General features: G+C 41.8%; 7 protein-coding genes, 1 non-coding gene and 1 pseudogene across 14 annotated transcripts; 4 read left to right on the forward strand and 5 right to left on the reverse strand.

Moving 5' to 3' along the window:
• Window positions 1–13,402: 13,402 nt before the first annotated feature.
• On the reverse strand, window positions 13,403–47,873 carry LOC139405899 (D-ribitol-5-phosphate cytidylyltransferase-like; annotated as a pseudogene).
• A 2,506-nt stretch (window positions 47,874–50,379) lies between these two features.
• Window positions 50,380–53,749, reverse strand: LOC139405900 (sclerostin domain-containing protein 1-like). Its single transcript, XM_071148344.1, has 2 exons — window positions 52,415–53,749; window positions 50,380–51,409 (listed from the first exon to the last, which is right to left on the reverse strand). The coding sequence occupies exons 1-2, from the start codon at window positions 52,620–52,622 to the stop codon at window positions 50,961–50,963; spliced, it is 657 nt and encodes a 218-aa protein (XP_071004445.1). The 5' UTR covers window positions 52,623–53,749; the 3' UTR covers window positions 50,380–50,960.
• A 3,767-nt stretch (window positions 53,750–57,516) lies between these two features.
• Window positions 57,517–62,606, reverse strand: LOC139405901 (ankyrin repeat and MYND domain-containing protein 2-like). Its single transcript, XM_071148345.1, has 11 exons — window positions 62,483–62,606; window positions 62,098–62,169; window positions 61,552–61,616; window positions 61,060–61,198; window positions 60,834–60,932; window positions 60,458–60,618; window positions 59,875–60,089; window positions 59,423–59,558; window positions 58,885–59,013; window positions 58,571–58,700; window positions 57,517–58,326 (listed from the first exon to the last, which is right to left on the reverse strand). Exons 1-11 carry the CDS (start codon window positions 62,517–62,519, stop codon window positions 58,172–58,174), a joined length of 1,338 nt encoding a protein of 445 aa, XP_071004446.1. The 5' UTR covers window positions 62,520–62,606; the 3' UTR covers window positions 57,517–58,171.
• A 1,061-nt stretch (window positions 62,607–63,667) lies between these two features.
• Window positions 63,668–69,027, forward strand: LOC139393054 (tetraspanin-13-like). The gene is made up of 6 exons (XM_071141391.1): window positions 63,668–63,818; window positions 64,518–64,685; window positions 65,097–65,177; window positions 65,445–65,558; window positions 65,666–65,779; window positions 66,582–69,027. Exons 1-6 carry the CDS (start codon window positions 63,693–63,695, stop codon window positions 66,654–66,656), a joined length of 678 nt encoding a protein of 225 aa, XP_070997492.1. The 5' UTR covers window positions 63,668–63,692; the 3' UTR covers window positions 66,657–69,027.
• Window positions 69,028–69,171: 144 nt separating this feature from the next.
• Window positions 69,172–86,486, reverse strand: LOC139393015 (large proline-rich protein BAG6-like). Of its 7 annotated transcripts, none has more exons than XM_071141333.1 (25): window positions 85,917–86,486; window positions 81,656–81,749; window positions 81,448–81,565; window positions 80,720–80,937; window positions 80,523–80,594; window positions 78,626–78,748; window positions 78,218–78,396; window positions 76,865–76,994; window positions 76,457–76,657; window positions 75,555–75,786; window positions 75,194–75,250; window positions 74,661–75,052; window positions 74,334–74,406; window positions 73,856–74,172; window positions 73,359–73,644; window positions 72,992–73,161; window positions 72,749–72,802; window positions 72,496–72,598; window positions 72,270–72,394; window positions 71,930–72,067; window positions 71,662–71,709; window positions 71,349–71,549; window positions 70,908–71,015; window positions 70,474–70,620; window positions 69,172–69,816 (listed from the first exon to the last, which is right to left on the reverse strand). In XM_071141333.1, exons 1-25 carry the CDS (start codon window positions 86,174–86,176, stop codon window positions 69,721–69,723), a joined length of 3,942 nt encoding a protein of 1,313 aa, XP_070997434.1. In that variant the 5' UTR covers window positions 86,177–86,486; the 3' UTR covers window positions 69,172–69,720. The 7 variants fall into 7 exon arrangements, with proteins under 7 accessions (XP_070997434.1, XP_070997458.1, XP_070997481.1 ...); XM_071141357.1 differs by lacking the exon at window positions 85,917–86,486 and adding an exon at window positions 83,005–83,138; XM_071141380.1 differs by lacking the exon at window positions 85,917–86,486 and adding an exon at window positions 83,005–83,135 and having other exon boundaries at window positions 75,687–75,786.
• A 13,809-nt stretch (window positions 86,487–100,295) lies between these two features.
• LOC139405902 (apolipoprotein M) lies at window positions 100,296–105,016 on the forward strand. The gene is made up of 7 exons (XM_071148346.1): window positions 100,296–100,522; window positions 101,158–101,297; window positions 101,665–101,735; window positions 102,276–102,410; window positions 102,701–102,802; window positions 103,618–103,653; window positions 103,766–105,016. Exons 1-6 carry the CDS (start codon window positions 100,403–100,405, stop codon window positions 103,644–103,646), a joined length of 597 nt encoding a protein of 198 aa, XP_071004447.1. The 5' UTR covers window positions 100,296–100,402; the 3' UTR covers window positions 103,647–103,653; window positions 103,766–105,016.
• Window positions 105,017–112,674: 7,658 nt separating this feature from the next.
• Window positions 112,675–125,586, forward strand: LOC139405903 (uncharacterized). The gene is made up of 6 exons (XM_071148347.1): window positions 112,675–112,705; window positions 120,543–120,668; window positions 120,781–120,823; window positions 121,114–121,149; window positions 121,354–121,386; window positions 125,210–125,586. Exons 2-6 carry the CDS (start codon window positions 120,546–120,548, stop codon window positions 125,584–125,586), a joined length of 612 nt encoding a protein of 203 aa, XP_071004448.1. The 5' UTR covers window positions 112,675–112,705; window positions 120,543–120,545.
• A 616-nt stretch (window positions 125,587–126,202) lies between these two features.
• Window positions 126,203–126,276, reverse strand: trnaa-ugc (transfer RNA alanine (anticodon UGC)). The gene has a single exon. It is a non-coding gene; the product is annotated as a tRNA-Ala (tRNA).
• Window positions 126,277–134,800: 8,524 nt separating this feature from the next.
• Window positions 134,801–136,267, forward strand: LOC139405904 (tumor necrosis factor-like). Its single transcript, XM_071148349.1, has 4 exons — window positions 134,801–135,019; window positions 135,109–135,157; window positions 135,296–135,355; window positions 135,751–136,267. Exons 1-4 carry the CDS (start codon window positions 134,801–134,803, stop codon window positions 136,188–136,190), a joined length of 768 nt encoding a protein of 255 aa, XP_071004450.1. The 3' UTR covers window positions 136,191–136,267.
• The last annotated feature ends 4,298 nt before the right edge of the window (window positions 136,268–140,565 follow it).

The following is a 140,565-nucleotide window of genomic DNA, read 5'->3' on the forward strand; positions in this document are numbered from 1 at the left end:
CCTCTGGGACCCCCAGTCGTTCCATGTATTTAATCTATTCTGGAGCTAGCACACCTGACTCAACTTGTCAACAAACATGAATCCCTTGAATAGGGGATTCAGGTGAGCTAGTTCAGAGCTGCGACAGAATTGTGATACGCCAGGGGGTCCCCGAGCAGCGGTTTGAGAACTGCTGGCTTAATAAAGAGCATAGGTGGTGTTATGGAGGCTCGTTTGGAGATCGTCCAGCACAGTCTCCGATTGTAAAAGTCTCTGATGTTTTATTGTTTTGTGATTTGGTGTTTGAGAAAACACATTCTTGTCCTGCGTCTATCCGAATCCTTTAGATCATACAGTAGCTTAATTAACCCTGGAAATCAAACATGTTTTACTCTTTATGTATTAGTTGAACATGAAATACATGGGATTGAATACAGGGGCATGTCATTCAAATGCATCCCCATGACATCTGTGGAAGAGAAATGTACAGTAAGACATGGACCTATATCCTGTCTTTTGTTTGTAGTCGTCAGGTGACAGTGCAGTGTGCAGGAGCTAGGAGGGAGGTTGGGGGTTGAATCCGGCTAGCTCGTTGGGACTGGAGAGTGAAGGGGAGGAGGAGGTTTGTACGGGAAGGAGAACAGCATCAGTTCCAGGGATTTCCAGACCTCCCTGGGGCTTGATTAGAAGACAGAGAAGAAGGAATTGGGAGGGACTTCCTGTGACACATAATCCCTCTGCACAAACAGAAGCACTGAGGGAGACCTGCGAAGGAACCAATGTCACAGCAAGTCTGTGATGGAAAATTGACACTGAGGAAGGAGAGAGAGAGAGAGAAAACAAAAGTATAAGTAAAGAGAGATGGAGAGTGCAGGAAGTAAGAAGCTGGAACAGAAAGACAGGGTGTGCCGATTTAAAGAAAATGAGTGGGGGAGTTGGACAGACTCAAGAAGGAATTGAAAACTCCCTGTAGCGTGAAAGCTGCAGCTATTAGTCATCCAATAGGAAACAATAGGGATGTTGTCAATCTGGGAGAGAGGACAGAACAACTTCACTCAGGAAGAAGCGTGGGATGGGACAGTATTGTATTTGAGACTATTCTTTCAAAAGTGTGTTTCTCCTCTGCAAAATGTAAAAACATTGTAGCCTACGTAGTTTGTTTACCTATGAATTAATACCCACATTAGTTCTCCATTAATTGTTTGTATGGGGCTATTAGAAAACAACGGTAAATCAATCATTCATACTGTAAGCAATGAATAAAAAACATTTAGTTCATAAATGTGAAAATGTTTTCAAAACTTTTTGGGTTAGTATATCCCTGACCAGGGTTGGCTCTAGCCTTTTAGAGGCCCTAAGTGATTATCTATGTACGTGGCAAGATAGCTTTTCGTTTTAAAGTACATTTAATGCAATTCTACACATTTTGCCATGGTGCGGATAGAAATGATAATATAATGTTTTGACAAATTTCATGTAATTCTACTCATTTTGCCAGGGAGGCAGTGAGACATTTTTGCAATTTTAAAGCAAGTTTTCTGCAGTTCTACACATTTTGCCATGACTTATGTATGCCATGTTAATGATATCTGAGTGAGAGTGGGGCCCCCTGGAGGTCAGTGCCCCTGGAAACGTGCCCTGCATGCTAGACTAACTGGCTAGACTAACTTACCATTCTAAAAATTGTTAGCTGACATGGCTAATTGAGTGACTGTAAGTGACAGACTAACCTGACGTAGCAGGCGTAAAATAAATGCCTGAAACTAGACCCCCCCCCACATTATGTATAGTCAAAAACTGTAGGGAGAGGTTCTCTTCTGCACTGTTCAACCAATCCAGTAAATGCGGAGGGGGAGTTAAGATGGAGTCACTCCTTTTTAATGTACAAATACGTTGTAGTAATGGCCGAATATGACCGGGCACGTGTCAAGGGGCCCTGACCTCCAGGGGGCCCCATTGATTTTGTTAGTCACTCTCACTCAAGCTCTCTCTTCCATTTCCCCTGAAAACTGTAACATCCGGTTATTGATGTCCCCGCTGAGACTAATGACTGAAAAAAATAGGAGAAAAACTGCTGAAGCACAACCAAACTAACTAACAAACTAACAAACTAACTGTCAACAGTAAGTTGAGTCAAGGGCCCTCTAGTGGCCGGGGTCCCTAAGCGATCGCATATGTTGCTTATGCCTAGAGCCGGCCCTGTCGCTGACTGTTCCTGAATCACACATTGTCTTAACAAATTCCTCACACCTCTTTGAAGAAATAAACTCCTCTCCTTCGACTAGTTTTGATTCAGTGCTTCCTCAGTGTCTTCCCCCAGCTGTTTACGCTTACTAATTATAGTTGTTGATATTGAATGACCCACACTGACGCACCAAAGCACCATGCATTGCCAGAGAAGTCCCAGATCAAGTGGGGAAAAATCCCCCTAATTCAGTCATCACTGTTGGCAAGTATGAAGACGGACTGTGGGTTGTAATGTTTATATCTGTCCCCCTACACTTGTTAGCTCCTTTAGGCCTATAAGGCTTTTATACATAATGTCTCAACGTCACTAGTAACTGCTTTAACTTCAACTTCAGCATCATTTGAATATATGTATTTATACAACGTATACATTGCATATTTTCTGGTATTTTACAAAGCATGAGCTTTGACATCCTCTAAACACGTTTGACAGACATGGAACTACTTTTCCCACATGTACAATGTCCCCCAGTGTAGTTATTGAGGTAGCACACATCTCTCAATTCAAGATGAAAGAACACCGAGCATTTACAGGAACATTCTCACATATCACTCATCTTCACGCACGTCAGTCTTGTTGTTCAGCAATCAACACGTCATTTCCCTTTCTCCTCGATAAATAAACCCTATTAAAAGATTGCCTCCTGGTATTAGAATGCCTAACACTGAGCGACACTGCCATAGTTGTGGTAAGTCGTGTAAATAACTGTTCTGCTGAGGGCCTGCTGATCAAACACTGCACCAAGCACCATTTTCTTTCTTAATCGACTGTATCATACAACCCCATCTGTTTACCTTAAACCAGATTGCCATTTTATAGAGCTGATTACTACGTGCTAATTGCACTACACAGAGGGTTGGAGTCAGAACACACAGCAGGCAAACACAGTACGCACACAGGCTGGAATACACACACAGACTCGTACATGCAAACACACAGTCTTGAACACACACAAACCTTGGTTTTCACACCGAGGCTGGTACACACACACACACTGCTCCAGTGGTTTACACGTGGGCTCCATTTTGCGGTGGCATGCGATAGTCAATATGATCAGAATTCTGACTAACAAATGCTCCAGCAGCGCTGGTAGAGTAAACAGGAAGTACATCTAGATCACATCAGTGTAGCATTCTACTGTAAACACTTTGTTCAAAATTCGTATTTGTGGCATCCCGTGCTGAAGGGACATGCCGGCTGACACTCTTGGCGCTCTCCACAAGAAAGAGCTGTTGGAGAAATAGAGCTGTGAGTTTATGGGTTTGGCCATTTACGAGTTTTGCCAGAGCATCTGGTGGCTTTAATCACATGGGGGGAAATTAATCAGAAATGTAGGAAAGGTGAGGAGGGGCAAGGTTTGGGTCAACTGGAGAGGGAGTCTCATAGGCCACCCTTTGTGTGTACTGAAAGGCTGTGTTGATACTTTACTTCACAAATATGACTCATTTTCAATGGACATTTATGCTTATTTATGCAGGGTTGGGGTCAATTCCATTTCTAATTCAGCCAATTCACCTCTTGAATTGAAATTCAATATACACATAGAAAACACAATTCATGAAATGGAATTGACCCCAATCCTTTGTGCCCATGTAAAGTGGTTCCTCGTCTGCACACGTGTACGCTGCAGCTATTAAAGGTCACAGTTCACGGTCCTTTTAACAGTCAACATCAGGTTCACTTAAAGGAGAGGGGAGGAAGCTGGCGTTTCTAGCAGTGACTGAAACGGATCCCTCTCCCTTCTAAAAGGTGCACACCAGACACATGCAAGTGGAATCGCCACAGTGAAATTGATCTCGGCGTGAACTGAATGAGTGAAGTGTATCTTAGCCCTTTGCCACCTGGAAGTCCATGTGTGTGTATGCAAACCTGCATGCAAGTGTGTGTGTGTACGTGCAAATGTGTATGTGTGTGTGTGTGTGTGTGTGTGTGTGTGTGTGTGTGTGTGTGTGTGTGTGTGTGTGTGTGTGTGTGTGCGCGCGCGCGCATGTGTGAGTGGCGACTGACATATAACCCACGGGCTAATGTAATCTGATGGCAAAGAGAGGCGTGATGCGATAACTTCTACCCCTCAAATTAGTAACATTTTTAACAAGCCTGCCCACACACTGTTAACAAAGTTCTCACGACGGCAGACCTAATAATTAACTGTGGAGCTCCCCAGATGAGCTCCAGGAGAGTAAGGAGCCCCATATATCATCCAACTATAGAGTAAGTCCCCCCCCCCCCCCCCCAGAATGGAAACAATATCATATAATGTCTCTAGTGACATAAAACAAAACCCTTAGCTTTGACGTCGACAGAGGAGAAGTTAGCTCATTTGGGGTTTAAAAAATGAAAACGTCTGAAATGATCCTGTTCTTTATGGCCAGCCTGTCTGTGTAAGTCCCCATATTTATTTTGGTGTCTGCACAGCAGGGCATAAATCATCTCTGGTCCCTCTCTCTCTATTTCTGTCCTTTTTCTCTCTCCCTATTTCACTCTCCCTCTGTTTCTCTTCCTTCTCTCTCTCTCTTTCCCTCTCTCTCTCTCGCTCTGTCTCTCTCCCTCTCTGATGTCAGAGCGTGGGATGTGGCCGTCAGCGTCTGCAGCAGGAAAGGGTCCTTTTTTCTCTCCTCCGGAAGAATTAGGCCTGGAGACATTACCACATTGTATTTTGCGGTGCAGTTTGGGGGAACACTCCTGGCGCTGGCCAGCCCTGTGTGCCTCTGGGGCCTCTTTCCCTCTCTCTCTCTTTAATTAGATTATAACCGGGTCCCCATTTTGCCATTCTGCTGCCTGGGCTCCATCCTCCAATCCGCCAACCCGCTACAGTACCTTCGCTGGCACCGTAATATCTGGCCTTAAGGGTAGGAAATGACTTAAATGTTGGTTAGACAGGATTCTGTTACACCCAATGGTGTGCTGACAAAACAGCCAGGGTAATGGAGATGTTAAAAGTGCGAGAGCAATTGAGATTTACGGCCGGGTTCTATGAAAAGTGCACACCCAGACCAAAAGCACCACAGGCTGCGCTGCTGTGGCCGGGAAGACATTTGGGCCGCAGCTGAGAGAACCATCACTACCCGGGTTAACTCCAAAACAGCCAATTAGATGCGCAGGGACTGTTGCAGATCAATAAATTTCACTCGAGCATGGCGCTGCTACTCAGAGGCCCAGACTTCATTTGTAAGGAATAAGGGAAAGAGGAGAAAAGAGGCAGTCGGTCCGGATGCGTACTGAAGTCTCTGAAGTACAGCCGCTGGAACTCTCGTCTTGCGCAAGTTTTGGAATTATCTGAAGTTGTCTACCCAGCAAGAAAAACAACATGGAGTCATTATGGAATGATACATTGCATATAGCAGGGGCCAAACTCCTAGAACAAGCCTGAGAAGTCATGGCTCTAATATATATCTCGAAATTGCTCAAATACATTATCCAAAAGCTAGATAGAAAAGATAATAAATATCAATGGATCTTCAACTGCTTGAAGTTGATTCATTGGTAACTCTTGTGGGTTTAAATGATACAAAACATTCACGCAGTGAGACACATCCACCCCAGAGCTGTCTATCTAAATGGGACGTGACAGCAGAAGGAAAGTCAGAGCGACGTCTGGAGACTCCCCTCAGGGGAAGTGAACAGTACGACTGATTCGGAGTCGTAAATCATTTCGGGGAGACGCTGGAAGCTGCCAAAGGGAGAGTGTTTTCCATGAGGACTACTGAGAGAGGAGCTCTCCGAAGACGTTCCGCTGCACAGCGTGGTGGCTGGGTGGATGGCTGAAACTGTGTGTTACTAGTCATTTCTTCCCAAAACAATTCAAATCATGATGCTATGCTATGATAACAAAGTACGTTGCTTTAGGCTTGAGGGTTTCATCTGGGGAATGGTTGCAATCTTTCACAACACTGCAGTTGGAATATGCTCAGGCCCTGAGGCATGTTCTGCTCTCGTGTTTTCAGTTCTGTACAAATGTGAATTAAAAGTGTGACTGGGAGTTTGCGTAGGTGTGTGTGTGTGTGTGTTAACTCGACACTCACTGAAGGTGTCCTCGATTGAGAGGCATCCAAGGAGTTGAGGGGGAAAGAAACAAATATGACTGCTTCCTCCGGCGGAGGAGGGAAATTACTTTGAAATATGTTGATATTCCATCCTCTGTATTGCATACAGAATTGCAACATGGCCGTCAGAGCGATGGAGCTCCTGCCGTGAAAGAAAGCTCACAGGTAAAACCAGTGCCAGGTCCACAGCTGCTTCCAACTAACAGGCTCTCTCTTTCTCTCTCCGTCCCTGCTCTCTCTTTCTGTCTCCCCCCACACCCACACACACTCACATCATTGCACAGATCACACCGCACATCAAAATGGGATTCAGTAAAAAATGGCATCGTTTCAAAGTGATGTACTTTACCAGACATTCAGTCCAATTAGACCCTCCAACTACCCCATATATACGAATAGCAGTTACAGCAAGACCATTTGTAACTGAGTGGTTTAGTCTGGAGACCATGACACACAGCGCACTAGAGTGAAATAACTAATCCCAGTCTAACTCCTAGACCTCTTCCCTCTGTTTGGTTTCTCAGCTGTTTAGTTTACATAAGAGGGACATCCCCATTTGTAAAGTTCATCACCACATCCCCATCCACACACGACTCACACTCTCCACCTACGACAGAGCCCTTCTACCCTTCCAAATACAAATAATCAGCCATGATGAGCGATTGGGCCGGCCTGCGGAGGTAATCGTAGTGGCGGATAATCACAGAGCCCAATTTAGACCACTTTGTTCTACTTAACCAAGCCCACCCTAGGATCTCGGCATGGGGCTGCTATGTCGGCTGGATTTGGACATCGTTCCTGCTGATGGAGTCTTTTGGATGTGTTTGGGTCAGGTTTGTTTCCCAAACCTCTCCTCGAGTACCCCAAGCTAGTTCCACATGTTTGACGTAATCCAGCAATAGCACACCTACTTCAGCTAATGATGGGCTTACTATTTAAATCAGGTGTGTTATTACTGGAATAAATCAAATAAGTGAAACTGCCTCTGGGTACTCAAGGAGAAGTCTGGGAAACACTGGTTTAGGTTGTAACTGGGGTCCCGAAACTTTCTTTGTCAGTTCACACCTGGCTTTACACACATGGCCATGTGAATTGAACACAGTGGGGGATGGGACATGCAGGCAGGGCACAGGAGGTTGGTGGCACCTTAATTGGGGAGGATGTGCTCGTGGTAATGGCTGGAGCGGAGTATGTGTAATGGTATCAAATACACCAAACAAATGGTTTCCATGTTTTTGATACCATTCCATGCACTGCATTCCAGCCATTATTATGAGCCGTCCTCCCCTCAGCAGCCTCCACTGAGGCCAGGCTATAACTAGGGCCAAGAATCTTTCCTGGTCATGTCATGTGGTCAGGTAAAACTCCTGGACTTACCCAAGGCCATGTGTGTTGAGCACAGTGGGGAATGGGACAGGCCAGAACTGGGGCTGATGTCAGACAGAACGTCAAAAATGTCTGCCTGAGTCTCTGTTTCCTCCAGTTTCATAGGAACCCATCAGAGAGCTGATACCCTGCTGATTCTCATCTATAAAGCTCACTGCATGTGTGGACCAGTGACAGCTCTGCGAGAGAGAATGTGGAATGAATTTATGTGGTGAAAAGCAGAGACCATATAGGACTTAAGGGAGAGCGTGAGGGATGGAGCGAGTGAGGGAAGGGGTGAGTGAGGGAAGGAGGGAGTGAGTGAGGGAAGGAAGGAAAGGACAATGCTTTAAAAGGGACAGAAAAATCACTAAAGAAAAATATTATTCAACATTTATTTAGAGAGCAACACAGAGAGGGGTGAGACAAAGGAGTGTTATCCACAGAATTTGGAGAAGTGAGAAGTGGAAAGGAGCGTTTTGAGGAGGTGTTGGAGGAAGAGTGGCTTAAGTGCAATATTTGTAGAGGGCTGAGAGCATGGTGAGCACACCGGATGTGTGTGTAGCTGTAAAACACATGGCTGTATGAGTGAAAGGTAATGGTCAATAGGGTGTGAATGTCTACATTCCAGATGTAGTGTGTGTGAGCGTCTCCTTCCCTCACACACGTTGCAATTCTCTGTATCTCTTCTTACATCTATGTTCAAAATATTCTCTCTAGTTGCAAATGAGCATAAGACAAAACTGGAGCGTTTTACCCACTGTAAACTGTGTTACTCTGTCTGCTGTTTGTGTTAACCATTTACATCCTCACACCTCAATCATTTTCTCCTTTATCTGGTTGATTTTAATGTATGTGTTGTATGCTGGGAAACGAAACCCTCCATGTCAGTCTTTTATACACCAATATAGTTGATCCCATAACTGTGGTCCTTGTGTGTATAAAACCGACCCTGAGACAACAACCATGCACTGGTACTGAAGGATGACAGATACTGTTATGCATTGGTTGGCCCAAGGGCTGGTGATTACTGTAATTATAACCAATCGAAAGAACTACCTCAATCTCCTCGATTATAATTCACACACTTCACTCCACTAGAAGGCAGTATTGATGCATGCAAAACTGCTGACCCTGCTGAATTTGTGGTGTATCTTGATGGTTATATTGGTTCGCTAATACAGAACTAGTATATTTTATTAATATATATTTTTAATTCTGATTTTTCAGCACCCTCAGCACCCCTACTTCCCGTAGCTATGCTTTGTACCTCTCATAATATCTTTAGTGACGATCTAGATTTGGAATGACATCATAAGAGTCACTCAACAGAACTGACCTGGGTTCAGCTCACTAAATACCTCCCCTCCTGACTGTAAATAACACTGTTGTACTTGGCACCACATCTCCTACACACCCTGACCTGTGCATCCCGTCTGTATACGGTATCCTCTTCGCTTTGACTGCTCTTTTTCCCCTTGATATATTTGTTTTTCAGTATCCAGGAAGAACGGTTTTCTTGTGGTCTGTGGGTCTATTCTCTGCTGCTTTGTGTTCTAAGGGACCCTTTGGCCCAGAGTTCCTAAACTAAGTGATCCAAGTAGTGATCCTAGTTTAGAGGAAACTCTAACACTCACACACAAACTCACACACACACTCTTTCTCACACGCAAGCACACACACACACACACACGCACGCACGCACGCGCACCCCTCAGGGCCTCCAGGGAAGCGCCAAGGCCATAATCAAACCTGTCTGGTGAGGGTGATGATGACTGGCTGTCTGGGCCTGGCAGATCTACAGACCCCCATTTAGTTGGAACTGTGTTAGTTCTCCTATTCAGCTCTGTAAAACAGTGAATAACTGTGAAAAATTGGCCTAGCTCTGCGATGTGGTGGCGATGGTCTCCATATCTGGCTAGAGTAAAACTCCGACATAACAAATGTCTATGACAGTGATTTCAGTCAGACGCACTCTGGTAGACCATGAGCAGGGATGCGTAGGTTACTTTCTAAATGTAATCCGTTACAAGTTACAAGTCCAAAATTGTAATCAGTAACATTACTTTTGGATTACCCAAACTCAGTAACGTAATCTGATTACATTCAGTTACTTTTAGATTACTTCCCCTTAAGAGGCATTAGAAGACAAAAATGTATGTTACCAATTGAACAACATCTATTGCAGGATAAATCAATGTTAAAGTTTATATAGCTGGCCATACATGGATGCTAAACTTTACTTTATGGATTGGTTATGTAGGCTTCTTCTAACCCATCGCTTTCGACTCCATATAATAATACCATTAAATTATATCTTTACATTAAAAACCAAAGTCTATCAGAATTCCAGTCATTGCAATAAATGTTATACCCCCTGATCTTCAAGAATAGGACTTGGAAATATGGAAGTATAGATTAGCCAAATTGTTTGACCCCAAAACTAAGGACTCTGTTGTTTATGATTTTGTTGTCACGGAGGACTGATTTGGCTCATTGAGTTGAGTTGAAATATAAATGCTGCGCTCATAGAATGGCATGCTTTGCCAAAAGTGTGCAAAGCTGTTATCAAGGCAAAAAGTGGCTACTTTGAAGAATCTAAAATATAACACTGTTTAACACTTTTTTGGTTACTACATGATTCCTTGCGATATTTCATAGTTTTGATGTCTTCACTATTATTCTACAATGTAGAAAATAGTAAAACTAAAGAAAAATCCTTGAATAGGTGGGTGTGTCCAAACTTAGTACGGTGTGTCCAAACTTTTGACTGGTACTGTATATATAATTTATAAATCCAAAAATAGATGTAGAAACTACAGATTGCCCCTTTAAGTCTATCAAAAGTGTGCAAGTTTGAACATGAGTCCATTAGGCCTATGGATTTCATTAGGCCTAATCCGTTACTCCCCAACCCTGAGACTGGAACCATGAGGCTAAAGGAGGGAGAGGGTAAGCCAAGGTGTCTAGATCAGAAACACTGATTACCAAATAACACATGTTCAAACTTGCACACTTTTGATAGACTTAATATATTTTGTTAACAAAGTGATAAAGATCAGTGATCACACCTCTTTTACAAAATAAAAATATGTTTATTGCCTGTGCAACTGTTTTACGCTAAATGTATCGTGACTCTTCAGATCACGGTGTGCTACAGCAGTGTTTTCCAACCCTGGTCCTCCAGTACCCCCAACAGTACACTTTGTATTATTTTATTTTTAACCCCCTTTTTCTCCCCAATTTTGTGATTACGAGCTTGTCTTATCGCTGCAACTCCCCAACAGGCTCAGAAGAGGCGAATGTCGAGTCATGCATCCTCCGAAACATGACCCACCAAGACAAGCTTCTTAACACCTGCCCGGAACCCAGCTGCACCAATGTGTCGGAGGAAACAACGTTTAACTGACGACAGAGGTCAGCCTGCAGCCACCCAGCCCACCACAAGGAGTCACTAGAGCGCAATGAGAACAGAACACATTTTTATTGTGACCCTGGACAAGCACACCTGATTCAACTTGTCAACTAATCATCAAGCCTCAATGAGTTGAGTGAGGTGCATTTGTCATGGGCTACAATGAAAATGTGTTCTGTTGGGGATATTCTAGGACGAGGGTTGGGAAGCGCTGTGCTACAGCAAATACCACCATGGAAGGGAGCTCAATGAGAGTCCCTTGTGGAGAATGAACAAACTACAACTCTATAAAGAGCTCATGCTGTACCATGATCATCCACCAGGTGTCCCTATATTGTCAGAGATGAACAATAATGTAAATCTGAGTACACCAATTTTTCTGATTAGTGTCTAGTCCGCAGACAATCAACTAATGAACTGAAAGACAAGCAAATCACATATAGAAAATGTTTGAACACAAAGACGAGTCATCATATTATGATAAAACCTTCCCTCTGAAACAAGGTAAATACATATTTTTTTAACAAGATATTCCCTCTCATGTCTAGAAGCATGCAGAGTGGCGTGATCCTGACTATCCCTGAGGCAGCTTCCATCAACAGTCGGTATTCCACTACATTTTGGAGGATGTAAAATGTTGGAAATCGGATCCGCCCTGGAAGTGTAAATGGCATATACAAAGCAACAACAAAACCAATCGCTCTCCACCTCGGTACGGTTGCTATGGAATGTGCCGGGATCAAGAGTAAAAAGCCCTTTGATGTTGAGACTTTCTTCCACTCCTGTGAGAAAAACATTAACCTGAGGGAATCCTTGTTCTCTCTCTGGGATTCTCTCTCTTTCACAAACACACACATTCTCACAAGCACACACACATACTGTAGCCAATGTGTAGCCTACTCGTTCGTTCACACACACACACACACGCAGGTTTGAGCGATGGCTGACAGAGTAGGGGGAAACAAAGTTACACTACTAACCTGGGTTCTGTATACCTTTGTACTATGCCTCACTTAAAGACTTACAGTAGGATGATAGACTATTGCCTTGGGCTCCCTCTTACTGTGTATGATTAGTCCATGCAGCTTCACAGTTACTGTGAAGAAGCTGGAGCTTCAATAGGACTAAGCTGCTTCATTATGGGCTCAACTGATGTGTGGGGTCTCAGACAAAGCAATTACACTTGTCCCTATCACGATCTGTATATTTACCAGGAACACTGAAGTAAGGTCTGTGCTTCTGTATCCGTTTGAATGGAATAGGCACCCGTCGGGATTGTGTCATTGTAATGCCATAGGGACATTCTCTACAAAATGGTCAATACAGTACTGAAACCAACAGGAGATGTCCGGGGTGGTCTGCGAACCCCACAATGTTGCGGTCATAGCATAATCAAAACAAAGACAATTCATGTGATGGCTAAAACGAAAAGAAAAGTCATTTTTACTGAAAGCAATATTTTAATAACATTTCAATGTGCCACTCATTTTATACCTCCACTCAAACATGGCAGTACAAAATCACACATGTATACAGTAATGCCAACTCATCTCCTCCATTCAGCAGCACCTTCATCCAGTGATCTAGAGACCATTCCACATAAAAAAAACTATAGTATACTATGGTATATATACTATAGTATTAAGTGCAGTGTTTTTGCAGACTTTACTGTAGTGTTTACTGTAGTATACTGTTGTAATCTGTAGTATTTACAGGTAACTATAGCATAAATACTGTAGTAATAGAAAACTATAGTATATACTATAGTAATTAATGTAGCGTTTTACAGTAGTATTTACTGTTGTGTTATTGCAAACTGTAGTATTTACTGTAGTATTTACTGTAGTGTTCTTGCGGACATTACTGTAGTATTTACTATGGTGTTTTTGCTTTATTATCTTTGACATAGAAGTGGAGGCTTTCTCCTTCAGGAAACCAGTGGAGAAATACTAAGAGAGCTAATTTTCTATAACCTCTAGGTAGGTAGGACTGGGGTCTGAATGGATAGTTCAGAGCTTCTGCTCTTTTCTATAACCTGTAGGTAGGTAGGACTGGGGTCTGAATGGATAGTTCAGAGCTTCTGCTCTGTCAATAACTTGTGGGGAACACATTGATGGGTGGTACAAATTGGGATATGAGGGAGGGTAATGCTGTAGTATTTACTCTAGTTAAAAAAGTATAGTGTTTTTGCGGACATTACTGTAGTATTTACTATAGTATTCTACAGCATTCTATAGTAAGTACATCACATGATCGAGGGATACTACAGTGTGTAGTATATTATACTGGAGTTTACTACAGAATTATTTAGTAAGTACTGTAGTATTCTATAGTAAACTGTAGTATGGACTATAGACAGTCTCACACACTTGCAAAGCAAACTGTCTCCATATACACCCCTGTCTCATGTTAAACTCTTCCCTATCACACGGTTCCTTTTTCTCGTGCAGTTCATGTCATACACAGAGTTTGAAGGCTCAGAGTGTTTCTCAAACACACACCTTGTGGCAAAGTCATAGGTGGGTAGTAGTGATAAGGGTGGTCCAAGACGAGGCTGGACGAAGTGGTCTGCTCTTCCGGGTTGACTCACGCCTGGAGCAGCTGTCCTGTAAGGGCGGGGCTTCTGTCCCAGATCAGAGCACATGACATCTGGGCCACCCTCTCCACTGACCGCCCCAAAGTGTAGCTTCCTGCAGCATGCACATACATACAGAGAGACACAGTTAGGATCCTTAGTGCATACAGACACACAGAGAGATTATTTTTGGATCGTCTGCATAATCTGATCCACAGACAGACAGACTGTGCTGCTGCATATCCTGATCTATCAAACCAATCACAGTGGGGAGGATCTCCTTCGCACAAGTTTGACTGATCAAATACAATACACATCTCTTTGAGCTCCTTTAGAACATACAAAAACAGTACAATCCACCAAGTATACCCATGGGTGTTCAGACACACACAACCTGCTGGGATCACACCAGAAGCCTTGTGATTGACAGATACCGTGTCTTACACAGAACCTCGCATGTCGAGTCCATTGTCTCTTAGGAGGATTCCTCCCTGGAAAAGCAGCCCTTCTCACGTTCTCCGGTGTTGTAATGCCTAGTGCATGTCCATAAAATCAGCCAAACAAACATCTGAATTCTCCTAAATCGAATTTAGTTAAGAATTACCATTTGCAGGGTGGGTGGGGAAATTATCGTTGCCCACATGTGATTCGATAGCGAGTTCAATCAACAGACGGAAGCAATTTGAAATGGGAGAACTTCGAAATTAAACCTCTATATGATTTTTTTCAAATGTGCGTTTCTGAATCACAGGTCCCGTTGCACTCGTAAGCCCGAGTGAGGGCATTCTTTACAGTTTACAGTGCATGATATTGGACAGATCTACAGCAAACCACACTTTCAACTACAGACGGAATGTGTGTGTGTGTTTCTGATCTAACAGGCTAGGGTCCCACTGCTTTTAAAGGCAGACTCTACTGTTGTGGTCGTTTGCTTTCGTGATTCCTCTGTGCCTTGTGTGTTTTTTCCAGGCTGCGAATGCCTTTTGTAATCGTCTTTCACTCCCTTCTCCATTCCTGACATCAGTGAGTGACTCCCGGTTTGGGTTAGTACTTGCTTGATGAGGCCTCAGCATTGGGACAGGGCTGGTTTCTGTCTTTCAGACAGAGCAGTGTTTAGAAAACTATGGCGCTGCCGTCCTGTTCCACCACTGATCTGAGGGGATCTCTCGACATGTACTCTACTCTATACTCAGCCTGGTCAATTTCACATTGGACCTCATGGGTTTGAATATCAGCCTAGTCACAAAGCATTGGAAACTGTGATGAAATGAGATTTCATTAAATGCTTACGTTCTCCACATGTTTGAATTTATTTGAATGATTGTTAGAGTGACTACTCGTTCGTGAACCTATAGTGCTTATTCTATTGCTACGGTGTCCATATAAGGACAGCCTCAGAGTCACAAGGAGTTAGTGTCTGTGTAACAGTACTCGTCTTGCGTTGTGTACAATCAGTCATCGACACGGAACTCCAACATGTAGCACCAGTCATGTAGCTTTATTCTGATAAGAACGACACAAAATTGCACGTCATGCAATGCACGTCTCACCAGCCAACTCTGCACTCACGCACGCTGGTTTGGTGCTTGTTCACTGGGGTAGTTACCAAAATAATACAATTACAATATACAATATAATATATTTAACAATGTACCTGATAAGAACGACACAAAATTGCACGTCATGCAATGCACGTCTCACCAGCCAACTCTGCACTCACGCACTGTACAAAATATATGAACCCCCCCACCAGACACACAGTAAGTTGCTAGCTAATACTGGCGGGAATTCTCTACAACAAAATGCACAACAAATATTCTCCAAAAACCGCTGCATCTTATCGAATAACATTTACAAACAATTTGATATAAATTGTACATTTAAATTATCACTTGCGAGTATAAAAATCACTTTTGATGTACAGTGCTTTGCAACCAACAACTTACCGCTGGTTTGGTGCTTGTTCACTGGGACGATTCTAACTGGAACATCCCCCCTCGTAAGCAAGCTACGCAAACCAGCCAATAAGATGCCATGTTGAGTAGGTGAAGGCAAAACAAACTCAAACCAAAAACCCATTGGCTTAACAATAAAGTGGCAAGGGGAATCACCAATATAACCCTGTTACATCTGCACTCATCTCCCAGTGGAATGACGTGTAATTGGATTGCTGCTTGATTTCATTGTGTAAAATTATAATAGAAACATTTCTAATTCAGCCCCTCCTGGGTATTATTCAGATGCAACGTTATCAGTAACTAGACCTAAGGTGTTCAGAGCAGTGAGCGTGGAATCAGGCCTGACCGTGGTTAATGTGACTGAGCACTGGGATCCAGAACTCCTGGAGTAACTCCCTAATCAGAACCAGTGTTGGGGAGTCAGATGACAAGCATTTTCCACACCAAGAGGGGATCCGAGGCTACAACTGCTGCTAGACGGATCAGCAATAATCTATTGATTAAAGCAACACAAAGTCATAATGGAGTCAAAATATGGTAGCTTTGAGCAGGCTCCAGGAGTATTTCATTTCAGCTTTTCCTGTGTTTGCCTATTATGTTTTTCTATTTACATTTGGCCCTGGTTTTAAGAAATCAGAAAAGCTCAGGGAATGGAAAAAAAATGGTCTCTCCTGTTTTTCTTTAAGATGTACCAACGTCATTGTTCTTTTACTTAAAGGGATACTTCGGGATTTTGGCAATTAAGCACGTTATCTATTTGAACTCACTTGAACTCATGGACACCATTTTTATGTCTCTGCTTCCAGTATGAAGGAAGTTGGAGGCAATTTCGCGCGCCAATTCTAACTAGCATTAGCGCAATGACTGGAGGTCTATGGTATCTACTAGCATGCTAGCAGTTACCATAGACGATCAGTCATTGCGCTAACGCCAGTTGGCAACTTCCATCAAAATGTATGCAGACATAAAAATGGTATCCATGAGTTGATCTGACTCTGGGAAAGTAGATAAAGGGCTTCATTGCCCAAATCCTGAAGTACCCCTTTAATTACGAGTACTTGGCAATGCAGCCTGGTATCATAGACTAGATGTGACATAGTAAACGTCATTCCGTGGGACTCAAATTCGTAAGATATGTTACGTTTGGTATGGTTACTTAAGGCAAAAGCTAAAGTAGGGTGGTTGGTCAGGGAGGATGGGGAGATACAACGCCTAGCAACCAATAAGCATGTTAGCTAACCCTAAGCATTTTAGCTAATTCTTTCCCTAACCTTAACCCTTTAACCTAACGCCTAAACTTAACCCTAACCCCTAGCCAATCTATCCAAAGTTAGCCACCTAGTTAGAATTTGTAACATATCATATGTTTTGCAAATTCGTAACCTATTTTTTATTTTACCTTTATTTAACTAGGCAAGTCAGTTAAGAACAAATTCTTATTTTCAATGACTAGGAACAGTGGGTTAACTGCCTGTTCAGGGGCAGAACGACAGATTTGTACCTTGTCAGCTCGGGGATATGAACTTGCAACCTTTCGGTTACTAGTCCAACGCTCTAACCACTAGGCTACCCTGCCGCCCCTATTGTACATTTAGAAAAATTCGTAATATATAATAGGAATTGTAATTCGTAACATACCATACGAAATGGATGATGGACCAAAATGGATGATGGATGATGGACCAATTAATACATACCATACCATACCATAACATACTAAATGGAGTGTCTCAGAATTACATACATAATAATATGAAATGCTCTGAGACCAGGTTGGGCAATGAGGATGGGGGCCAATACATCTGTGAACAGTCAACAGAATATGGCAGCAAAACGCACTCTTTTACCCTAACTTTGACTGGATATTCCTCCATTACAGAAATACACGTTGGTTTGTCAGAGGCTGGGAGGCAAAGCTTTGCGAGAAATCAAAGCATTCCAGGAAATCTGATTGCAACTCTTCCCCTTTATTTTCACTGTAAGTAATGACCAATACATTCTTTCTTTTTTTCTCTCTCAAACTGCCTTCAATCTAATTCAGAAAAATAACTTATTGACACAAAGGCCATGGCAATCAGTTCATCACACGGAATCGATTCCAGAATGTTCCATGTGTTTGAGGCATTTAGTGAACTATGAGGATGATAAATGTTATGAACATGTTCATTAGTCCATTATTTACCACCCAAGTGCATTGTCAAAGAGAAAGTCTGGGAAAGCTTTAAGAGTATAGGGCCGTGTCGTGGGCTCATTTGAGACAGCTACAATCTCAGCCCTTCTAACCACCAAGCTAATGATCACTCCCCTTAACGAGGTCTGTTTGGTTATGAGCGCAGCATGACAAGCCTAACTGCTGGAAAATGAAAAAGAGAGGAATAAAAAAAGAGAGGAATCGAGAGAAAGCGACTGGAGATCACCAAGGAGGATCAACATTTTAAGATCCGTCTAAGCCTTTGCGTTGAATTATTTCCACTTGGAAAATACATGCCTCTAAAATATGAATCATACTTCATAACAACGCATTATTAAATCAACTAGTCGCTCTTTGGTACATGAGCAAGAATTGAGTCCCTTTGAAGTCACTGCAGCTTTGAGTGGACACAACTGTCGCTGGCTGTTGCCAACTTGAGCAATCGGGGGAGAAGGGCCTGGTCAGGGAGGTGACCAGGAACCCGATGGTCAACCTGGCCCGATGGTCACTCAGAGTTCCAGAGTTCCTCTGTGGAGATGGGAAAACCTTCCAGGAGGAGAACCATCTCTGCAGCACTCCACCAACCAGGCCTTTATGTTAGAATGGCTAGACGAAAGCTACTCCTCAGTAAAAGGCACGACAGACCGCTTGGAGTTTGCACCTAAAGGACTCTAAGACCATGAGAAACAAGATTCTCTGGTCTGATGAAACCAATATTTAACCCTTTGGCCTGAATGCCAAGCATCACGTCTGGAGGAAACCTGGCACCATTCCTACGGTGAAGCATGGTGGGGGAAGCATCATGCTGTGGGGATGTTTTTCAGCGACAGGGACTGCGAGACTAGACTAGCCCGAGTGAAAGATGAATGGACCAAAGTACAGAGAGATCCTTGATGAAAACCTGCTCCAGAGGGCTCAGGACCTCAGAACGGGGCGAAGATTCACCTTCCAACAGCACAACAACCCTAAACACCCAGCCAAGACAACGCAGCAGTGGCTTCGGGACAAGTCTCTGAATGTCCTTGAGTGGCAAAGCAAGAGCCCGGACTTGAACCCGATCTAAAATCCTGAAAATAGCTGTGCAGCGATGCTCACCATCCAACCTGGTAGAGCTTGAGAGGATCTGCAGAGAAGAATGGGAGAAACTCCCCAAATACAGATGTGCCAAGCTTGTAGCATCGTACCCAAGAAGACTCGAGACTGTAATCGCTGCCAAAGGTGCTTCAACAAAGTACTGAGTAAAGGGTCTGAATACTTAAGTAAATGTGATATTTCAGCTTTTATTTGTAATAAATTTGCTAAAAATTCTAAAAACCAGTTTTTGCTTTGTCATTATGGGGTATTGTCTGTAGATTGATGAGAAAAAAAACCTGATTTAATCCATTTTAGAATAAGGCTGTAACGTAACATCATGTGGAAAAAGTGAAGGGGTCTGAATACTTTCTGAATGCACTGTATAAATGGTTTCAAATTGAAATGTAGGCCTATCCGATGACAGAAAGAGGAAACGAGGCATAAATAATGTCAGTACACTCAAGGAACCGCAGCTCACTCAAAATACTCTGGATGGGCTTGACAGACATGGCGGGTACCTCTCCTGACCCTAGCTCACCCACTAAACTTTTCTGTCATTGGCAGAGTCTCTGTCTGTTCTGTGCTCCCCTCTTCTCTTCTTTCCACTGCTGGCGCTCCAGGATCCATAAACCCCTCTCCCTAATGAGGCCCTATCTGGCCCATTGTTACGAACACATTCACTCAAGTCACACACGCACACTCAACAGGTAGTCCCTGTATATAGCCATGTTATTTTCCACTCCCTGTATATAGCCATGCTATTTTTTACTCGTAATTGCTATTCACTGTGTATTTATTCCTCGTGTCACTATTTCTATTCGGAAGGGTCCGTAAGTAAGAATTTCACTGTTAGTCGACACCTGTTGTTTACGAAGCATGTGACGAATAACATGTGATTTGATTCACTTGCTGTGAGAGAGGGAATCTGAAACGAGGGGGGATTTTCATTTCTCCATGTCTTTAGCAGCAAGTAGTCTAGTCAGACCCAATAACATGTCCTCTAGAGCCGAGGTGGTTTTCCATTGGCTCTCAGTCTCACCATGTCTTCCAGAGGTTTAATATGGATGGGGAAAACAGTTGGTTGGGGTGCAACACCACACACAAAGAGGCCTACAGTATCTCTGAGGCATAGAGGAGAGCTGAGACATTTAGAATAGAAAAACACCTGACTTGGAGTAAAATTAAGTATTATAAAACAGGTAGTTTGGATTCTGGATGCTGATTGGCTGAAACGGCATAAATGTAATGATTGCATTGTAATCGATGCATGTCAAATGGCTGCTCTAAATATGTGTGCCAATAAATACGTATACACACTAGGTATAGTTCCCACCTGTGTTGTGGGATACAATGAAAAATGTCCCTACACATGTATCTGATACCTGGTGCTTTCACAACAAGGGTATGTCCATTTTTGGGACATTTCATATTAACTAGGAAATATGAAATGAACCCAAATGAGCTTGACAAATGCAGCACTAGACTAAAACCACAGAACACTTTGATAATGGAATATATTTCACCAATATTAGACATGGGGTAACCTCACTTTCCATTTATCATTCAATTTGATCATTTAATCACAGCCTTTCATCTAGAAAATCTCCCAGACAAAAGTCCATCACTTGCACATATTAATGGGAAAAGTGTCACAAGTCATACAGCATATGCCATATGTAATCCAAGAGCAGAACACACAGTTACACGCATATAAAAGTTACTCCTCTACATCAGTCATCCACATCTCCTATTTTAATACCTAATACATGCCCTTTCTATGTGGACGTGTTCACTTCAAAGTGCATCGACAAATTAACTTAGAATAGGTATCAAAAGTTAGTGACATATGGGATAAACACAAATGCTCTCTCGCACGCACACACTAGCCTTGTTATTCCAAACTGAAACCACACGTTTCCAGAATGGAACTCCAAATCATTACGGAGTCTATTTTTGCATACTGTTTAAGAGGAGGATTTTGACAGGAGTAAAACTATATGTCTTTGAAAGAGGAGAAAACATCAGCAGACCACACAATAAGCAATCCTTTGCGTACTAGCTAACTTTACTTTTAAATGCCACAGATGGGATCAACCTTTCCATCATGGAAGCAGAGCTGTGTATAGCAGTCCACCGCCACACATGAAGGGGCTCTTTGAAGCTTTGGTTTTTTTTAGCAATTAGGAGTTTTAACAGTGACAATTTGCACGCCTCTGTCATTTTGAGATCTCAAGCCCTGAGGACTAGCTACCGAGGGCTCCCACTTCTGTTCCCTTCATGGATTGCCAGTGGAGCTGGAGTCCTCAGTAAAAACAGCTCATGGAAAAGCTTTCAGTAGCGCCGGGCCAAGTGCACTGCAAAGAGCTGTTAGAATCACACTACCCAGCGGAGAAATCGGCCAAGCGGTCTATTGAGACATACCGACAAATGTTTTGGACGTAGTGTAATTGTTTTCCTATACTTGTACCGTTAGCCACGAGGGCAGTATCAGTTTCTGTGGGCAGTTTCAAACTCTTCCATGAGCGGCTCCCCCCTTGCTAAAAAAAAAAACGAAGAAAATTAGCGTCTTGTTTATTATCATCTAAAATAAGCTGAAATAAGAAAAAGCAGTATAAGAAGCTCTCCCCAAATGACCTATGAGGGGAGTCCCACTGGTTTAAAAGGATTGTGTTTCAGCCTTCTGCCAGCATGTACTTTTGTGGGTATTGAGGACCTACGGCCCCCTCCACTCTCATTCCAGGGGGAGGCGGTCGCTAGGGGCTAAACACACAGAGGGGGATAGCAGGTCTGGTTAATGTCCGGTTCAGAGACTTGATATGAGCCCAAACGTAACACCCAACATTTGGGGTAACTTCATCCAAAGTACGGCCTACTTGGGCCATGCTAAGTTAGGAGGACCCAACTCAACAGTTAAAGCATTGACTTGGGATTAGTGATTCGGGCCAAAGGGTCTGGAAGTGAGATAATGTGACAGGCCGCTGGTCAATGATTTTAGGGTGAGGCGCTGAACTTGGCAAAGTGCCCGAATGTCTGTATTTGGGATGACCTTGTCCTTCCTATTCTGCCGCACTTCATTTGTAAATGACACGTATTGCATGAGCATGCTTAAGTGTGCCGATATTTATCCTCCTCCATTTGTGTGGAACTTTTGTGAGTCTCCTCAGACTTTCCAGCCAAGGAAAACCGCACTTGTATTGATACATAGCTGCTTCTTAGACCCCATTGACACGACAATTGTTGTTGCACAAACCGCTCACAGTACAGTGAGAAACCCCTTTCAAAGTCAGTTTCCAAAATATCCTGACAACTACAGCATGTATAGACTTCCCTTTGACTAATCAAACAACAAACCCAGTCAAAATGGGACACAGAGCATTTCAGCAAAGAAAATAAAGGAAGTTTGTGTTTCCATAGGGTCTTTTCAGAATGAATGCTGTGTTATTTCAACAAGCTCTAGTGAGTGATGACTTGAATTTGGCCCACCGGCAGACATACGTCTAACAGTAACCAGGACATTGACTCTTTAGTCATAGAGGCATGAAGACATGGGGAGGATGTACGCACTGGGACATACCAAACTCCACTCACTCACACACCTCATCATAGTAGAAAGTCCCCACATTACAGATAAACATGACACGGTCTGTATCGTAGGACATCTCAGGTCAAAGACAGGTACTGGTATTTTGCTCACTGACACACCCAGACATCCCAGACATGACACACCCTGGACTTAAACACAGTACATCCTGGTCACGGCTTAGTGTCCTCACTTCCACTCCAAACACGGAGGTAGAATGTAATCGCAGACATATCTCCCATAAGCCAGGCATACAAACACCGGTGCAACAATGTGTTTCTACACTTCTGTCAAAACAACCGCATCTCACAGACTAAACAACGAGGGGATATGCAGGCCGTGCGGCCTACCAGACGATGAGCGTGAGACTGAGTGGGCAAGCAATGGGCCGTGCAATTGATATCAAAACACTTCACTAAAAATACCAATAGGTGTTTGAGACAGACGCATTACTGATCTAAATCAAATCTAAACATATGGAATTAGATTCTATTATCATCACCTTCAAAGATATCTGTAGGTAATGATGTTCTAACATTGTAATCACACTCAAGGTTTACTGTGAGGATTTTCCACATCCCAAAACACACAATACCATATCACAGTGAGGCCTTTCCCCCCAATGTGAAGGGTTAACACTACTCAAAGTAGCCTTAAAAAGAGCCTGTAAAGCAAAAGCGTAATCCTTCCAGTGCCATCTCTCTTATAACATTATAAACTATAGTACCTAGGTGTCTGACTAGACTGTAAACTCTCCTTCCAGACTCACATTAAGCATCTCCAATCCAAAGTTAAATCTAGAATCGGCTTCCTATTTCGCAACAAAGCCTCCTTCACTCATGCTGCCAAATGTACCCCCATAAAACGGACCATCCTACCGACCCTTGACTTCGGCGATGTCATTTACAAATTAGCCTCCAACACTCTACTCAGCAAATTGGATACAGTCTATCACACTGCCATCCGTTTTGTCACCAAAACCCCATATACTACCCACCACTGCGACCTGTATGCTCTCGTTGGCTGGTCCTCGCTACATACTCATCGCCAAACCCACTGGCTCCAGGTCATCTATAAGTCTTTGCTAGGTAAAGCTCCGCCTTATCTCAGCTCACTGGTCATCCCCAAAGCCAACACCTCCTTTGGCTGCCGTTCCTTCCAGTTCTCTGCTGCCAATGACTGGAACAAATTGCAAAAATCACTAAAGTTGGAGACTTATATCTCCCTCACTAACTTTAAGCGTCAGCTGTCAGAGCAGCTTACCGATCGCTGAAGCTGTACACAGTGTCACGTTCTGACCTTAGTTCCTTTGTTATGTCTTTGTTTTAGTATGGTCAGGGCGTGAGTTGGGTGGGTTGTCTAAGTTCCGTTTTCTATGTTGTGTTTTTGCGTTTGGCCTGGTATGGTTCTCAATCAGAGGCAGGCGTCGTTAGTTGTCTCTGATTGAGAATCATACTTAGGTAGTAGCCTTTTCCCACTTGTGTTTCGTGGGTGTTTATTTTCTGTCTAGTGTGTTTTGCACCTTACAGAACTGTTTCGGTTTCGTTTCTTTCTCTTTGTTATTTTGTTTAGTGTTCTGAGTTTAAATAGATATCATCATGAACACATACCATGCTGCGCTTTGGTCCTCACCTTCTTCCCACGGCAGCCGTTACACACAGCCCATCTATGAATAGCCCATCCATCCAACCAACTACCTAACTCATCCCCAAATTTGTTTTTGTTTTTCCGCTCTTTTGCACACCAGTATTTCTACTGGCACATCATCATCTGCACATATATCACTCCAATGTAAATTGCTAAATTGTAATTACTTCGCCACTATTGGCCTATTTATTGCCTTAACTCCTTACTTTATTTGCACACACTGTATACAGATTTTTCTATGATGTTATTGACTGTACGTTTGTGTGTAACTCGGTGTTGTTGTTTTTGTCGCACTGCTTTGCTTTATCTTGGCCAGGTCGTAGTTGTAAATGAGAACTTGTTCTCAACTGGCCTACCTGGTTAAATAAAGGTGAAATAAAAATAAAGACGTGTTAACTCTACCCGCAAATAATGTGGGTGGTCAATACTGTGGGTGGTCAATACTGTGGGTGGTCAATACTGTGGGTGGTCACAGTACACAAAGCGGTAAAATAAATTCACATATGAATACACTTTGGAGTTCTTTGCCTGAGTATATGTTTACAAACTAATTAAGAGAGACCTGGAATGTATTAATCCACTATAAGAAAATATCCTTTTGTTCGTAATAGTTCCCGTAGTTGGAATGCCGTTTCCCCGATTGGGACATGTAGAGTCTAAGTCAAGTCTTATCACAGAGTGAGAGAACCCATTGCTGGTCTTTTTAATCGACCAAATCAAAGCTGAGTAAACAGTGCTTTTGGTATGTCTAAGTCCTCCCCAGCCAAACTCCTGCGGTTGAGTTTCACACATACCGACACACATCTGGTGCACTCTGGGCACAAAAGATCAAGCTTGATATCCTGCAAGTCGCCTGGGTCCACATCTTCCCAAGGACCTATGGGCCCTGGTTCAAAAGTAGTGCACTATATAGAGGAAAGGGTGCGATTTGAGACTCAACCAGGGTGTTTCTTATCTCGGTTTCCACAGGGCTCCACCATAACAGTAACAGGCATCATTATGAGAAAACAAAGATAACTAATTAGGCTTATGACAGGGGAAAATACTGTGTGAATGAACGGCTGCATATTGGAACATAAATCTGATGCTAACCATTAGAAGATCTACAGAAGACTGGCCAAATCTGTCAGCGCTGTCGGATATGTTATTGAAGTAACACAAAACAGCTTTCACATTAGGGTTGAGTTTTTGCAAGCACTTGATTCACTTTATCTATGGTTCGTTCAGCCGTGCACTTTTCCTATGCAGTGCCTCAAATTATACAGTACACTTCTTCCAAACCCTGGTACATGACAGATTTCAAATCAACAGAGCGAACTATTCACATGTATTTGAATTACTGTTTTAATTCCAGTTTACATCATTCCTTGTATTTTCACCGTGTCAGTCCTTCTCTAACAAAGGTAAAATAGTGCTTACATCTGTCCTGTTTCACTGCATGTACAAGTAGGTAACTTGTACCAGGTTGAGGTTTGAAATGGAAATGTGTTTTTTTGCATATCCCAACTCCTCCTGAGACACCTTCATAGAGTGGGGTCACGGCCAGGGTTCAGCCATTATTCACGGCGACCCTGGAGCAATTTGGGTATGAAGCGATTAAGTGCCTTGCTCAAGGGCAGATTGACAGATTTTTCACCTTATCAGATCGGCTACCTGCCACCCCATATGGAAGTACTCTTGAAGGGTGCGCTACTCAAGGTCTATAACCCATCTTAGTTCACACAAATACACGTGGCATCTTATCCCAGGAAAACTGCTGAGCTGTGGTTGAGAGTGATTGGGAGCGTGCCCGAGACCGCAGTGGCGGTGGTCGTCCCTGCTCTCCCATGATCCCCTGTGACCTCGGCGAGGGTGCACATCCAGGTAAGACTATGAGAAGGGTGTACAGTTTCGCCTGCCTGCCATGCGGACGGTGGACCTAAACAGGGAAGAGAATAGAACTATAAAGCGTTCCCTTTTTCTTACTCTCGTTTTTCTTTCTTTTTTTCTTCTTTTCCAGGGGCTAATCTCTTCTCAGGTTTAAGGTATTCCTGGTCTGGGATCTTTGAGGAGAAGGAAACGCGGGGAGGGTAAACATCAGGGCTCTCACTGCAGGGATTAGAGCGCCCATATATCACTGTGACAACCCTCTTTTCATGCTGTGACAGGTTGCCAGGACCCTGGACTGGGGGGGGATCCGGTGACACTTCCTATCGCCGCGGCAGCCATTGATAGGGGATACGATCATAGTTTTCACACCGTAAGATTGGTTTACTGCACTAGAGCGTCTCCCAACTCTCACCACCGACAACTTCAGCCAACGGCTTAAATGGTCTGAGTGTTCAGTGTTCACACATCATGGCACACATGTCAGGTGTGCATCTTTGGTCAGGTTGAACAGCACCATCGCAACAGGTCTGTGGAGGGGCTTTGATCACAGATCTTTCCACAAAGGCGGCAGTTCATTGTCCATGACTCCATTTGTTCAGCTTGGGAGAAATCTTTACCTTAGGTAAACAGGAATGGTTCTGCCACGCTGCGTTCCAGCTGTGGGTGTTGCCTTGAATAACATGAAACCACAGTCATGGCTCCTTTCAGTAGATGAACTTTGGGTCCAAAAATACATTTTCTGAAGGCCAATGAGTTGGGGAAATTCATAATTTTTTTAAACTTAAAATGGAATGCATTTATTCATCTGTAAAGCTAAAATACTATGAAAGTTGCTATTAATATGTGCAAAGGTGTACTTATGTGGCAATCCATTCTACTGTAGATAAATATATCTCAAACCGCAGACATTCAGTTCACAATTATCCTGTACAGACTTCAGGGTGTGTCTTGTATTCCCCCGTATGATACATAACAGAAGCATTTCAATTATCTCTATTAAGTTCATCCCTACTTACTGTGGTTGACAACAACCATTCATTTAACACCAAGTGACCAAGTGAAAACATTTAAGGAGGAACAAGAGCTGTATGCTGTTAAGCAGGTCATTTTGGGGTCACATTAACTCATGCACAGACTAGGGCTGGGCGATATGGTCAAAATATCACATCATGGTATTTTTCACATTTTTGACGGTATTTGACGTTTTTGATTAATAAAAGTCCTACATTTGCTTTAAGAGTAGTGCGTGATCCTAGGGTGGCAACACACATATTCTACATTATTTCAAAGGTCAAAGTCTTTCTCCAGTCTGATTGTTTTATACTGTTCAATTCAACTTCAACCTAAAATAATTTCCTGCATTTCCATCAATTTCTGCCTTTCCTGCACTCATTTGAGATCATTTCCACACTGCCACGATATGGGCAAAAATACTAGGCCTTATTTTTAACCAAATGTTGCAATTGCGAATTAGATCAAAATACTTGGGTGAACTTTTGGAATCATGGAAATAGAATGTTTATTCTAATTCTATAGTTAGAATATAAATAATAATGTGCACTTTGAATACAGTGTTGACATGACAAGAAATGAAAATACCACGGAAGAGTTATTGTGACAGGGTAGGAACCAAAGTGATGTTCAGTGTTTCCTAGGGGACCCAATAATCTTTGGCTACATTAAATCTTTATTCATGTACCCAACATATTCATGCTTAGCCTATTCCTCTTTGATTTAGAAGATACTGTTGCACAAACAACATGCTGATTTAGGCCTCCACCAGCACTGGTATCAGGCTGTATTAGCTAGCTACATTTGCTCTGACTCAGTACTTTTATTAGCTAGCCACCTAACTAGCGATTAGCATTAGTGGTTAACACGATTTAGCTTAACTTGCTAAGAAAATACAAACTAGCTGTTGGCAGATGTAAGAAACACAAACTAATATTGTAATTATAGACCGCTTGTGGATTTATATTAAGATCAAAGTGGAAACAACATCATTGTTGCATGTGCTGCATTGACTATGCAGACAGAACGAAAGTGTCTCCTGGTCAAGCAACAACAAATGTGCTCCTTGAGTGACGGGGTGGGACTAGGTCTATGTGGAAAGCGGCATGGAGAGTGAGAGCAGTGGGATGACTCAAGTAAACTATACAAATGGACGTTACACACGGAGTATCACATTTAACAAACCAAACATTCAAATACTGTTATAGAAGGTAAAGTAAAAACCCAAACCAGTCCGTGCCCAAAAAAATGGTATACCACCCAGCCCTAACATAGACTACATTATATTTCTCCTTCTTCCCCTCTAAGGACCAAGTCGATACTGAGCAAAAACAGAGGATACAACCAGCCAGTAATAATCCTGAAACAACAACAACATTTAGTTTGGGGGGGGAGACTATGGAGAAATGCAAGGGGCCAAGAATAGATCCCTGCGGGGCCCCGCATGTAATATCAAAGCCATAGTCTCCTAATACAACAAAACATTGTCTCTCAGTAAGATATCAGTTAAACCAGTCCATTACTGGTCCTGATAAATATACTACATTGCATTCAGGTTGCAGAGTATACGAGTATACAATGGTGCAATACTGAAAATGTACTCCACTATCACCAGACACCAACAGGTAATTTTGCTTGCAACTTCCTCTTGCTGCATTAGGGGATCTACACTACCAAATTTGCCTTGATGACAGCTTTGCACACTCTTGGCATTCTCTCAACAAGCTTCATGAGATAGTCACCTGGAATGCAATTCAATTAACAGGTGTGCCTTCTTAAAAGTTAATTTGTGGAATTTCTTTCCTTCATAATGCATTTGAGACCAAGTCCATATTGTCAAGAGCAGCTCAAATAAGTAAAGAGAAACGATAGTCCATCATTACTTTAAGAAATGAAGGTCAGTCAATATGGAAAATTTCAAGAACTTAGAAAGTTTCTTCAAGTGCAGTCGCAAAAGCGCTATGATGAAACTGGCTCTCATGAGGACCGCCACAGGAATGGAAGACCCAGGGTTACTTCTGCTGCAGAGAATAAGTTCATTAGAGTTAACTGCACCTCAGAAATTGCAGCCCAAATAAATGCTTCACAGAGTTTAAGTAACACACATTTCAACACAACTGTTCAGAGCAGACTGTGTGAATCAGGCCTTCGTGGTTGAATTGCTGCAAAGAAACCACTACTAAAGGACACCAATAAGAAGAAGAGACTTGCTTGGGCCAAGAAACACGAGCAATGGACATTAGACTGGTGGAAATTTGTCCTTTGGTCTGGAGTCCAAATTTTTGATTTTTGGTTCGATGTGGGTGAATGGATGATCTTCACACGTGTATTTTCCACCGTAAAGCATGGAGAAGGTGGTGTTATGGTGTGGGGGTGCTTTGTTGGGGATACTGTCTGTGATTTATTTAGAATTCAAGGCACACTTAACCAGCATGGCTACCACAGCATTCTGCAGTGATACGCTGTCCCATCTTGTTTGGGCTTAGTGGGACTATCATTTGTTTTTCAACAGGACATGACCCAACACACCTCCAGGCTGTGTAAGGGCTATTTTACCAAGAAGGAGAGTGACGGAGTGCTGCTTCAGATGACCCGACCTCAACCAAATTGAGATGGTTTGTGATGAGTCGGTCCGCAGAGTGAAGGAAAAGCAGCCAACAAGTGCTCAGCATGTGGGAACTCCTTCAAGACTGTTGGAAAAGCATTCCAGATGAAACTGGTTGAGAGAATGCCAAGAGTGTGCAAAGCTAAGGGTGGCTATTTGAAGAATATAAAATATAAAAAATAATTTGATTTGCTTAACACTTCTTTAGTTACTACATGATTCCATATGTGTTATTTCATAGTTGTGATGTCGTCACTATTATTCTACAATGTAGAAAATAGTAAAAAATAAAGAAAAAACCTTGAATGAGTAGGAGTTCTATAACTTTTGACCGGTACTGTATATCATTAGTAAAATAATGTGTTTCATTCCAGTCAGTGAAGGTTTAAAATAACAAATCTCCTCACATTCGATTAGATTCTTGCGTGAGATTTCGCCCTAGGTTCCCCACAGTGGAATTATTGCAGCAATCCCATAGAATGGCCAAATGTCTTGGCATACGAGGTAATGAAACATGACAAAATCTATACTTACAGATGTCAAAGGGGAAATCAGACGAGTCTCCAACAATAAGAACAACTGTTTTCAATACGATATTTGAAACTGTATTTACCAGAGTGGGTTTACTGATCCTTATCAAGTTCTAACAACAAGAATCCCTCTACATGACTAACTAAAGAATTCCATCTCTAAACAACATGGAAATTCTAGCATACCAAAAACAATATTGCTATTTAACATTTCGTTTGGAGAGAAAAACACACAAAAAACAATCACTGACTTTCAATTTTTGTTATAATTACAGTGTCAATGTGTGTCAGTGAGTGCTTGGCTAACATAGTCATAGGTCGATACATTTCAATCTGTTTTCACACAATGGTAACCTAAGGTTTGCTCTTTGCACTATGTAATGTACAGTATAGGAACTCTACATGCAATCTTGGTTAGGTTTCCCCAGTCACGGAGTTACAATGTCTGATTGAACAGGGCTTTTAAGTACCTTTGGGATATTGTATTAAATTACAATTCATTAAATACTGTCCAGCCCTTTGGGTGATATGAAAATGAAATAACACAGATGCAATGAGTTTAAGTTGTAGATGTCCATTAACATAGATACATTTGTACATATCTGGAGGCCAGGAGGACTGAAATAGGGAGTTTTGACAAGAATGAATAAGCCCATCTGGGAAGAATTATCCTCATTATAACAGAAAACCTATCACAGAGATTTATGCAAGGTCTTAGTCGGCTATTCCACTATCTGACAAGGATAAGCATTTTCTCATAAAACTGGAACAGGAATGACTAATTAAGAGCATCACTCTCCATAGGTCCGTGGAAGACTCTGGCATGCCGGGAATTGCGGACCAAAGACCCAACATCCGATAGCACAATCAAACTCACATGTGAAGTAGGTGCATCACATGCTTCCCCGTAAAGAATACAGAGCACCTTGTTTTAATTAGATGACACGTTGACGTCAAAGACTGACGGCCACGTCGTCGACACTCCAAAAAATGGAAAGCCCTCTTCAGTTCATTACTCAAGTTGAATTCCTCCTAGCTAATGCTGACAAGGCTCAAATCAAAAGACATGGTTGAAACCTCTCTCGATCTGCCCCGAACAGTGCGGTACTGCCATTGGTTTGTGATGTGTTATTGCTGCCAAGAAATGGAAGCTGTCATTTGTCCAAACACAAAGCTCACTGGCATGTATATCAATTGTTGCACAAACAAGATTACAACCAGTATATGTTGTTGTTGTTTTTTTGGGGGGGGGGGGGGGGGGCTTTTCTATTGTGAGAACATCTGGCTTTTCTGTATCCTTTCCAGCTGTTGCGACCTACTGTTGTGGGTGAGCGCAACGTAGCCACTAGCCTGCAGTAATCCAATCTCTTCAGTAACACATATCCCGCCATCTCTAATCCAGTGTTAGGAGGGTTTCACATTCATTTAATCATGTAAATGCCGACAGGAACACATTTCACGTCAACCGCATCAACCCTGACAACTGCAGTGAACTTTTGACAGGCCAATGGGGAACCTCAAACACCATCCAGAGCAGAGCCTTCCCATGAGACACAGCTGAGGTATGTATGCGGTAGGGCAAACACTTGAACCAATGTGTGTGTAAGTGTAGCATGGCTTTTTCACACTTGGAGGACATCTTTATCCTCTGCATGTTTCTTTTATTAAAAACAAAACATCCGTGTCTGGGTGGAAAGGTTAAAAGGTCATATTCCACCCACCAATCATCCACACACCCACCCACACATGTAAGCACACGCACACACACACACATCCAACATCTAACACAGACAGCACAATTAGCCTCAAGACCAAATGCATGAGGAGACAAGACTCTGGAACAAGGACTTACACAGTTCTCATTGTGTTTTGTTTGGTTTTTTGAAAAGTGCATTCCAGGGGGACTCTAAATCCAGGAGAACGTAAGACCAGACACATAAAAAACAAAACAAGGGGGCATACCTATGAGTGATAAAGCTGGATACCATAGACTAAAATATTTCCGAGCTTGGCTCCATCATGGCCGCCGGCTCTCCTCCCATCGGCTCGCTGGCGGACGAATCGTCCTTCGACACGCTCAAATACACCTATCAAAAGAAGCCCCGCCACACCCAGTCAGACATGCATCTCCTGCCAATAATGACAATCTCTTACAGAGTCTTAGAGGATGATTAAACCATTGGATCAATTAAAGCACATTGTTCAAAACACTCCTAAGAAAGACGAGCTTACGACTGAACAAGCATGTTTATTTAAAGGTCCTCGTTTGTGGAGGGATGTTGGAGGAGTGTGTTGTCGTGTTCGGGGTAAACACACGTCGGATAGGACTCTGGGGGTAGTAATCCCTCTGGTTCAGGTGGAAAGGCCTCACAGTGTTTATGTAGATAGATGGGCCCACCTTAAGACAGCATAAACCAGCACTGATGAGTCACAGTGTGTCATGCATGGGATGGGAAAGCATGTGAGTCTACACTGCTGCTGCTGCTAAACGTCTATTTCTAATTGGGCTGTTGACTGATGCTCAACAGGGTGAATTCACTCCAATTATGTCTTCTTATACTGGATTTTTGTGTTGTAAACTCAATGTCAAATGTGTTAATTAATCTGTTATAAACATCATCATTATATGACTATAAGTCAAGTATTTCTTGAATAAGTAAAGTAAGTCACTTGTCATCTATCAACATCTGTTTTAATTCAAATGAATGGTATTATTGATTTGTTTTGCTGCAGTAGAAGGTGCCAGTTTGGCTTAAGTCTAGACGGGATCATTACCAGGCACATACTGAATCGATTGCCACGCACTCTGTCTGTGAAACTCGATTATCTCCCATTCTGATTGCTAGGTCATTGTTTAATAATAGACTAAGCCAGGGTTTCCCAGACTCGGTCCTCTGGACCCCAAGAGGTGCACATTTTGTTTTATTGCCCTAGCACTACACAGCTGATTCAAATAATCAACTAATCATCCACTTTTGATCATTTGAATCAGCTGTTTAGTGTTAGGGTAAAAACAAAAATGTGCAACCCTTGGGTTCTCGAGAACCGAGTTTGGGAAACGATGGACTGTCCTCAAGAAAGAACAACGTGTGCCATCTAACGCCACCCAGATATCCTTCACTGTTGATTTTGCGTCCTCACTTAAGACGGGGAAATTCTGAGATCGCTCTGTGAGGCAACTCTTGTTTTGAATTCAGCTCCCACCTCGCTAACTCTGTTTGGATTTAAGCCTTCCCATGATGCTGATGTTCAATGTAGGACATTCTTAAGCTGCCATGAAATCGACTTAGGCCGGGAGTAAATGTATTTTTAATAAGGTGCTGGATCTAGGGAGTCCTAGGGTTCTCTACCTGGGAAAAATGGCATCTGGTCCACAGTAAGAGCTGTGGGGAAAACTCAGACACAGATGCATTTACTCTGGTGTGGTGGAGAGCGATGCTCCCACCCTAATGCAGCCTGGAACCTAGCTCCACACCACCGGAGAGGAGCTGTTTGTGTGTGTGTGTGTGTGTGTGTGTGTGTGTGTGTGTGTGTGTGTGTGTGTGTGTGTGTGTGTGTGTGTGTGTGTGTGTGTGCGTGTGTATGTGTGTGTGTGTGTGTGTGTACTTGCATGCACAGAGATTCACTGAAGACCTAACAAGGCCTTACAACACAAATCAAGGCAGGCGGTTTAATTAGGTTATCCTGTATGGCATTTGCAATGATTAAAACTGAGTTGTTTTGAAGATGTAAAGACTTGCTTAGAGAAAAAACAGAATGCAACTTCCCCAAGCCCAGTGCACCTTTTTCTCCTCACTTTGTTTTGGCAGTTGTGCTGTTGCCGGGGTGAAAAGGTAAAATCACAAAAAGTCAATAGGACCTTCATACCGTAAATATTTATTTTGGGTTCCAATTAGATTATATCGCGGGGGGTTCTACTTGAGCTGTCATGAGTTAATGTTGCTCTGTGGTTGATATTGACATCTGAACCGAGCCAAACGGTAAGTGAAAGGAGTGAAGTGCTCTCAGGGGGGGGGGGGTATAGGGTTTCTAAACAGCAACATCGTTTCGTCGGAGGGACCAGAGGTAGACTGCAAAGTGAACATTTTACAATTGGAAAAAGGTTGGCTGGCCATGTAGTACATGTACCTTGAGGAAACTAAAGCTTGCCCGGGCCAGACGTGTGCTTTAGAAAACACCCAACACAAGTTCATTCACAGTGTGGGAAACCTGATTGAGCCATGATAAACGTCCACTAAGTCCACTAAGCACAGACAACACCCATATACACAATGTTCTCTGTTAACACTGCTAACTCACCTTGTTCTGAATGTATGCGATTGCTACTGGGATACCCAAACATCAGAGGGTTCCATGGCCTTCGCAAGCTTACAGTCCTTCCGTAAAGCAACAGGGCCAACTCACAACAAGCAAAGTGATCAGTAAGGGGCAAAGAGCCCCAAGCATAGAGAACTGAAGAGAGTCTAATTTCCAGTACCAGAACAAGAGTGTTGGTAAGGCAACTGTGAATTCATATTTTTTTCTGTTATTTTACCAGGTAAGTTGACTGAGAACACGTTCTCATTTACAGCAACGACCTGGGGAATAGTTACAGGGGAGAGGAGGGGGATGAATGAACCAATTGTAAACTGGGGATTATTAGGTGACCGTGATGGTTTGAGGGCCAGATTGGGAATTTAGCCAAGACACCGGGGTTAACACCCCTACTCTTACGACAAGTGCCATGGGATCTTTAATGACCTCAGAGTGTCAGGACACCCGTTTAACGTCCCACCGGAAAGACGGCACCCTACACAGGGCAGTGTCCCCAATCACCAGTATGAGGCTCTATTCACACATTTATCCCCATGTGAACTCAACTCACCCAACTAATGACCACTGGATGCAGGAGTGCTCGGTCTCCCTCCTCCAACGCACTCAGCGTTTTTCCATCTGTAGGCAAGCAAGAACTGTTCACGTATGGATACAAATTAAAAGCAATTGTCAGAAAAGAGTGGAATAGTTGAGTTGGCTATCTGAACAGCAAAACATTTACATATTGGCAATAACATAAACCATTTTCATAGTGTTTAAACAGGCTTACTTATATTCTGTTTTCCTAAACTCCTGAAGTGTGAACTTACAGAAACTCGAATAAAGCTCCACTCTTTTGACAGAGATCGTCTCCTTATCAAGTCTGCGATCATATCCACCTCCTCGAAGAAAGAGACAAAGAAACATTTTGCAGAAATCCTTTATTAAAATGTGAAATAAACCAAATTGTGATGTTAGTTAGTGCTGTTAAATTATATTGGAACGCAGGGGAGCTCAACTACAATCCAAGAGGGTTTTCCATGCAGGAATTAATTTCTCCCTGGCACTTCATCAATTCATTTCAACCGGAGAGTCTCAGTCCACACACCTGGTTACCCAATAATAAATGAGTCCCTGATTAGAAAGCAAGGACAAAACCAGCATACATTACGTAGCTCCAGGACTAGAGTTGAACACCATTGATCATAAGCTAAATTCTCTCCATGGCTCGATTGCTCATTAGAACAAATGAAAGAGACAAGGAACCACTGCTGGGTTCTCTTTGTCTCTCCGAGCTGGCAGAATGATAAAGCGCACAAAGAAGCCTGGGGACAGAATTGCAGATGAGCCAAGTTAAATGACATTACACTGTAAATCGAATCAAAACTCAGCACAGTCCAAAATAGTAAAAGCATTTTTGTTCACTGTAACTGTAACCACGTTTTAGCTGCGCATCTTTCAATGAATTTAGCCCTTGAATACAAATGAAATTAAGCTGTACAACATGCTACAGTCAGTGTGTCCATTTCATGTTCATCTCTTCTGTTTTCCCAGTAATTCTTCCCTGGTCCTGTCCAACATTTCATACACAAGAGGAAATAAACACAGAAACAAACATCCACGCTCTGTGTTTGTCACTGACTTTGAACCGTTTAGAATAACAACGACAATTAGAAATATGAAATGGTTACGGGAAACATGTGGAGGGTTATTTGATCCAGAAAGATAAGTTGCTTGTGGGTTCGGAGGGAAAAGCATCAGTCAGAAATGTAGATTTGCGAGATGATCTTTTCTGACATGATTTAAACAAGGTTAGTTGGGCATGAAATTCTGGAATGGGATGTTTGTTCAAGAAGTCTGTCTGGGAGAGCCAAGGAGACAGGAGGTCAAAGACCAAGTACAAGACACACCAGAGATTCCGTGACCGAGGCAGAAATCAAGTTCCAGGCTGCCAGAGGAAAAAAAAGAGAACTGCCCTAACTATGAGTTTCAATTCAGTTTCAATTCAGAAAGATGTTACCAACATTGTTTCCTAGTAAAGACCTTAGAAATACCAAGTCCCAGCTTAAAACAGGCTATAAAATAAAGCGTTACCTATTACTTTTTCAAACTATGAGTTGCTTGTTCGAAATGCCGGGGAACTTAGACAAAGAGAAAGGATAGACATGATTTGAATATAGTGCTCAAAGTGTAGTTCAGTGAGCTTTGTCCCGACCTAGCTGTTCATCTATCTGGCTGTGTCCATGACTAAATATCTAGTAGGTCAAGGTTCATATTTTTGAAAAAGGAGGGATATAATTCATGTGTTCCAAGATTGTACTTAATCTTGAGTGAATATGAAATACTATCTTATACCAAGCTCAAAATGTTAAAGATAAGGAGGGGATGGAGGTGTTCTCCCTTCATCAGATCCTCCCTTCCTATCATGACACTAATGTCTATTAGATTGGGCTCCGACACAAATGGACTCAGAGCCTAAATGTAAAAAAAACATGCAGATGTTTCAGTGGCAGCTCTACTGTAATGTCAGAATTATGTTTTTGTGGTAAAATTCCAATTCCTTTGTCTCAAGACACTGAAATAAATGTGGCACTAATAGGTTTACTTATTAAATAAAAAATGATGAATGGTGAAGAAAGCTGTTTGTTTGAACGGTCTGGGAATGTCTGATAAAGGACAAGTGATCTGGGGTTATTGTGGCAACAAAGAAAAACTAAAAACCTAAAAAAAAGAAAATAATAATAATATTTGACCAACATTATGTACAGAACAAGAAATAAAAGTGCTAACAAGAACATTGTTTATAATATATTGCATATTAATACAATTTCATGTTTATTTTGTATCTTCCACTATGATTATGGGATCACGTCCATATTCATCCTGCTATGAGAATCCCCTAATCATATTCTCCCCACAATAACACACACGCAGCCAAATCCTCCACCTTCACACACACCACACTGTGTGCTCGCCTCCAAGCTCCAGCTCAGGCTCTACCTCCCTTATCCCCTGTATTAGATTCATTAATGGCACTGATCACAAAGCTAACTCCTCCGTTTCCTCTCCTTTCATCTCCCTCGAACCCCTGGGAAGGATGTATCTGGTCCCAGACGCGTGCACCGCAACACGACCCCACCGGGCACCCGTGTGCAAGGAACGATGGTTCCAATCAGAGCCAAAGCCTTAGGTTCCTAGGATCCCATACATCTCAGGGGTCTGCCTAGCACCACGACAGCTAGATCCGCTGCCTGTTTGACGCGTACTGCCTGATGAAGGGCTTGGCACTGCTTCACAGGAGGATGAGCTGTCGGTGTGTCTGTGCTCTCCCTGTATCACCAACACACTTCATCCGCCATGCATTTCCCCCCTCTGTTGTCAACTACAGAGGGAGGATGTATATACTTTTCGATATACGCAGGAAGGAAGAGACTCGACGGCGATGTGGGGACGGTATGGTAGGAGGCCGGGAATGTCTGTTAAATAATTCATGAGAATGGAGAAGTGCAATGTGATTTGTGGGGACAATATGGCAACCTGTGACCCCTTCACCATGACTGAGAATGAACGGGAGATATGTCATACGGGGACGGTATGGGGACACTGGTTGCCCTTCAACATGATGGGCGGTAGTGAAGAGTCATCGCTGAACACTCAATTAATCAGATAATTCCCATGGCATGAACTATATGACTGCCATCTGCTTTCCGTCATGCCGGGGAGGTGGAGTGGTGGAGAGGCAGAGGGGGGATGGGGGGAGGAGGGTTTGGAAGCCTTCAGACAAGCTCCATTATAGGTCTAACAGCAGATGGCAAGTCTAACCGGGGCCCACCCAAGCGGAGCTCACATGGTCTGGGAGAGGGGTGTTGTTGGAGGGGTGGAAGAAACACCAATGTGATGATCGCATGTAAAATCTCACAAACATTGTAATTGTAATCATCGTCATAATTATCACCATACCATGTCCAAAGTGCTCATGCGCCTCTGCAGAGCGTTGGCCAGCTCTGTAGCCTGTGCAGACTCACCTGTGACAACACAGGCCGACTGGGAGAGAGTCTCTGAAAAAGAAAGTGTACTTTGACCACTTTTGCTGCAAATCTCCATTACTAAGCAATGATAATCATCTTTAAACATAGCGAAAATTCATTGAAATCAGCAGCACTCGCAATTCAACTTGATTTACGTGGGGAAGTGATGTGCCAAAGACACACGCACACACATGAATGAAGATGTATTCTTGCATATGCTCCCAACACACACTAACAATGAATTCATTCACACACAAAGCTCTCTTGGTATAATTACTATGCTCAATATGTCATAATCCAGTTGGACGGCCCAGGTGCATACAGAGGTAAAGAGTAGGACTGATGACTTTATGGATGTTTCCCTGACTGTGCAGAGAACATGATGGCTCTACCCTGCCCTGACTTGTATAGATGGCATTCACATCACAGACTGCAAACACCCTCCCTTACTTTCTGACAAACTTAAAAACAAGACTTTGTAGAATATCTTCCTGGGAGAACAATAAAATGCTATTTTATTTCTCATCTACACTCTATTCCATTCTGAACTGGCATTGTCTCACACAGGACAAAACGCCTTTTCGTCACTTATGTGGTATAGAAAATAGTGCTAACGTACATTAGGTCTTTAAAGTACGTGGCTTTACTGTCGAGATAAACAACGATCATGGAAATATTGCACTTAAAAACAGTACAATGATAAAGTGATGATAAAGTACAAACAAAAACAGTACAATGACAAAGCTGTGTATAAAAATGTATACAGATACATACATACCTTTGACAATGAACTCTGCTGCAGCCAAATCTCCTTTGTAGGTCACCTACAGTAGAAATAAACTTAGTTTCACAACATGCTAGCATCAAACCTGTTCTAAAAAGCATTGTTCATTTTAGTGCAAATATATTTAGATTCATAGGCCTTACCCCATTACTGGCTTATTTCAATGCTATAAAAACCATTAAAAAAACTTTACTTTCAGTCATCATATCAAGTAGTATTAAATACAATAGACAATGTAGAAATTAAGATCTGTACTTGTCCCTGTATAACAAACTAGTAATAAGAATACAGCTAGAGCTACGACAATGGCCTAATTTAGGCTTAAAGGCATTGTCCCAAACTGAGTTCCAGTGTCCCAGGCTTGCTCACCTTCCACAAGGTTGGCGGGCCCTCGATGAGCTTGGCATTGGTGCCGCAGTACTGCAGAGCCAGATGAAGGCACTCTGTGCCAAACTCAAAGTCCGACTCGCTGCACTATGAGGACAGGACACAAGAGACGTGGGATTGTTGACGATGCATAACAAACTGAGTTAGTTCCTATTTCATAAACAGAGTTGAGAAAGTCTTCTGGGGACAAACAAAAGAGGATAGCTCACAAACTCACATCAACCATAGTTACATCTAAACATATTTTTCACCTAGTCGGCTCAGGGATTCTAACCAGTGACCTTTCGGTTATTGGCCCAACGCTCTTAACCACTAGGCTACCTGCCACCTAAAATCAGAGGAAAGTTGAGTTCATAACACTTTGGCCCAGTGCAGTGAGAACACATTGGAATCAGATTGCCGGCGCTGTAGATCGCATTGCATTGAAAAAGTGATATAAGCGATGAGCTCATGGCTTTTAAGATACTGTGTGTGGACTACAAAGGCTAAATCAAAGGCTAACTCATGCTACCTGAGATAATATGCGGGCAATATTTTATCAGGGTTATAAAAGAGAGGGCCTTTTTCTCAGGACCCTGGAACTGAAGGAGAAATATGACTGCGTCCTGTGGTAATCGAACCTGTAGAATTCTCTCCCAGTACAAAGGCGTGCACTGGGAACAAGGATAGCGTGTCTCCCCTTTGTCTTTTCAGACCAGAGTTCTGCCAGGCTCAATGCATGTCAAACTACAAAAGTGAGGGTCATGCAGAATATGTCCTACAGTGCCAACTTGACAGACACCTTACACTTCCCCAACTTCGATGGACACAAGTGGAGAGGGGGTGGGGCACTCGCCATCGCGCCAGAGTCTCTGGTTCTCACAAATACACTTACATCACAACAAATTTGTCTTAATTGTCAGTGAAATGCTACTTGACTGGCCTTGACACTCCACTTCACTTGCATAGTGAATTGCGCTCTCATTTTCAGAGTCAAAGCCAAAACCAACAGGGCTCCCTGGTAATCTAAAATTCGTAGGTGCCAGGAACCAAAATAACTGCAGACAAATGGGGCTCCAATTGGACCCGTACTTCGGCTCTTCGTCAAGGCTTCCTACGTCCTTCAAAACACTGGTATCTGCATCATCATCTAAATCGACCCAAGGTTCAAATAGCAGAGCTCTGAAGTATCTGGGCTGGTTGAAATATAAATATGGTGAATTTTTGCAGTGACGGATTTGTGATAGACAGAAAATCTTACAATGTAAAAGTTATAAGCCTACATTTTAAGATAAGAATCCACACATTTATGATTTTAGTCAAAGGGGTGATTCCTGACGAATCTAGGTAAAAAAAAAAAAAGATGATTTGGGAGATTTTCCCAACATTTAATCCATATAAGGGTTCATTGGAGGAAGGATTATTGACATATTTGACATTTGTATCATAAAGCACAACTGAGAAATAATGAATTGAAGTTGGAACATTTGTGACATTATGGCCTTACCCAGGCCTCCTTTAAGACGTTAGAATGTTTCATCTGTAGGTGCTACAAAGAAAAATGTTTTCATATGAAGCTTTGCCACTTGCTCTGTAATAAGTAACATTTTGATTTCAATGATGATTTTCTTACATTAATGTATGGATATTTAAAAATAGAAACATGAATATTGAAAACATACCCTTTTTGATATGGCAAATGTTTCAATATATTGTTGAATATAGTATACTCTACAGGCATATCAAAGTTCCAAAGTGGGATCTCTGCTAGTTTTGATGTTATGGACAATTTTATACAGAGAAATTGTCATAGTAGGCAATGTAACCAATCACAGCCCTCCTTTAACTTGTATCATTGCACATCCTGCAAATCACCAGCAGAGGGCAACTGTTTTGAATCGATTTTCACAATCACTGTTTGTAATGCTTACAAATTGGATCATAACTTTAACAGTAGAAGAGATCCCACTCTGGAACTTTGAAATGCCCACAGAGTATATTATGTTCAACAATATATAAAAAAAAATATAGCAAATCAAAACATTTTCAGTGTTGGGGGTAATGCGTTACAAAAGTACCGCATTACAGTAATGTATTACTTGTATCAGTAATGGAATAATATAACAAGTTACTGTGTTCAAATATTGTAATACTATAATAGTACTTTTTCAAGTAACGCATCCAATACTGGCAAATTGGGCCACCTTGATTGGTAAAGCGGGACACTTAATTATTTATTGTAAAGAAGGATAATTGAGAGGGTACATGAATAATATATATTCATGATAAATTAAATGTATTAAAAACACTAGGTATTTTTGTGGAACATTAATAATTAATGATCTACACGAAATACACGAAATACTCAAATACTCATTTGTAAAAGAAAATATGAAAAATAAAGACTAATATAATTTTTTACCCCTTTTTCTCCCCAATTTCGTGGTATCCAATTGTTGTAGTAGCTGCTATCTTGTCTCATCGCTACAACTCCCGTACGGGCTCGGGAGAGACGAAGCGTTGTAGGGAGGTCATACAGGCACGTGGAGGCCACACACACTACGGAGCCTCATTTTGACTTGTTTTAAGGACATTACATCAAAGTTGGATCAGCCTGTAGTGTGGTTTTCCACTTTCATTTTGAGTGTGACTCCAAATCCAGACCTCCATGAGTTGATAAATTTGATTTCCATTGATAATTTTTGTGTGATTTTGTTGCCAGCACATTCAACTATGTAAAGAAAAAAGTATTTAATAAGAATATTTCATTCATTCAGATCTAGGATGTGTTATTTTAGTGTTCCCTTTATTTTTTTGAGCAGTGTATATATAGAGGACAAAACACACATCACAACAAGAAAAGATACCACAACACTACATAAAGAGAGACCTAAGACAACAACATAGCATGGCAGCAACACATGACAACACAGCATGGTAGCAACACAACATGACAACAACATGGAAGCAGCACAACATGGTAGCAGTACGAAACAGGGTACAAACATTATTGGGTACAGACAACAGCACAAAGGCAAGAGGGTAGAGACAATACATAATGCAAAGCAGCCACAACTGTCAGTAAGAGTGTCCATGATTGAGTCTTTGAATGAAGAGATGGAGAATGTTGTTGATCCATCCTCAGTTTTCTCCCATCACAACCATTAAACTATCTAACTGTTTTAAAGTCACCACTGGCCTGATGTTGAAATCCCTGAGCAGTTTCCTTCCTCTCCAGAAACTGGGCTAAAAATTGAGTTTTTGAGCTAGGAAGTATTTGTGTTCGTGACTGGGCGTATTGATACACCCTCCAAAGCGTAAGTTAATAACTTCACCATGCTCAGAGGGATATTCAATGTCTGCTTTTTATAACAAAATTTCCCATCTTCCAATAGGTTCCCTTCTTTGCAAGGCAAAGTGGTTGTGGTTGAATCTGTGTTTGAAATTCACTGCTCGACTGAGGGACCTTACAGAAAATTGTTAAACACTATTATTGCACACAGAGTGAGTCCATGTTTTATTCACATTTTTACTTATGAACTTATTTAGGCTTGCCATGACAAAGGGGTTTAATACTTATTGAAAAGACATTTCAGCTTTTTATTTTCTATTTATTTGTAAACAATTCAAAAAACATTATTCCACTTTGACAATATGAGGTATTGTCTTGGCTAGTAACACAACAACATTTGAAAAGGGTCAAGGGGTGTGAACACTTTCTGAAGGCACTATTCTTGTATGGTTATGTGATAGATAGCTAGGGTTTTTAATGTTGGTGAGATCATATCTTTCCAAGTAAAATGAAGCTATGCTAGCTTTCGCTAGCAAGCTAGCCGATAGCAGAATTAAGGAAAATTAAATGGAACATTTGATCCTATTAAGAAAATGGATATCTGTTAAGGAAACATCTATTTCAAAATGGTATTTCTCCATTAAAATGCCTTCTTTTGGATGGGACGTTAAACAGGTGTCCTGACTCTCTGTGGTCACTAAAGATCCCATGGCACTCATCGTAAGAGCAGGGGTGTTAACCCTCGGCATTCTGGCTAAATTCCCAATCTGGACCTCATCATGGCCACCTAATTATCCCCGGCTTCCAATTGGCTCATTCATACCCTGTAACTATTCCCCAGGTCGTTGCTGTAAATGACAATGTGTTCTCAGTCAACTTACCTGGTAAAATAATTATTGTAAAAATAATGGGAAACTGCCAAAATTGTAATATTTTACAAAGGTGAGAGTACTGTAGTACAAAAACCACTTACAGTCATTTTGATTCTCAATCACATCCCATTACAAAATATGTTGTAATGAGACAGTGAATATCCTTCCTTCATGTTTTATAACCTTAACATGATTTACCTCAGAACACTGTAATGCCACACCCACAATGATGATGTCATACCCATTGAACCCATTGTTTATCATCAATATTTGATGGGTATTGATTGTTGATTATGTTATTGTACATCTTTAAAGATATCTATTACAAAGCTTAAGAGTCCTACTTTTGTCTGTGTCACATTTAAACAACACTCACCCTATATGGAATTGTTCCACAAATACGTGTGAAAGAGACATTTATACTCATTACGATAAAACATAAATATTGAATATGTTCTAACATAATTTCCATATAAACAATCCAAATCTGATGAATGCAATTCAAAAATGTGCCTTTTATCACAACGAAATGATGTCTTGGTAAATCTAACACATCAAACGGATATTGTCCAAAAACATTCTGGCAGCTTTACGAAAAGATACATAGCCTACATATTAAAGCCATTAAATACCGGCTATCAAATCAAAACAAGGCCGACTTCAAATGCCGATCGCAAGATTCAAATAACCGGCACATGAATTGACCAATGCAAACTATGTCAGATAAATCCTACACATAATAATGCATTGATATGAAAGGCATATAATCAAAGGGATTACTTATCATCAAGGACCTACAGTATTTAAGTCAAACGAAATCGAGCGAACTACGGCAAAAAGTACCAAAGGAAAATCTACACCTTCGCTCATCTGATTGACATATAGTGGAGCTTCGTGCTGAATGGATGGCGTAAAAAAAAAAAGCCAAATAAAGAGAATATAATAGATGATACGTAATAGAGTGGTTTTCCAAGTAACAAATCCAAACACCGTTCATGTTTATATTTTATAAATTTTCATAAATTATTGTAAGAAAATTGTTATTGAAATCAAAATACTACTCATAGTACAGAGCAAGACGTAAAGCTTAATATGAATTATACTTAAAAAATGTCAAATATATGTCAACAAACATTCCTCCAAAGGACCCTTCTATGATTAAATGCTGTGAAAATCCCCAAAATCATGTTGTTTTTTTGTTCTAGTTTTGTGAGATATCACCCCAAGGTGAAATTATTTCCATTATTATTTCGCAAGTATTCTTGGATGTTCAAATCGTCTCACATGTAAATTTTAAAAAAAACACAGACAGTTAGACCTGTAGTAACCACGTTACTTCAATGTTATTTTTAAGTTACCTTTGACAAGCCAAGAGGTCTTTTCCTGTTGTTCGATGGAGTGATAGGCTGCACAGTGCCAGAGTATATTAATGTGTCATTTCTTTCCCAGACATAACCATGCCATAGTGAAAATGATGGCACCCACACCACAATCTCTTCAGCTTGAAACCCTGCAGGTTCGAGCACATCTGGTGAACAATGGACGACTGTAAAGACTTGGTGTGATGTATGAGAATCATAAAGTCTTTTGTCATCTAGTCGCATTGCTGGGATTAATTATTTCTTAAGCATAAATCTCTCTCAGACTGTCATTTTATGTGATTCAAGGGACCTTTTAAAGCAATTATTTGACATTGAGAGGGAACATTCAAAACCTGCAGGACATGACTAGTGCTCGATTTGGAAAAAGGTTTGCAGACATCTAAGGTTCTCTATTTCCCTGACCGGAAGTGGAGACAACTTCACAAAATCATTATCTAAACGTGAGAACTAACTACTGTACAAGGCTTGGTTTGGATTTTGTTTCAAGGTGCATCCTTGTTGGCATATTTCCATTTAAGAAAATCATTCCATAGTTTGTTGTTATATCAGTCACATCCCTAATTCAAATGTGCGCGGTAAACATAGTCATTTTTAGCCAGGTCAAACAGACTGACTGATGCATTCACTTTCTGTTTAATTGAAACAGAATGTGAGTTTTCGTGAGATCAGGCTGGGTTCACGGGGCTATGTATTTTTTACATAAATCGGGCTACCAGTTTTTATTAACTGGACCTTGAGTAGACTACAAGTAATGTTTTGTGTACAAGAGTTGCCTAGAAGTACCTACCCTCTGATAAGCCTGGTAGATGACATCATAGATGAATCCCTGGGGCATCTCACTGGCTCTGTACTTGGTTCTCTCCAGAGAATGGTCCAGGTAGCCCTCCAATGTGGTAGCAATCATTGTGGAAACCAGAGGTCGGATAGCCCCAGCAGCCTGCAAAATAATAAACGGAACAGAATATGTCATTCTTCCTTATTCTTTATGGCAAATACACACATCAATCCATAATGTATCAAATGGTTCCGATGCTATTGTGTCTTGAGGCTTACCACAATTGTTCTAGCCATGGCTGGATAACAACAATAAATACTAGCTAAACAACAGCTTGTGCATTCAATGCTTTTTAAACAACATTCCTGAGATCCTATTTTCTTGTGACCATGACGTGATTGAGGATGAAAATCCCCATTGTGCCAAGAACAAGTATGGTCAATGAGGTAGTGGGGGCAAAATGACTTGCAAATGGAATGAAAGCAAACATGTGTTATGTGTGTTACACATGTTGTTAAAATCAAAATTAATCTCATGCTCTTCAGAGAAGACTGACATTTAATCATGATCGGGGATACTGGCACGTTAATGAAGACCAGACTGCCGGCTTTGAGAGTCAGTCACTCACACTCACACACACACACACACACACAAAATGTCAGCCCCAATGTCAAAGAGCTCCTGCTCTCACTTCTCACTTTTGTGACCAGCCTTCAACAATATCATGTCACAGCTAGTAAAATGTAAATATGAATCACCATCTAAACATGGGTGGCTGACAAATGTAAACCACATTGGCTGATATTAGTGGCTAAGGAAGACACTGATAGTCTTCCTTAGCCACTAATATCAGCCAATGTGGTTTACATTTGTCATGGCTTACAGTAGGTACACATGGCTACAGTTGAGAGCAATGAATCGCTCCGTCAGAGCCCCACTGACTGTGTCGCGGTGGAAGATATAGAGGACTTTGAATATGTACAAACCCCTTGCTCTTTGGCAGCCATTGTTATCTTCAGGAGGAAGTCCTCTTCCACAAAGGGACGCACTGCATCATGAATGATGACCACCTTTGGTTTGACGCGGGCCGTACCACCCACTCACTCACTGAGGGCCCGACCCCATTGAATATGGATCTGTGGCGAGTAGATCCGCCATGTACCACTAGGACATTTCTGTGGTGGAAGCAGTGGATAATGTCCATCATCAAATCTAAGCTCTCCTTGGCAACCACCACAACGATGCTTTGGATCCATGGCACTCTGTCAAAGAAACAGTATGTCTAGTCATAAGTCAACAGCTTTCGCACTGTGGTTAGAACATATCATTCTTGTTGAGTATATTTGTTTCATTACTTGTGTCATGACTTGTTATATTACCGTACATAACACATTCGGGTGCAATTATTTGCATACATTATTTCAACAGAATTCCAATGAAATGGTCACATTGAAACAAAAATACATGGTAGTATAAAGAACAAGTAGGCTATTTTGGAAGTTGTAGAAAGTTGTTGGAAGTTGTAGAAAGACTCAAAATTGTAATGTGTGACCTGATGGATTCAGTAAAGATCTTTTGAATGGGATAATTTGAGACATTACAAAACCTCACATTTATTCAACGATAACATAAAAAAGCTTGGCACCCCAGTGAAATGGTTTGTTTACATGTGGCCACTGCCTTGTGCAGTGACAAGGTTACGGGGAAGGACCATAAAACTACAGTATTCCAAACGGGACAGATATGTTTTTGCATGCAAACATTCGACACTTCAAGTGTTACCTCTCGAAAGTTTGAATTGTGTAGCTTATCAGAAGTATGTTGAGAAACGTGCAGAACTGTTTGGGTGTCAATATCCCCGTTCTTTCTCCACTGCCACCGGCTGGAAGAACCACAGCTACCGGGAAATCGACACTGCAAAGTCCCGCAATGTGCTTGTCCAACCGGGCTTCGCATGTTGAGAAATGCCCTGGATCAACAGGCCTGGCCATGTCGCCCGTTTCCTCTTGCATGCTTCAGGAAAATGTATTCATTTGAAGTTAAAACGGACTAACATTGATGTCACGAATATATCCTACCGGTATCCCCGTGTACCGTTTCATTCATTATTTTATGGGCGGAGTCGCGTAGACTAGTGATTGATTCGGTTTGCGCCGTCGAGGAAGCCCCATACGAGCTACACGTCACTGATGTTATCTGTGCGGTCTTTGCTGATGTTCTCAAGATTTCGATATCATCATATCTACTATGTATTTGTGGTTATTTATGAATTTCATGCCTTTTAAAATGTTGACTGCTTGATGCAATTGAGCATACATTTACATTTTAGTCATTTAGTAGATGCTCTTATCCAGAGCGATTTACAGGAGCAATTAGGGTTAAGTGTCTTTCTCAAGGGCACATTGAGAGATTTTACACCTAGTCAGCTCAGGGTTTTGAACCAACAAACTTTCAGTTACTGGCGAAACACTCTTAACAGCCAAGCTACCCGCAGCATATTCATTTATTCAAGATTGCTTGATCTGGTGCAACTGTATAACTAGTGGGATATGATAATTGTATGTGTAGGCCTATACGATACGGGATTACTTCACCTACAGTTGAAGTCAGAAGTTTACATACACTTAGGTTGGAGTCATTAAAACTCGATTTCAACTACTCCACCAGTTTTGGAAAGTCGGTTAGGACATCAACTTTGTGCATGACACAAGTCATTTTTCCAACTTATAATTAATTATTCATTGTATCACATTTCCAGTGGGTCAGAAGTTTACATATACTAAGTTGACTGTGCATTTAAACAGCTTGGAAAATTCCAGAAAATTATGTCATGGATTTAGAAGCTTCTGATAGGCTAATTGACATCATTTGAGTCAATTGGAGGTGTACCTGTGGATGTATTTCAAGGCCTACCTTCAAACTCAGTGCCTCTTTGCTTGACATCATGGGAAAATCAAATGATATCAGCCAAGACCTCATAAAAAAAAATTGTAGACGTCCACAAGTCTGGTTCATCCTTGGGAGCAATTTCCAAATGCCTGAAGGTACCACATTCATCTCTACAAACAATAGTACGCAAGTATAAACATCATGGGGACCACGCAGTTATTTTACCGCTCAGGAATGAGACGCGTTCTGTCTCCTAGAGATGAACGCACTTTGGTACGAAAAGTGCAAATCAATTCCAGAACAAAGCAAAGGACCTTGTGAAGATTCTGAAAGAAACAGGTACAAAAGTATCTATATCCACAGTAAAACGAGTCCTATATCGACATAACCTGAAAAGCTGCTCAGCAAGGAAGAAGCCACTACTCCAATCCCGCCATAAAAAAGCCAGACTACGGATTGCAACTGCACATAGGGACAAAGATTGTACTTTTTGGAGAAATGTCCTCTGGTCTGATGAAACAAAAATAGAACTGTTTGGCCATAATGACCATCGTTATGTTTGGAGGAAAAAGAGGGAGGCTTGCAAGCCGAAGAATACCATCCCAACTGTGAAGCACGGGAGTTGCAGCATCATGTTGTGGGGGTGCTTTGCTGCAGGAGGGACTAGTGCACTTCACAAAATAGATGGCGCCATGAAGAAGAAAAGTGATGTGGATATATTGAAGCAACATCTCAAGACATCAGTTAAAGTTTGGTCGCAAATGGGTCTTCCAAATGGACAATGACCCCAAGCATACTTCCAAAGTTGTGGCAAAATGGCTTCAAGACAACAAAGTAAGCGTATTGGAATGGCCATCACAAAGCCCTGACCTCAATCCTATAGAACATTTGTGGGACGAACTGAAAAAGCGTCTGCAAGCAAGGAGGCCTACAAACCTGACTCAGTTACACCAGCTCTGTCAGGAGGAATGGGCCGAAATTCACCCAACTTATTGTGGGAAGCTTGTGGAAGGCTACCCGAAAACGTTTGACCCAAGTGAAACAATTTAAAGGCAATGCTACCAAATACTAATTGAGTGTATGTAAAGTTCTGACCCACTGGGAATGTGATGAAAGAAATAAAAGCTGAAATAAATCATTCTCTCAACTATTATTCTGACATTTCATTCTTAAAATAAAGTGGTGATAATAACTGATCTAAAACAGGGAATTTTTACTGGGATTAAATGTCAGGAATTGTGAAAAAATGAGTTTAAATGTATTTGGCTAAGGTGTATGTAAACTTCCGACTTCAACTGTACATGCTTCAACATTGAAATGCCATCTAGTGTTCCATAGAACAATTTGGGGTAGGCCTACATATTTGTAGGTGGTCGACATGCGCTGCCACCCAAGTTATGATTAAAACTAAATTACTATGTGTAAGTAGCCTGCCACAGGACATGGATTTACATCAATGAAACAAGAACTTGAAAATGGCCCCAGGACATAAAATAATTGCAGGGGGAACATCAATAAAGTATGCAAAAAATAATACTGGGTAATAGTCCATTTTAAAAGTGGTAAATTAGGTCTCTAAAGTAAGAATCAACATACAATAAGGGGAAATTTGGGTTAACATGTTTTATTAAAATGAAAGCATGAGCAATGACAGATTTTTGCAAAATATGTGTGATGCATATTAAAAGGTTTATCAAATGAATAGCAATACAACATATATATTACATCATATACATCTTATCAAAAACGTTTATACATATGTTATCATACTTCAGAGGACATGTGATATCATATTATATATGTACACATATTTACATTGTGTTGTGTATTTGTGGTGCTTTTGTGTTGGGAATCCCTTTTCATGCAGAGCTTATTTTATAGCATTATATTGGCTGTAAAACTGTTTGTATAATGGAGTTATGAGCAGGTTTACATTGTCATACAAGAATTTAAATGATGCGAGTTATCTTAAAGTTCCAGACAGTTCTATTGGTCATGATGACCCCATTTAGGTGAATTTCATCTTATTAGCTAATGACTCAATGGTGCCCATTGGTCCTCAGATGTAGCAAGCAACCAATGCCATTCGCTTTTACAAAGTTACTTTCAGTGGTCCTCCTCACAACAAGCCAGTCCCAATAAGGAGATAATCCAAGACCACAGTCACAGAGGCATTCTGCAGTCCTGCCTTAGGGCTCTGCTTCATGCCAATTCTCATTTAGCTTAATCTTCCCTAGCCTCCTTTTGGCTTTGGCTTTGTGTTTGTGGAGAAGCTGGGGCCGAGACAAGGCAGGCTCCTCAAACTTCATATGGCTCGACTCGTTGTGTTGCCGGGAGTACCTCTTACACTTGCACGAGGTGACCACAGTGATTTTGTACGTTCTTGTGCTGCCGTCCTGGCACTGCAGCTGGATGCGTTGGGTGCGCGTCTTGTCGTTGACGCAGCGCCAGTCCTGACTGTTCCTCCGGCTCCAAAACTTTCTGCCGTAGCCGCCGCCAATCCAGTTGGGAAGCATCTGAGCGGGGAGGCACTCGCCAGCACATACTAGCTCCTTTATGGGGTTGATGCTTGTGCATTGGCCATCAGAGATGTACTTGGTGGACCTCAGCTCTCTACAGCCAACTTGGCTTCTCTGGTCTGTGAAAGAGAGAAAAAGAAAAACGATGAGAATCAAACTACTTTGAAGATTTAAAAATGTCCTTTTGTGGCCACAAACAATTTGGTTTCACTTTGAATCCTACTTCAGGTAACATAAAGGGTTTTCGATCAGAAAACCTTACAAACACAGCCATCTATTTGGTTCATTTGGAGGTTTTTGGCACAGACTGTAAGCCTATACTGGTTACTGGCTTGTAGGGAGGAAATGGTGCATTGCACTTGCATGAGAGGAAGGGCTTTAGTGTTCTGAGCTATGTCAATGGAGCTGGCTTTCTTGTAGGATTATCAGCGGGCAACTGGTAGGACTATCAGCACTGTTCTGCTCCAGGCTACAGTTCCTCACTCTCCCTGTAATCCAAGCCAGGGCCCCATTCACAGACTGCCATACACCTCTGTGACAATGTGCCCCCTTCTCTATGACAGAGTTTGATGAATGAAGAGAGGAGAGGCTCCCTTTCTCTCCTTCATGCTCGGGGTCCTGAGAGAGCTCAAGTCAAACAGCGCCACAATCACAGACTTCCTGTGTATAGGAACACACCTCCATTCAGTGGCGCTGACACACGATCACTCCCCAAACGCTAGCCTGGCTGCCCTGGGTGACTAATCTCTGCTGCCCTGCTTGGACGTCTGCCAGGAGTGTGTGTGTGTGTGTGTGTATTGAAGATCATTGTGCCAAGCTTTGCCTGGTCTCACTCAGTTGGGGCATCTGATACTGTCTCTGGAGAGTGTCACTACTTAGCTACTGACCAGAGCTTATCATATGTCATTTTAGCAGTTACATTAAGAATGTAGTATATTAATTTCAAATATAATTTAGAGAACACCATCTCAACAACCTAATTGTAGAAGCCTCTATAAACCTGCTTGCGCTGGAAAAAATATGTCTATGCACTTGTCTTGAGAAAAAAAAAAAAAAAAGTAAATCAGTTAAAAACAAAGCACAATTTCTCAATGTTTTGAGAAAGAATACTGAACAATACTCACCAACTCTATCGTTCCCAGCAGTATTTCCCGCGCCTCTCCCGCCGTTTCTTGCCCGATTTAAAGAGACATTGCTCCGGGCATCCTGCACAGGAGTATCCACGTGCGAGTATAGGATCTCCGTAGCATCATTATTGAACGCCTGACAACTCCTCACAAGAATAGAAAACAAGAATACAAGGTGGCACGACTTGCATGCGCTCAAGTGCATATTTGCTTCTGGGGATTTAGGGAATAAGCAGATCCCGTGTCAGGTAAATTGATTCTGTGCCTCTGATGTCTGCGGCAGAGATACTACGCTCTGAGCTTGTTTTATATAGGCCTGCCCGAGTCTAGTTTTGGCAACCGCTCAGGTGCACATCATGGGATCTCTTGACTGAAGGCTGGGCGTAACTTGATAACCACGCCCATGTGTCTGTGCGCTAGAGAGCCAGTGCGTCTAAAACATCTGGAGTGATCCTGTCCCTGTCTCTCCAATTGATGGGATTTGGTGCTATTGCGTAATTTATGCTTCTTAAAATCGCAATCTATTCATCACATTTAATCTATTCAAAATAATAGAAGAACCCTCCACTTTTGGTCTCTGCAGTAATGTGTTCTTCTTCTGTTAAATGTTTTTTATATATATTTGTATATATATTCCCTCATTTAATCATCTTCCATGTTCTGACATGCAATCTCACCTATTCTTCTTAATTCAAAAATGAAAGCTGATACGGTCTGTGTAATTTGCTTTCGGTCTCTGTCATTCTCTTCCTCTCGACCTCTCAATCCCTTGTCATTTTTATACCTAATGATTGGAGTGCCTAGACTAACTGGAGTCTTTGTGTGTGCGCAACTCATGGCAAGGAGAGATATAATTACTTCTGTGGGAGCATTCACTTCAGCCTTGTCTTCCAGATTTGAAAAGAAGTGTCACACATAGACACTAATTGTTGCTTATGTGAATGAAATCTGATACACTTTTGTTCAGTGTCATTATCATATGAACCTTAAATATAGGGCCCTCCTTCCTCCTGTGCAGAATACCACAAAGCATTGAAAACAAAGCAGATGACTGTATCTTGTGATATAATATCTGCCTGAATACATGTAAAGGTGAAGCCATAAAATATTGTTTGTACTATTGTTGATTTTGTAACTAACGACCTTGTCTCTTTTTTACTTTAATGCAAGGCATATTTCACTAAAAAGTTATTTCACCTACCTCACTTCCGCCACAAAATAAAGACAATCAAACCATTTTATCCCAGGAGACTAGTAATACATGGATGGCTTTCCCGTCTACAGTCCTTTAGGTGATGGGGTGAATGGTGCAGAAGTTCATACGATATACCACTGTCATGTTTCTCCTATCTAAAGGAGCAGAAAGCTGAGACAGCACCGTCTGTAGGTGTCAAGACCATGGAGACCGTGACATATAGGAGCAGATCAGGTGACAGAATCCTGTGGGAAGTAAAAGGACAGGTACACAATCCCACACACATTCCTGCACGCACAAATATGCACACACACACAGTGAGTTATTAACATATCGACAAGCAACATGACAGGAGTGTGTGTATTGGCAGGAAGGGACCCTCATGTGGTAATATGAGGGGGGGGGGGGGGGGGGGTTTGGGGGGGGACTAGAGAGGGACAACATGGGAACAAAGCCAAGAGAAAAAGTTCATGGGTGTGTAGAATTCACTATGAATCCCCAAGGAAGCCCACTGTATAAATGCAGACAATGGATTTGTGTCTTATCCTAGAGAGAGCTGTTCCCGGTTTGCCTTTAGCCACCAGATTCAAGGTACTGATTTCATTTTCCCAATTGTATATTATAATTGATATGAATTATTATGTCAAAATTGTGAAATATCACAGTTTACTGTGAAGAATAGAATTGTGAACTTGGGCTACAATTCAGTAATAGGCCCACGATAATGTCATGAAATAAGTGCATGCAATTCAGGGAAACCTTTGTCACCCTGCAGTCAATACACTAGGTAGAGATAGTATGCCATCTACTGACCAGTCGTTGCCATTGTTGAAGGAACTCAATTGCAGCACGAATAACAATGTCATATCATGAACGTTAAAATAATAATAACAATAAATAAAACAATATCATGATTGTTATCATTTAGCCTCAGATTACACCAAAATCTATAAATTATTGCCTCCTAACCCCCCCCCCCCCCCCCCCCCCCCCAAAAAAAAATAAACATTTTTTCAGAAACCTGTGTAATCTGAAGATGAGGCAAGAGAACAGAATTCTTTGTTATGAGAAAATAATATAAAACAGGGGTTTCCTGGCTCCAGGTAGATCTAGTAGGGTGGTTGGTTTGGTTTGTCCTTCATAGGTGATAGACATGTCTGAATTACTATACTTCATTTATTTTACCTAAAAGATTGATCAAGTATTTTGAAGATGTAATGATATTTAGAATTTCACTGCATATTCCTACAGGGGCTTCATGATGCTCTCCAGAAGTATGGAATCATGAGGGACATTGATGTCTGTCAACTTTACCTTGCCAAAAAGTAGTCTTGTCATAACTTCTATGGAATCTATAACTTAAGTATTTCAAATGAGGCCCTATTCCTTGCAAGGCTGTGGACTTGATGTGACCTGTAAAAAATAATTTGTTGGAAAATACCAATCATGTCAGTATATGCCAGTATTATGTTATATAAAATGCAGAGAATGCAAATGAACTAAATTTTATTATAGAGGACTTGTCAATATTCCAGACTTTTCAAGATTCTCCATGCTGAGATACTTAACAAGGTACTGTAGCCAACATCACAAACAGATAATGATACTGCATACAGTTATATTAAATGTGGGAATGTGTGGCAATCAAACACTAGGCATGTCATATCAGAATAGCCAAGAAAGGAAAAATATAATTTTCCCATTTCCAATTCATAATGTTCTGTAAATGTTTCAAATTACCGAACTCTCCTACCATTCCCTCAACTGTTGCATGACAGAAAATTACCTCCAAAATAAAAAAAATAACATATATTTCAGGTAAATATTGCCATCTTTATTTTCCTAAGCATATGCTATAACATTGCATTGCATGTTCTGTGTGAGTTTGTCTTGATGTGGATCTGTGTTTTCCATCCTCAAGTGCACACATGCCTGTCCTGTTTATAGACTGTTCCCAGATCTGTTTGTGCTCTTGCCAAGTCCATTGCTGTCATTGTCAAGCCAAGTTTGGCATGACAATGTCACATGGAGCTGTTAAGACAGCAGAAACAGGCTGGCACCCAGGCTACAGTCCTTACTGTATGTTTTCCATTCCTAGACGCCCTGGGACACCTGACCTTTCATTGGGTTCTTCTTCTGCACAAACACCAAATGAAGAGGCTGGAGGACTGCGTGGCTGAGCTGAGGAACTTGCAGCATCTCCACACTGTCAGTGGGTGAATAGGGATTCCACTGATACTGTACAGTCTAAGGCCCTCACATTTGACATGGTTATGTGAGGAACAACAGATATGACCAGTGGAGGCTGGTGGGTGGAGGAAAAGAAGACAGACTCATTTTAATGGTTGGAATGGAACAAATGGAACGGAGTCAAACGTGGTTTCCATATGTTTGATACCGTTCCATTAATTCCATTCCAGCCATTACAACGAGCCCATCCTCCAATAGCTCCCCCCCACCAGCCTCCTTTAGATTTGACACAGTATTGTAGATGAAAACTTGTTTGACAATTGCTTTTGCAGCTTTTTTCCCCTGAATCGCTACTCACAACAGACCGGATATCGTCAATATGTGGTCCATAACTTGCCTTCGGTGAAGCTATTGGATAGAAGAGGTATGTCAACAAATATTGAAATCACATTCCAAAAATGGGAAAATAGGCAACTAACTCGTTACAAACTGTTACAATACATTGCTGTGTCAATTCTGGGATCCTTGTTGAACCTAAAGTGATTCCCGGTTGACAGAGATGAAGCAGGAGGAGAGGAACAGTTCATTACAGCCGTTTAGTATAGAACACCATTGTGTCCCCCAGTTGGCAGCTGGGCAGAGACTCCTGCCAGTAGAGAGACTGGCATCTATGGGGAGGGATGACACCTTGCTCAAGGTAAAATACTGTACTGTACCAAAAGAGAAGAGCATTTGCCTTATATTGCAATTCACCAGCTTTTTTAATTTATTGAATTCAAAAATTGAGAAAATGCAATCAATTTGATCATTTTCATCCGACTTGCAGTTCACTATGGATCAAGACAACATTTAAAGTAAGTCACAAATAAGGGATATGGGTGATTATCTCTTGATACAAATTCTGCAATGTTACAATTGAATGTATGAATCCTAAAGTATTGAATGTTCTCAATGTCTATTTATATGCGCTTCTCTGTGATGCTTATCTCTGCCCAGTAGCCCATTCGGTGAGATAGCATATCCCAGTGTGCACAGAGCCATGCAGAGATCCATCATGCAGTTCTCCACTGTGGACTGGAAGGCAATTTCCACTGCTGGGGGAATGGAACCATCCAGGGGCCAACATCCTCACTGTCATGTTCAGATAACTACACCAGAAACATTAGGGGTGAATCTCAATTGTATTTAACCGATTCTTCATGTCCTCTCTACTATGGCTTCTTCTCAAAATGCATTGGAGGAGAAGATCCCAGGGGAGGAACCTCAGATCTTCTCCAATATGCTTTGAGAAGAGGAGGATGTGAGGAAATACAATTGAAATTCTCGCTTGGAGGTCATACCACTGTGGTGTCATGCTGTATGAGCCTGTAGAGGGAGCTCTAGCTGAATTATAACAGTCAATAGAATCACCGTTTTCTCATTACCACTACACAACAAACAGACACCCCAGTTCAATGTTACACAGTACAGGATGAACTGGAGGAAGAACTCTGGGAGTCTGAATCCTCACTGGTCTACGTTAAGCACATTTCCCATGTGAGTGGAGTCTAGTCTTAGCCTGATCCCAGATCTGTTTGTGCTATCATGTCAAAGCGGTGTCATACAAAACATTGTTTGGCATGACAAGGAGTGGCAAGGTTTGGCATGACTGATACAAACAGGCTGACACTCAGATGAGTAATCTGTCATACAATCAAAAGCACAGAGACAGTAGTGGTGTTTATTCTGTTTTATTGCAATCACAGTCATTTGACATCTTCGAAACATCAGTATTCAACAAAAAAAAAGCCACATTGTTAGAGGGATTTGCCAAATTGCTTTTTCAGGAGGTTACAGTAACTTAATTATTTTGTTCTTGGCCAATTCAAGCCACTTTACTGTATGTTTGGAAACAATGTCCTTTATCTATTAACTAGGGAAATTAAGGACATGAACAAACAGAAAAGCAATTAAACCTATGACTACTTCTTTACATAACACTCCCTGAAGCACTTTGCATTATTCTTGAAAAAAAACATTAGTGTACAATTTAACATTGGACATGAATGATGAAAAAAAACATGGAATAATAAAAATAAAAAGCATAGACACTCGTGACCCTAACCCTTATTCCATTGTGTGCAATAGTGTTGCGTTGCTTTGGTGGAAAACAATGTCAGATCATCAATAAATAAGGGATCCTTTCCCATGGGTTCAGGCCTTAAGCTTGTGTGAAGCTCCTGCGTACTTCATCCCCAGGTTAACTGTTGGGCCTTACATGGCAGGCCTCCCTTAGACCTTATAGGACAACAGTGTAGAACTGTAGTAGGGGAGACAGCAGGGTGTATAGGCATTGTGCACCTGTGTTGGACGTCCCTTACAGACCTCCTTCAGTTCTCTGTGTCTGGAGTGGTGGAGACAGGGCTGCAGGGAGGGGGGTCTGCTTGGTTGTCAGAGGTTGACGGGAAAGTTGGAGAGTCTTCATTGGGTCCTACTGAGAGGTCCTGCATGGAGCCTGTCGCCGACTCTACCGCCTGGCTCTGCTCTGAGAAACACAAGTGGCCCACTGTTAACATGATGCCTTGTAACACGGCGTAATGGAAAGACGATTTAACCTAACTACCACTTTTGAAGCTGAAGCATCCTATTCAAAACCAAGCATTGTTTTGTAACCAATGTACAGTAGGTGTTTCATGTCATCCTTGGTCACTTAAAATTACAATGAGACATATACAAATTAAACAAGAGGTGACATGAAAATGTACGGCTGAAGAATATTTCTCCAATACCTTTCCTCTGTCGCTCCATCAGCTTGGCCGACTCTGCCTCGTGCTTTTCTCTCTGCTCCTGAAGCTGCTTGCAGACCTTCTTATGGGTGAACCAGTGCATTTTCTGGCAGGCTGGGGCACAGTAAATCACCTATAGGAATACAAAAACGTTGCATGTGTTGGGTAAGAAGAGGGGCCCATGCATCGGATGCAAGGATACCTAATGACAGATTGACCATTGCTATTGCAGTTCTATGAATGATGACAATGGATATATGAATATAGCATTTGACTGTATTGATATGAGTTACTGTAGAAAAGCGCATTGTGCCTACCATTTTACAGATGGAGCATCTCTTCTCTGCTCCCTTCTCCCCACAGGTGGTACAGAACTCTGCATCCATGAAGCCCACTTGTCCTGTTATAGCCTGGGTCAAAACTGAGATGGCTGTAGGATCGTTACCCTGACCAGGACAGAAAGGGGAAATGGTAGAGAAAATTCTAAATATACACAAGATATACAGTACAAACAATTGAAAATGACACTAATGGTCAAAGATTAAGCCTAGTCATGAACTAAAAAGCTATTTTAAAGGAAATTCCTCATTGAGCATGCTTTTTAGTCCATGACTAAGCTTAATCATTGTCTGGGAAACTGGGCCTAACAGTATAAACGTTGAAACAGTTATTAAGCCCATAACATGAAACTATTACAAGTGGTGCTTCACTCAAACTGACGTTGCAAAATGAGTCTATATTAAATACACAGACAGACATCACGAGAGAGAGCATGACTGTAAAAGCACTTTGTGACAAATATTGATGGGAAAAAAGGCTTCATAAATCAATTTGATTGATGACTGATTGACTCACGATCTCCACGGGAGCGATACTTCGTACCAGCTGCTGCAGCAGCGTGGCGTCGCGGTGGGGGAACTTGCGGATGCACTCTCTGATGAACTTCTCCTGGAACAGCGGGAAGCCGTCACTGTCCCGGCCCTTCAACAAGCTGCATGGGGACAGCAATGACATCTGGGGTTGTATGCATTGCAATACAGTATACATAACAATCAAAAACAGATTTAGTGTGTCAAGAGTATTTCTACACATCATCAGTGCAGCCAGATATATGCATTTCATAGCAATTTCTTCCTTATCTTACCGACTTTTTGCATTGACATCCTCTGTGAGTCCAGTTTAATAAAAAATATCTATAAATAGTAATAATAGTGTCCGGGTAACCAGCCCCATATGTATTTACATGTTCATATGTGTATACTCTACGCATGTCTGGAAAACCAGCCCAGTCCAACCCCCTCGCCCACCTCTTGATGAGTCCTTCCAGCTTGTCATCACGCTCCTTGAGGAAGGAGGCACACTTCTGCAGCACACAGCTAATGTAGTGCATCTTCATTGCCAGCACCTCGTTCATGTCCTGCTGCTTCACACACTTCTCACAGATCAGCTCCATCACCCGCCGGCACTTCTCCAGGGCCTCCACCTCAGCCAGCACCGGGTTCTCCTTCACCAGAAGCACCATCTGAGAGAGGCAGACAGAGAAGGGGGGGTTCTCATACACTATAAAGGGTGACATAACAGCTCCCTATGTAGGATGGATTGCCAAAGGTCACATAACCCATTATTCCCCAAAAAGCTATGCTTTATAAAAAGGTGACATAACGCATGGATAGGGTTATATTGGTGGTGGTCTGTCTTTGTGTTTTGCCTTTTACAGTTCACCAACAGACTTGTCTTTAGTCGGAAAAGGTCTGCTTACTTTTTTTCCGCCTGATATCCTTGCTGGTCTGAGTGGTCTGGTGTACACATTGCTTTGATGCATCACTTAATATCTCACTCCAAACCCACTATTCCATATTGTGGCCCAGAGACAGCGGTGGTGGTATTTACCTTGACGGGGTTGAGGTTGGTGCTCATGATGATCTTGTGGAGGGGCCCTGCCAGTTTGGGGGGCAGCTTGGGCTCCTTCTCCAGCCCCTGGCGTTTGGTGTAATACTCCAGCTTGGCCCGCGAGAAGAAGTTGTTGATCACCGTCACACAGTCGTGCTGCCCTGGGGAGAGGAGAGGAGATACACCTGGGTGAGAAACAAGCTCCGATGTCTCATTGTGACAGAGGTTGCATTCATAAGGCTCCAAACAGAATGTGCCCTAATGAACACGATCAGAATAAAGGGGGGCAATGCCAATATGGAGTCATTCAAGTTTATTCTACGTCACAGACATCACATCCACTTCCTGTTATGTGTGATATTCTTACTGTACTTACCGACAAACGCAGCCATCTGAGATGCTGTTCGCCCGACGGAGTTGACCACATCTGTCTCCGCTCCTGCATCTAACATCATCCAGGTGATATCAGTCTTACCTAGATGGCAAGGTGGGGAGAAAAGAGTTACCGCACACAGTAAAATTAATGAATTCACCATGGGGCACCCTGATCTACACAGGGATATCCTTTCTCAGCAATATGAACAGTGAGAAAATATGCCTACCTGATAGCCCGGCGAACATCAGTGCTGTGTATCCATGCTCGTGTTCATTACAGTTCACATCTGCCCCATGTTGCAGTAGCAGCTTGCACATGTCCGCCTTGCCCTTGTATGCAGCGTGCATGAGGGGTGTCATCCCATTCTGAGAAGGAGAAACAGAACTGTCAGTAGTGTATGTTGTAGATATGCATCATTTAAGTAGCCTATTATAGACAAATGATGCCGAATTAAATCCACATAAAAATATTTCCCATTGTACAGCATTGTAGAATGCACAATACAGGACAATGAGATTGCGGAAAATAGCTTTTGCTAAACTGTGGAGTGCCTGGAATGGACTGCCTGCCTCTTGAGGAGCAGACATAGGCAATGTTATGAAACAAAAAGAGACACGCTGTCTGTGGTTTCCTTACTGTCCAGTTTGCAGACAAATTATGAAGAGCATAAATCAATCAAAAACTAATGTTACAATATAATATCGTTGAAAAATCAAACCTCATCCAAACAGTTGACTCTGACATCCTTGCAGCCCAATAATCTTGAGGCTTCTTGAACATTTCCTGAAAAAAGCATCAACGGTCAATCATTACTTGTACAAGCATGCTATAATTTCAAGGGATTGTATTGCATTGAAAGTTATGAACACTGCCACAAGTTAACCAAGGCTTGAAACAACCAACAGTTATCTTGTCTAGAAAACTGTTTTCATAAATTTTATGAACTGGCTAGCTTGCTAACATAACGTCTAGTAGTACTGTACAATACTAACGTTAGCAGATTAGAGATTTTTATAACTATCTGTACTAGCTTGGCTAGCTAGCTACAGTAGTTAGCAAGTTTCTTTCCAATGCAACTTGCTGAATTGAGCTATCAAGTTAGCCATATAGTCACCATCATTAGAAACATAATTTAACCCATTACATAACGCACTAGTTAAATGTGAAATCGCACAGCAATCTCAGATATCTTATCTAGACTACAGTAGCAAGCGTACTGTCTAGCTAGCTAGCTAGCATTAGCATTAAAGTAAAGAGGATTTACCTGCAGCAATAACTACGAATAATTCCCTCTCCGTGGGAGATAGATCTCCCTTCTTCGGAGCTGACATATTGGCTAGAATTGTGTGTTTAAAAAAAAATCAGTCAATGACATAAGACAAATATGGATAATTATGAGTGAAACTAAATTATAGACTATCACGTTGTTTGGTTTTCATTCTGAAGCTTGCTAGCTGGCTGTTGGGGTTAAACTGGTGGTTTCAGACTGTACCACGTGTTTAGTACAAGGGTGGGCATTGAAATTCATATGAATTCATTCAACTTTTTCTCTTCCATTGAAGACATTAACACAGAACGTAAATAATATGCATACATATTATTGCAGTATACAACATTTCAACACCGTAATAATTTATCATAATACAAACCGCTTTCAAAGCCCATTCTCCTCCCCCTTTTCAACATTTGTTAGCAGTTCCACAGAAGTTTAGAAAGTTCATTCTTGATATGTTGAAGCGTTTAGACGTACCGTATTTTATACATTGTTCCTCTAGCGGTCAGTGTTCTTCAATATGTTTTAGTGTAGTATAATTCATCACATTTGTTCTTAAGCACGAGCACACTTTCATAACTTGTATAACAAATATTAAGGTGTTTTATTGAAAAGCAATAGTGTTGTTTATCAATTTCCAAATTAGAGGATAAAGGTTAAAGATACTCTAGTGTCGTTATATGCTCCCATTGTTTCAAAAGTATTTTTACCTCATCAAAAATAGCATTTTTTTTACTGCAGTAATTTTGAAGTGTAACTGCAGTACACTACAGTTATTCTGTAATTACTGCTCCAAAATACCACAGTTGACTGCAGTTACTGCACTTTTACTGCAGTTTCAAAATTGCAATCTTTTTTTGTAGGGGTTTACCCTTTTTTTGTAGGGGTTACCCTACAAAAAGATTGCAGTTTTGAAACTGCAGTAAAATGCAGTAACTGCAGTCTACTGTGGTATTTTGGAGCCATAATTACATAATAACTGTAGTGTACTGCAGTTGAACTGCAGTTATACTGCACTCTAACTGCAATTACACTGCAAAATTACTGTAGTAAAAAAATATATATATTTTTGGACATATTATTTGCAGCTTACTGCACTCTGATTGCAATCTTTTTTTGTAAGGGAATATTTTATGTGAAATGTCTTACAGTGCAGCCTAGTCCTAGTAAACCTCCAGAGTGGCGCAGTGGTCAAAAAGGCACAGCGTCTCAGTGGTAGAGGTGTCACTACATACCCTGGTTCGATTCCAGGCTGTATCACAACCGGTCGTGATTGTGAGTCCCATAGGGCAGCGCACAATTGGCCCAGCGTCGTTCGGGTTTGACCAGGTTAGACTGTCATTGTAAATAAGAATTTGTCCCTTAACTGACTTTCCTAGTTAAGTAAATGATAAATAAATAAACATAAAATAACACTTGGGTAATTACTTGCTCAGCCATCACACATTTTTTTAGCTGCATTTGCATATGTGAAGTCATCATTTCAAGACGACCAATCCGGTAAATTGAAAACCTATTTCCCTGGACTTGTCCCTCCTTGGAATCCTACACACCTTAAAAACGCCACAGTCAGTGTTTTTCATTCAATGATAAGACTTCTTACTTTTCCAACTCAGACACATTTGAGTCTGATAATTGCTTTGTTCGAGATGGTTTGCGGAGGATTTGTTTGCACGAAGAATTCCTTATGCGCTCTGAACATACTTTATGTTGTAAGTACCACGCAAAGATGTTTCCATATGGGTACGAATTGTTTTTCGATGATAGGCTATTAATGAAAGTGCAAAAGCCAACATGATTCTAGTCAAGAATGATATAGCCAGGGCAAGAAGGCTATCATGCAAATTAAGTCGTTGTGATACCTATCAAAATGATAGTAGGCTACATTCCAAACAGTTGACACAATGTTTCTCAGTTAATGCAAAGTCTAAATTATTGGTTCCCAACCAGGCGTACTAGGACTTCTGGGGTATTTAAGAAGCCTCATGATACCATAAGCCTACTTGTAATCCCATAAATACATTTTACTTCAGGGTTACTCGGGGCAGAGCACATTTATGTTGGTGGTACAGTAACTGAAAAAGGTTGGGAACCACTTGTCTAAACCATATCTGTATAGAGTGATAAATTATCGTCATACAATTATTGCAATTAATGTATAATATAATCAAAATACTCAATGTGATACTTTCCCAATGTCTTAATAAATATTGTATGTATCAAATGTGTGTTTTTATTTCATCTTAACATCTGTCTAAAGACTTTAATTAATCAACCTGAAGGTTGTAGCCTAAATATGAGATGGTGTTGACTTTGCCCACATCAAAGAAATCCGCATGAAGTGTCCTTTTAAGTGCTTTTCCGTTCCTAGTGGACTTCTGTCATCACTTTGTATTGTGCTTGGTCTTCAGATGGTGAGCTTGCTGCTGATTGGAGTAGCTGCTTGGGGGAAATGGTTTGGCCTGGTCTCCAGTATTCGGGTGGTGGCTGGAGTCATTGGCGTGGGCATCTTCCTGTTATTTGTGGCCTTCGTGGGCCTCTGTGGAGCCCTAATGCACCACCAGGTCCTGCTGTTCTTTGTATCCTTCAATCAGGACTAGGGTGACGTTGCCCCTAGACACTGAACTTGGGTCATGTTTTTTTTTGCATTTTTCCCAACTAATGGTTAAGATTAGGATTGGGGAAGGGAAGCTGATCCTAGATCCACTCACTTTTCATCACCTTCATGTGATATGATTGGTTTTGTGTGGTTGTAATGTGTTTTATTCATGTCCCCTATCATTACATGGTTAAGTGAACACAAACTACAACACCTACTGAAACAGAGGACTGTTGTATACTAGAGGATCTTAGTTGCAATGTGTACCCAGACTACTCTTAATAACTGCTATTTTCTCACTTTATGAACAATTCTCTTTCAAATACAGTCTCGCGTTGCCTAGTTTGTTTCCAGAGGGTTGTCACATGTGAGCTTCCTTAATTGGCCTCAGTACATGATTATTCTGTTCCTGGTGTTCATGGTGCAGCTGTCAGTGTCTGCCGCATGTCTGGCTATCAATAAAGAGCAGCAGGTACGTGACAATATATTATGTGTATAGTGTGATTCATGACCACTTAATCTGTAGAACACCTTAAATAAATACTGGAAATCATTCATACTTTCCTTCTGTGTCCTGTATTAGATATTTAACAAATGGATAAGGCACAACATAAATGGAAAGTGTGAATAATTTCCAGTTGATCGCAAAGAAGCACTCTGATTGACGACATGCTGAATGAGGTTCTGGTCACAGAATTCAAATCTCCCTTCACCACTTCATCCATTTCCCCCACTGTAGAAAGAACTCCTAGAGGTGGGCTGGAACAAGTCCGAGGCCACTCAGAAGGATGTGGAGAAAACTCTAAACTGCTGTGGCTTCTTCCATCCAGACTATAATGGCACCTGTGACGCGGTAAAGACTCTGGCTTGTTATCAGTGTAAACCAGCAACATGTTTGTCAGATAGTGATGGACATATTACTTAAATGATGTCCTGTCTACTTGCTTCCTCACACTACAGGACTGTTTCTCCAACCCATTATCCTGCGACCCTTGTGCTCCAATCATCCAAAGTCATGCTGAGGAGGTTTTACGCTTTGTGGGTGGGATTGGATGCTTCTTCAGCTTCACAGAGGTTAGCAACCTGCTGTAGCCTCATAGCAATGCACTGGCAATGGGTAGAACTTGCTGTGTAACATAGGAATCCCACAGCCTTTTACTATGTAAATTGGAACTGAAAACATAACTCTGTAGTGGGGACTTTTACTGTCTGCATTTTTATATTATGTCATCGACACTCTATATTTTAGACTTTTGATTTAGACTTTTTGGCTTCAGAAATGATTTCAACAATTCCAAATCTATTGATATCTACACTGAGTGTACAAAACATTAGGAACACCTCCCCTTTCCATAACAGACTGACCAGGTGAAAGCTATGATCCCTTATTGATGTCACTTGTTAAATCCACTTCAATCAGTGTAGATGACAGGGAGGAGACGAGTTAAAGAAGGATTTTCAAGCCTTGAGACATGGACTGCCATTTAGGGAGTGAATGGTCAAGACAAAAATATTTAAGTGCCTTTCAATGGGGTATGGTGGTAGGTGCCAGGCTCACCAGTTTGAGTGTGTCAAGAACTGCGACGCTGCTGGGGTTTTCATACTCAACACTTTCCCATGGGTATCAAGAATGGTCCACCAGGACATCCAGCCAACTTGACACTACGTTTGGACACATTGGAGTCCAACATGGGCCAGCATCCCTGTGGAACACGTCTCACCTTGTAAAGTCCATTCCCCAATGAATTGAGGCTTTTGAGGGCAAAAGTGGGTGCAACTCAATATTAGGAAGGTGTTCTAATGTTTTGTACACTCACTATGTATTGTGCTTTAGTATTAATTTAATCACATTCATTTTTTTCCCATCTAATTTCAGATCCTGGGAGTGTGGCTAACACACAGATACAGAAATCAGAAGGATTCCCATCCAAACTCTGGTGCATTTCTATAACTAGCCTGTTCATAAACTCAACTTTGCACTGTCATGCATTTGTATTTAGAACCTGTGACTCATCTACGACTGTTTCCTATTCAGATATTGCCATTGCTGTGATAATATAACTATGAGGTTGATATATCTAACACTTGACTTTTTTTTTGACAAAGTTAGTGAAAACAATTCCAATCAATTTGAATCTTGAGTGATGGACACTGAAATTGAGAGCAGTTACTTTAAGGTTAAATTTGACTGAGGTCACTGATTGGAGTCGTGATCAAATGTCATAAACCTACTGTGCAAACCTTATACAAACAGAGCACAGGCAGAGCGTAATGTTTCCTGGTAAGCTGTCTGTGGATTCCCAGTTTCAAACCCGGCTTTCTTTGGGTACCTACACAGTGCCGTCTTTGTTGCGTGTATGGGGGGGTGGTATTAGATGTCATACGGATGCCAACAGATTCAGCTTCTTTTTCAGATTCAACTCTACTGAAGTTTAGATGGAGTTGATCACTTCACAGGGCATGTACCAGTACAAACATTAAGCTTTTTTGTTGTCTGTGTTTCTAAATGGTTAGGCCATATCATCCTATTCATCTGAAATCTGGACGCGTCAAGCGTTACACAAACTGATTTTGTATCAGTTCATATTACAACCCATTTCTAAACATCTACTTTAGGCTATTATCACTCGCATTGACAATGTCACAACCAAAAAAATACAATTATCAAAAGGAGATTCAGGAAGAAAATAATTTACTGAGGTGATTTCTTCACTGGAAATGGGGTAGTGTGACTTCAATGCTTCATCCAACACACTAGTTTAACTGTTCTCCAGTGAACATTGGGGTTTGCATAGAAACTTGCCTTGCCTCATTTGGCCAAACCCCTCTGAGATCTACTTTAGATACAGAGCACAGTGAGTTGCAATGCAGTCTTATGACCTACTAAGAAAATGTAACTTAGTGCTGTTAATCACGCCTAGGCTACATTCCTGCCATCCAAACAGGATAGGAACCAGGAACTGACTGTGTAGTCCCTTTCATTCTTCTATAGGCTGCCCAACCTGTTCATGAAGGCATCCCCATACGTAAATCAATGTTAAACAAACGGGCTCTTTTACATTTGTATGATCAACTTAGCACATGTGAGCTGTTCTGTGATAGTGTTGCTAGTGTATAGTGCCACTAGCTGGCAGTGGTAACATATTTCACCATGCGAATGATCGTTGTCAATTCCCTAGACCAGTAGGTCACCAACCGGTCGATCAAACATTTCTGTAGAAAAGCGAAAGATAAAGGCTGGCGTTCCCTTTGTGTTGCGCTGTTGGCGGCATGCGCACTTGATTCAGAAACCATGTGCACCGAGAGGCAACGTGTTCCAATTTTGAACCATTTAATTTGTCTGAAAAAAAAACAAACTCCGGGGCTAAATCGAGTGCGCCTACTGTGCTGGCCAATCGGATAGCTCAAATCACCGTGCTTACAGGCTTCCAAGACCTCGGCCGCGACAGTTGAATACTATCCAACGTAAGATTTCATAACGTTCAAACCATGACTACATAGATTGTCAAAGAATACAGCAAAGAGCTGCTGTTTTATGACTGAATTAATGTAACATTTTTGATTCAGCACTGTCAATCTTTATAAAACAATTGCAAAACAAAACGCGCTTATCCAAGCTTTCACTCCCGCTGTATTTATTAGGTCTATTTTTAATATTTAACTTTCTCCGGTCAAAGGAACAACACGAATTTGTGCACGAGTTAGATGTGGTGCGACTGCGTTTCGCCATCAGGTGTAAGACTGTGTCCCCTCTCGGGTCAGTGTCACCGGAGGAAAGGAAGGAGATGGCAGGGACAGTGAGGCGCACCAGCTGCTGTGCTCTCCCTCAGCTGAGATTAATGCCATGTTACAAAACAACTTAAATCTCCGACTTCAGTGCGTCCAAGACAATTGGGAAATCAGGGGAAGAACACTAGATCCGACTGGGAAAGATCGTTTAGAACGGTCATCCAACTCGAAACCCCCAAATATTTCAAACTGGCAATTCTAAACCTCTGACTTGAAAGCACCATTACAATTATCCCAGTAAAATATAAAAGCAAGTTATTTTAATTTATGCTCAGCTGTACCTTCTAGTTGCTACACCAATCTATCGGTGATCTATTTTGTATTCAAAGCTCAAATGAAATATTATCTGGTCTGAGAACAATATTGTCAGGGGAGTGTCGTTTGGCTGGGCTAGGCAGTCATTGTTTTTAACTGACTTGCCTAGTTAAAATAAGGTTAAATATAGCCAATATGCTGTGATGCACTAGGCCTACTGCACAAACCTCATTCTTACAGAACTGTTTTTATTATTATTATTAAGGTAATCTAAAGTCTGGTGGCTCTGCTTGCTTTTTGATTGCAAAGGTTGGTGACCACTGCTCTAGACAACTGAAAGGCTGGTACTAGTTTTTCCACAAGCACCATTAAACACCAAGTTATTTATTCAGCACACATTTTCATCCCATGAAAGCATACTCTTGAAATAAGCCACTTTTATTTTCAGGGAAGCTAATGAAAAACACAACAGGTAAGATATATAGGCAGGATAATATTAACATGATAACACTAAACAAAACAGCATTGCAGATATAAGGTCTGTAAGTCATCCATAAAATAAGGACAAACTTGTAAAATCAGGAGTGTTCCATCACCAGGAGGGCGGGAAAAAAAATAGGCACTGGAAAAATAAATCAGTCAGTCAGTAATTTAGTCAAAAGGAGATGTGTCTGGTACAACAACAAAAAATTGGTAGGCACCTGATTTTCCTAGGTTCTGGCCTTTTTCTAGGTAGTTTTTCCCTAGCCACCATGCTTCTACACCTGCATTGCTTGCTGTTTGGGGTTTTAGGCTGGGTTTCTGTACAGCACTGAGATATCAGCTGATGTAAGAAGGGCTTTATAAATAAATTAGATTTAGGCTTAACTGCATTCAGTTGTGATACTGAGCAATCCAAAACAATGGTGAGGATGTGTACAGGTTGGTTATGTGTAACATTTCATCAGGTTGCAAAACAAGGTGTGGTTAGGTTATGAGTCTGATGAAAAAGCTCTGTGTGTGTTGGGGAACTGCTGAGCGCTGAAGTCCGGGTCCTCTCTCACTCGCTTCTTTATGTCTTTCTTCACCTGATACAGAGGACAAAGGTGGCAATTACAAAAAAGGGTCGTTCAACATATAAAATTGCATCATCGTTCAATATTGAAAATCACAACCAGTGGTGCAAAATGCTTTAGTTTGCTTTACAATTTATAGTTAACTTTTACTTCACTACATTCCTAAAGAAAATGTACTTTTTGCTCCATACATTTTCCCCGATACCCAAAAGTACTCGTTAGATTTTGAATGCTTAGCAGGACAGACATTGTCCAATTCGCACACTTATCAAGAGAACATCCCTGGTCATCTCTATTGCCTCTGATCTGGTGGACTCACTAAACACATGCTTTGTTCGTAAATTATGTCTGGGTGTCGGAGTGCCCCTGGCTATCCACAAATGAAGAACAAACAGTGCCATCTGGTTTGCCAAATTTACAAGGAATTTACTTTTGATACTTGAGTAGTATTTTACTGGGTGACATTCACTTTTACTTGAGTCATTTTCTATTAAGGTAACTTGACTGGAAAATGGGTACTTTTTCCACAACGGCATATAACCATCAGTGGCAGCTCCCTAATGACCATTTACAATCGTGTCAATGTGTGACATCTGTAATATTAGGAGAAGCCATGGACTGATGGAACAGCTTGTTTTTCTGTCAGTGAGTGTTAGTGGAGGACTGTACCTGCTCTGCATATGCCTCCTGGAGCTCAGGGCTGTCAAGCTCCTCCTGCAGGTGGTCTGGGGAAGTGACTGGCCTGACTTCGGCCGTCCTTGCCGCCCTGCTCACTGCGTCGGAGAGGGAGAGAAGAGCGCCGTCCCCCTGTCCTGTCTGAAAACACACACCCTGGTCATACGCCAATCCAACTTAGTACAAGAATAAGCCCTCTCACTCAGATGTTGAACATAGCATGCTGATACTACAATGTGATCAGAGTTTACGTTAGCCCTGATACAGCAAGGCTCCCATGTTTTAGCCATGGAGGGTCAACTACAGCTACAGCCAGGAATCAGTCTGCCAACAAAGCTTGCAGGATGCCTCCTATAAACGGAAGACTAGTGAGATCAGGGCTTGTCTTTTGTACATAAGTTAGTTTCATGCACAGGCAATCTATTTACCTTCCTGCGTTTGGCAGGCATCCCATGTAAATAGGCGTCGGACATGGGAGGCTGGGCCTTCATCTTCCTCTGGGTGATCAGGTCATGTCTGATGATCGGTACCCACTCCTATCACACAGAGACAGACATGATCAGAATGACAGACAGTTAAACTCACTATTGAGAACCATATAACTGCACATTGGATTTTAAGACTTGAATGGGTTTGGATGCAGATCTGATTAGGCGATTACACTTCCATTGTTGGATCATTTTCTTTCTCCCAAGAATCCGAACTACAAGTCAACGAAAGGTTTGCAAAAAATTCAGTATAAATTCAACTAGAAGCTTGTATGTAAAACGAAGAAAACGTCATGTGGAAGACAGAGATTGGCAAAGCAACTAAAGTGGACGAGAGGAGAATTGGACAAGTAGTGGGAGAGAGCTGAACAGTGATCTTACAGCAGGGACGGCAGCAGCCCAGGCCTCGGTCTCTCTACCAGGCTCCTCCCTCCCGCTGGCTTCAGCTGCTGCCATGGCGCCACCCAATGGCGCAGCCCCTCCGGTGGCTCCAGTTTCCCTAGGCTCTGCCCTAGTCTCCTGTGACGACGCCATGGCTTCCTCAGCTGTGGTGGCCGGGGCTGGGGAGTGAGTGTCCTCCATCTAAGGTGGGATAGAGAAAAGAGAGTTATGGTGAGGAACTAAAAGAGACAACACACCAAGGTATATTGAGGACAACAAAATTAATCTTACAAATACATTTTGAAACACTCACCTCTATGATCTGGGCACGTTGAGGCTCCTGTGCATTAGAAGCCTCCCCCTTGGAAAGAAACCATTTAACATATATTGCTTGAGTGGAATCTGGTAATGGAATCTATGACAATTATCGTAACGGACACTTGATTAGAAAATGATGATATCCATGTGCATTGTTAGATAGTAGTCCAGTAAATGAGCCTTCTAGAACACTAACAGTGTGCTTAAAAAAACAAACATTATGACCTGTTTGAGAGATGGTGTGTGTGTGTGTGTGTAATTACCTGCTGTGTGTGGACGGCATAATGCAGTATCTGGTCCTCTGTGACGGGGATGTGCTCCAGGATGACCTGCAGCCTCATGGTCATCATACTGGTCAGCCAGTTCACCAGGCTGGGGTTCATGTCAGTCGACAACGTCCTCTGTAACGGGAGAGGGGGTCAATCACAACCTACTGACCAGATTTCAGTCTGGTCATATCCATTTAGCTATTTTTTTCTAATCTATAGAAAGAGTATTATAAATCATCTGACAGAGACAAATGGGAGGGAAGGAGAAGAGACATTGAGTTGTAGGTTGTATATCATGTCATAAGGAACATTGAGTGTGTGTGTGTGTACTGACTATGCGGTGGTTGATGACAGAAGTGAGGGCACTCTGCTCTCCTCTCAGACAGTACAGGTTGAGGGCCAGACACTCAAACAGCCCCTGGTTGCACATCTGCAGCAGCTGCGGCCCAAACGTGTTGTCTGCAGGAGGTGAAAACACAGCAATAAGTGACAAAAGCACTGACATTCATAGGCCAGGTCTGATGAATTGCGCCAATTTGGCACAATAAAGACAATGTTACCTGTGCAGCGGAGTATGTGTGTGGCGATACGCGTTAACTGCCGCCTGAAGAAGGACAGGTTGGTCTGAGTGACGTTGACACCCTCCAACACTGCCACTGAAGACTGAAGGACCAAGACAAAGAGAGAAATGTGAGGGATTGATTCACCTCTGACCAACTGGCCACAGGGAGAATTTAAAAAGTGACTGATATTGAGCAATTTGAAGACCACTGACTATAAAAGGGGGCAGCCCAAGTGAACTACGGTACTTACAAAGCTCTCGGTAATGTACTCCTCAAGTTCATTGATGAGACCATCAGCAGCAGCCTATGATCACAATGAAAGAACCGAGAAAAATAACCAACGCGGGAGAGATAATGAGACTCATCAAGTAGCTCATCTAGCCCCATATGCAGTGACACTAATGACAGGTGACCGTAATGGACGCATAACAGTAATGACAGGTGACAGTAACATCCCAGATAGAGGCGGTTATATAGACGGTGGCCCACTCACAGCGACATTGTGGTCGGTGGGCTCGCTCCCGTTGAGGTAATGCTGGGTGAAGAACTGAGACAGCTGGGTCTGGATGCGACCCAGGGGCTGGTTCTGGCCATGGAGCAGCAAGACCAGGTCCACCATGGAGAAGTTCTGACACACTAGGGTCAGTAGATCTCCAAAGAAACCTGAAGGAATAGAGACAACTGTGTGGACATGGAACAAAAACATTGAGGAAGAGAGAGCACGGGAGAAAGAGAGAGCACGGGAGAGATTACACTTCCTAGACAAAAAGAGCGAGCAAGGTACAAGAAAAAGGGAAAGAGGGAAACTAGAAAAAAAGGGAAGAAAGAAAAAATAAAGCAAACAAGACAGGAACTCTTACCCATGGCGTCCCCTGTGCCGGGTGTGAAGATGTTGCTGGTCTCGGAGAGCCTCTGGATGAACTGGGCGATGCTCTCAGTGTTGCTCTGAGGAGAGCCCAGGGAGCCCATCATGGTAGACAGGACCCCCTGTACAATCCCAGTGAACAACTCCGGATTCAGGGCCTCTCCCTGGGCTCCGGCACCGTCCCCCGTGGGAGGGTTAGGGGTGGTCCCGGGTGGAGGGGTGCCAGAGGCAAAGGGCTGTTGGGCACCATTGGGGGGTGGTGGGAAGACTGGTCCGGAGGCCTGAGATAGAGTGAGATGATGGACAGGGAGAAAATGAAATGTATCATATGAAAGATATGTAGTTAAGAAACCATTATGGTATTTTGGTACACGTCAGTTAACTGGAGGATGATGTCATCTTGGTTTCAACCATTCGGTTCTAACAGGCACTATGGCTATGTGTCCTAATCCACAAAATACACTTGGAACAAACTCCGATCCAGACACTGACCTGCATGAAGTCAGACACTCCCTGGACGAAGGCAGGCACTCCAGGCATGGTCACAGTGATGGAGGGTCCCATGGCCCCAGGAACTGTCCCCGCTGTCCCCAGGAGAGAGCCCAGGAGCTGGGCCAGGTCAGGGGGAGCTCCCTGGGGCATAGTGGGGATGGCTCCGGACTGGCCTGGGGGAACAGTGGTGCTAGGAGCAGGAGCAGGGGTGGGGATAGGGCCAGAGGAGGAAGAAGAAGAGTTGGAGGAGGATGAGGAGAAGGTATGAGAAGCTGAGGAGAAGGTATGAGAGGCAGAGGTGGTGGCTGTTTGACCAGCTGGGGGGGAAAGGAAGAGAGGAAAGAAATTACAATGGGCTTATAGTACACTTAACACAGAGGATTCACTTTTAGTGTGATGGTTAACTAAGCAAAACCACCCACCCAAAAAAAGGAGTTTAGAGAGGTGGGGTGTATATGGTATTTCTAAGACAGCATACCCATCTGTCCAGGCATTAGGAGTTGTCCCACCAGCCCACTGATCATCTGATTGAGGGCAGCAGGAGGGAAGGGCTGTGGGGGAGAGGTCATTGGTCAACAGTTTCTATAAGCATATAATACAAACGTGGCTATGCCATTAAGACTTTCAGAGCACTACAGCATAAGACAATTGGTACTGTCGATGGAAAATGCCCACAATGACTAGCAAAACATGAAAGTCTCCGACTGAAATTCCAAGTCTGACAACTCCTTGTCAAAACTTGACTGAACTCTACAAGTCATTAACCTCAGTCCTGCACCAAACCCCCTATCACAAACATGCTCACCTGTCCTGGTTGCTGACCCATCATGGGGGGCACGCTAGCTCTAAGGTTGATGGTGGCCCCCCGCGTGCCAAAGGCGGGTGGAGGGACCCTGGGGGCAAAGGTGGGCCGAGTAAACACCACCCTGGCCTGGGGTGCCCCAGAAGGTGGGGGGGGGGCCGTGGGGGTGGTGGCAGGGGTGTTAGGGCCAGTGGTGGTGGTGGTGGTGGGGGTGTTAGGGCCAGTGGTGGTGGTGGAAGAGGTAGCGGTGGAGCCTGGGGGGGTAGGCTGGAGGGGTTGGCCAGGGATGGTGCCCCCGGTGGCAGCAGCCACAGCCTCTGTGTACTGGGCGATCTGCTGCATGATGGACTGCATGAAGTCTGGGTTCATCTGAACACCGGGAGGCATTTGGAAGCCTGGGGAGAAAGGATAAGAAAAGGTTTCTTTGTGCCTTGAATATTGGATTAAGGTATATTGGGCTTTCCTCTAGTCCCCAGTTTTTCGGAGATACAACCACAGGTACTAAACCATTATCATGAAGTGTTACCAACACTCACCTGGCTGCCCCATTCCTGCAGCGTTGGGCTGTCCAGCTGCCTGAGGAACACCAGAGTCTGTAAACACACGAACACAATGTTTGAACTGTAAACAGTGTGTAGAAACAAATGGACTTCGGTTTAACAAGCACATAAAAGAAAAACACCCTTCCAAAATTGAACGAGACCTATCGATTTGAGCAGTACAGGGACCTGACTTTCAGTCAAAGAAAGAAAACTTTCTCTCAGAAAACACCATTTGGCAATAGGGAATAAATGCAACGGTAGAGCTATTCACTTCCAATGGGCCATTTGTGGACGAGAAACGGATGGACATGTTGTGGTAAAGCATTCAATCAGTGGCGGGTAGGGGACAACACACCGTCCGTGTTCATCTGCATCATGACCACCGGCATTGTCTGGTGGCTGATCCTGATGACCCGGGGGCCGGGCTGTCCCTGTCCAGCCTGCTGATTGGACGGAGGAGGCTGTGAAGGGGAGGTCTGTCCCTGACCTGGCTGGTCCGATTGGCCGGCGGCCTGACTGGGCTGGGCCTGTTCCTCTGTAGCTGGTCTGCCATTGGACGCCATCGTGACCGTGGCTCCCAGGTTCATCTGCAGATGAGTTTCAAAATGTAATTGACATACTGTGTTCCATTGGCAAACGATATCAAATGAAGTTTACACGAACCAATGTAACTAAATACATTACCGGTCAAAAGTTTTAGAACACCTACTCATTCAAGGGTTTTTCTTTTGACTATTTTCTACATTGTAGAATAATAGTGAAGACATCAAAATGATGAAATAACCAAAAAAAGTGTTAAAATCTAAATATTTTTTATATTTGAGATTCTTCAAACAGCCAACCTTTGCCTTGACAGTTTCATGAGGTCGTCACCTGGAATGCATTTCAATTAACAGGTGTCCCACAAATGAACTTTTAAGAAGGCACACCTGTTAATTGAGAGAATGCCAAGTGTGCAAAGCTGTCATCAAAGCAAAGGGTGGCTACTTTGAAGAATCTCAAATACAAAATATTTTTTGATTTGTTTAACACTTTTATGGTTACTACATAATTCCATGTGTTATTTCATAGTTTTGATATCTTCACTATTATTCTACAATGTAGAACATAGTAAAAGTAAAGAAAAACCCTTGAATGAGTAGGTGTGTCCAAACTTTTGACTGGTAGTGTACGTAAGACAGAAATAATGTAATAGGTCTAAGTGTCTGCTAGGTGGCAACAAAACAAGTTTGACAATGGGATACAACACCGACTAACATGTAGCGGGATGTGATGGTGCACGGCTCCAGGCATGGACACTGGGGAGGTGTAGTGAGACATTGGCCGGATTACGTGTAGGTGGCGTGGGGTGGGGCTCAGCAGGTTGCAGCGCAGGTCACTAAGGGCAACCAGGGCATTGCCCAGGAGACGGAGGGCCTCGCCCACCAGGTTGAGAATCCGCTGGTCCTCCTCTCTTTCCTGTGTGTGACAAGAAGAGGGCTTAAGACATTTTCTGAGAACGTGTGTTTTGATATTTTATTCAGGTAGTCTTGTGGGGAAAGTGACAAGTATTGTAAGAGTCCGACTGCAATTCAAGGCAATACAGCAAACACGCATGACGTTTGTGTGAATTGTACCTAACCACAAAGCACTAAGTTATGAGGAATGCAGCGGTGAAAAGCTTACGGCGTTGGCATATTCTGCGGTGGTAGCAGACTCTAGGATAGTGTGTGTTCTCTGGACGAATGGCTGAAGTCTCTCCTCCACCCTCCTCAGCTCTGAAAGCATCTCCACTAGCTCTGCTGGGCTGGGGTGACTGTCAAGGGGAGAAGTTGTCCTTATTTACATGCATCACAGGTTAATTTACTTTGCCAGGTAGGCCAGTTGAGAACAAGTTCTCATTTACAACTGCGACCTGGCTTAGATAATGCGACAAAAACAACAGAGTTACACATGGGATAAACAAACGTACAGTCAATAACACAGCAGAAAAAATCTATATAGAGTGTGTGCAAATGTAGTAGGATTAGGGAGGTAAAGGCAATAAATAGGCCATAGTGGCAAAATAATTACAATTTAGCAATTATACACTGGAGTGATAGATGTGCAGATGATGATGTGCAAGTAGAGATACTGTAGTGCAAAAATAAATAACAGATTGGCTGTGTACAGGTGCAGTGATCTGCTCTGACAGCTGATGCTTAAAGTTAGTGAGGGAGATATAAGTCTCCAGTTTCAGTGATTTTTGCAATTCGTTCCAGTCATTGGCAGCAGAGAACTGGAAGGAAGGAAAGGCGGCCAAAGGAAGAGTTGGCTTTGGGGGTGACCAGTGAAATATACTTACTTACTGAAAACATGGCATGGTGATAGCAAACTGGATGTAGTCTGAGTAGAGTGTTGGAGGCTATTTTGTAAATGACGTCGAGGATTGGTAGGATAGTCAGTTTTACAAGGGTATGTTTAGCAGCATGAGTTAAGGAGGCTGTTGCAAAATAGGAAGCTGATTCTAGATTTAATTTTGGATTGGGAGGTGCTTAGTGTGAGTCTGGAATGAGAGTTTACAGTCTAACCAGACACCTAGGTATTTGTCCACATATCCTAAGTCAGAACTGTCCAGAGTAGTGATGCTAGTCGGGCGGGCGGGTGCGGAATGCGATCGGTTGAAGAGCATGCATTTAGTTTTACTAGCATTTAAGAGCAGTTGGAGGCCACGGAAGGAGTGTTGTATGGTATTGAAGCTCGCCATGTGGTTTGTTAACACAGTGTCCAAAGAAGGGCCAGAAGTATACAGAATGGTGTCATCTGCAACCACAATGTCTAAAGTCAACTTTCATTGTGTTGATGTCAATGGCAGATTCTGTGTGAAACATTTTGCGTGCATGTCTCAAGTTCCGGATTAAGCCCTATTCTTCTTATTTCACATTAAATGCCCAAAACAAGTTTGATACATTTGTAATTCATCCAGCATCCTTTTTATTCAGTATAGAGCAAAAAAAAAAAACACATGCAGGACAGCGATAGTAAGCAATAACGTCTTACTTGGGTCCAGCTTGGGCGGCTCCCTCTGTTTGAGTGGAGGAAGAGAAGGATGGAGGGGTAGTAGATGGAGGTGGAGACGTGTCCATGGGCTGGGTGGAGGGAGAGGTAGTGGAGGAGGAAGAGGGAGGAGATGCTGCAGCAGCAGAATCTGGTTGGGCTGAGGTGCCGCTTGGTTGACCCTGAGATTGAGCGACAAGGTAGCAGGTAAGGGGAGGATGTTGCGCAGTCATCTTAATTGAATGACTTCGAACTCAAATAGACCTGCTTTCTGAGACTCCCTAGAATATTTTCAAATAACATTTTGTCCAAATACTTATGTTTCACGTTTGAGCCAGTTTATTAACTAAAAACTAGGTCTATACTGTGGATATTCCTAGTTGTTATAATCTTTATAACTTAAAACCTCACCTCCATCCTCTCGATGAGAGCATTGGTGTCCCTCAGCAAGTTCTCAGCCAATAGCAGTCTCAGCCTGGGCTCACTCTGAACCGATTGGTCCATATCAATGTGCACATTCATGGAACCATTGCTCTGTGACAGCAAGAGTATTAGTTGACAGCTACTCACCATGTTAATTCACAACATTTTGTATATACAGTTGAAGTCGGAAGTTTACATACACTTAGGTTGGAGTCATTAAAACTCGTTTTTTCAACCACTCCACAAATTTCTTGTTAACAAACTATAGTTTTGGCAAGTCAGTTAGGACATCTAGTTTGTGCGTGAATCAAGTAATTTTTTCAACAATTGTTGACAGACAGATTATTTCACTTACCATTCACTGTATCACAATTCCAGTGGGTCAGAAGTTTATATACACTAAGTTGACTGTGCCTTTAAACAGCTTGGAAAATTCCAGAAAATGAATAACAGGCTTTAGAAGCTTCTGATAGGCTAATTGACATCATTTGAGTCAATTGGAGGTGTACCTGTGGGTGTACTTCAAGGCCTACCTTCAAACTCATTGCCTCTTTGCTTGACATCATGGGAAAGTCAAAAGAAATCAGCCAAGACCTCAGAAAAAAAATGTGTAGACCTCCACAAGTCTGGTTCATCCTTGGGAGCAATTTCCAAACGCCTGAAGGTACCACGTTCATCTGTACAAACAATAGTATGCAAGTATAAACACCATGGGACCACGCAGCCGTCATACCGCTCTGGAATGGAGACGCGTTCGATCTCCTAGAGATTAACGCACTTTGGTGCGAAAAGTGCAAATCAATCCCAGAACAACAGCAAAGGACCTTGTGAATATGCTGGAGGAAACAGGTAAAAAAGTATCTATATACACAGTAAAACGAGTCATATATCGACATAACCTGAAAGGCTGCTCAGCAAGGAGGAAGCCACTGCTTCAAAACCGGCATAAAAAAGCCAGACTATGGTTTGCAACTGCACATGGGGACAAAGATCGTACTTTTTGGAGAAATGTCCTCTGGTCTGATGAAACAAAAATAGAACTGTTTGGCAATAATGACCATCATTATGTTTGGAGGAAAAGGGGGGAGGCTTGCAAGCCGAAGAACACCATCCCAACCGTGAAGCATGGGGGTGGCAGCATCATGATGTGGGGGTGCTTTGCTGCAAGAGGGACTAGTGCACATAATAGATGGCATCATGAGGAAGGAACAATATGTGGATATATTGAAGCAACATCAAGACATCGGTCAGGAAGTTAAAGCTTGGTCGCAAATGGGTCTTCCAAATGGACAACGATCCAAAGCATACTTCCAAAGTTGTGGCAAAATGGCTTAAGGACAACAAAGTCAAGGTATTGGAGTGGCCATCACAAAGTCCTGACCTCAATTCTATAGAAAATCTGTGGGCAGAACTGAAAAAGCACGTGCGAGCAAGGAGGCCTACAAACCTGACTCAGTTAAACCAGCTCTGTCAGGAGGAATGGGCCAAAATTCACCCAACTTATTGTGGGAAGCTTGTAGAAGGCTACCCAAAATGCTTGACCCAAGTTAAACAATTTAAAGGCAATGCTACCAAATACTAATTGAGTGTATGTAAACTTCTGACCCACTGGGAATGTGATGAAAGAAATAAAAGCTGAAATTAATCATTCTCTCTACTATTATTCTGACATTGTACTTTCTTAAAATAAAGTGGTGATCCTAACTGACATAAGACTGGGAATTTTTACTAGGATTTAAGTGTCAGGAATTGTGAAAAACTGAGTTTAAATGTATTTGGCTAAGGTGTATGTAAACTTCCGACTTCAACTGTATAGAAATAGATAGTATGCATCCTCATGTATGGATTTTTATCTATGTTATAAATCATATATTTGATTTCTTACCCCGGTGCTGGTGCTGACTCTGGCATTCCTTGCATTCTCTCCCAAGCCTGACATCATTTGCTGGACTGACATCTAAGAAGAGTGTAGTAGACGGTATAGGCTAGATATCAGTACTGATCCACACCAGGCGCTCAGGATATCATTATAAACCATGGAACAATGACAGATTTGATCCAAAACACACACAAAAGCTGCACCTGGATCTGCTGAGGGTCCATGACGTTAACCGGGAGGTTGAAGGTCCCCAGCATGACATAGCTGTTGGCGTTGCGGTCCTGTGGGGGCACTTGGGACGTTCCCTGGGAGGTGGTAGAGGAGGGCATCGCTCCGGCCTCCGCTACCCCTGACCCCGAGCCTGGCTGGGAGGGCTGAGGGGGGGCCCGCTCCACCAGGTGGATGACTTTTCCACCGACGTCTGAGACACAGAGGAAATAGAGAACAAGGTATATCATCTCTATTCATGTGCTCCATCAATCTTATCAGGTGATGTGCATAGCAGCCAAACAGCAATTACATGATGGGTACGCAAGAGTTCTGATGGTGTGCAGTTGTATAATAGGCTTACATCTGTGCATTACTGGCCTTGTAAGTCATGGAATAAGTGAATAAGAGAGTTATTCTATATATCACATTTAGACAATGTGCTTCTACATCTGCATTGCTTGCGGTTTGGGGTTTTAGGCTGGGTTTCTGTACAGTACTTTGTGACATCGGCTGATGTAAAAAAAAAAAAAGCAGGCTTTATAAATAAATTTGATTGAGACAAAAATGTCTGGCTGTTTGCTGCGTTTCTGTTCTGTGTTGACAGATGCTTTGCTGCAGCTGTGTGCTGCTCCAGATCAAACTGTCGGGACTAATTTCATGTTTATTAGCATGTGGCCGTTTTGTATTGATTCCAGACCGCTCCACAGACAGCATTACTCACTGTACTCTGTCAGTGTCCTCTCATCCTGCAGGACTCGGCCCTGGTAGATCAGCCTCTGTTTGTCCACAGGAATCCCAACTGAAGTGGCAATGTGCTCCTTGAACTCTTTCACTGTCAACTAAGAAAAATACACTGGTGTGAAGATTAGGCCTATATCCAGTATATGTAAGGCTACTGTGAAAGTGCTCCATTGGAAATGAGAACGTACCTGGCCGCCTACAGTGTAACTTCGGCTCTGGGAGTCCAAAGTTTTGACAGTCACCTCTATATCAGCACCCGGTTCCTCCATGGTTACGTTCACCCTGTGTGTAAAGTGACAGGGGCAATAGAATAGAGTATCATATCAATGCTGTCATGAATAGCATTATGTAAGGGATAATCAATGAGGGGCTACGCGCTAGCAGAGTGGAACTAATCTTCCACAGAGTTGCAATATTTTCCTGAGAACACATAGAGCCCTGAGTTGATTACCTCTTTTATACCATGGTTATAACAAAGCTGCGACCTAACCAAATTCACATAGAAAAGTGAGTTATAGATCTGTCGTTCTCATTGAAAGCAAGTATATGCAGTAAATATGTTCTATGTACGCTAGTTCTATGCGTCCGTTCTTAAGTATTTTTTGTTCATCTTTTACTTTCGTTTTACTACACCAGCTTCAAACAGCTGAAAATACAATATGTTTGGTTATGGAAAATATATTTCACAGAAATTTAGATGATACAGTGATTCTCGAAACTGTTTTGTCATTAAACTTAAATTAGGCAAACTATTAGAATGTTAGCTAACAGGAAATGGCACAGTTATTTCTGCATAGTGCACCTTTAACACTTTTGCCACATCCACTGAAGTAGCAAGCAAGTTAACTATATTGCTGTAGTAGTTGCCTTGGTAACGAAACAAACAGAGTTACTAGTTAAGCGAACCAAGCCATCAGTCCTAGCTTGCTATTAGGAAAATCGATTTCAATGTTTTCAATTCGACTTTTGCTATCAAAAAGCAGCTCAAACGTATAAAATGGGCATTGAATTATACCATGCTGATGTACCGTGCGTTATAGGAAGATAATGTACGGTCTAAAATGCTCTTGAAGCCAATCAGAAACGAGTATTCAACAATATCCATGGTATAATGTGGCTAATATAATTTAAATTGGGTCGTTACCTAGCTAACTTTAACGTTAGCTAGCTACTACCTAAACAAAGATACTGTGTGGTCTAACGTTAACGCTCATGGAAGCTGCCATAGCTATCTAGCTAAACTAGCTGACTGGCTAACATCCATGCCTTGAAGCAAACATGGTCAAACAAAACCTTTTCATGTCAGCGTTCACTTGATGGAAATCCATATTAATTGTAGATGGAACCTCTACAAAAGTGATGGTCCAATCAATTTCACACGAATATTGACAAAAAAACGACAAGTAAGTTAGCTAGGTAGCTCACAGCTGCGTTAGCTTTTAGCAAGCAGTTTGCGAGCTAGCCCTGAGCTAACGTTCCCATTAGCTGTATGACGTTAGCTAGCTAGTTACTTACTAACTTACTCGATAGCTCCTACCTGTGAAGTTAAATCTTCCGATTACACCCGAATATTTGCCAATTATTCACCGATTATTCAGTGTTGAATGTAAAGCTAGCTATTTCCTCATATGATGATAGCAACTGCGGTTCAAGTAACGTGACATATGAATCCTACAGACGAAGAACCATATATGTGACATTTACAAAAAAAATTAGATATACATGAACAATCATTATTGGACACCCTTTTTCTATAGTGAACCGGTTTCACAAGCTTTCCACGCGCTAATTAACAATCATCTTAAATTTAAAGATAGGCTCTCGTGGAATAACCGTTTATGTGCACCACTCAGAATGGACGGACAAGCGCACAACCTTTCTGTTGCTGATGAAAATCGCAGAAATGTGGGAAAGAAATGTAAAACAAAACTAAAAGAATGGGAAAGACAGGCAAAGGAAGATCTTACGGGATGCGGGAAAACCCTATACAAATCGTAAGGGTCATGAAAAAACTGTGAAAAGCTGTCCAAAAGAGGTATGTGGAAGAACCGTATATCAAACAATCAAGCTAGCTAGCTATTGAGTACAGTAACTAACATGTATGTTGTGAGTTGTCTAATTTGTAACTAGAGAAAACATATTAGCTAAAGTTTGTTGGCTAATAACTCATACATTATCGTTACAAATGCTATTGCTAGATTATAGAAGAAACATAGCTAGCTACTTTTTCTCCATCCACCGGATGATTCGACATGGCTACAGTAGCTAGCTAGTTACACTGTATCCTGCAGGGAAGAGCGTGTTCCACGACGTGCAGAAAGGAGTGTGGAAAGTGACTGATGAGCGCAAGCTGCACCTGTTCAACAGTTTCTACACTGTCCCATACGAGAAACAACAAGCGTTGATTCTCTCCGGCTTAGAACAGGTTAGAAATAAGACAAAACGCCAATTATTATAATAGCTATATTGAACACTTGCATAGTTTAACTTTGACAGTAATGATACGTACATTAACGTTAACTCTAAAAGTGCTGTGTTACACAATGGTGCAATACAAACTCATTCTGTGTATAGATTGGGAGTGTTTTGTAGTTCTATGGTATGTTCACATTGAGGGCTTTATTTTAAATGAGACTAAGATTTCATGACTCAACTTTTAAGAAAAGTCATCAGTGCTAAAGTTTATAGACCACCTTTAAATGAACCTCCATACAAATGAGTTAACTACATATTGCATTTAAGTTATTTACATGAAGGGCATCTGTACTTGAAAGTACTTAAAACATCATATCAGGTTTTAAAAAAGGACATCTTACAAGAGTCATGCAAAATGTCACATATACTGTTCTTCCACAAACTGAAATCATCACTGGAGATATACTGTTCTTCCACATTCTTAAAATTAAAACGGCAATAAAAAAAGTATTTTTTTGAAATAACAAAAAAATAGAAATTGTTGTTGGAAGATATGGGTATGGTAAATTATTTGTCAACCATAAAACACCTAATGTGGTGCACACAATTAATAATCTAAAAATAACTGATTATCTTAAAATGGAAAAATTGTCACATATATGGTTCTTCGTCTGTAGGATTCATATGATTAGCTACCAGAACAGCTGTGACGTTTCAAACATACAGTAACAAATGGGATGTGCTCATGAAGTCAGTCCAACATGTTTTGCTTATATCTGTTAAATGGATCTGCTAGACAGCTAGATAATATCTCCAGTGCAGTTATAGTAGCAGTAAGGTGAGGATGTTTTTGTTAAAACCAGGCCTGTAGGAAATTAGGGGAGCCAAGAGGTTCAAGACCACATTAACAAAGTGAGACATGATTTCCTTTCTTTAAAAATCATCCCACCAAAGTGAACAGGGATTCCAGTTCCAACAAAGGCCTGAGACCGCTGGGATTATCAATTCACAGTTATGTAGTGATTGAGAGAGGAAGAAGACCCCGAGTGGGGCTTGAACCAGCAACCCTATGTTCATATTACTGGAAGGTGACAGTATAATAAAAGGGAAACAAAGTGCTCCTTTTTTCCTTTCTCAAAACGTGTTTGTTGTTTGATAACTGCAAGATAAATTGCGGTTGAAAAGCAGAAACATACTATGCAAACAAAAATATAATCTGCTGATAAATAAATGTTGTCTGGATTTGCATGTTTTGAAGCCAAAACAGGCATGGTACACTTGTAGGAGAAAAGTCTATTGCTGTGTGCATGTCAATAATCCTGGCTTCTTTATCTCCTTTCCTACATTTTTATTTTACTAATTGAACAGAAACTCTAATCAAGAGACTAACCACTAGAGTATTTTCTAGTATGTAAGATGATGGATGACTACCAGGAACTAGTTTAGAGGGAGAGCTGAAATTGGGACTTGAACAGTGGCTCCTACAGCACAGGTAAGCATCTAATAGACACTGCCACACAAGCCAGCTCTGTGCAGAACCATACATTTAAAAACATTCTTGTGCATCCAGAGATCAGAGCTGCAAACATGGCGTGCCACAAAAAGCCTGGGCGTCTGGGCAGCGGCAGTACAATTTACAGAGGGTCAAGACCTGTGGTGTATTCATTAAACATACTGTTTCAAAAAGTTTTGCAACAAAAAACGTTTTGAAACGAAAACTAGAGTTTCTATTGGACAAATTCTGGTAGTTCCCGTTTCGTTTGCTTCCGTTGGATTCTTGAACTGTAAACGGTTTCATTTACAAGACGTAATGAACACACCCCTGCTGCTCAGGGCAATCGGAAAAGAGATTAATGAAGTCCCTTTGGAAGTTGGACTGAAATGCACCCTTTATTTTTCCTCTGAATTTGGTAGCCTAGCCAGGAACCCAACCTGATGTAACGGTTCATGGAATCCAGTCTACTTGGAGAGTGAACTGATCAGAAGATAGATATAGCCTAAACAAAACAAGCTGGATAGACTATGGTGAACTACCTTGGTGGGTCGATGACTGGTACCCACTCCTCCTGTTCTTCTTCCTCGGTCTCGTCGGTGTCGTAATCTCTTCTCCTCGGTGGCGATGTATCGCCGACCATTGGTTCGAACAAGTATGGCTGGATTGGCCCACTACGCACGTAATCTGCAAATTCTTCCCAGGATGACGAATCTCCATCATCTGTGTAGCTGCCAGTGTCTGTTAAATCTTCATCCGCCGAGACATCAAAGTTTATTAAATTGCGGTCATTGTCTGCCATGTTCCCACGTGCGAATTCAGCAAGCCAGCTAACTTTATGATGATTTGAATTTAAGTGGAAACTGCTAGATATCTAGCTTTACATAGTTATGAAGAAAACTAAAGAGACATTTTGCAGATAGCCACCTCTTCAGACTCATAAACTAGTTTACATTTACAAATAATTTGACATTATTCAGAAAGGCAGGCGGAAAACACACACCTGAAAAGGAGTACAGTGCATCTCTACTCAAAAGTTTCAGGTCTTCCTCGGGTTGTATCCTTTCACCTGCACTAAAGTGTCTGGTTGACAACAACACCAAAACGTTGTCAGGGGAGGGCACACTTCCGCGCTGTCTGGGAGGCGGGAACTGTAGTAGATGCTAACAGCCAATGAAATCAAACAACCCACCCGAATTAGACAACAATTGAACAACGGGACGGGAGCCACGAATCTGCGCAGGTGCTGGTTTGAGGAGGTTCGATTAATCTCGCGCGTACACCCGTATAGGCATGTTTTACACCGGCGGAATGTTGAGGCATTCGAGTTGGGGGCGTGAGCCAGGTGCCCTGCTCTGTCTGATGGAGAAGTCAGCTCAAAACAGAAGTGACGTAATAAGCACGTGTAGTAATTATTTCTATCTGTTTTCCCAAACGCTTTATCTGCATTCCTAATGAAAACGTATTTTGTGTAACATATATGTTGTATATTTCTGGATGATGCACCATGTCTTGCAATATAAACTGTTTATTCTAAACTGAAACAATTTTGATTGGACAAATTTGGGTAGGTCCCTATTCCATTTGGTTCTTAAACAGTAAACCGTTTCTGTTGATGTAATGAATACAGCCCATGTGTAATCTAGTTGGTATGTTTGTTTGCACTGCTTTGGTTCAGTGGAGGCTCCTCAGAGGAGAAAGGGGAGGACCACCAAGCACAACGTGGATTCAGTGTGTAAATCAGAAAGATGTGTCAGCATCGAGTAATTATCTTTGGCCCCCTCCCAGTTAGTGGGTGATAAAAATCCACAAAATGGCAGCGGAAGAAATGGCAGCAGTTTTACAGCGCCCAACCAATTGTGCCATTATGTGGTTTAGTAGGAAAGCTGCCGTTACAGTCAATATTACTCACCAACGTGCAGTCATTGGACAATAAATTAGACGAGGTACGATCACGAATATCCTACCAACGGGACATCAAAAACTGTAATATCCCATGTTTCACGGAATCGTGGCTGAATGATGACATGGATATTCAGCTAGCGGGATATACGTTGCACGGGCAGGATAGAACAGCACACTCCGGTAAGACGAGGGGGGGGTCTGTGCATATTTGTAAACAACAGCTGGTGCACGAAATCTAAGGAAGTCTCTAGATTTTGCTCGCCTGAAGTAGAGTATATTGTGATAAATTGCAGGCCACACTACTTGCCTAGAGAGTTTTTAGCTATACTTTTTGTGACTGTTTATATACCACCACAAACAGATGCTGGCACTAAGACCGCACTCAGTCAGCTGTATAAGGAAATAAGCAAATAGGAAACCACTCACCCAGAGGCGGCGCTCCTAGTGGCCGGAGACTTTAATGCAGGGAAACTTAAATAAGTTCTACCAAATTTCTATCAACATGTTAAATGTGCAACGAGAGGGAAGAAAATTCTAGATCACCTGTACTCCACACACAGAGACGCGTACAAAGCTCTCCCTCGCCCTCCATTTGGTAAATCCGATCACAACTCTAACCTCCTGATTCCTGCCTACAAGCAGAAATTAAAGTAGGAAGCACCATGAACTCGGTCTATAAAAAAGTGGTCGAATGAAGCAGATGCTAAATTACAAGATTGTTTTGCTATCAAACACTGGAACATGTTCTGGAATACTTCCGATGACATTGAAGAATACACCACATCAGTCACTGGCTTTATCAATAAGTGCATCGAGGACGTCGTCCCCACAGTGACTGTACGTACATACCCCAACCAGAAGCCATGAATTACAGGCAACATTCGCACTGAGCTAAAGGGTAGAACTGCAGCTTTCAAGGTGCGGGACTCTAACCCGGAAGCTTACAAGAAATCCCGCTATGCCCTGCAAGGAACCATCAAACAGGCAAAGCGTAAATACACTGGCTCTGATGCTCGTCGGATGTGGCAGGGCTTGCAAACTATTACAGACTACAAAGGGAAGCACAGCCGCGAGCTGCCCAGTGACACGAGACTACCAGACAAGCTAAATCACTTCTATGCTCGCTTCGAGGCAAGCAACACTGAGGCATGCATGAGAGCATCAGCTGTTCCGGATGACTGTGTGATCACGCACTCCGTAGCCGACGTGAGTAAGACCTTTAAACAGGTCAACATACACAAGGCTGCGGGGCCAGACGGATTACCAGGATGTGTGCTCCGGGCATGTGCTGACCAACTGGCAGGTGTCTTCACAGACATTTTCAACATGTCCCTGATTGAGTCTGTAATACCAAAATGTTTCAAGCAGACCACCATAGTCCCTGTGCCCAAGAACACAAAGGCAACCTGCCTAAATTACTACAGACCCGTAGCACTCACGTCCGTAGCCATGAAGTGCTTTGAAAGGCTGGTAATGGCTCACATCAACAACATTATCCCAGAAACCCTAGACCCACTCCAATTTGCATACCGCCCAAACAGATCCACAGATGATGCAATCTCTTTTGTACTCCACACTGCCCTTTCCCACCTGGACAAAAGGAACACTTATGTGAGAACGCTATTCATTGACTACTGCTCAGCGTTCAACACCATAGTTCCCTCAAAGCTCATCACTAAGCTAAGGACCCTGGGACTAAACACCTCCCTCTGCAACTGGACCCTGGACTTCCTGACGGGCCGACCCCAGGTGGTGAGGGTAGGTAGCAACACATCTGCCATGCAGATCCTCAACACTGGAGCTCCCCAGGGGTGCGTGCTCAGTCCCCTCCTGTACTCCCTGTTCACCCATGACTGCATGGCCAGGCACGACTCCAACACCATCATTAAGTTTGCAGACGACACAACAGTGGTAGGCCTGATCACCGACAACAACGAGACAGCCTATAGGGAGGAATGCAGAGACGTGGCTGGGTGGTGCCAGAATAACAACCTATCCCTCAACGTAACCAAGACTAAGGAGATGATTGTGGACTACAGGAAAAGGAGCACCGAGCACGCCCCCATTCTCATCGACGGGGCTGTAGTGGAGCAGGTTGAGAGCTTCAAGTTCCTTGGTGTCCACATCAACAACAAACTAGAATGGTCCAAACACACCAAGACAGTCGTGAAGAGGGCACGACAAAGCCTATTCCCCCTCAGGAAACTAAAGATTTGGCATGGGTCCTGAGATCCTCTAAAGGTTCTACAGCTGCAACATCGAGAGCATCCTGACCGGTTGCATCACTGCCTGGTACAACAATTGCTCGGCCTCCGACCGCAAGGCACTTCAGAGGGTAGTGCGTACGGCCCAGTACATCACTGGGGCAAAGCTGCCTGCCACCCAGGACCTCTACACCATGTGGTGTCAGAGGAAGGCCCTAAAAATTGTCAAAGACCCCAGCCACCCCAGTCATAGACTGTTCTCTCTACTACCACATGGCAAGCGGTACAGGAGTGCCAAGTCTAGGACAAAAAGGCTTCTGAACAGTTTTTACCCCCAAGCCATAAGACTCCTGAACAGGTAACCAAATGGTTACCCAAACTATTTGCATTATGTAACCCCTCTTTTACGCTGCTGCTACTCTCTGTTTATCATATATGCATAGTCACTTTAACTATACATTCATGTACATACTACCTCAATTGGCCCGACCAACCAGTACTACCACCAGTACTACCGCACATTGGCTAACCGGGCTATCTGCATTGTGTCCCACCACCCGCCAACCCCTCTTTTTACGCTACTGCTACTCTCTGTTCATCATATATGCATAGTCACTTTAACCATACCTACATGTACATACTACCTCAATAAGCCTGACTAACCGGTGTCTGTATATAGCCCTGCTACTGTTATTTTCAAATGTCTTTTTACTGTTGTTTTATTTCTTTACTTACCTACACACACACACCTTTTTTTTGCACTATTGGTTAGAGCCTGTAAGTAACCATTTCACTGTTTAATTTGTGCACGTGACAAATAAACTTTGATTTGATTTGATGAGCTCTACAGCAGAGTCTCTCAACTCAATCACTGGTTGAAAACTGTTTTCTGCCCCTCCCAAAATATAGAATTTGTAGATAATTGGCCCTCTTTCCTGGACTAACCCACAAACAGGACCAAGCCTGGCCTGCTGAGGAGTGACTGACTCCATCCTAGCTGGAGGGGTGCTCTCATCTTATCTATGAACATAGACAGGGCTCTAACTCCTCTAGCTCCACAATGAGATAGCCAGCCAGCCAGCCTGCCAGCTTAGTGGAGTCTGCCATTAGCACAGTCAGTGTAGTCAGTTCAGCTATACCCATTGAGCTATACCCGTGTCTGTGCCTCGATCTAGGTTGGGAAAAACTAAACATGGCAGTGTTCGCTCTAGCAATCTCACTGGAATAAAGACCTCCATTCCTGTCATTATTAAAAGAGATTGTGATATCTCACATCTCAAAATAGGGCTACTTAATGTTAGATCCCTCACTTCCAAGGCAGTTATAATTAATGAACTAGTTAATCACGGGTCATAATCTTGATGTGATTGGCTTGACTGAATCATGGCTTAAGCCTGATGAATTTACTGTGTTAAATGAGGCCTCTCCTCCTGGTTACACTAGTGACCATATCCCCCGCGCATCCCGCAAAGGAGAAGGTGTTGCTAACATTTACGATAGCAAATTTCAACAACAAAAAAAAAGGATGCATTTTAGTCTTTTGAGCTTCTAGTAATGAAATCTATGCAGCCTACCCAATCACTTTTTTATAGCTACTGTTTACAGGCCTCCTGGGCCGTATACAGCGTTCCTCACTCAGTTCCCTGAATTCCTATCGGACCTTGTAGTCATGGCAGATAATATTCTAATTTCTGGACTTTAATATTCACAAGGAAAAGTCCACAGACCCACTCTAAAAGGCATTCGGAGCCATCATCGACTCAGTGGGTTTTGTCCAACATGTCTCCGGACCTACTCACTGCCACAGTCATACTCTGGACCTAGTTTTGTCCTGTGGAATAAATATTCTGGATCTTCAAGTTTTTCCTCGTTATCCTGGACTATCAGACCACCATTTTATTACGCTTGCAATCGCAACAAATAATCTGCTCAGACCCCAACCAAGGATCATCAAAAGCTGTGCTATAAATTCTCGGACAACCCAAAGATTCCTAGATGCCCTTCCATACTCCCTCCACATACCCAAGGACATCAGAAGACAAAAATCAATTAACCACCTAACTGAGGTACTAAATTTAACCTTGCGTAATACCCTAGATGCAGTCGCACCCCTAAAAACAAAAAGCATTTGTCATAAGAAACTAGCTCCCTGGTGTACAGAAAATACCCGAGCCCTGAAGCAACGGAAATGGCGCTACACCGATCTGGAAGTTTTCCGATTAGCATGGAAATACCGTACAGTGCAGTATCAAAGAGCCCTCACTGCTGCTCGATCATCCTATTTTTCCAACTTACAGTGCCTTGCGAAAGTATTCGGCCCACTTGAACTTTGCGACCTTTTGCCACATTTCAGGCTTCAAACATAAAGATATAAAACTGTATTTTTTGTGAAGAATCAACAACAAGTGGGACACAATCATGAAGTGGAACGACATTTATTGGATATTTCAAACTTTTTTAACAAATCAAAAACTGAAAAATTGGGCGTGCAAAATTATTCAGCCCCCTTAAGTTAATACTTTGTAGCGCCACCTTTTGCTGCGATTACAGCTGTAAGTCGCTTGGGGTATGTCTCTATCAGTTTTGCACATCAAGAGACTGAAATTTTTTCCCATTCCTCCTTGCAAAACAGCTCGAGCTCAGTGAGGTTGGATGGAGAGCATTTGTGAACAGCAGTTTTCAGTTCTTTCCACAGATTCTCGATTGGATTCAGGTCTGGACTTTGACTTGGCCATTCTAACACCTGGATATGTTTATGTTTGAACCATTCCATTGTAGATGTTGCTTTATGTTTTGGATCATTGTTTTGTTGGAAGACAAATCTCCGTCCCAGTCTCAGGTCTTTTGCAGACTCCATCAGGTTTTCTTCCAGAATGGTCCTGTATTTGGCTCCATCCATCTTCCCATCAATTTTAACCATCTTCCCTGTCCCTGCTGAAGAAAAGCAGGCCCAAACCATGATGCTGCCACCACCATGTTTGACAGTGGGGATGGTGTGTTCAGCTGTGTTGTTTTTACGCCAAACATAACGTTTTGCATTGTTGCCAAAAAGTTCAATTTTGGTTTCATCTGACCAGAGCACCTTCTTTAACATGTTTGGTGTGTCTCCCAGGTGGCTTGTGGCAAACTTTAAACAACACTTTTTATGGATATCTTTAAGAAATGGCTTTCTTCTTGCCACTCTTCCATAAAGGCCAGATTTGTGCAATATACGACTGATTGTTGTCCTATGGACAGAGTCCCCCACCTCAGCTGTAGAACTCTGCAGTTCATCCAGAGTGATCATGGGCCTCTTGGCTGCATCTCTGATCTGGTCTTCTCCTTGTATGAGCTGAAAGTTTAGAGGAACGGCCAGGTCTTGGTAGATTTGCAGTGGTCTGATACTCCTTCCATTTCAATATTATCGCTTGCACAGTGTTCCTTGGGATGTTTAAAGCTTGGGAAATCTTTTTGTATCCAAATCCGGCTTTAAACTTCTTCACAACGGTATCTCGGACCTGCCTGGTGTGTTCCTTGTTCTTCATGATGCTCTCTGCGCTTTTAACGGACCTCTGAGACTATCACAGTGCAGGTGCATTTATACGGAGACTTGATTACACACAGGTGGATTGTATTTATCATCATTAGTCATTTAGGTCAACATTGGATCATTCAGAGATCCTCACTGAACTTCTGGAGAGAGTTTGCTGCACTGAAAGTAAAGGGGCTGAATAATTTTGCGCGCCCAATTTTTCAGTTTTTGATTTGTTAAAAAAGTTTGAAATATCCAATAAATGTCGTTCCACTTCATGATTGTGTCCCACTTGTTGTTGATTCTTCACAAAAAAATACAGTTTTATATCTTTATGTTTGAAGCCTGAAATGTGGCAAAAGGTCTCAAAGTTCAAGGGGGCCGAATACTTTCGCAAGGCACTGTAATTGAGCAGAATAAGAACAATCTAAATGTATTTTTGATACTGTCGCAAAGCGAACTAAAAAGCAGCATTCCCCAATAGCGGAAGGCTTTCACTTCAGCAGTGATAAATTCATGAACTGCTTTAATGAAAAGATCATGATCATTAGAAAGCAAAGCACTGGCTGACTCATCTTTAAATCTGTGTATTTCTCCAAAGCTCAGTTGTCCTGAGTCTGCACAACACTGCCAGGACCTAGGATCAAGGGAGACATTCCAGTTTTTTAATACTATATCTCTTGACACATTGATGAAAATAGTAATGGCTTCTAAACCTTCAAGCTGCATACTGGACCCTATTCCAACTAAACTATTGAAAGAGCTGCTTTCTGTGCTTGGCCCTCCTATGTTGACCATAATAAATGCCTCCCTATCCACCGGATGTGGATCAAACTCACTAAAAGTGGCAGTAATAAAGCCTCTCTTGAAAAAGTCAAACCTTGACCCAGAGAATATAAAAAACTATCGGCCTATATCGAATCTCCCATTCCCGTAAATTTTTTTTTGAAAAAGCAGTTACACAGCAACTAACTGCATTCCTGAAGACAAACAATGAATACGAAACACTTAGGTCTGGTTTTAGACCCCATCATAGCATTTGTGAAGGTGGTAAATTACCTTTTAATGGTGTCAGACCAAGGCTCTGCATCTGTCCTTGTGCTCCTAGACCTTAGTGCTGCTTTTGATACCATCAATCTCCACATTCTTTTGGAGAGATTGGAAACCCAAATTGGTCTACACGGACAAGTTCTGGCCTGGTTTAGAGCTTAACTGTCGGAAAGATGTCAGTTTGTCTCTGTGGATGGTTTGTCCTCTGACAAATCAACTGTACATTTCAGTGTTCCTCAAGGTTCCGTTTTAGGATCACTATTGTTTTTACTATATATTTTACCTCTTGGTGATGTAATTCGGAAACATAATGTTAACTTTCACTGCTATGCGGACGTTACACAGCTGTACATGGTGAAACATGGTGAAGCCCCAAAATTGCACTCCCTGGAAGCCTGTGTTTCAGACATAAGGAAGTGGATGGCGGCAAATGTTTTACTTTTAAACTCGACCAAAACAGAGATGCTTGTTCTAGATCCCAAGAAACAAAGAGATCTGCTGTTGAATCTGACAATTAATCTTGATAGTTGTCTCAAATAAAACTCTGCGTTACTCTGGACCCTGATCTCTCTTTTGACGAACATATCAAGACTGTTTCAAGGACAGCTTTTTTCCATCTATGCAACATTGCAAAAATCAGAAACTGTCTGTCCAAAAATGATGCTTGTATCCATGCTTTTGTTACTTCTAGATTAGACTACTGCAGTGCCCTACTTTCCAGCTACCCAGATAAAGCACTAAATAAACTTCAGTTTAGAATCTTGACTAGAACCATAAAATCTGATCATATTACTCCAGTGCCAGCCTCTCAACACTGGCTTCCTGTAAAGGCTAGGGCTGATTTCAAGGTTTTACTGCTAACCTACAAAGCATTATGTGGGCTTGCTCCCATCTATCTTTCCGATTTTGTCCTGCCGTACATATCTACACGTACGCTACGGTCACAAGACGCAGGCCTCCTGATTGTCCCTAGAATTTCTAAGCAAACAGCTGGATGCAGGGCTTTCTCCTATAGAGCTCAATTTTTATGGAATGGTCTGTTTAACCATGTGAGAGATGCAAACTCGGTCTCGACCTTTAAGTCTTTATTGAAGACCCATCTCTTCAGTAGGTCCTATGATTGAGTGAAGTCTGGCCCAGGGGTGTGAAGGTGAACGTGCTTCTACATCTGCATTTCATCGGCAGATGTAAAAAGGGCTTTATAAATAAATCAGATTGATTAACCATCCTCCTCAGTGAATTTCACAAAAATAAAAATAGTGAAACATTTAAAAAGTTATAATTTTTAGAGAACTATACTAAATATATTCACATCACCAAATAATTGATTAAAACATACTGTTTTGCAATGAAGGTCTACAGTAGCCTCAACAACTCTCTGTAGGGTAGCACCATGGTGTAGCTGGAGGACAGCTAGCTTCCGTCCTCCTCTGGGTACATTGACTTCAATACAAAACATAAGAGGCTCATGGGTCTCACCCCCTTCCATAGACTTACAAAGTAATCATGACAGGTTGGAGGACGTCCTCCAGAAGCTATCAGAGCTCTTGCAACATGAACTGACATGTTGTCCACCCAATCAAAGGGTTAGAGAATTAATCTAGTACTGAAAGCATTAGCTACAGCTAGCTATCAATGCAGTGCATAAAGTGTGGTGAGTAGTTGACTCAAAGAGAAAGACAATAGTTGAACAGCTTTGAACAAAATAATTTCTTCAAAAATGAAGGAGAAGCAAGAGAGAGAGAAATGCAGCTAGCTAGTTTAGCCTACTCAACACCCAGCTCAAACAGAGAGAGATGCTATGTTAGCTAGCTGGCTATGACTATCCAACACTGAAACTCTTCCAAGTCAAGGTAAGATTCTGGTTTTACTAATTTATTGCCACCGGGGCCTGCCGGTGTAACTGCTTGCTGACTGTACACTGTACTGCATGATTGTAGTGAGTTTACTAACACGTTAGTTCTATTAGCTATGCTGACTATGACATTACTTTAGGCCAATAAAAGGGATCACCACCACACAAACTCAACCAGATCTGCAAACATTCTAGCCCTAGATTGTCCATCAGGGGGCGTTAGACACATATTTCCCTTTACAGTCTGATTCCCACATGCAAATACACCTTGCCTTTTCATAACACATTATTTATGACAGAAAAGTGTTGTTTTTTTTGTTTAAAATATATGAATTATTTTACATTAATGGCTATAAATCGATCTCTGAATGTGCTACCGTGATGAAATCGCTGTCTCCTACTGCGCTAGGACGTTGGTTGCATGTAACTATTGCAGGTAACTATTGCAGGCAACTATTGCAGGCATGTGCTTTGTCTGTGGCTCGGTTGCTGTGATGTGGTGTTCAGCTAGGAGTTGATGGACAGTCCGAAAAGCGAATGAAATGGTAGGTGGTTTCAGATATCACATCCTACGTCACACAGGCTCAGAAATACTACAGTGTCGGTGGGAACCAGGGCTGTCGCTCAATGCAAGCCATTTATATCTACGGTATCCACAGAACGATTTATAAGCGAAAATGTCGGTCGGTACCAGAACCATGCAGGACCCCTAACCATCTAACAGGTTTTAAAAGCACAGCAAAGTTCAAATGAGAAGACAATGTCAGAAATGTTGTTTATTTATACAACAGATTGTGTTATCACTGTGCTTCGTCTAATAGCAGAACCAAGTGACCTTAGATTACATTAAAAAGAGATGTGGCAAGTGATCAATTCCGTTCGAGATGTTAAGCTGATTATTACAGCAATTGTGAATGCTATTTTATGCATGCTATCTTGAACATGAACGCCTTATATGATTAACCTACATAAGAAGACATTTATAGTTACAGTAACCTCAATGTGGCCATGGATGTTACTCATTTTAAGGTTGAATGTTACATTAGTTTGTAAGATAGCCTTAACTTTAGGCTATTTACTGTATTACAAAAGCAAAATTTAATTGTGTTTGGTTGACAATGCAACCAAATGTCAACATATATAAAGGAGATGTTTGGATAGTTCCATTTGAGCCACTGGCTTAATCCAGTTCTTTAACCTTTATTTGGAGACGTGAATCTAACATACGGTGCATTCGGAAAGTATTCAGACCCCTTGACTTTCCCACATTTTGTTACCTTACAGCCTTATTCTAAAAGTGATTAAATTGATGACGAAAAAAGCCCATCTACACACAATACCCCATAATGACGAAGCAAGAACTGATTTTGAGACAGTTTTGCAAATGTATTTTAAAAAACAACAACCCTGAAATATCACTTAAGTATTCAGACCCTTTGTTGAAGCACTTTGGTAGTGATTACAGCCTTGAGTCTTCTAGGGTATGACGCTACAAGCTTGTCACACCTGTATTTGGGCAGTTTCTCCCATTCTCTGTAGATCCTCTCAAGCTCTGTCAGGTTGGATAGGGAGCGTCGCTACACAGCTATTTTCATCTCTCTCCAGAGATGTTCGATCGGGTTCAAGTCCGGGCTCTGGCTGGGCCACTCAAGGACATTCAGAGACTTGTCCCTAAGTGTCACGCCCTGACCTGAGATATCTCTGTTTTCTTTATATTTTGATTAGGTCAGGGTGTGACTAGGGTGGGTACGCTAGTTTTGTATTGTCTAGAGTTTTTGTATGTCTAGGGTTTTGTAGGTCTAGGTGTTTTTGTAATTCTATGTTGGCCTGATATGGTTCGCAATCAGAGACAGCTGTTTATCATTGTCTCTGATTGGGGATCATATTTAGGTAGCCATTTTCCTTTGGTGTTTGTGGGATCTTGTTCTATGTTTAGTTGCCTGTCTGCACTATTCGTATAGCTTCACGTTTCGTTTGTGCTTGTTTGTTTTGTTTTGCTGAGGTCCTGAGCACTCTGGAGCAGTTTTTCAGCAAAGATCTCTCTGTACTTTGCTCCGTTCATCTTTCCCTCGATCCTGACTATGATATGACAAAGCCTACGATAGTCAGTAGTTATGGGTAAGGTGGGGTCCTACTACAGAAACAAGGTGGATCGTTAAAGCCAGTAGCTTATTGCTCCAGGAGTCTCACATATGCAGAGAAGCCCCATGCACAGATAGAAAAGGAGTGACTCACAGCAGTCTGGGCATATGAGAAGTTTACCAGATATCTGTATGGCCTAGATACATTCACACTGCAGAGTGACACAAACCTCTTAATAAACTGTAAAGACCTTGACTTAGTGCCTTTTGAGGTGTCAGAGACTGTTGATGCGCATGATGCGTTATAACCCTACAGCCAAGTATGTGCCGGGGGAACTGCTTGTTATAACATACACCCTTTCCAGACATCCCCAGGCAGCTGTTACAGGAGAAATTGCAGAGCAGACCAGTGAAATCGAGGCCTATGAGGATGCAGTTCATACACCACGGCTTATCTCACCCACCAAGCTTGATGTCGTCAAGAAGCAGACACAACAAGATGCAGAGCTGCAGATGGTGAAACACGATGTGACTACAGGATGGCCTAAGTATGCAGCCAAAGTATAACAGGTATAAAATCAGAACCCCTTCCAGAACTCCAGCACGGAGTGAACGTCGACGTGAAGCTGGGCGACGAACAAGGCTGGACAAAGACGGCTTCAGTGCTTCAACGATGTGACACACCCAGGTCATACTTGGTCCAGACAAATACGGGAGTGCTGCGCAGGAATCCACACCACCTGAAACCCTTCCACAGTGCTTCAGAGACTTGTCAAAAGGGTGGAGAGGAACACCCAGAGTTTGACACAGAGTTGAACTTACCTATTCCAAATGCCGACCCACCTCCTGTCACAGAACCACAGACTCCGGTACACATGACTTCTCGTGGTACAGTTGTCAAACCACCAGACGGACAGCATGTGCAGTAATTAACACACAGCCTGCATTATGCGATAGGAGAACCCCACTGCAGCTATGAAGGTGACTGGCAGTCCACCCAGCTCACCTTAGAGTAGAATATAGTTAGTGTTGAAGAAACAACGACTGTTTTAACGAATGTAAAAGACAGAAAATGGGTCGATGTTTCACGAGTTGTTGAACTGTAAAGACAGAAAAGTTTGTTACAGAGTGATGAACTATAAATAGTATGTGATGTTTTGACATTTTAGAAACACGTGTCTTAAAAGAAGAAGAAAGGGTGATGTGTTGTATTGGAACTATTTTATTATAGTGCATGGCACAGGTATATTCATGGCGTCATATAAAAGGTGATTGGGCAAGTCGGTCCGCGTGCATCCGTCGTAACAAGTCCAGTGAAGTCTCCTGTGTTATGCTACGCATTGTTTCATTAGTCAACCAAAGGGACATTCACCTCCAGATTCTTCACATAAAGCATAACACTACAGTGACCATGATAACATCATCCGGTGGTTGAAATTTCACCCTCAGAACAACCGTTGACGTTGATGACTTTTTTTCAAATCCAATGTATTTTCCACACAGATTCCATGTCACGATGCATAGACAAATTACATTGAAACAACGTTTATTCAACCAGTTTGTGCCCAGTGGGTAGTTGTGTGACATTGTTAGTATGTATAGAGAGAGAGAGAATTACATAATGTCAGGCGTATTCCATTTAAGAGACAAAGAACCCCTGAAAAGTTGATCCGACTGCAGCAAATGGAAGCAATGTTCTCTTTGTTCTCCTCATCAAAACGTTATCTTCCAGACTTGAGTCAAATGAATATGCACAATACAGTTGTTCAAAAATCAGAAAACAAGGACATCCTATTCAGGTCTACCTACTGTATGAAACACTCAACAAGTTGAGTATGTGTATGGTAGTGTGCCAGGAGTTTTTCCTGTTCAGGCTCACATAGTCAGGAACACTCCTGGCCCTAATGCATAGCACAGGGATAATTCATAACGTTGACACCGCTTGGTAGATACTCTAGCGCTGTGATACTGTCTTGCAAAACAAGATAACCTCAATAACCTGTGGGATGTGCATAACCAGTGTAGACTGCAGAAATGACAGTCATATTGAAACCCATCCACCAACATGTGGGCTGATGGAGGGTGAGGAGAATAGGGGGTGTACAAGCAGGCCTATTTCCTAAAATTGGGTAAATGCTCAAACACTTCTTACTTTAAAGGCCACCCACACAAAAATACTTATAGGCAATAATGTTGACATTTATCGGTCCCGCTTCATGGACCATGGAACAACACCTTTTGGTTTGTGGGCCTTTGGACTATGTGGGATGGTGGAAAGTTGTGCTAACAAACAAGTGGTTAATGATTACCACAATCCTAAAAATGTTTGAAGCTCAATCCGGACACAGAAATATCAAGCCCAGAAAGAGAGATCAATTGCAAGGTTTATTTTAGGCCACAAGTTGATTAAGGTGGTTCAGGTATGTTAGAGGCCAAGGAAGTGTATTCGTTCTTGCTCTTTGTGAATGGGTGGTTGTGTCAGCTCTTCTCCCCCTGCTCCCAACCAGTCCTCCTATCTACAAGCAGTCTCAATACCCAACAGGTAAGAGAGATATGCAGATGTAATATCTGTGTTTTTACCACTATTATGACCTGTAAATTAGGTTATTATGCACAAGCCCTGATATATCATGAGCCCTTCATGATGATTCTCAAATAATTATTGCATTTTGGTCTTTTAATATATTTACAAAAAATATGTGTGACCCATAATGAACCGTTTTATTTATTTTATTTCAACTGTATTTATACAGGGAGTCAATATTGAGTTAAAAAAATACAGGGAGTCACTTTTACAAGTGAGCCCCACAAACAACATACACAATGCAGTTTGCTGTACAGACATCCCACCATATGTGATTTGGTTTGACAGAATGGTGTAATTAGAGTCCTACAGCATACAGTAAGTATATGGTTGTACCTTACAGAAAATCAACATTCATGTGTTTTTTCCGAAATGGCTTGATATGGACAGCACCTCAACAAATGGTTTCACAGTTTCAGTTTCAGATTATTTCGCATGGGCCTTTCACTTGTCATCTTACGCTTTCCCCACCCACTTTTTTCCTAACAGTGGTGGTCGTTTTTTTGTCAGTAATGTCTTAAAATAGATGTTTTCTTTCATTTAATTCTCCCCCTCTCTTTTTCTCCTTTCACAAATCTCTCTCTCTCCCTCAGTATCTTGGCAAATGGTACTTCATTGCAGCGGCTGGTGTGAAGGAGTCGGATGTGCAGATGTTCAGACAGATGGACAGCACTGTGTTTTACCTGAATGAGACCTCTAAAAATGCACTACTGTTGACCGGAGCCATGCGCGTGTAAGAGACCAGGGATAGCTGATAGCTGACACAATCATACTGGCAGAGAAGCCCACTTGGGCTATGTCCCAATTATCTCTCCTTCTTCCTGAAGTGTGCATGGGCTAGAGGGAGTTTCTTATAACAGTATTGAGAAACGGAAGAAGAGAGATTATTTGGAACACATCCATGGTCTGTTTCTGACCCAAATTTGACCCAGTCGTACACAGTTCAACAGGCTTAATTACATCCTATATGGCGTTGCAATGTTTGTGGCCTATTCTACACTGATTAACAATTTGAAAGTATAGGAGAATGTCAATGTTGTTTACAAAATTACAGTAGAAGCTGTCTGTGTGATAATGCACAATTTTTTTTTACATTTTAGGGGTGTTCATTGCATTATGAAAAACTGGACCTACACTATTCAGTCTGGCAAAGATGATTTGACATCAGAAGGTAACTTACAACTACTCCCACTAACTGCTCACCATTATAATATCAGGGGAGGGTAGCATTTTTTGGGGGGGTATGATAGTTAAGCCTCTAACTTTCTCACTCATTATCCGTAATCATGGTAGCATTCACATGAATGCAGAAATGTTTGGCAACATATTCTATTCTTATTTACAATAAAAGTGACTCCAAAATGACACTACATTATTTACCATTCATTTAAATTTGGCACAAAAGGATCTGAAACGCATCCAACACAAACAGCAAATGCATACAACAAATTTGTGGCGTCACAGGCTTGATATAGTCATTGCGTGCGCTGAATGTGGGACCAAATATTTAACTTTTTACAGATAAGTGAATTTGTCCCAATACTTTTGGTCACCCAAAATGGGTGGACTATATACACTCTATACAGAGCCAAAACAACAACAAAAAGTGTCACCGTCCCAATACTTTTGGAGCTCACTGTATGTGTGAACAAAACTTGAGCAAAATTATGTTAGCCCATTGAATAATTAATTCCCGGTTGGTTTGACACAGGCAGGCCTGAGCTGCAAACTCTAGTGTGGAGTGGAGAGTGGCTGAACTGCACCCAGTGTATCCTGCTGCAGGAGATAGAGCGTCACTTGGACCCACTAGAGACACACGACACCCTCAACAGATTCATGCTTTACGGTCAGCCCAGGAGTCATCAATGATTCCATACTGTGATGGAATAGCAGGAATTGAAGCAAAGCTGAGAATCTAAGAATTGAGATACATACTATTATTAATACTTCACATTGCTGTTTAATTAAATATTACATGTATACAATGTTCATGTTACATATTATGTGTTTTAAATTGTATAACAAGGACATGGTGTAGCTGCCCAAAGGGTTAATGTGCTTAGAGATGCAAACAATATTTGCATGTTTGCACTGTAAGTGGTCCTCAATGAAAATGGTGTATTTTCTTTTTACCAGCTCGTGACAGTGCCTTATTGGATAATAAAGTGGTGACGGCGTTTCAGACCCAAACAGCTTGTAAAAACATGGACAGATTTGTCCATCTCCCTCAAGAGAAAGGTTTGTGGTTTTGGTACATATTCTAACCTCACTAAAGAACAAATGGACTTGGACCTCCAGTGAAAATATTTTGTTTCTCTGGTGGTCCAAGTTCATTTGTTCTATAGTTCTACTTAGAAATGTCCTTGTTTTTGATAGAAAAGCAAAAAAAATTGTCCATTAAAATAACATCAATTTGATCAGAAATACAGTGTAGACATTAATGTTATAAATGACTATTGTAGCTAGAAACAGCAGATTTTTTAATGGAATATCTACATAGGCGTACTGAGGCCCATTATCAGCAAACCATGTGTTCCAATGCCAGGTTGTGTTAGCTAATCCAAGTTTAGCATTTTAAAAGGCAAATTGATCATTAAAAAACCCTTTTGCAATTATGTTAGCACAGCTGAAAACTGTTGTGATGATTTAAAGAAGAAATAAAACTGGCCTTTAGACTAGTTGAGTATCTGGAGCATCAGCATTTGTGTATGTGCATCAGCATATGTGTATATATATGTGTATGTGTATATATATGTATGTGTGTATATATATATGTGTGTATATATATGTATGTACATATATATGTGTATATATATATATATATATATATATATATATATATGTATGTACATATATATATATATGTGTGTGTATATGTATATATATGTGTATATATACATGTATGTATATGTATGTATATATATGTATATATGTGTGTATATATATGTATATGTATATATGTATGTGTGTGTGTGTGTGTATATATATATATATATATATATATATATATATATATATATATATATATATATATATTTATGTGTTTCTTTCAGAGCTTTGTAAATTGGAGAATAAGGCGTAGCACTGAGGTAAGAATCTAAATGATTCATTCACCTTTATTTTTATGCACTTCTTATCACTACTTCCATTTTGTGGTTTTAAATTACATTTGCTCATATCAATCTCCACAATCTATTACAGGCTACCTGATATTTGTTGGAATCTTCAATCAAGATCATGCTATGCATCAAAATAGGTTTCCTTTTGATAGTTTAATATTAGCGTATTGCCCACTCTAACTTTGATCTAACTCAGAAACGTGGAACTAATTCAAATGAAGAACCCTCCTCTCATTTCCCATGTGTAATAGCAAAACAAATAAACAGAAAAATAACAGCTATACAAAGTATGTTCAAAAGTCTCAGAATGGTTAGAATAGCACTAGTGACCCATGCTTAGACTTCTTATCAAGTTATCAAGCTTTCTAAAAGGGTCTATTTCCAGGCAAATGTTTCACTTTCACTCATTTATCTTTTTGTGAGGGATGATGTAACTGTCATGGTTCAGTAATGGTTCACTGAAATGCATTGTTCCCCTCTTTGCCTACCTCCATCAATGGAGGCTGCTGAGTGGAGGTTGGCTCATAATAATGTCTGGAATGGAGTCAATGGAATAGTATCAAACACTTGGTTTCCATGTGGTTGATACCATTCCATTGACTCCATTCCAGCCATTATTATGAGCAGTCCTCCCCTCAGCAGCCTCCACTGACCTCCATCTAAATACCATTGATATAATAAGATAATAATCCAGGGCTACTTTATGGGGGAGGAGCCACCCATGTAGTTACACTGACAGTGCAGGGGAAATTCCCATGATGCTGCTGACAGAGCAGAAGCTCAGAGCACACAGTTGTTCACAACTAGAGTGGTCATCGTCAGTTCTCTTCTTCATTTGCTTCATTAACCCACTGTTCCTAGGCTGTCATTGTAAATAAGAATTTGTTCTTAACTGACTTGCCTAGTTAAATAAAGGTAAAATAAAAATACAAAAATAAAATAAAAATACAAGAGGAAATTGAGAATTCTTTGAGTTAAGTTTCTAAAAAAAATGATGTCAAAGCCATTGATTGATGTAAAGTAGCCCAACTTTCATCTGCACTGGTATCAGTGACAAAGCACAATGTCCAGTACTTGACATTATCAGGCTATGTGGGTTTTTACCTGTAGCCTCAAGGAAAGGCCAAACAACAGTGTCCTTATGCTTATGTAATATTTTGAATCCTACAGTGCCTTACGAAAGTATTCGGCCCCCTTGAACTTTGCGACCTTTTGCCACATTTCAGGCTTCAAACATAAAGATATAAATAAAGAATAATTTTGCACGCCCAATTTTTCAGTTTTTGATTTGTTAAAAAAGTTTGAAATATCCAATAAATGTCGTTCCACTTCATGATTGTGTCCCACTTGTTGTTGTCAGTTTCGCATTTCAGATAATGAATAAGGTTACATAGAGAGGGAACCTGATCCTATCAGCACTTCTACTCTGAGAAGCTTTATGAGTAAGGGCCCTGGTTAGAAATGATTGACATACCAGGGGTTGCGACCAGTGACAGGAGACACTCAATGGCTGAGTGAGACAAAGTCAACATGTAGCTAACAACGTCACCATTCAAGTACCTCTGTGTTTCAACTATGCCCGGGGCTAATATGAATGTCAGAAAATATCCCGAAACCATGATGAAATCCTTGTCTCTCTCCCTCCCCCTCTCCATTTATCTCTCTGATTTACGTACTTTCAAAGACTTGTGACGCACCAACATGAAGACACTTGACTTCCCAGATACACTTTGGCATGAAACAACTTGTTGACCGGCAGAAAGTACAGAGGTCAGGGTGAGAATTTACCTCCCATCTCCGTCAGAATGACTTTAGATTCTTACCTTTCTCTCACCTGTACGATGTCCATAATAGGACAGCCTCAATCTCAGCAGGACTTGTTTCAATAAGTTAATATAGTCACCGTACAGCTGAGGTTCTATTCCCAGTGTGTTCCTCTTTTCACTTCTGGATCGTTTCTCAAATATCAATGCTATTTACAGGTTATGAAAGAATATCTTGTTAAGTCCAAAAATAGGCAGTCAAACTCTTCCCTGCAAAATAATTCATTACTGTCAAACGATCGTTCTTCCAGCCCACCTCTAACATACCTGATTGTTGATGAGCAGTTTACTAGTAAAACACTAATCAGGCGTGTTAGTGCTGGGCAGAAACAAAAACATGCACACCCTTTAGCTCTCCCTGACCAGGAATGGTGACCGCTGGTATATAGCAATATTGAGCCAAACACATCTTCGATGCTGCACAGATTGAAATCATTTATCTAAAACTGAACAGAAACTGAACAATTATCTAAAACTGAACAGAAACTGAACAATTATCTAAAACTGAACAGAAACTGATCAATCATCTAAAACTGAACAGAAACTGATAAATTATCTAAAACTGAACAGAAACTGATCAATCATCTAAAACTGAACAGAAACTGATCAATCATCTAAAACTGAACAGAAACTGAACAGAACATAATTATATGGATGCCAGAAGGTTTCTGCTTTCAACAACAGCAGTACCTGCACTTCTGCATTTCAGGAAGATGGGGAAAAGACTAAGAGGCAAACATGATTGAAGGCCTTGTCTGAGAATTGTGCCTGCGTTGGGTAAGCACCTAAACCATCTGTGTTTGTGTCAAGGAAAGCACAGGCAGGTTGATTGAGGATGTGCCATGGAGCCTGAAACCAAGAACAGGAAAGTTACATAGAAATCTACCAGCAAGCACTCTCTCTTTCACTCTCTCTCTCTCTCTCTCTCTCTCTCTCTCTCTCTCTCTCTCTCTCTCTCTCTTCGCTCTCTCTTTCGCTCTCTCTCCACTTTCTAAAAGTTACTTTCAGTCCTGTTTATGAAATCAAGTGTTCAACTTCACGCATCTGCATTCCCATACCCTATGGCTATTCCCATACCCTATGGCTATTTCCATACCCTATGGCTATTTCCATACCCTATGGCTTTTTCCATACCCTATGGCTTTTTCCATACCCTATGGCTTGTTCCATACCCTATGGCTATTCCCATACCCTATGACTATTTCCATACCCTATGGCTTTTTCCATACCCTATGGCTTTTTCCATACCCTATGGCTTGTTCCATACCCTATGGCTATTCCCATACCTTATGACTATTCCCATACCCTATGGCTATTCCCATACCCTATGCATGTAAAGTCAGATAGAGTCACAGTGGCTGCCAGCTGGTGTATGAAACCATGAAGAAAACTCCCTGTCATGTTTTTGTGCCCTTCGAACCCGCTGACACTGACCTATAAATATGTAAGGGAAAACACATGCCGCCCACATCTGTCAATGTTGTGCCGTACTCATCTTTAGCCTTACTAGCCTATAGTTCCTTGCTACAGGGATGATAGTGGTTCTGTCACCTTCTCTTTGCCCGTACTGTCATACTTGAGTAAAAGTAAAGATACCTTAATAGAAAATGCCTCAAGCAAATGTGAATGTGAACTGAATTCGAAAACTGAATCTAAATGTATCTGAGATGTTGAATATGTGAAACTATGGTAAATTTGAAATGATAGTTTGTAAACTTGATACACAGACAATGAATGCAATATCCACCACATTGAAACAGAATATAGAAATATTGAATTAGAATTAAATTGTAATAGAATTTTAAAACTGAATGCAATATTCATTAAAATAATTTTAAAATCATGAAATACAAGTTCAAGTTATTAGTTCAATGATTACATTTGTGCATTACAAATGTAAAAATATTGCATTTAAATTCAATATCTTAATGCAAATAAAAAAGTATTGAATTCAAATACAGTTTCTGTTGTCACTGATATCGCTCTGTAATCGCTCTGTAATCGCTCTGTAATCGCTTTCTACTCCCAAATATTTTCCCTGACACCCAAAAGTACTTGTAACATTTTGGATGCTGAGCAGGAAAGCGATGGAGCGATTACAGCGCGATATCAGAGCGTTTACAGAGCGATTTCAGAGCGATATCAGAGCGATATCAGAGCGATTACAGAGCGATTACAGAGCAATATCAGAGCGATTACAGAGCGATATCAGAGCGATTACAGAGCGATTACAGAGCGATATCAGAGCGATTACAGAGCGAATACAGAGTACATGTTTTCTTTAGGAATGTTAGTGGAGTAAAAGTAAAAGTTTAAAAAATATTTTGAAATAGTAAAGTAATCAACATTTTTTTTTTTTTTAGTCTACTGTGATGAATATAAAGTGTAATATTGGGATGCAAACTCAAAATTGAATACATTTAAACTATATCAGACATGGTACAGGTGTCTTCTTTTTTTAAAGTCCATAATCATTGTGTGTGAGGTGTATACTTTGGTTTCACTGTAGATTTGTTTAAGACTACCAAGAACACTCTGTATAACCCTGATTTACCCCACTGCAGTAAAAGGTTGTAAGTAGTGCTTCAAAGTATTTTTCTTAGGGTAAATCCATTTGAATTCAATCACTTTTTAACAGCATCTCTTTTGATTTAAACAATGCCAAAACATTCAGGAGATAAAGGTGCTCACGTGACCCGTTTTGCATACCATACCATGAGACATCCATGTCTACATCACCGGAAAATAGAGATGATGTAAAATAGGGTCTAAACTACAACATGTGGGAAAAGAATCCGAGTTTATGCATTCAAACTCAAACGTTTGAGGTTTTTGTGTTGTGCCCGCCATCAGTTGAGACACAACATGCTCTTGAATACAGGGTGGGTGTCATTTCAATCGTACAAATATAATTCATAGAATGGAACTATCCCTTCAGACCACTGCAATTTAGCTGGTACACCATTGACATTTGAATTGAATTGACATTTTGACTACTAATTACTACCACAAAGATGGTCACTGGTCCACCCACTGTTGAATGTAAACTTAAATATATATTCTATTATCTATATTTCTATGATTTCAATAGGTTTCCTAGGGAAGATTGACAGTGTCATTTAAAAAACAGATATTCTCATTCAAGACAAAGGAGATGATTGTGGACTACAAGAAAAGGAGGACTGCGCACGTCCCCATTCTCATCGACTGGGCTATAGTGGAGCAGGTTGAGAGCTTCAAGTTCCTTGGCGTCCACATCACCAACAAACAAACAAACATGGTCCAAGCACACCAAGACAGTTGTAAATAGGGCATGACAAAACCTATTCCTCCTCAGGAGACTGAAAAGATTTGGCATGGGTCCTTAGATCCTCAAAAGTTTCTACAGCTGCACCATCGAGAGAAACAAAATGGGTTGCATCACTGCCTGGTATGGCAAGTGCTCGGCCTCCGACCGCAAGACACTAACGAGGGTAGTGCGTATGGCCCAGTACATCACTGGGGCCAAGCTTCCTGCCATCCAGGACCTCTATACCAGGCAGTGTCAGAGGAAGGCCCTAAAAATGGTCAAAGACTCCAGAAACCTGGGCCTCCCGAGTGGCGCAGTGGTCTAAGCTGTGCCACTAGAGAGTCCAGGCTCTGTCGCAGCCGGCCGTAACCGGGAGACCCATGGGGCGGCGCACAATTGGCCTAGTGTCGTTTGGGTTAGGGGAGGGTTTGGCCGGCAGGGATATCCTTGTCCCATCGCGCACTAGCGACTCCTGTGGCGGGCCGGGCGCAGTACACGCTGACACGGTCGCAAGTTGTACGGTGTTTACTCCAACACATTGGTGCGGCTGGCTTCCGGACTAAGTGAGCATTGTGTCAAGAAGCAGTGCTACTTAGTTGGGTTGTGTTTCGGAGGACGCACTGCTCTCAACCTTCGCCTCTCCCGAGTCCGTCCGGGAGTTGCAGCGATGAGACAAGACTGTAACTACCAATAGGATACCACGAAATTGGGGAGAAAAAGAGGTTACATTTTTTTAAATAAAAACAAGACTCCAGCAACCCTAGTTATAGACTGTTCTCTCTGCTACCGCACAGTAAGCGGTACCGGAGCGCCAAGTCTGGGTCCAAGAGGTTTCTAAACAGCTTCTATCCCCAAGCCATAAGACTCCTGAAAATCTAATCAAATGGCTACCCAGACTATTTGCAGTGCCCCCCCCCCACTCCCCCCTTTACGCCGCTGCATAGTCACTTTAATAACTCTACCTACATGTACATATTACCTCAATTACCTCGACTAACCGGTGCCTCCGCACATTGACTCTGTACCGGTACCCCCTGTATATAGCCTCACTATTGTTATTTTACTGCTGCTCTTTAGTTATTTGTTACTTTTATTTATTTATTGTGTTTTTCTTTAAACTGCATTGTTCGTTTAGGGCTTGTAAGGAAACATTTCACCTGTTGTATTTGGCATATGTGACAAATAAAATTTGATTTGATTTTAATTTGAAGTCAACATTCTCTGGTGTGTGGACTTTCGACCATCTTTTTGGTACCATTTGAAAGTTAAAATTTCAATTTTATTCCCATTTCAGTAAATTCATCAGCCAAAACATGACACCCACCCTGTATTCAGGAGCATGTTGTGTCTCAACCGATGGTGGGCACAACACAAAAACCTCAGATTAAGTCAAATAGGGTCTAAGCTACAACATCTGATTATGCTAAAAATCGGAGTTGACACGTTTTTAGACAATTGACATATACGGTAATAAAATGACAAATGTTATACCCCCCAAAATTTCAATAAATTATTGAATAGTTTGACACCCCTGTTTGTAAGCTTTTAAATGATATCAATCTCAACCATTTGTCGTTTCCAGTGATGAGGACATGGATGTCTCATATTATTGTGGGGTATACAGTGCCTTGCGAAAGTATTCGGCCCCCTTGAACTTTGCGACCTTTTGCCATATTTCAGGCTTCAAACATAAAGATATAAAACTGTATTTTTTTGTGAAGAATCAACAACAAGTGGGACACAATCATGAAGTGGAACGACATTTATTGGATATTTCAAACTTTTTTAACAACTCAAAAACTGAAAAATTGGGCGTGCAAAATTATTCAGCCCCTTTACTTTCATTGCAGCAAACTCTCTCCAGAAGTTCAGTGAGGATCTCTGAATGATCCAATGTTGACCTAAATGACTAATGATGATAAATACAATCCACCTGTGTGTAATCAAGTCTCCGTATAAATGCACCTGCACTGTGATAGTCTCAGAGGTCCGTTAAAAGCGCAGAGAGCATCATGAAGAACAAGGAACACACCAGGCAGGTCCGAGATACTGTTGTGAAGAAGTTTAAAGCCGGATTTGGATACAAAAAGATTTCCCAAGCTTTAAACATCCCAAGGAGCACTGTGCAAGCGATTATAATGAAATGGAAGGAGTATCAGACCACTGCAAATCTACCAAGACCTGGCCGTCCCTCTAAACTTTCAGCTCATACAAGGAGAAGACTGATCAGAGATGCAGCCAAGAGGCCCATGATCACTCTGGATGAACTGCAGAGATCTACAGCTGAGGTGGGAGACTCTGTCCATAGGACAACAATCAGTCGTATATTGCACAAATCTGGCCTTTATGGAAGAGTGGCAAGAAGAAAGCCATTTCTTAAAGATATCCATAAAAAGTGTTGGTTAAAGTTTGCCACAAGCCACCTGGGAGACACACCAAACATGTGGAAGAAGGTGCTCTGGTCAGATGAAACCAAAATTGAACTTTTTGGCAACAATACAAAATGTTATGTTTGGCGTAAAAGCAACACAGCTCATCACCCTGAACACACCATACCCACTGTCAAACATGGTGGTGGCAGCATCATGGTTTGGGCCTGCTTTTCTTCAGCAGGGACAGGGAAGATGGTTAAAATTGATGGGAAGATGGATGAGCCAAATACAGGACCATTCTGGAAGAAAACCTGATGGAGTCTGCAAAAGACCTGAGACTGGGACGGAGATTTGTCTTCCAACAAGACAATGATCCAAAACATAAAGCAAAATCTACAATGGAATGGTTCAAAAATAAACATATCCAGGTGTTAGAATGGCCAAGTCAAAGTCCAGACCTGAATCCAATCGAGAATCTGTGGAAAGAACTGAAAACTGCTGTTCACAAATGCTCTCCATCCAACCTCACTGAGCTCGAGCTGTTTTGCATGGAGGAATGGGAAAAAATTTCAGTCTCTCGATGTGCAAAACTGATAGAGACATACCCCAAGCGACTTACAGCTGTAATCGCAGCAAAAGGTGGCGCTACAAAGTATTAACTTAAGGGGGCTGAATAATTTTGCACGCCCAATTTTTCAGTTTTTGATTTGTTAAAAAAGTTTGAAATATCCAATAAATGTCGTTCCACTTCATGATTGTGTCCCACTTGTTGTTGATTCTTCACAAAAAAATACAGTTTTATATCTTTATGTTTGAAGCCTGAAATGCGGCAAAAGGTCGCAAAGTTCAAGGGGGCCGAATACTTTCGCAAGGCACTGTAAAAAATATGGCAATCTTTGATGTTTTGGCATCCAGGTCTAAGAAGTCACTTTCTGAACACTTCTACAATGGGCCAGTATGGATGAAAGGTTTCGTTCATATCAAAAGGGGTGCTGTCAAAAAGTTACTTCACAACTGTACTTGATCTACAGTATTTCATAAAATAATGGATAAAATACCTGGGTTTATTGATGATTTAATTTTTATTTTTTTTGTCATAACAAAAAAACATGTTAGAAACGCAGAAGGGAAATCAAATAAATCATAGCCTGGGTGACAATCTGTTTCTGCTCTTTTGCCAACTTCTTATGGACTTGTCATGCCTGGCTTGACAATGGAGTAGGCATAAGCATAAACCAGGCTAAAATACATTTTCATACAAGAATATGACATCATCAGTTGCTAATTTACCAGTCCCAGGGTCAATGTGACCAAAGTCTACCTAGACTTTGAGGTGGTTGTTTTAGTCCATGATGCTTTGCTTCACTTCCTCCTTTCTTTCCAACCACAACTCACAGTGAAGAAAAAAACTCCATCGCATCGAGCCTCAACTCAAGTGAAAAAGGGGGGAAACCCTGTCTAAAGAACATGTCTCTGAAATGCAGCATGGTATGCAGCAGACAGATTTGTTTGTACAAGGACACTACAAGACACACTAGGTGAGTTGAGATCCTGGTCATTGTGTTTCATTTTATTCATATCAAGCTACTCATTTATTTATGATGGATATGTAAATTGTGGTAACATAGAATTGTGGACAGTGGACCATTGTATTAGCAATACTTTTTCATAATGTCACGCCCTGACCTTAGTTATCTTTGTTTTCTTTATTGTTTTGGTTAGATCAGGGTGTGATTAGGGTGGTATGTGTGTTTTTGTCCTGTCTAGGTTTTTTTTTGTATATCTATGGGATTTTGGTATGTCTGGGTAAATGTAGGTCTATGGTGGCCTGAATTGGTTCCCAATCAGAGGCAGCTGTTTATCGTTGTCTCTGATTGGGGATCCTATTTAGGTTGCCATTTCCCATGTTGGTTTTGTGGGTTATTGTCTATGTATAGTTGCCTGTGTCAGCACTAGTGGTTATAGCGTTATTGTTAGTTTGTTGAACTATTCTTTGTTTAATAAAGAGGAATGTATTCTCGTCACGCTGCACCTTGGTCTCCTCGTTACGACGAACATGACACATAATGTGAAATTCCTAATCTTAGACTAAATTATAGGATGTTTGGATGAGGAAAATGTGACACAATGTAAAATCACTTGGTGATGACAGCAATGTCCGATTTATCATCACACAGTAATAGTCTAATGACTCCACAGTTATATTTGATCTAAAAACGGTGGCTGTTGTATGAATATTTAGGGGTATTTTCAATAATGATACTGTAATAGGATGGACCCAGTCTCATGTCCTATACCATATGACAGGTAATGTGGTCAAATTGATCATTGCCAGAATGTTTTCTCACTCACTATGCATACCTTCACAATTACTTGTGTCTTGTGCAAGTGTGTAACAGGAACAAATATAAGCACCCCCCAAATTATTATTATTATCATTATCTTGACTATTGCATTCATGTCCTTCTGAACATACCAGATTACACTGCATGACAGCCGTAATGTCTTGTCACAGTCACACAGTACATACCACTCTCTGCATGTCTACTACAAATTATTTTATTGTATTTCTCTGGTAGTAAGTTCAGGTATCACATTTACAGTCACTGATGTTATTGTTTGAGCCAATACAAGTAGCAAACCACACTTCACATAGGGCAGCATTGTAGTTCAAGAGGGGAATAACCTGTATAGGTGAAATCTTTGTTTTATTTATTTTTAGGGGACAATGCACATTAATCAACATCAATATTACAATAATGCAACATCCATGTAAATGTGCCGGGGTTAGCCGAAAGATCATTTGCACCCGTAGTCCAGGGACAATTACACAGTACACATACTCACTAAAACATTACAAAATACAAATACATTACATCCAATAATATATCATTCTAACGACAACAACAACACTATCATCAGCTGTCGTCTTACGTATGAGGAACCACAGATAACTCATGTGTACAGGCGTGGATAGATTTGAACCATGTTTTCAATTCAAATGTAAAAGTACAATAATCAGTGCAGCTTCTCAAGTCCATGGGCATTGCATTTCAGTATATTGTAGCTCTAACAGAGAAGGCCGATTGACTGATTTTACTGTGTCGAAAAGGGACAAAGCAATCCCCTCTAGTTACTGCCCTTGTTATCCTGGAGGTGCTTTCCTTGAGCATGATATGCCGACATAGGGGTGAAGGGGCAAGACCATGTAGGAACTTAAAGACAAGGCTTCAAAATCAAATCAAATCAAATTTGAGTAATAAATAAATAAATAATTTTAGCATAAAAAAAATAGCATATATACAGGGGGGTGCCGGTACAGAGTCAATGTGCGGGGGCACTGGTTAGTTGAGGTACAGTGCCTTGCGAAAGTATTCGGCCCCCTTGAACTTTGCGACCTTTTGCCACATTTCAGGCTTTAAACATAAAGATATAAAACTGCATTTTTTTGTGAAGAATCAACAACAAGTGGGACACAATCATGAAGTGGAACGACATTTATTGGATATTTCAAACTTTTTTAACAAATCAAAAACTGAAAAATTGGGCGTGCAAAATTATTCAGCCCCTTTACTTTCAGTGCAGCAAACTCTCTCCAGAAGTTCAGTGAGGATCTCTGAATGATCCAATGTTGACCTAAATGAATAATGATGATAAATACAATCCACCTGTGTGTAATCAAGTCTCCGTATAAATGCACCTGCACTGTGACAGTCTCAGAGGTCCATTAAAAGCGCAGAGAGCATCATGAAGAACAAGGAACACACCAGGCAGGTCCGAGATACTGTTGTGAAGAAGTTTAAAGCCGGATTTGGATACAAAAAGATTTCCCAAGCTTTAAACATCCCAAGGAGCACTGTGCAAGCGATAATATTGAAATGGAAGGAGTATCAGACCACTGCAAATCTACCAAGACCTGGCCGTCCCTCTAAACTTTCAGCTCATACAAGGAGAAGACTGATCAGAGATGCAGCCAAGAGGCCCATGATCACTCTGGATGAACTGCAGAGATCTACAGCTGAGGTGGGAGACTCTGTCCATAGGACAACAATCAGTCATATATTGCACAAATCTGGCCTTTATGGAAGAGCGGCAAGAAGAAAGCCATTTCTTAAAGATGTCCATAAAAAGTGTTGGTTAAAGTTTGCCACAAGCCACCTGGGAGACACACCAAACATGTGGAAGAAGGTGCTCTGGTCAGATGAAACCAAAATTGAACTTTTTGGCAACAATGCAAAACGTTATGTTTGGCGTAAAAGCAACACAGCTGAACACACCATCCCCACCGTCAAACATGGTGGTGGCAGCATCATGGTTTGGGCCTGCTTTTCTTCAGCAGGGACAGGGAAGATGGTTAAAATTGATGGGAAGATGGATGGAGCCAAATACAGGACCATTCTGGAAGAAAACCTGATGGAGTCTGCAAAAGACCTGAGACTGGGACGGAGATTTGTCTTCCAACAAGACAATGATCCAAAACATAAAGCAAAATCTACAATGGAATGGTTCAAAAATAAACATATCCAGGTGTTAGAATGGCCAAGTCAAAGTCCAGACCTGAATCCAATCGAGAATCTGTGGAAAGAACTGAAAACTGCTGTTCACAAATGCTCTCCATCCAACCTCACTGAGCTCGAGCTGTTTTGCATGGAGGAATGGGAAAAAATTTCAGTCTCTCGATGTGCAAAACTGATAGAGACATACCCCAAGCGACTTACAGCTGTAATCGCAGCAAAAGGTGGCGCTACAAAGTATTAACTTAAGGGGGCTGAATAATTTTGCACGCCCAATTTTTCAGTTTTTGATTTGTTAAAAAAGTTTGAAATATCCAATAAATGTCGTTCCACTTCATGATTGTGTCCCACTTGTTGTTGATTCTTCACAAAAAAATACAGTTTTATATCTTTATGTTTGAAGCCTGAAATGTGGCAAAAGGTCGCAAAGTTCAAGGGGGCCGAATACTTTCGCAAGGCACTGTAGTATGTACATGTAGGTAGAGTTAATTAAAGTGACTATGCATAGATGACAACAGAGTGGCAATGGTGTGGAGAGGGGAAGGGAGGGGCAATGTGAATAGTCTGGATAGCCATTTGACAAGATGTTCAGGAATCTTATTGATTGGGAATTCATGACTAGGGTGTCTATAGTCTTTTACAATTTTCAGGTCCTTCCTCTGACACCGCCTGGTATAGAGGTCCTGGATGGCAGGAAGCTTGGCCCCAGTGATGTACTGGGCCCGTTCGCACTACCCTCTGTAGGGCCTTGCGGTCGGAGGCCGAGCAGTTGCCATACCAGGCAGTGATGCAACCAGTTAGGATGCTCTTGATGGTGCAGCTGTTGAACCCTTTGAGGATCTGAGGACCCATACCAAATCTTTTCAGTCTCCTGAGGGGGAATAGGTTTTATCGTGCCCGCTTCACGACTGTCATGGTGTGCTTGAACCATATTAGTTTGTTGGTGATGTGGACACCAAGGAATTTGAAGCTCTCAACCTGCTCCACTGCAGCCCTGTCGATGAGAATGGGAGCGTGCTCGGTCCTCTTTTTCCTGTAGTCTACAATCATCTCCTTTGTCTTGATCACGTTGAGGGAGAGGTTGTTGTCCTGGCACCACACGGCCAGGTCTCTGACCTCCTCCCTATAGGCTGTCTCTGTGTTGTCGGTGATCAGGCCTACCACTGTTGTCATCGACAAATTGAATGAGTCGTGCCTAGCCGTGCAGTCATGAGTGAACAGGGAGTACAGGAAGGGGCTGAGCACGCACCCCTGAGGGGCCCCTGTGTTGAGAATCAGCGTGGCAGATGTGTTGTTACATACCCTTACCACCTGGGAGCGGCCCGTCAGGAAGTCCAGGATCCAGTTGCAGAGGGAGGTGTTTAGTCCCAGGGTCTTTAGCTTATTGATGAGCTTTGAGGGCACTATGTTGTTGATCTCTGAGCTGTAGTCAATGAATAGCATTCTCACATAGGTGTTCCTTTTGTCCAGGTGGGAAAGTGCAGTGTGGAGTACAATAGAGATTGCATCATCTGTGGATCTGTTGCGGCAGTATGCAAATTGGAGTGGGTCTAGGGTTTCTGGGATAATGGTGTTGATGTGAGTCATGACCAGCCTTTCAAAACACTTCATGGCTACAGATGCGAGTGCTACGGGTTGGTATTCATTTAGGTAGGTTACCTTAGTGTTCTTGGGCACAGGCACTATGGTAGTCTGCTTAAAACATGTTGGTATTACAGACTCGGACAAAGAGAGGTTGAAAATGTCAGTGTAGACACTTGCTAGTTGGTCAGCGCATGCTCGCAGTACACGTCTTGGTAAACCGTCTGGCCCTGCGGCCTTGTGAATGTTGACCTATCTAAAGGTATTACTCACATCGGCTGCGGAGAGTGGGATCACACAGTCTTCCGGTATAGCTGGTGCTCTCATGCATGTTCCAGTGTTATTTGCCTCGAAGCGAGCATAGAAGTAGTTTAGCTCATTTGGTAGGCTTGTGTCACTGGGCAGCTCTTGGCTGTGCTTCCCTTTGTAGTCTGTAATGGTTTGCAGGCCCTGCGACATCCGACGAGCGTCAGAGCCGGTGTAGTACGACTCGATCTTAGTTCTGTATTGACGCGTTGCCTGTTTGATGGTTCGTCAGAGGGCATAGCAGGATTTCTAATAAGCTTCCGGGTTAGAGTCCCGCTCCTTGAAAGCGGCAGCTCTAGCTCTTTGAAAGCGGCAGCTCTAGGCTTGCATCTACAAGAAAAACTATGTGAACCCTTTGGAATTACCTGGATTTCTGCATAAATTTGACATAAAATTAGATCTGATCTTCATCTAAGTCACAACAATAGACAAACACAGTGTGCTTTAACTAATAACACACAAAGTATTGTATGTTTCTTGTCTATATTGAATGCATAATTTAAACATTCACAGTGTAGGTTGGAAAAAGTATGTGATCCCCCAGGCTAATGACCTCTAAAAGCTAATTGGAGTCAGGAGTCAGCTAACCTGGAGTCCAATCAATGAGACGAGATTGGAGATGTTGGTTAGAGCTGCCTTGCCCTATAAAAAACATTTATGCTATTCACAAGAAGCATTGCCTGATGTGAACCATGCCTCAAACAAAAGAGATCTCAGAAGACACAAATCAGAAGATTTGTAAGACACGGTAAGACAAATTGTCTATAATTGGAGAAAGTTCAGCACTGTTGTACTCTCCCTAGGAGTGGCCGTCCTGCAAAGATGACCGCAAGAGCACAACGCAGAGTGCTCAATGAGGTTAAGAATCCTAGAGTGTCAGCTAAAGATTTACAGAAATAATTGGAAGATGCTAACATTGTTGCTGACAAGTCTACAATACATAAAACACTAAACAAGAATGGTGTTCATGGGAGGACACCATGGAAGAAGCCACTGCTGTCAAAAAATAAACATTGCGGCACGTCTGAAGTTCTCAACAGCGCACCTGGATGTTTCACAGCGCTACTGGCAAAATATTCTGTGGACAGATGAAACTAAAGTTGTGTTGTTTGGAAGGAACACACAACACTATGTGTGGAGAATGAAAAGGCACAGCACAGCACACCAACATCAAAACCTCGTCCCATTTGTAAACCATGGTGGAGGGAGCATCATGGTTTGGGGCTGCTTTGCTGCCTCAGGGCCTGGACAGCTTGCTATCATCGACAGAAAAATTCCTTCCCAAGTTTATCAAGACATTTTGCAAGAGAATGTAAGGCTATCTGTCCACCAATTGAAGCTCAACAGAAGTTAGATGATTTAACAGGACAACAACCCATTAGACAGATGTAAATCAACAACAGAATGGCTTGAACAGCAGAAAATACGCCTTCTAGAGTGGCCTAGTCAGTCCTGATCTCAACCCAATTGAGATGCTATGGCATGACCTCGAGAGCAGTTCACACCAGACATCCCAAGAATATTGTTGAACTGAAACAGTTTTGTAAAGAGGAATGGTCCAAAATTCCTCCTGACCGTTGTGCAGGTCTGATCTGCAACTGCAGAAAATGTTGGTTTGAGGTTATTGATGCCAAAGCAGGGTCAACCTGTTATTAAATCCAAAGGTTCACATACTTTTTCCAACCTGCACTGTGAATATTTAAACGGTGTGATCAATACTGGGGCGGCAGGGTAGCCTAGTGGTTAGAGCGTTGGACTAGTAACCGGAAGGTTGCAAGTTCAAACCCCCGAGCTGACAAGGTACAAATCTGTCGTTCTGCCCTTGAACAGGCAGTTAACCCACTGTTCCTAGGCCGTCATTGAAAATAAGAATTTGTTCTTAACTGATTTGCCTAGTTAAATAAAGGTAAAATAAATAAAAAAAATAAAGAGATTATAATTGGAGTCTTGAATTAGAATCTCATTAACCTTTAAATCAGGATGTTTTTTTGGACTTTTCAGCTCCTTTCCCTGTTAGTTTGTTGAGATTTTCCCAAATCACTTTGACATTTTCTTTTGCTTTATTGATCACTCTAAGAAAGAACACTGCTTTTTTATATTCTTAATTACCTTATTTCTCAGTGATGCAAATATACATCTGCCATCATTCTTACCAGACTTCAGTGCTTTTTTTAAGGAAAAATCCCGTTCTCTCATCTGCCTCCAGAGGTCCTCGTTGAGCCATGATAGAGAGGTTTTCCGTCTTGGCTTTACGTTGAAATTTCCTAGTAAAAGAGGTATCCATGTTGTCAATAGCTGACAGAAATGTTCTGTATCCAGACTCTGGGTCTTCATTGCTTAACAGATCAGACTAGACAATTTGATTTATAGCTACATCGTAGTTTCTCTGCTCACTTTTCTGGATTTTTATATCGTACTGTTACACATTAATATGGTTCTTAAATCTCTTTTTTGTGATATTTCTATCCACCAATGTAACATTGTGGTCAGATATGCCAGTTGGTAAATTACTGGACTTAATTATTCGATCAGGTCTGTTAGTAAACACCAGATCAATTTGAGTCTGGGATGACTGTGTTACTCTGGTAGGACCTTGTATTATTTGAGTCAGGTTGAAATAATCTGTGATCTCTGAGTTTTTTCCAGCAAATTTTGTTTTCCCAGTTTACATTGAAATCGCCCATGAAGATAATCTCCTTCTTATGATCACATTCTTTAAACATGGCATTTAGATGGTCAGTGGGGTATAATCTAAACTAAATGTTATTCAGAAGGCAGCCTATTGACTAATGTTGATGTGCTCAGACTCAAACAGTAGCCTATGGTGGAAGATCTACAACCCGCCTGCTGATATCTATTCTAGACCCTTCAGATCTGCAAATGTAGGATTATATAAGGATTAGGGCCGATGGGAAGTGGAATGGAGTGAATTGGGACGGGTCTCAGTGGTTTGTGGTACGTGTATGTTTTTCAGAGGATGAAGAGTCAACAGCACACCTCCAGATACCTGCTGCTCCATGTGTGGTGCGGGTTTCTCACAGTCGCAATGGGGATTATGGTCGCAGTTCTCACAACAGTGCAAATAAGCTCACATGACAAGGTATGTCCAATTATCATCAGTGATAGCTAGACTCAGATATGATGATGATCATACATACACGGGTAGAATGATGATGATCTCAAGATGTCACTATGTAATTTCTCTCTCCAAGAGTAATTTACCTGAATCAAAGGAGGAAAACCAGCACCCTCCAAGTAAGTTGTACTGGGTTACACATACTGACATTAATAGTTTTTTCTGTTCTGTATGTCATTATATTGACCAAGGCACTGTAATATAATTCCTATCTCATATTAGACATTCTACAACAGTATTATTATTATTATTATTATTTTTTAAACAGGCAAGTCAGTTAAGAACAAATTCTTATTTACAATGACGGCCTACCAAAAGGCCTCTTGCAGGGACAACGGGGGCTGGGATTTTTTATATAGTTTTTTATATATATATGACAATGACTTGAAATATTATTTTTCTTTTGCAGACGGCAGTTTTCTGGCTCAATTGAATTCATCAAAGGGTAAGTAAAGCATTGCTATTTCCATTTCTGATTATCAATGAATGTCTAATGTTTAAACAATACATTGTGTGCAGTAGAATTCAGGTCAATTGTGCATTTTCTGGAGAAAGATGGCCTTGTAAGATTGCACAAGCAGAGAGTAACACGTAAACTTTACAAGATAGATCAAAACAGGAAAATGAATGGGCTTTTTTTGCTTTCCAGCTCCCAGTCCCTCCTATATCCAGCTGACCATGGGTAAGCTAAACACTTTCTTTCCTAGTTTCTAGGTAAGGACTTTTGGGCCTAACATTCCATGCTTGTTGCAGTTTCCTTTTTACATCCTAAGTTAATGGAATGCATGAGTTAACATTGGAGCTTCTGCAGTCTGTCTGAACTTGTCAGTTCCACTAAACAAGACTAGGGCCCTGTACACACTCAGGTTGTACAACTGATCTAACACATTTGACACCTAGGTTGTGATACACACCTAATATTTATATGATACACTGGAGAGTGTGTCTGTAAAATACACTCACCGGTCAGTTTATTAGGTATTAGTAGTACCGGGTTGGACCCCCCTTTGCCTCCAGAACAGCCTGAATTCTTCAGGGCATTCTACAAGGTCTCGGAAACGTTCCACAGGGATATTGGTCCATGCTGAATGCGATGGTATCACGCAGTTGCTGCAGATTGGACGGTGGTACATTCATGCTGTGAACAGTCCGTTCCATCTCATCCCAAAGATGCTCTATTGGGTTGAGGTCTGGGGACAGCACAGGCCACTCACTCAAGTAAACTGAACTCGCTGTCACGTACCAGGCAATGTTTTTCCACTCTTCAATTGTGATCGCGTGCCCACTGGAGCAACTTCTTCTTGTTTTTAGCTGATAGGAGTGGAACCCGGTGCTGTCATTTGCTGCAATAGCCCGTCTGTGACAAGGATCGATGAGTTGTGCGTTCCCGAGATGCCGTTCTGCACATCACTGTTGTACAGCGCCATTATTTGTCTCTTTGGAGGAGGATTACTTAAGATACTGTTTGAAGAGGTAGGATTTCAGATGTTTTCGGGAAGATGGGCAGGTACTCTCCTGACCTAGCTTCAAGGGAGAGCTGGTTCCACAATTGGGGTGCCAGGACAGAGAAGAGCTTGGACTGGGCTGAGCGGGAGCTGCCCTCACGTAGGGGTGGGAGGGCCAAGATATACAGTATAACATGCTTACTAACATGCTTACTCACCATAAGCAGAACATATTACTACACAGTCCAATGTAATTGTATGTCTCTTATCAACAAGATGTTATGCCTCTTTATTAATCAGAAAATTATATTTATGTATTGAAAACATTATGCAAATATTCTATCTATTCATTAAACATTAAGCTATTGTGAGGGTAGGTGTATTAGTGTGAGGTTCAAATGGTAGCTGTACAATCACGGTGTGCTCAGAATGAGGTATAGATTTAGTTCCACCAATTTTTCCCTCATCATGCGCTGTGGCCCCCCCGTCTGCTCCTTTGTGAAGTGAGGTTTAAGACCCACAATCAACCCATCTACTATAACTGCTTAGATGTGGGCATCTACTAACCCCAACACAATGCTACAATTACTGTCTGTGAAAATACGTTATCATTTATTTTACGTACAGTGCCTTCGGAAATTAATTCAGACCCCTTGATTTTTTCCCACATTTTCTTACGTTACAGCCTTATTCTAAAATGTATTACATAGTTTTTTCCCCCATCAATCAACACCCAACACCCCATAATGAAAATGCAAAAATAGTTTTTTTGGAAATAATATCACATTTACATGATTATTCAGACCCTTTACTCAGTACTTTCTAAGCACCTTTGGCAACGATTACAGCATCGAGTCTTCTTGGGTATGACGCTATAAACTTGGCACACCTGCATTTGGGGAGTTTCTCCCATCCTTCACTACAGATCCTCTCAAGCTCTGTCAGGTTGGATGGGGAACATTGCTGCACAGCTATTTTCAGGTCTTTCCAGAGATGTTCGATCGGGTTCAAGTCCGGGCTCTGGCTGGACATTCAGAGACTTGTCCCGAAGCCACTCTTGAGTTGTCTTGGCTGTGTGTTTAGGGTCGTTGTTCTGTTTGAAGGTGAACCTTCACCCCAGTCTGAGGTCCTGAGCACTCTTGAGCAGGTTTTCATCAAGGATCTCTCTGTACTTTGCTCCATTCATCTTTTCTTCCTCGATCCTGACTGGTCTTGCAGTCCCTGCCGCTGAAAAACATCCCCACAGCATGATGCTGCCACCCCCATGCTTCATTGTAGGAATGGTGCCAGGTTTCCTCCAGTTGTGATGCTTGCAATTCAAGCCAAAGAGTTAAATCTTGGTTTCATCAGACCAGAGAATCTTGTTTCTCATGGTCTGAGAATCTTTAGGTGTCTTTTGGCAAACTCCAAGCAGGCTGTCATGTGGTGAAGTGCTGCAGAGATGGTTGTCCAACTGGAAGGTTTTTCCATCTCCACAGAGGAACTCTAGAGCTCTGTCAGAGTGACCATCGGGTTCTTGGTCACATCCCTGACCAAGGCCCTTCTCCCCTGATTGCTCATTTTGGCCGGGCAGCCAGCACTAGGAAGAGTCTTGGTGGTTCCAAACTTCTTCCATTTAAGTATGATGGAGGCCACTGTGTTCTTAGAAACCTTAAATGCTACAGAAATGATTTGGTACCCTTCCCCAGATCTATGCCTCGACACAATCCTGTCTCTGAGCTGTACGGACAATTAGTTTGACCTCATGGCTTGATTTTTGCTCTGACATGCACGGCCAACTGTGGGACATTATAAAGAAAGGTGTGTGCCTTTTCAAATCATGTCCAATCAATTGAATTTACCACAGGGGGACTCCAATCAAGTTGTAGAAACATCTCAAGGATGATCAATGGAAACAGGATGCACCTGAGCTCAATTTCGAGTTTCATTGCAAAGGGTCTGAATACTTATGTAAATAAGGTTTTTGTATCTGTATCTGTTTTTGCTTTGTCATTATGGAGTATTGTGAGTAGCTTGCTGAAAAAAAAAATAATAATTTGAATAAGGCTGTAACGTAACAAAATGTGGTAAAAGTCAACGGGTCTGAGTACTTTCCGAAGGCACTGTATACAGAGTTTTAAAGGGGTATTGAAAGTGTAGTTATTCAATATTTTGCCACCTGTCTGTTCAAATATATGCACAAACATACACTATATATACAAACGTATGTGTACACCCCTTAAAAGGAATGTATTCAAGCTATTTCAGCCACACCGTTGCTGGCAAGTGTATAAAATTGAGCACACAGACATGCAATCCCCATAGACAAACATTGACAGTAGAATGGCCTTACTGAAGTGCTCAGTGTCTTTCAACGTGGCACCGTCATAGGATGCCACCTTTCCAACAAGTCAGTTCACAACATTTCTGCCCTGCTAGAGCTGCCCCAGGTCAACTGTAAGTGCTGTTATTGTGATGTGGAAATGTCTAGGAGCAACAACGGTTCAGCCACGAAGTGGTAGGCCTCACAAGCTGACTGAACGGGACCACTGAGTGCTGAAGCGCGTAGCATGTAAAAAATAGTCTGTCCTTGGTTGCAACACTCACTTCCGAGTTCCAAACTGCCTGTTTCAGTATGACAATGCCCACATACACAAAGCGAGGTCCATACAGAAATGGTTTGTCAAGATCGGTGTGGAAGAACTTGACTGGCCTGCACAGAGCCCTGACCTCAACCCCATTGAACACCTTTGGGATGAATTGAAACGCCAACTGCGAGCCAGGCCTAATTGCCCAACATCAGTGCCCAACCTCACTAATGCTTTTGCGGCTGAATGGAAGCAAGTCCCCGCAGCAATGTTCCAACATCTAGTGGAAAGCCTTCCCACACGAGTGGAGGCTGTTATAGCAGCAAAGGGGAGACCAACTCCATATTAATGCCCATGATTTTGGAATGAGATGTTCGACGAGCAGGTGTCCACATACTTTTGGTCATGTAGAGTATATTAACCCATTTATATGATGTAAAGCATTTTAATATTTTATTTTATTCTCTTTTCTTTCCTTCTGTCTCATGAGAAGGAACATTATCTTGGGAGAATGACCATGATGCCCCCGTCTGTGGCTCTTGCTCCCTCGTCCTCCGCGACAACTCTGTCTACATCAGATCTGAAGGCTTCTACTACTTCTATGTCCAGGTCACCTTCACTAGGCACACCGGGGGAGAGGAGAAGAGGAAGGTGACTCTGTTCAAAAATGGCATTCAACATAAGACCCAGCAAAGGAGACTGAGTGAAGCCGTGTATCACGGAGAGAAAGAGTGCACTGTATTCATGTCCAGGATGGTTAAGCTCCAACAAGGTAACAGTCTCAGCCTTGAGATAACATCCAAGAATAATAGTTTTAGGTATGGGGGAGAGAATACCTATTGGGGGGCATATCAGCTCCCCCCATATTGAGCCAACAGACATTGTTATTGAGACTTCGTTCAAGATTGAACCAAAGAAGCTGTTAAAACATTGTTTGTTTTTTTAAAATGTGTGCGTTAGTTACTAAACTGAATTTATTTTGTGAAAACTGTAACTGTTTAGCATATGCATTGTTTGTTTCGCTGAACAGATTTGATTATATAATGAGGTAACAGAATACATCTTCAAACTATGTATTTGTGTGTGTGTGTGTGTGTGATTTCTTGTGATATTAATGGTATCTATCATGATGTGAATAAGTCGATGCTAGCTATTATAGACACTAAATAGTTTTGATATGGAGACAGTGGTCGTGTCTGAATACCCATACTAGCGTACTAAATAGTATGCACAAAAAAAAAGGTTTTATAGTATCTGAAATTTCTAAAATAGCATTACGAATGTGTCATCTAATGTGCGATTTGCGTTGATTCCCACTGTTTATTCATTTTGGTACAGCGCATCAATTTATCTGATTATCAGCTGTTCTACTAGATCAAACAGCGAAATGACTTACAGTTTAAGTATGCTACTGCCACTATTTACTGTTATCATCCATTGTCTATGTTATTTAGCAGTCGCTCTTATCCAGAGCGACTCCCATTCTTCTCCACTGTGGGAATCTAACCCACAACCCTGGCATTGCAAGTACCAAGCTCTACCAACTGAGCCACACAGGAGGTAGCACTTACCACATGGTGGCGCCACCTCACTACAGGCAGATGTCCTTCTCTGTCACTTTTGAGATGGATTCTGCTGCTATCACAGACTCAGCTTATTCAGAGACATGCAAACTAGGTCTGAAAACACCTGTACCTATTAGCATTAGAAAATTTGAAGTAACAGAAACACACGTCAGTGCTGAGTTATCATTGGCCGAAAGCTAACCACTGGGCATTAACATGGTTGGAAAAAAAGATTTGACTAACTTTTAGCCTAAATCCAATGACATGGTGAAATGTTTTGTTGATTTCACGTTGAATTCAGGATAGTTGACAACTCAACCAAATGTAAATCAAAACTAAACATTGAACTGAAGTCAGTGTCCAGTGGGAATGCAGTGATGCTTTAGTTGCCCCTATTACACAGAATAAAGCAGGAACTAGCGATTGATAGCTACTCAAAACAGGAAGCCACAAAGTTGTCGTTGTCAGATTAGTCATAGCTTCTATTCCTCTAGTCATCTCTCCACAGAAATCTGCAATTGTACACACGTATTCACATGTCCGCTACTGTGTTCAACCTCCTCTAACTCTGTCTGGGCTGGGTGTCTCTGGCTCTGCACACTATTGGATTGCATAATACCTGGCAGGCCACTCTTACCATGTGATGTGGAGAAGATCTGTGTAAATATGTAGCTATGGGGCTTCCGAGTGGCGCACCGGTCTAAGACAGTGCCAAAGGTGTCACTACAGACCCTGGTTCAATTCCAGGCTGTATCACAACCGGCTGTGATTGAGAGTCCCATAGGGCGTAGTTGTAAATAAGAATTTGTTCTTAACGGATTGCCTAGTTAAATAAAATATGTAGCCCATGTAAGGAAGTTAGACAAGCAAGCAAACATTTTAGCCAGGTAGCCAAGGACAACAAAAATGTAAAGCGTGTACTGTATGACAGAGTGACAGACCGTTTCGTCAACATGAAAGAGAGGAGGATGGCATTGGCTTTTCTCTACAAGTAGGGTGTCAACATGTTTTTTCTACTTGCACGACACACAGAAATCAGAACCATGGACAGCGACGTCATATGCTTTCTGGACTTCACCGGACAGAGATTGTTCTCTGGTTTTGTGATTAAAACAAAGGTGGGGTTGAATTTATTCTGCCACTGTTTCTTCTTTTTGTCTCGGCCTTAGGCCTATACAGTGCATTCGGAAAGTATTCAGACCCCTTCCATTTTTCCACATTAGTCTAAAATCTATTAAATGAATTGATTTCCACATCAATCTACACACAACACCCCATAATGACAAAGCAAAAACAGGTTTTTAGACATTTTTGCACATTTATTAAAAATAAAAAACATAACTTATTCAGATCCTTTGCCATGAGACTCGAAATTGAGCTCAGGTGCATCCTGTTTCCATTGATCATCCTTGAGATGTTTCTACAACTTGATTGGAGTCCACCTGTGGTAAATTCAATTGATTGGACATGATATGGAATGGCACATACCTGTCTATATGAGGTCCCACAGTTGACGAGGTTGAAGGAATTGTCCGCAGAGCTCAGAGACAGGATTTTGTCGAGGCACAGTGGAGGGTACCAAAAAATGTCTGTAGCATTGAAGGTCCCCAAGAGCAGTGTCCTCATCATTCTTAAATGGAAGAAGTTTGGAACCACCAATACTCTTCCTAAAGCTGGTCGCCCGGCCAAACTGAGCAATCGGGGGAGAAGGGCCTCCAGAGTTCCTCTTTGGAAATGAGAGAACCTTCCAGAAGGACAACCATCTCTGCAGCACTCCATCAATCAGGCCTCGTGTGGCCAGATGGAAGCCACTCCTCAGTAAAAGGCACATGGAGTTTGGAGTTTGCCAAAAAGCACCGAAAGGACTTTCAGACCATGAGAAATAAGATTCTCTGGTCTGATGAAACCAAGCTTGTAGCGTCATACACAAGAAGACTCGAGGCAGTAACCACTGCCAAAGGTGCTTCAACAAAGTACTGAGTAAAGGGTCTGAATACTTATGTAAATGTGATATTTCAGTTTGTTATTTGTAATACATTTGCAACATTTTTGAAAAACCTGTTTTTGCTTTGTCATTATGGGGTAATGTGTGTAGATTGATGAGGTAAAAAAAACGATTTAATCCATTTTAGAACAAGGTTGTAACATGTGGAAAAAGTCAAGGGTGTTGAAAACTTTCCAAATGCACTGTATATCACGGTAGCAAAGTATATAATCTAAAAGGTTACAGAGCAATATGTTAATTATTTTCTGGCTTGGCTTTCCCAGTGATTTTACTATGTAGATGATACTCAACTATTTTTCTTCCCCTTCGGACACCCAGGTGTCAACACACATCTCTGCATGCCTGGCAGATATCTCAGCTTGGATGTCAGCCCACCACCTCAAGCTCAACCTCATCAAGACGGAGTTGCTCTTCCTCCCGGGGAAGGCCTGGCCGCTACAGGGCCTCTCCATCACGGTTGACAACTTCATGGTGTCCCCCGCTCAGAATGCAAATAACCTTGGCGTGACCTTGGACAACACCCTGTCGTTCTCTGTAAACATCAATGGAGTCACTCGCTCCTGCAAGTTCATGCTCTACGGCATTAGTAGAGTATGACTCTACCTCACACAGGAAACAGCACAGGTCCTAATCCAGGCACTTGCCATCTTCTGTCTGGACTACTGCCACTACAATGGTCTTTAAGTCCCTTACTGGTCTTTATGAAAACATTTTCTACAGGACGTTTTGACAACATTCAAAACGTTCCCTTTAGGAAAGCTCTCCTTTCATGTCCTAAAGCACTCACCATTGTCTGAAATGAACTGAATCTACCTCCATCCCTCCTGATTGATGTAATAATTTCAATCAGGTTTGGTGGTGAAACAAAGTGATGTCCTTGCTGATCTGCAATACAGGGATATTTGCTCCTTCTTTCGTGAGAATTTAAGCTATAGTTGATTATCACTTCCTTACTGTTGTGGTTTCCTTCCTGAGCATTTTTTCTTTCGACTCCTGTTTTCAGGACCTACTTCCTGCTTTTCAGTTCATCCTAAAGTACAGTTACATTCCGAGTAGTTGAAATTAATTTATCTACAAGCAGATCATATGAATGAACCACATGACAAATACAGATGATGAGCCTGTCCTTCAGTCATGTGAGGACCATGAGACACAGGATAGGGATGTGTGGTGAGGTCAGTGGCTGGGTAGGCACTGGCTATTATCAAAGCCAGATTAACTCACAAATAAACCTTGATGAAGGCCAAGTCCACTAAACAACAGATGGCTCCAACAACCAGAGGGACATAGGCTAAATTGACAAATGTAAATACCAAATGTAACCAAGACACACAAGTGATAGCCTCTGATGGCGGCATATTTCATATCACCCGACAAAATGACACACTGCTCAACTCAGCTCGTCCATAGACCGATGTAGCGTCCACGGTTACAACCAATAGATGACACAAAAATACCAATATATGGACACATGTCATCCGAATAGTTTGCAATGCAAACCCCATAGCCTTTCATAATGGATTTACAATTCTTCCAATGCACTGTGCCTGGCGCGTGCAACAAACACAAATACATAGTCATATTATGTGAAATATTATTACACATAAATAAATAAGGTTCTCACGAAATGTCCATATCAACAATCGAAATAACTGAAGAATGTGTCTAATCAAAACGTAATTGTAGCTTGATAAATCAAATGCGTCAAAGGGATGTGGTCTATTCTCATGTTTATTTAACAGTAGACTAACCTGCACATTGCTAAGGAAAATGCATTTCAGCCTACCTTTACTTGTAAAGGAAGTCCATTCGTCTGTCCTTCAGGGGAAACCTCTCAGTGACAATATTGTTTATTCTTTTTGAGTTTGAAAAGGCTCTCAGTCTCGATTGGCATGAGGGCCAAGGATGACAAAATGATCAAACCTGGCTTTCATTTGAATACTGATATTGTCCAAAATGTTGTAAAACATTCCTCTCCCTCTCCTCTGCTCCGGTTTGCTGTGTCTGTCAGGCCAAGTGTGGTGTATTTCTCCTCAAACCGATCATAGAAAGTGTCAAACTCTTGTCCCTGGGCATCCACAACTTTCCTTGTTTCCCTGATACATGCGCAGCAGAACCCCATTTTCATTATTTTATTCTGCAGAACACAAAAGAGTGCCTCAGTTAAAGCTGAAAATCTCTCCATAGACCAACAGCAGAAAGCCGGTTGATTCCTTGACAGCCAGGTATCATATCCAGAGGCCATCAGCATCGTTTCTTTGCCCCAATCTGAAGACTTTGTCTCTTCATCTGATGAAGGTCAGGGAGCGCAGATGTTGGTCTCCCTCTCTGAATTTGACCAAGTTTTTCTTAGAAATCCATCTTGGAAAATTGTTGGTGTTCATTTGTCAGGTTGTTTTTGCTTGCTAGCTAGATTTGTTCAGTTCAACGTATGCGAGCTCCAAAATATGTAGACACATCCAGTTGTGTACATTTTACCCCAGGCTTACCCACACAACATGCTTAGACAATATGCATGTGCAAAATATGAAATCCACTCAATGCAACAAATGACAGACTCTGGTTCGATTCCAGCCTGTGTCGCAGCCGGCCATGACCGGGAGACCCATGAGGCGGCGCACAATTGGCCCAGCGTCATCCTGGTTAGGGGAGGGTTTGGCCGACCGGGATGTCCTTGTCCCATCACGCTCTAGCGACTCCTTGTGGCAGGCTAGGTGCATGCACGCTAACTATGGTTGCATGTTGTAAGGTGTTTCCTCCAACACGTTGGTGTGGCTGGTTTCCGGGTTAAGCGAGAAGTGTGTCAAGAAGCAGTGTGGCTTGGCAGGATCGTGTTTCGGAGGACGCATGGCTCTCGACCTTCGCCTCTCCCGAGTCCGTACAGGAGTTGCAGCAATGGGACAAGACTGTAACTACCAATTGGATATCACGAAATTGGGGTGAAAATGGATTTCAATGGATGGGAAGGAAGGCATGCATACTCTGGCGCCTTTCCTGATGTTTTGATGTAGTTTTAGCACATTTTGAGTAGAAAACCAACCAGAATCATTGAGAAAAAATATTAGATTTAAATAAAGAATGTCAATTTTTATAGAATTTTATTTTTTATTTGGCTTTCCGTAACAGCTTGTTAAAAATTAGATACTGTCACGACTTCCACCGAAGTCGGTCCCTCTCCTTGTTCGGGCGGCCATCCACTTTTCATTTTCCATTTGTTTTGTCTTTGTCTTACACACCTGGTTTCAATTCCCCAATTACCTGTTCATTATTTAAACCTCTGTTCCCCCATGTTTGTTTGTGAGTGATTGTTTCTATGTAGGAAGGTCCGTTATTGTTATTGCTCTGTTTTTGTATTGCATTTATTATATGTTGAGTAAAATACGTTTATTTACTCATATCTGCTGTCCTGCGCCTGACTCCTATACACCAGCTACACATAGACTTCCTGACAGATTATCACAGAGTAGCACGACCTACCCTGCCTACCCTGACTGCAAGTCACTGACACTATCATACACTATAACTACTTTACTGTGCTAACTACTAGACAGTGTGTTTGACTGTTTTTGTACACAACAAGGTGACATTATACAGTATGTTGGAATATTTGAGTGTGTGGGCCACAATTTATTTTCCTTCTGCTTACCTCATGAGACAATCTGCATTTAACAACAAAAATGTTTTCAGAACTTTGATAACAATGATAACAATTTTGTTATCAAATGCTCTTTCAGCCAATGGGAGAGGAAACAGAATGAATCACCCCTCTGATGTCCCCAAGGATATGCATCACTACCATCTTAGTACATAAACAGATCGAATAGTAAGAAAAAGCCTGCTTCTCTGTTCCTAGAAGTAATCCCTGAGGTAACTTGGATGGACATGAAATATCCAGTTGGTTCTGTCATCAAGGTCCACGTGATGAGTCCTGATGAGACCTAAATTTGAACCATGTGACCCCAAGCCAAGACCACTGTTCTGGCAGGAGACCCAGCTTTCAGTCACAGATATGTGAATCCAAAGTAGGGCCAATTACATCATTACTTAAGGGTGATGTGAGGCTTTTTATATTTTAGTAATTTAGCATACATGCTCATAAAGAGCAACTGACATTAAGTGCCATGCTCAAGGGCACATCACCAGATGTATCACCTAGTCTGCTCTGGGATTCAAACCAACAACCTTTCTGTTATTGGTCCAACACTCTTAACTGCTAGCCTACCTGCCACCACAAAGTATTTGAGGGCCAGAGATAGTGGTGGGTGATGTTGAGACTTCAGAGAGAGGAAGGGTTGGACCACAGCCCTGCTACAGAGAGGGGTGGAAGGATTGAGGTGAAGGTATTGCTAATAGGGCAGAGGGAAGGGCATCGAGATATGAAGTCTCAGGTAGATGTTTCCTCTCTTTATCACAATACTTGTGTTTGTCACAATCAAAAGGTCTCTTTCTTTCCTCAATAGAATTCAGTATGAGAGGTTCCTGTATTATATTTCAGATGACCCTGAAGTATTACCTAATGCTTCCCTGCTCTTTCCTAGATCTTGCGGTTGGCGTGTATTTGCAGGTAGTCATAGTCTTGGAAACATTGCTACACACTAACATAGGAATACATAAATCAATCTGAGAGATGAATCAGAGGTGAGATCTCAGTTCTTGTCACGGATCCCTCTGGAACTTTCATCATGCACACCTGTCCCCTATTGGTTTCCATTGGGGGGTTGGTTGTTGTTACAATGTCCGTTGGTGCATGTGAGTACCTGTACTGTGTGTTTTGGCTTTCATGCCCTTGATGATTGCGGGTCTCGTCCAGTGTGTTAATCATTGTGCGCGTGTGTATTTATTCGAGGTACTCCTCGCTCTTTTGTTTGGGTTTCAACCATGTGTTTTTGTGACATGTTTGTTTGGTCTTCGTCCCCGTATTACGCATTCCTGCACCTGTCTCCCGACCCTTTATACCAACGTAACAGTTCTCAGGTATTACGACTGAATGACAATACATAAAACACTGTGACAATACTCCAAGCTTCCCTGATGGTCATACCTAATAGTGCTTGTATTTGCACGTAAGAATACATAAGGAAACAGTGACACAGTGCATGTAAAACAGTGTTACGTGACAGTGCTCCAAAACCTGGTCTGGTCACCCCAGTTACTTGTTTTGGTAGACAGCCAAGGACTGGGACTGGGGAAATGTAAATCATCAAATCACAGTTTATTTCAAGTGCATTTAACAAAAGCCTCAATACACTTTACCAAAAAAAGGAGTAAAAAATAAAGCGAGAAACAACAGAGAATTCAAACTTAAGTATAACCACTCTCACATTCATAGACAGAGCTATGATGCTGTTCCATATATTTTATCCAAATTATAGTTTTAACCATGCTTTGAAGGTATACAGTGCTTGTTTATCACTAACAGAAACAGAAATTAGATGACGAAACAATATGCAAATAAAACTCAGTTCAGGTAGTGTATGGGTGATGGAAATCCCACAAATAAACCGGGTTATGCTCCAAACTCCCACAACCAGTCAGGGAGGGCAGCGAAATACAGAAGCCAGATTGGGTCAATAAAGAGAAGTCGAAAACCTGTTTGGGTGTTTGGAAAGGGTTATGTACGAAACCAGTTCTGAAACAAAAAGAGGGATATTTCCAACTTTTGCTTGAGTCTTTTGTTTCTCCTGAGCCTGTCCTTGTGTAGCTTTGAATGTATTGTGATTGTGTAGGTGTAGAAATATTAATTTTACATCCAGTTATTAACAACTTCAGTGCAGCAAGTTCTATGTAATCAATAAATATCATCATTGTTTACTATTTTAAATGTATGACTATTACCAGACAAGCAGCATTACAAACAGCTGGTGAATAAGACTGAATAAAAATCCCTAACTAAAGTTCAAGTCAAAAGTGGCTTTGCTACACTTTACATTAAGTAGCAAAGATACCATGGAGTTTAATGGTATTCACATGCATTGTGTAATTACACAATAAATACACATGTGACTTATTGAGAATTCCTTGTTTTATGTAAATGCAGTTTCAGTATACAGCTGAGAAGTTACTGTACATTCTGCTTACCAAATAGAAAAACTACACTGTTGCACAAGGAATTCACTTTCAAGTTGAACGTCCTGTTTTGCCTTAACCCCATCCTGCAACCACACCTACCCATTGGAATCCCAGTTTGGCAGAGCTGGTCTGTGGATTTCATTTTCCTTTGAACCATAACCATCTCTCCACAGTCTGCTGCAACTCTGCTATGTCTCCACTCACTGGGTGACATCACTGGAGTTTCCCCTTTTGTGCTAGTAGCAGGCCGAGCATAAAAACGACAGGGCTTCTGTCAGAAGTCCATTCTAACAAACGAGCAAAACACAGGACACCTATCAAGCTACAACTCTGTAAAAACAAAGAAGATATTTAGGAGATATTCGAAGCAATTATTCAGTTGCTAGACTTTTCCACTGCCACCAAGAGCCAAGAGTCAAGAGTTTGAACCTCATTCAACAGAAGTATGGAGGGGTATGCGATGACACCTGAAGACATGGAGAGGGGCCTTGAAAATAGCCTTGTGGACAGTGGCCCTGTGTACAAGACAACAGTGACAGCTGTCGCTGAGAGAAAGGCCTCCAGAGGTTGGATATGGAGGCTGTGTGGCGTTCTCTTAATAGCAGCTTTATGTGCGGCAGCAGCCCTGCTCTTTGCCTGGTGTCAGCATGGAAGACTGGGAACGGTAAGGAACTCCAATGGGGCCAACATTTACCACATTTCTGAAATGGAGAACCGTACAATCAACTAACGTCCTCTTGGTTTCTCTCACAGATGCAGGACGGAATGGAGCCTCAGCTGGAGATATTCATTGGTGCAAAAGGTGATTATTTGTTTGACAGATGCCCCTTTTTCATTGAATTTCTTCTCACTGCAATTGCTTGAATTAAAGGTTACAGTTGTAGGTAACGTCATGGCTTTTGCTAGTGTTATTCGTGACTAATATTTTTCTCTCCCTCAGATACCCACAATACATTGAAGCAGATTGCCGGCAATGCAAAAGCAGCCATCCATTTAGAGGGTGAGTGACCTATAACCTTTTGCAGCCAGCCTGGACTGTGTCTGTTGAAGGTTAAAACATGTCTAGTGGGCTAGTATGTCTTAGTGTCTTTCCATTGTAGAAGCTAGGGGATTATTTTTAAACATCCCCATTCAAAAATAAGGTTTAAGGTTTAAAACAGTGTCTAGTGGGTTAGTAAGTATTTATATTGGGGAAGCCCTGGGATTTTTTAAAAACATTTCCATTGACAAAAAATAAAGCACAACACAAGGAGACAAGGAAGCTGGTTAATCATTAGCTTGTCTCTTGTTGCCTCCAGAGTAAATTGACAAGAGCTTTGTAAGAACAAATAGCTACCAGCTGGACCCTGGGGCCTCAAAGTTGTAACAATGGGCCTTTCTTCCCTCTAATGCCAGGTGAATACAATCCTAATCTTACCGCTGACACAGTGCAGTGGAGAAAGGATGACGGCCAGGCCTTTTCCCAGGGCGGGTTCAAGCTACAAGGGAACCAAATCCTCATCCCACACACTGGGCTCTTCTTTGTTTACAGCCAGGCTTCTTTTAGGGTCAAGTGCAACGGCCCGGGCGAGCGTACCACTCCTCTGAGTCACGTTATTTGGCGCTATTCGGACTCCATCGGGGATAAGGGTAATCTACTTAGCGGGGTAAGGTCAGTTTGTCAACACAACTACGGTAATGCTGAGTCCAATATTGGCGAAGGCTGGTATAATGCAGTTTACCTTAGTGCAGTGTTTCAGCTGAATGAAGGGGACAAACTGTGGACTGAGACCAATCGACTGACCGACTTGGAGCCAGAGCAGGGCAAGAACTTCTTTGGTGTGTTTGCACTATGATGAGAGAGAGGCAGGCCAGAGGTGAATATTTGTTCTAAAAGTTTTACGTTAAAACTCTTATTTTAGTGTTGCAATTTTATGGTAACTGAGCCATCTCACAGGAGATAGGTCTAATCTTAATGGTTATTTTGTCAACTGAAAAAGTTTAAGAAATGATGATTGTTTGTCCATACATGATGATTGTCCATTCTCTGTATTGTAGATTTTGCACCAAATAATATTATGACTTTGTTTTTTTTATATTAACTTACTTTTATTTATTTTTAATACTATTTATATGAAAATACATATTAACTTTAATTAAAAACATGATATTTACTATTTATATGAAAATACAGTAGGCTACTGTGGAGTACTGTAGTATAAGTTATTTTGATTTAGCAGTAGCCTATACTAGGCCTATCAGAATACATTGCGACAATATTAAGTTATTTTATTTAATGTATTGACGTACTATGTCTATTTAAATGTGATTGTGTGTATTTTATTTGTCACCTATTCAGAGTGCTTGAATCAACTGTAATAAATTCCAAATGTTCTCAACTTTAGGAGACTCAAAGTTTGATTGTATTTAATTACGTAGTTTGGAGGGGGGCGGGGCCGGGCAGGTCTGGACATATCCAACGGTCTTATGTGGTTGAGGGTAAATAGGTTTTGACTTTAGCAGTACATTAACACTAAGGGCTCTATTCATTCTGTAAAGTTTAAGCGTTACAGACTCCGCGATAGAAATGTAAAGGTCATTTCAGATTGAGCCGACATGTGCAGCGTTCACCGTGAATGCAGTATCCGCTAACATTGCCTTTAAATTTCAATCACTCCATAACGCTCAACTTCAGCGATACAGGTTTAATTAAAGCCCTACATCTGTTCTTGAGCAGCTTGCACCAGAAATTGTAATACAATGTGCATCCCCAATGATGTCAGACCAAAACAAGGGAAATTCCCTTATTTATTTTCCGCTGTCTCAAGTGAGAGGGCCCACATATGCCTTAAGCCATGTCTGGGGATTCCCCCCACTGACCTTATTCCTCCTCCTCCTTGAAAGCATCATAGGTTTTCAGCCAGGTGGATGGGTGGCGGGATGTGAACATCTGAGCTGAAATACTAGTTGTGCATGAGAAAATGTGTTTGTCCCACAAACATCCTCAGGCTGTATCACATCCGACTGTGATTGGGAGTCCCATAGGGCGGCGCACAATTGGCCCAGCGTCGTCTGGGTTTGGCCCGGGGTAGGCCGTTATTGTAAATAAGAATTTGTTCTTAACTGACTTGCCTAGTTAAATAAAGGTTAAAAAAAAATATTGTTCCAAGATGAAGCTGTCATTTGAGTTTGAGTTTGAGTTTCTTTTATTTTTACAGGGACAGTGCACATTAATCAACGTTTCAGTAAAAGTGCCGGTTTTAGCCAGCCGGCTAATTTTCAACCGCAGTCCCTGGGCAGGTTATTAAAAACAATTACAATATAGACAATAGCAGCATAGAACAAGCAAGACATAGCAACATAGGACAAGCAAGACATAGCATACAGAGCAACATAGGACAAGCAAGACGTAGCATACAGACAGAGCAACATAAAACAAAAAGCAGCAAGACAAAATTCATAAAAGCAACAAAGTGTTTCCACACCTCACAAGCTACAGACAACAGACAACATGGAAAGCGGCAACACACAGCTAGGGACCATGTTCACAAATCTGATTGACCTTTAGCCATGTCTTCAAGCATTTTGTGAAAGTGTGATATGTGGTGCAGTTATGTGTGTCTGATGGCAGTGTATTCCAGACATGGGAAGCTCTCACAGAGAATGCAGATTTACTAAAGGTGCTTTTCCTTAGGGGAACTATACAGTCACCTCTCATGGCAGACCTTGTGGATCTGCTGCCATTTGTCTGGGTTTTCTGTTTAACAAAAATATTGAGTGGAGGGGGAGCCAGGCCATTAAGGATCTTGAATACAAGACATGCGTCGGTGTATTGCACAAGATTTTCCCAACTCAAGAGCTCATGCTTTCTAAGAATGTGACAATGATGATGGCTATTGGGCTTCCTATCAAGCACTTTGAGAGCCTGTTTGTAGACAGACTGAATAGGTTTTAATGTTGTACAGCAAGCTTGGGCCCAACTAGTCAAGCAGTATGTTAAGTGGGGGAGTATCATAGTTTCGAAGTACAGTTTTGCTACCTCTGTGGTCAAACAATTTCGTATAAATCGGAAATTAGCTAGGTTGAATTTGGTTATTTGAATTACTTTTTTCACATGCTTTTTAAAAGAGAGGTTGGAATCAAGTATGATGCCAAGGTACTTAAAATCGGATACCACCTGGAGCTTCTCCCCTGACACATAGACATCTGGCTCAGTAGCATCTGTTGCCCTCTTTGTGAAGAACATGCAAACAGTTTTTTTCACATTGAGATGCAAACACGAGTCACTGAGCCACTTTGTAACCTGGACCATTACAGTAGTGAGTTCTTGTGCAGCTTGTTGTTTGCTCTTTCCATGCCCATATATCACTGTATCATCTGCATGCATTTGAACTTCAGACCCAGTACAGACAGAAGGAAGATCATTCATGTACAGGCTGAACAGGAGGGGCCCCAGTATTGACCCTTGGGGCACGCCCACATCATAGCTACGAGTGGGCGACAGCTCATTGCTCACTCTGACACACTGAGTTCTGCCTTCAAGGTATGATTTCATCCATCTCAAGGCATCAGGGGAAAAGTTGAACTTGGACAATTTTGTGATGAGAATCTCATGGTTAACAGTATCAAAAGCCTTCCTTAGGTCCAGAAACACAGCCCCCACAACACCCCCTTTGTCCATCTTGGACTTCACATTTTCCAGAAGAAAGCAGTTGGCCGTTTCTGTGGAGTGTTTCGCTCTGAAGCCAAACTGCATGGAGTGTAATGTGAAGGGGCTGTTGTTGAGGTGGGCAATCAGTTGTTCTGCTACACACTTTTCAACAACCTTTGACACCACAGGTAGTATACTAATGGGCCTGTAGTTACTCACGTCAGCAGGGTCGCCTGATTTAAAGATGGCCGTTATTATGGCCGACTTCCATACCCTTGGAAACACACCGAGACCAATAGATGTGTTGGTGACCTTAGTAATGGGGCCAATGAGTGACTCTTTGTAGTTTTTAAGAAAGGTAGAGTCCATCCCAAACACATCTTTGGCTTTAGAGTTCTTTAGTGAGCTAATCACCTTGTTCACCTTTGACTCAGAAACCTCCCTTATGATGAAGACAGGTTGAGTGTCATTCACTAGCACTGGGCCCAGGAAACAAGTGGAGGGGTTCTGTGTCAGTGCCCTGACAGAGTCAATAAAGTAGGAATTGAAGGCTATTGCTATTTCGACTGCATCCTGTGTTAGATTGTTATTCACCATGATTTCTAGTCTTTTTGCAGTGTTACTATGGTCTTTCCCTGTTAACTTTTTTAGATTCTCCCATATCAATTTAGAATTTCCCTTTGCTTCACCAATTATGTTAATAAAGAAGTTTGCCTTGGCCTGTCTAATTTCTTTCATCACCTTATTTCTCAACATGGTAAACCTACGTCTGTCATGCTCTAATTTAGATTTTAGGGCTATTTTTAGAGCATAATCTCGTTCTTTCATCAATTTCCAGATTTCTCCATTTAACCAAGGAAGAGTGCTCTTTTGGCCAGGTTTGGATTTGATTTTCTTTAGGAAGCCATTTATTGTAGTCTGGATTGTGGATAGAAAAACCTGACTATCAGCTTCCACGTCTGTATAGGACAAGAGATCATTCCAGTTTATTCCCTTAATTGCTTTTTCAAAATAGTTTAATTCACTCTTAGGTATTCTGAGTTGATCCGGCTTTCTAACAGTAGAGAGGTTAAACCTGCTCTTAGACAGCTTTCTGGCTATAAGTGTCAGATTATGATCAGATAGCCCAGTAACCATATTGAATGATTTAGTCACTCTCTCTGGTTTATTACTGAACACCAAATCAATCTGTGTTTTAGAGCAACAAGTCACCCTGGTTGGCCCTTTAACTAGCTGTGTAAGGTCAAAGGTATTAGTGATTCGTTTGAGGGTTTTCCTACAACACTTGTCTTCATAATTAATGTTAAAATCTCCCATTAAGATGACCTCTTTCCCAAAATCACATTCCCTAAGCATGGTATTAAACTGATCAAAAAACACACTTTTGGTGGAAGGTGGCCTATACATTCCAATGAGGGTAAAAGACATTTGGGGAGACAGTGTAACGTTCAGGCCGATACATTCTAGTTCATTATCACATGACCACTCAATTTGTTTACATCGGATATGTTTTTTAATGTAAATCATCACACCCCCTCCTCTTCCTTCAATCCTGTCTCTCCTGAAAACATTGTAGCCAG

The sequence above is a fragment of the Oncorhynchus clarkii genome, chromosome 3 (assembly GCF_045791955.1).
Source record: "Oncorhynchus clarkii lewisi isolate Uvic-CL-2024 chromosome 3, UVic_Ocla_1.0, whole genome shotgun sequence".
Classification (NCBI taxonomy): Eukaryota; Metazoa; Chordata; class Actinopteri; order Salmoniformes; family Salmonidae; genus Oncorhynchus; species Oncorhynchus clarkii.

What these genes read in the sequence shown, in the direction of transcription:
- LOC139405900 (XM_071148344.1), bottom strand. Translation starts at nt 52,622, where the DNA reads ATGCACTTGAGCGCATGCAAGTCGTGCCACCTTGTATTCTTGTTTTCT. An exon ending in TGCTGGGAACGATAGAGTTG is followed by an intron (nt 51,410 to 52,414) that starts GTGAGTATTGTT and finishes TCTCTTTCACAG; the next exon opens with ACCAGAGAAGCCAAGTTGGC.
- LOC139405901 (XM_071148345.1), bottom strand. Translation starts at nt 62,519, where the DNA reads ATGTTGAAAAGGGGGAGGAGAATGGGCTTTGAAAGCG. An exon ending in CCAACCTCAACCCCGTCAAG is followed by an intron (nt 60,090 to 60,457) that starts GTAAATACCACC and finishes TGCCTCTCTCAG; the next exon opens with ATGGTGCTTCTGGTGAAGGA. An exon ending in CTGGAAGGACTCATCAAGAG is followed by an intron (nt 59,559 to 59,874) that starts GTGGGCGAGGGG and finishes GTCCCCATGCAG; the next exon opens with CTTGTTGAAGGGCCGGGACA.
- LOC139393054 (XM_071141391.1), top strand. Translation starts at nt 63,693, where the DNA reads ATGATAAGACTTCTTACTTTTCCAACTCAGACACATTTGAGTCTGATA. An exon ending in CTCTGAACATACTTTATGTT is followed by an intron (nt 63,819 to 64,517) that starts GTAAGTACCACG and finishes CTTGGTCTTCAG; the next exon opens with ATGGTGAGCTTGCTGCTGAT. An exon ending in ATAATGGCACCTGTGACGCG is followed by an intron (nt 65,559 to 65,665) that starts GTAAAGACTCTG and finishes CTCACACTACAG; the next exon opens with GACTGTTTCTCCAACCCATT.
- LOC139393015 (XM_071141333.1), bottom strand. Translation starts at nt 86,176, where the DNA reads ATGGCAGACAATGACCGCAATTTAATAAACTTTGATGTCTCGGCGGAT. An exon ending in CCTAATGCCTGGACAGATGG is followed by an intron (nt 74,173 to 74,333) that starts GTATGCTGTCTT and finishes TTTCCCCCCCAG; the next exon opens with CTGGTCAAACAGCCACCACC. An exon ending in ACACATACTCCGCTGCACAG is followed by an intron (nt 72,395 to 72,495) that starts GTAACATTGTCT and finishes CACCTCCTGCAG; the next exon opens with ACAACACGTTTGGGCCGCAG.
- LOC139405902 (XM_071148346.1), top strand. Translation starts at nt 100,403, where the DNA reads ATGTTAGAGGCCAAGGAAGTGTATTCGTTCTTGCTCTTTGTGAATGGG. An exon ending in GCAGTCTCAATACCCAACAG is followed by an intron (nt 100,523 to 101,157) that starts GTAAGAGAGATA and finishes TCTCTCCCTCAG; the next exon opens with TATCTTGGCAAATGGTACTT. An exon ending in TTGACCGGAGCCATGCGCGT is followed by an intron (nt 101,298 to 101,664) that starts GTAAGAGACCAG and finishes TTTACATTTTAG; the next exon opens with GGGTGTTCATTGCATTATGA.
- LOC139405903 (XM_071148347.1), top strand. Translation starts at nt 120,546, where the DNA reads ATGAAGAGTCAACAGCACACCTCCAGATACCTGCTGCTCCATGTGTGG. An exon ending in GGAAAACCAGCACCCTCCAA is followed by an intron (nt 120,824 to 121,113) that starts GTAAGTTGTACT and finishes TTTCTTTTGCAG; the next exon opens with ACGGCAGTTTTCTGGCTCAA. An exon ending in TCAATTGAATTCATCAAAGG is followed by an intron (nt 121,150 to 121,353) that starts GTAAGTAAAGCA and finishes TTTGCTTTCCAG; the next exon opens with CTCCCAGTCCCTCCTATATC.
- LOC139405904 (XM_071148349.1), top strand. Translation starts at nt 134,801, where the DNA reads ATGGAGGGGTATGCGATGACACCTGAAGACATGGAGAGGGGCCTTGAA. An exon ending in GATATTCATTGGTGCAAAAG is followed by an intron (nt 135,158 to 135,295) that starts GTGATTATTTGT and finishes TCTCTCCCTCAG; the next exon opens with ATACCCACAATACATTGAAG. An exon ending in AGCAGCCATCCATTTAGAGG is followed by an intron (nt 135,356 to 135,750) that starts GTGAGTGACCTA and finishes CTCTAATGCCAG; the next exon opens with GTGAATACAATCCTAATCTT.